The sequence below is a fragment of the Podarcis raffonei genome, chromosome 4, assembly GCF_027172205.1.
Source record: "Podarcis raffonei isolate rPodRaf1 chromosome 4, rPodRaf1.pri, whole genome shotgun sequence".
Taxonomy (NCBI): domain Eukaryota; kingdom Metazoa; phylum Chordata; class Lepidosauria; order Squamata; family Lacertidae; genus Podarcis; species Podarcis raffonei.
The window spans coordinates 80,814,363-80,958,541 of record NC_070605.1 but is presented as its reverse complement, the minus strand read 5'-3'; the positions used below and the strand labels follow the sequence as shown (position 1 = coordinate 80,958,541).

Here is a 144,179-nt window from a genome sequence, read left to right as displayed (position 1 = left end):
CAATAAACTGAAACTGAAATAGAAGAAGATGCCTTCACCCCAGTATGGCTCCCCTTTATCACATACACAGCCCAACAAGACAACGACAAGAATCCGCCAACAGCATATGACGCAATCTGGCTAACCTGATTCAAAAACACCCACCCCACTCACACATGAAAAGAAAGTTCACCACAGCCAAACACAAACAAACAACCACACCCTAGGCCAACCCCAACCTCTCTCACCACCAAAGGAATACCAGTGAATAGTAAAGAGAACCTGCACAAGCGAAGCAGACACAAAACCCCACACATACACTAAGTAGAATAGAAGCATTACCACCCGACCCCACCCTCACTCACCATGCCCCCCCTCCACCTCTTTCCTCCTTTTCTTCCTAATGTAACACTAATGTCTCAGCAAATGAAACTGATCTGTAGAAAATGAAACTTGAAAAAAGAGACATTGCACATACCAGTACTTTTGTAAACTAAGAAATTTTTAATAAAAATATGTTGTTGTTTTTCTAAAAAAAATCTTCAATCCCCATGATTCTTTGGGGAAAGTCAGGCACTTTAAATATATGATGTTTATGCAGCCTCAGCGCTGCTCTTCACCCTTTGATTCATCTATGTATCACTGATCTTTTGTTGGACCCTTGGTATATAAAGATCTTGTTGGATGTTCGGGTATATAAAGTGGAGAAAAGAGACCCATTAATTTTGATATTGCTGACACATAACTGGCCTACTTGGCCTTCCAGAAGATAAACGTGTCCACATGCTGATTCCCCCCCCCCCCATATAGTGTTTATACTGCCTTTCCACAGGTGAGTCCACTGGTTCTTGTCAGTGGGAGAACAAGCCATTAACTGCTTTGAAGACCATGGCTCTTGTTTCATTTAATCGCTAACTAAAATGGCCCCAGGGATCAATGCACTCAAAAACAAGGGAAGGAGGGGACGTATTCCTATTTTGCCCTTGTTACATGGGATCGCCCAGAAGAGACATTATGAAGCAGTCTGTGGCGCTCCAAGGTGGCAGGTTTCCAGTTCAGGTGCTGACAGTTTATCCTGAAAAAGTTGACCTTTCCCAACTACCGCTGAATCTTTTCTCTTTTCTGTATGACAGCATTTTGCGCTTATTTTTTGAGCGGAAACTGTTCTGTAATAGATTTTTCCCTTTCGCCATTTATTACACATTGAGTGCTAGGTTTGGTTTCTAATAGTTCCTTTTCATCGAGCTGCCTACTGCTGACTGTGGAAAGTGTAGGTTTGGGTACATTGATGGCTCTCCGTAATGGCTGTGATTACACCCTCCGCATCTTCTTCACAGTGCCAGCCTTTCAGTTGAACAGCACATTATGCCTGGATAAGACTCAAAGAGCAGTTTAATATCAGGGTTCTCCAGAGCTATAATAAATGGTTCAAGATCGAAGAGATAATGCCACAGCAATATGTCTGTGTGGCCCATGAGGCAAAACACATCAATACTGCATATGTGCACATTTGAGTGAAAGAGGGACTTCTGTTTTACCAAGTCGCAGGGAGACATGCAAGGAGCCCATGAAAAAAAATGAAGAGAAGAGCAAGCGTGAGAGCCAGGCTGTGAAGTACCAGGCAACTCACAGTCCACAACTGTCTCCTGCGATTAAATGGTCTTCTGTCTCAGCTGCAAGATACTTGCAATATCAATAAGAGAATGGTGACATTTGCCTCCTACCCATCAACCGATAAATTAAATGTGTTTCCAAATAGATATTTTGCAGTGCAAGTGTATCATTCAGTTTATCTGTGTAACATCTGGCAAACAAGCTTCCACACATTCCCATCCCACCCCCTTTTCTACCTGGTCATAATATTATTTTTTGCACTTCTGCTACTTGCCCTCCACCATCCATTGATGGAATGTATCTGGGCTGGCTTCTTCTGCTCTTCCTCTTAGTCACCCCTCCTCCACTATCATTTTCCATTCCAGGCATGTGTGCAGATGTTTCTACACCTTTGTGTGTGTACCATCTTTTCAAAAAGAAAAGTGCACAAGAAACAATCCCAACATATCTGGCCCGTTGCCATATTCCGCGATGGACAAAACGAAGTAGGCAATATTTCATCTCCATTTGATTTTTAAAAAATTATTTTCAGAACATAAGAAGAGCCTTCTGGATCTAGTCCAGCATTCTGTTCTCACCCTGGCCAACCAGATACCTATGGGAAGCCTATAAGCAGGACCTGAGTTCAACAGTATGTTGGGAAACTGAGTACGTGCAGCTACTCACACAGAGTCAATTAAGGTTTGGCAGACAGCCAGAAGGCAATCTGAAGAAGTAAGTCTGCCTGGTGATAACAGAGACATGGAGACAGCTCCCTGATTGGTCAAGCTCTCTCAAGGGAGTGATAATTAATGGCCTACTAACTGTAATGTGTTAGTTCAAGGTTCAGTGTTCTGTGTGTCAGTGTAGGAGTTGTGAGTCATGTCAGAGAGAGCTAGCAAAAGATCCGTGTTCTGTTCCTGTAAATAGTATATAATAAACACCTAACTACAAGTTACTGGTTCCTGCTTTGTCTATCCTGTCTGCAGCCAAGTCGCCAATTGCTTCCATGGATTCTGCGTTTACTCTGCTAGGTCTGGCTAAGGTCCTGCAACTAGTCAGAAAGTTGTGAAACACCAAATAGGTTTTACCAATACAGTACTGTCCCCTCTTGAGGTTCCCACAACTGTTCAGAAGCATACAACTCTCCAACAGCGGAGAGGTAGAACATAGCCACCAGGGTTAGCATTAAAATGCTGCTAAATTTCCACACACAAAAAATTGCAAACTGATTTGGAAAATGAGAAACAGAACTGACACATTTGCCCATCTCTGGCATTCTCTGTCAGCCCTGCGCTGCCCTATCCATCCACACATAAGTCAGGAAGCATCTAAAGCAGTAGCAGCCTGTGCAGCAGCCTGGTAAAACACCACTGCTCTCCAGGCTGGGCTGCCCAGCACAGTGCTCTGCTGGCACTTACCAAAGAGAGAGGTGGGAGGTGCAGGGAGCTCAGGCACCTAATGTAAGGAGCATCGGATTGGCTGTGCTATGCCATGCCACTCTGCGGAGTCCCACCTACGCCACTCTGCATGGCTTAGAACCCTATTGCAAGCAGGATTCCAAACCATTCTGGGTGTCTATGCATGCAGAGCTGGCTCTCTGCTTCAGACCATCTCCTCAATTTCATGGATGGCCATTGAGCAGGACAATAGGGGCGGGACAAAAAGGGCAGGGCCAGGGCCAGTGAGTACAACTGTGTTCTCCCTCTTGCAGGATGGTAATTGTGTAGGCTACTAATGCCCAAAAAGAGGCATTATAAGTTAACCAAGTGTTACACTGACTTGGTTCGTTTGTGCATGGTTGTTATTATACCAAAAGCTAACTGTGGCATTCATCACTCACTAGCTACAACCTTGCGGGAACAAGTGATAATTCATTAATTAAGGTAGAATTGGGAAGAATAAACCAAGGAAGCACACCTGTTAGGCGAAAGTTGAAACAACAACAACAACAAAAATGCAGCTACCTTAAGGTAGAACTCAGTGGTAATGGGAAATAGCAGCACTAAATGTCTGGCTAAGTGCCAACATTTTGCCTGGGTTATATCAGTGCAAACCCCTCTTTAAAAAAAAAAAATTAATCCATGCACATTTTATGTGAATAAAAGTGCTCCCATGAAAAAGGCCTCTGGTGTTGTGTGTCTATTTCCCAGAGCTCAGATGCCTCCTTTTGCATCCACCATCAGCAATGCAATCATTCAAATAAGGTGAAATCAATCATATAATGAGTCCCACCATATGATACTCATCTTTGAGGAGAATGAATAAATCATTGTGCTCCTGACAGGGTATTTATGCCACAAATTGACCTCGGAAGTGGCTTGGCAACACTTTGATAGTTATGGCTGTGATAGTGGCAATATGGGAATGAATACATCTTTGTACTTGGACCAGTTCGAATCTTGGAACCTGTTGAAACTAAGACTGTGCAGAGAGAGAAATAATGTTGCCGTTGCAAAGAAGCAGGAAACAAAACCTAGAGTTGTCAGAGGAGAATTCATTTGATGAACACTCTTCCCTCCCTCCCCCTTACAATTCCCATAGAGACATTTACTGGGGAGAAACCGGAAACTGATAAGCTCTTTTCTCTTTGGTGAGAGAGCAAAACTTCCAAGTTTCAACCAAGAGCAATCATTTTCATTCATCTGTCACCACTGGGGCCTTGGGTTTGTTGTGTGAGTAGTTCTCTCTCATGTACCAACATTATTATAATCATAACACCTAAAACATACTGGGCACTTTACAAATTGATAATATAAACCAATCTGTGCCCAAAGTGGCTTATACTCTAAGGCTGGGCCAGCTCAAGACATTTCGGCACCTGAGGCAGACCTCAAAATGGCGTTCCCTTGCCTGTCAGGGAAGAAGGAGTGAGGGAAGATCTACATCAGGAAAAAGGGAGAAGAAATATCAGACCTTGAATTTCATAGCAATATAACTACAATGTTCCGGAGTAACTTTTTAAACTTAAGAACTCGATTGAAATAAGGGGGAAAGGTATGGGACAGGAAAGCAGGCAATAAAAAGTACCGAGATGTCTCTTTCTTGGTAAGCCACGATAACTTTCGCAATAATACATCTGCCAGCCTTTAAAGTGCTGCTGGACTGTTGTTTTGCTTCTGTCATGGCAGGAGGGTGCCAGGGAGTTTAAATAAGGTTCCCTCACCGCACCCCACCTTCTCCCATTACACCGATTAGCATCACATCAAGGAGAGAGAGGTGACAGGTGGGGAGAACACCCTATTTGAATTTCCCATACACTCCATTTCTCTACTTGGAAGGTAAATGAAGGGAGGTGTTTGGGGTGGACTTTCAGGGGGCTGCTGAGATTGAGTGGAGCAGAACCAGGAAATTGAACTCTCCTCTGGCTGAAACTGTATACAACCTAGAGAGGAGAGTTTTTGGAAGCTTGTTAGGTTCTTGTCTCCTGGGAGGCAGACATGAGTGAGCCAACAAATTCCATTTCCAAGACTGGACTTGGGGAAGTCTGCCAGCACCTGTAGTTCCCACTCAGCACTCTGACATAACCATCAATTAATGTATCACAGAGAGAAGGAACTTAAAGCAAACTATGACTGATAGTCCTGATATGTGCTACTCTGCAGTGCTATCGTCACTAAATTGCAGCCACACTAGCCAAGCACTATCCATAGAACAACACAAGGTCCCTGCAGAAATCAGAAGACAGGAAATTGAGCCCCTGGATTTCTCTTTTTGAAGGTCTAGCTATCATGTTGGGGGGGAACTAGCATGGACATCTGTTCCCCTACCTTTAAGAGCTGTGTGACTAGGAAGCGTTTGGCAGGTGAATCTCCTGCCTGTTCAGGGCTGTCCATGAGATGGTGGAGCTGTTTCTCAGCCTCAAATGTGAACAGAACAAGGAAAATAAAAGGACCTGCTCAAAACTTTTGGTACTGTAATCCAAAATAGCATCATAATAACATCATTTCAAGTTGTAAATATGTCATTACCGATTTTAATTATCTGATTACATTCATTTACACCAACTTTGTAATTAGATGTAATTTCATACTTATCAAGGTTTTTTTAAATATATATATATAGATGTGTACACACACACACGGTAATTCTCTGATCTGTTCAGTGGAGAACTTTGGGCTATTAAAAGCCTGCAAGAGTCAAATTAATTGTTGACTGAACATTTGCAGTCTGATCCACTGTGAGAAATTGGCTTTTCCCTCCCTTTGTCTGCTTCTTTGAATGAATCTGATTTACTAGAGTTGAAAAAGTGTTTCTCTTATGATCTCACATTATAAGAATATCCCTTGAGGAATGAGAAGGTTGTAGAATATTAAGTGGCGTACTCCTGTCCTATTGATATAAATGAGATTCACACAACCAGATATTAACTTCACATCCATACCATACCGTTAAATCACATTTAAATCACCAGCCAGGATGGGCAGGGTCAAGAGCGCAAGAAGTTGGGTCCTCTCCATATCATCAGGCTGCATTAAATGAAATGGATCCCATAAAAGGTAGGAAGACACGGCATTGGACATGTTCTGAGATTGGGGGTGGGGCAGACCCGCCATAATTTCTACAGTCAATAAAAGAACTGAAATTTGAGCAAACTTATAAATTCATGAAGCAAGCAAAGTTAGTAATTAAAACTAAGCCAAGCACTGTTGAATTCAGTATCCAATTGCAAGCCCACACAGCTTCACGTAGCTAGCTGGGGGATAAGCTAACCGTTAGCATGACAAAAGGTACTGAAAGGCCATCTAAGAGAAATCCCTAGGCCTGGGCAGAAAGAGGTTGCCAAGGTGATGGGGTGTCCAGACAGGTGAGGTGACTGGAAAAGAATGTCTTTAGCAAGGTGTGCTGGGAAGTGGGAAGGGTGGACAAATTATTAAAGCTACGACAGTCTCCGCCTTGATTCTCAAAGGAACACAGACCCTGGGTGAGCACATGAAACCCCCTGGAATCTTGCTACCACTCAGTAGAAAGTGGGCGCTTGGTGCCCAACTTTTGTAACAGACATCTCAGCTTGGGCTGCAGCAGGTGTGACAACTCAAGCACTATGCATCTGCATGACTTTATTCTCAAAGTGCCATACAAATGGCTCATAACGTGCTCCTGAGTGCTCCAGAGAGAGACCCATTCACTAGTCAAGTTCCCTCCTAGTCTGATTCATTGAAGAATCAGATAGCTCAGTTAGTAGAGCATGAGACTCTTAATTTCAGGGTCATGGGTACATTGGGCAAAAGATTCCTGCAATGCAGGGGGCTGGATTTGATTATCCCCATGTCCCTTCCACCTCTTCAGTACTATGATTTTATTATTGCCCACAGCTTCTCAGTAAACCAAGGAGTAGCAAAGACTATGCAGCACTGGATAAGACCCTGAGGAGAAGCAATTGGGTTGATAGCTCTACTCATCTTGCCACCCAACAGCAAGCTTTGATTGGATCACCAGCTCTATCCACCAGAAAAACCCTCAATATATTCAGGAATCTGCTAGATTCCATTATTCTCCATTATTCCTTCCTTGAGGTAGAATCCCCTCCACCACATGCCTGAATTCTGCCTCTTGATCATGGCCTTTCCTAGGTCTTCACAGCCATTGTTTCCCCTCTCTACTGCTGTTTCACCATAACTTTCTCCCAATTTCTCCTCCCCCAAGTAATCCAAGCCAATTAGAGATTGCATTATGAACATGACAGTGTCATGAGACTAGGTAAAACATTTCAATCTCTACCCCGCATAGTCGAAGTAGCTTGTCACTTAAAAGAATGGAAGATAATAATAATTAAGGTAAAAGTAAAGGGACCCCTGACCATTAGGTCCAGTCACAGACGACTCGGGGGTTGCGGCACTCATCTTGCTTTATTGGCCGAGGGAGCCGGCGTACAGATTCCGGGTCATGTGGCCAGCATGACTAAGCCGCTTCTGGCGAACCAGAGCAGCGCACGGAAACGCCGTTTACCTTCCCACTGGAGCGGTACCGATGTATCTACTTGCACTTTATGCTTTCGAACTGCTAGGTTGGCAGGAGCAGGGACCAAGCAACGGGAGCTCACCCCGTCACAGGGATTTGAACCGCCGACCTTCTGATCGGCAAGTCCTAGGCTCTGTGGTTTAACCCACAGCACCATCCGCATCATGTGACTACAGATCCATAAATGATATCACCATGTGATGCAGCCACTTGGGGGGAAAGGAAGTCAATTAAGACTGAAAGCAATGCTGCCTGCAATGCAAAATTTTCACACTTTTGATTCCTTTTTGGCATGCCCCCCCTCACCAAAAGAAAGAACTGACTGTGTGGGAGCATGCTTTTTGCTACCACCTAAAAATGTTGCAAAACGTTGTGCTCACTCCTAATTATTTAAAGTAGTGGGGGGGGGGACTGCATTCATGTTTTCCTCTGATGTTAAAATATATATTTTAATGAGCTTTTGAATGCACCTTTTCTTTCTTTTGATGAAGCATTACACTTTGCTTTCTTTGCTCTTCTCAGCCAATGGCAGCATTAACATCAGAGTAGACAGAACAAGTCCAAGATTTACACTCAGTGATATTTCTGAAGCGGAGCAGGTGCAGCTGTTGGGAAAGGGGGGGGGACACCATATTTTTTTAAAGGAGTCAGATGGCATTGTGTAGCAAACAGAAGGCAAAGGACTGGATTCAAAGCACAAAATCAGGTTCTTTTATTGACGCAGAATACATTAATTTGTGATGCAAGGTTTGAAATGACTGGTTATAGAAATGTATCCATCTGATTGTGGTTTAATTTTCCGTGGGCTGCGGTATCTATAGCAGGCAAACCATAAGAGCATCATGTGCAGGTTTCGTCCTTTTGGAATCATCACCTGCACAGTTTCACACGTGCAAGAGACAGAGAAAGGACAGCCGTTGCACAGCCGTACAATGGCCTCTCTAGCGCAGTATCCTATTACCAACACAGACCAGATATGCAAGCTTCTGGGAGATTTTACAGCAGCCGTACTAATATACTTTGCCATTTCACCTAATCATTTGCTTCTGCGTAGCATTAAGAGCTCCTAGAAAACTGGGTAGAATGCCTTGCACCGAAAAGCATTTGACACCATTTAAATTATTGAAATGAGCTAAATAAACATTCTAAGCTACCTCAAATACCACAAAGGCCTCTTACCTTTCCACTGAGAGCAACCCCGTGAAAATGCCAGGGTTAAATTAGGCGGGTGAGTACAGTAAAGGTTCTGATAATTCATTTCTAAAAAATCAAAGTATTGCTAGAATGGTGGTATCACAAAAATGCTGAATGTTAGTTCATTTAAGTGCAGTTCTTTTGCATTTCATCAAAAGTGTAGCAGATTTTAGAACGGCTGCCAGAATTTTAGATTCAGAACCATTTGCTTCAGGTTCTGCTTTTTAACAAACTGCTGGTGGTATCTTGAGTACCTGCATCAACCTGCTTGAGTTCAGTTTCATGGGCCCTACTTGCTGATCATGAGCTCCATGAGATTGGTGAGCAGCAGGGACAGGGTCTTCTCTGTGGTGTCCCCAAATCTGTAGAACTCCCTTCCAAGGGATGTATGGTTGTCCTCATCAGTTTGGGTCTTCAAAAATGCTCTGAAGATATATCCGTTTCAAATGGCTTTTAACTGAGATTATCTTATTGATTATGCTGCTGTCTTACTGGCCTATAGATTCCCAATATGCTGGTTTGAAGTGTGTTTTTAAATGCTTTATGAACTGTGGCCATTGTTGGGTGTGGGGAGGAGGATATTTCTAATTTGTGGTTTTAAATTGTATTTTATTGTTGACATTACAATTTCTTTGGTTTGTATTTATTGCGGGCAAAACAAAAAAAGAGAGGAAAAAGACTTCCAGGTGCTAGAAATATACTTTTAAATAGTACATTTCTCGTACATATAGGTTCCTCTCAGTGGTGCTATCCCAGTTCGGTGGCTGTTGTTTTTCCTCATATTTGTGGTCGGCCAGCTTGGGAGGATTCTGTGTTGTATTCCACCAACTTTTACTGAGAGCAGAGCCATTGAAATTAATGATCATGACTAACTTAGGTCCCTCAATTTCAATGGAACTACTCTGAGTAAATGGTAGAGGCCTACAACCCAGAGTCCTGAAATGCAACTTTATTTAAAACAAATGGAGTCGAGCCTGAGATTTAAGCTCCGGGCGGAACTATGTAGTTCATTTCACCTAATCGCAGTTTTCATGTACTATGAAAGTTGAAGGTGGGGGGAACTGCAAATATTTCATGCTGTGAGAAGCTGAGAGAAGTTGCCAATTGTAGGAAATCTTCTTTGCATTGCTTTTAGCTTCCTGCTAGCTGCTAAACCCCATAAACCTTGGCAGGTGCAACCATTTTCCTGCCAGCTTTCCCTCTTCTGAATTAAGGAGAAGTACCTCATAGCAGTCAGTGTTCCAGCTTCGGAACAAATTGCTATAGGTTCGACAAGGTGGCATGTAGGTACAATTCTACCTGTCAATCCCATGAGCCAGTTGGCAGCCACTGTCTGTTGGGAAAAGAGATTATTGCCTCCATAGGGAAGGCCTCCAAGCCTAACATTCAACGAGAGGGTTCTCATTGCTAACTAAAATTGATAAACTGGCAGAGAGCCTTCTAATTCTATAAGTCATTCCAGAAATGTTCGAAGATTTAAATATTGGCAGGCTTGAAAAGATGAAAAATGGTGGGCTCATTCAGCATGCATTACTGTTGCACGGCACCTTTTTTAAAAAAAAAAACCTACTTTAAAAACATTTGCTCTACTTTTAGAAAGCTATGCAATGTTTTAATATACCTTCAAATATATTTCAGGAAAAGTTAAAATAGAAATATATGAGGTATATATAGGGCTTTTTCCAAGCAGGGTACATGAAGAACAGGGCACAACCGTAGGTCACATTTAATGGGTGACAGTGGAAATGAATGTCTGGAAATATCTCAAATACCTTCAGATTCCCAGCTACATCATTCATGGCTTGAATGAAAAACTTGAAATTAAAATTTGGAATGCGAACTTTTAAAATTAGCGTGCTTGAGTTTTATGGGCTTTTCTTCCTTGTGTTCTCTTTGGCTGGTATAAAAATGAAATCTCAAACGTTCAGCTGTAAAATACTACATACGATTGCATGTGAGCCATCAATCAGCACTAATTACTAATCCTCATAGCATGCCAATTATCATTCATTTCAGCACTAATGCCCCTTGTAGCCATTCTAGGCGTGTGCAGTTCCCTTGCCCTGTGTTTACTGGACATAGTATGCTGCTTTAGTTGTGCCACAGAAAGAAGTCATAGATAGCCCAGTTGGTACAACATGAGATGGTTAATCTCAGAATCGGGGGTTCAAGCCCATGCTGGACAAAAGATTCCTGAATTGAAGGGCTTGGACTAGTTGATCCTCATGGTCCCAACCAACTCTATGATTCTATTATTCTACATGTGTGCCTCCTAAAGAGATCATCATCAATGTTGGCTTTTAGCAGTGTTGATCGCCAGTTCAGAAGAGAGCCAGAAGGAAAGGAACTGATTGCCAGAAACTGCAAAGGCTAGAAATGGAAACCTTCAGATTTGGCCCAATACATTTTTTAAAAACAAATTTTATATGATGCTTGATCGTCAAAACAAAAAACATATCTAAGTAGAATTGCTGCCTGAGGCAAAGAACAAAATGGTGCCTGCTCCCATTCCAGGTACAAAACCCAACCAGGTGGGCAGCTGAATATTTGACACTGACAACAGGGCTGGGGACTCCACTCCAACTGGGGTCAGCAGTCTAGCTTAGAGGGGGCTTAAAAGAGGTCATATGACACACAAAGCTCCGTCCCCTCCCCAGCCCTCAGCGTCTGCCCTCCTGCCACACATCATGAGCTATGATTGTCAGAACTGCAACTAGGAACGTTATCTGCCAGTGATATGGTTCCTAGTTTTTTATTGTGACCTACACACACACACACAGAGAGAGAGAGAGAGAGAGAGAGAGATTGGGACCTCCTGGACAGGAAGTGCTATAAAAGGCATCCTTACTGGACTAGCACCTTCGTCAATGTCTTCTTGGCTCTGGCCTGTTCCTTGGCTCTCACCCCTGGCTTTGACTCCTGGGCTGAATTCCTAGTTTCCAGCTCCTGACTCAAATCTGACAGCAGCCTACATTTCAGCCTTGACAGAGGCTTTTGTTATGGGGAACATGCACAATCAAAACCATCATGGATTACTGCACACCCTGGGTGAAGGATGCAGAGGCTTTTGTAAGCCAGCACAGCAAGATGTTCTGTGGAAGAAAACCAGCTTCCATGAGTCAGTATTTATGGTAATGCTGGGCCAAAGTAAACAGCCCAGCTATTTTGGTGAGTTTGAGAGGGAGAAGGCTTTTCTTTTTTTTAAAGTGCTCCCTTCCCATCAAAGACTGACTTTAATCTTTTGGGGTGGGTGAATTCTAAGAATTTTTGTGGTGGGAACATGTTTGTCTCCAGCTCCACCCACCACCAGCATGCAGGCCCCAACTATTAGCCTCAAAGCAATGCAGAGGGACATGGGTAGCGCTGTGGTGTAAACCACTGAGCCTTGGGCTTACTGATCAAAAGGTCAGTGGTTCAAATCCCTGCGACAGGGTGAGCTCCCGTTGCTCGGTCCCAGCTCCTGCCAACCTAGCAATTTGAAAGCACGCCAAAAAGTGCAAGTAGATAAATAGGTATCGCTCCGGCGGGAAGGTAAATGGTGTTTCCATGCAGTGTTCTGGTTTCGCCAGAAGCGGCTTAGTCATGCTGGCCACATGACCCAGAAAAACTGTCTGCGGACAAACGTCGGCTCCCTTGGCCTGTAAAGCAGGATGAGCGCCGCAACCCCAGAGTCATTCGCGACTGGACTTAACTGTCGGGGGTCCTTTACCTTTACCTTTTTAATACAGTCCTTTGGCAGGTGGGAAGACCACCCCCGGTCTGTTAGCTTTGTTGTTTTTTCTGACTTGGCATTTTAGGGTGCAGTTGCACCTTGTAAGGTATTCATGGTTTGTTTTATACTGCCCACTGCTTTTATGAGGGGTTTGTGGTTTGTGCACTGCTGTGGGAAAAAACCATTTATGTGATTTTTATTTATTTATTTCTGTAAGGAATAAAGGCCCACATAAACAGGCTATCAAGATACCAGGGGTCTCCAATACTCTCTTCTCCAAAGGAAACTGACATTATGAGTACTGTGCTGAATGTCCCAGCACAGGGGAAAGGAAGACCATTAAAACAGTGATTGCAGTATGTCTAGTGATACGTTAGAGCAACACACACACACACCCAAAAAAACCAGTTTGCCCCCAGGGCGTAAGCTTGGGCAGTGTTTATGGAGGTCGTCGGCTGCCCAGATGATAGGATCACCCTCTCAGCCTCACTGAAGTAGTCCAAAGGAAAGCAGAGCAATACGTTTGGCACCCGCTTGGCTGCAGGAGTTGCCAGAAGGAGGCGTACAAGGCGCCATCCAACCATCTTAGGGACTTCACTCTGGATTTGTATAGGATTTACTCCTTAGCCTTTTCTTCCCCATAAGCTATCCCACAAGGAAAGTAGAGGTTAATGATTAGAGTTTTCCTCCCGCTAGATGGGCTACCTTCCAGTTTGACAAGCCCCATTTGACCCTCACTTCCCTCTACAACACATGCAGAAACCGACTTCTTACCTTAACTATTGGCCCTTGTCTGCTCAATCTGCCAGAGCCTGTCTTCACATGCAGAGGAAGTCCCTAATTCACCAAAGGTTTGAGAGCCATTGGCTACTCTTCACCTGGTTTAGGTGGCGAGCCATTCCTGGGGTGTGGCCACAGTCACATACTGACAGCTTCTAGGAGCCACAGGTGAGAGCTGAGTGCAGGGTGTGTGGACAAACAACCCCAGAAGCAGCACAATGTATCCACCACAGAGGTATTACCCCTCCCCTAACAACCCATACACAGGGACACAGGTGGTGCTGTGGGTTAAACCACAGAGCCTAGGGCTTGCCGATCAGAAGGTCGGCAGTTCAAATCCCCCGTGACAGGGTGAGCTCCTGTTGCTCGGTCCCTGCTCCTGCCAACCTAGCAGTTCAAAAGCACGTCAAGGTGCAAGTAGGTAAATAGGTACCACTCCAACGGGAAGGAAAACGGCATTTCTATGCACTACTCTGGTTCTCCAGAAGCGGCTTAGTCATGCTGGCCACATGACCCAGAAGCTCCCTTGGCCAGTAAAGTGAGATGAGCGCCGCAACCCCAGAGTCGGCCACGACTGGACTTAATGGTCAGGGGTCCCTTTACCTTTACCTTTACCTTAACACCCCATATACCTTATATCCTAAAGACACCACAGTCTCCACTGTCCCTCATTCCAAACGAAACACAAAGCCTGGGTAAGCACTTGGAACACCTGGAATGTTGCACCGCTCAGAGAGAGGGGTGGCATACAACACTACATTTCATAATGTCAGGGGCTTTTTTATTAAAAAGCAACCCTGTACCGAGACTTCATAATCAGAATTTCTCCTTCATGTGCTCTGATCAAGTGTGTGTGTGTGTGTGTGTGTGTGTGTGTGTGTGTGTGTGTTTATAATAAACCCAAACTCAGTGGTAATACTTTTGTCAACTGTTAATGTTTTGGAGCAATGCTGTTGAAATTCTGTTACTAAAGGAGGCATGGAATACCAACACTTAGATACCTGGGGCACTCTGCAAAAATTAAGACTTAAAAAAAATAATCCTGCTTTTCAAAATGAAAGAAAATTACAAGCCTTTTGTCCTAATGACAGGGGAAGGGTTTTGCAAGCTCCTCGGCGTTCCCACCCCCCCAGTCCCAAATTTTTGCATAGCTGTGTTCCTGAATGCAGCACCATTATTTTTAATGATATGTCAGGAATGGCTAAAAGAATTCTACGGAGCAGATCAAAAGACACAGTCTCTGAATTCCACTACATTTTCAGGTGGGGTTTAAGGGGTTAAACAACAACCAGTTTCGATAAAGCTCATTTGTACAGTCTGCTAATTTTGTTTTATTTTTATTTCGATGAAAGATAGAAATAGATTGCATCTTACAATAAAGGTTCAAACCACTCCCTTTTATTTGCCTTATAAATATATAGGGTGAAAACTCTAGTACAATATATTTTTTTTCAAATGCCACTAACTACAGATTCTTAATAGCTACATTCAGTATATTCAAAATACTTTACACTTTTTTCCTGTTTCCTCCCCCCCTCCTCTCTCTCTCACACACACATACACACACACAAATCTTGTCCAATTATTTCTATTTTCCTGAAGTACGTAAGGTCAAATTGTTCTTTTCCTCCTTCCTTTTAGCGGGCTTTTGTGTCTGCCTGTCTGATCTGTGGCCTTTTGTAGCACTCTCGGACCATGACCCTGACAGTCATTATTTCGTCTTTTATCTTCATCTTCTTCTTTTTTTATTAGACTAGTCAGGCTTGATATTAGGCTTCCCAAAGATACTATCCATTACACTGTCAGCAAAGCAGGCTGCCTTAGTGGAGGCCAAGTGTCAACAGAAGGTGAGACAGAAAATCAGCCACAATCTAAAAGCTAATTACCCTGCCTAGAAGTTAATTAAATACTTGTTAGGAGCAGCAGGGTAGATCCTAATTAAACTTGTCTAATAACAGTACGCTGACATACCCTGACACTGGTAATTCCTACAGGGTTTAAATAATTGTACAAAGGGCAATAATACCTGTCACATCATGGTGTGCAGGCAAACCCTGAAGATGCACATTTTTTGCAGTATTTTCTGTACTAATTTGCCACATATTGTGCACTTCACATGTGTTTAATTTACACACATTTCAATTTCGATACCCTGGATTCCTCCCCCCTCTCCCAAATTACTTTGGCTTCCCCCTTTTCCCCACTTTGCCTGAAGAGAACACAGAAAGGAACAAATTCAAACTGAACCCACTGGCAGTAATACCAGGTAAAATTTGCTGTAACAAGTCATTATTAAATTGAATCTGTGGTTCTAGTTTTATCTCATGTAGGTAAGAGTGCAGAGCTTTCCTTTCCAAAAACAGTAAGAAGCAAGAAATATGAGTACTGGTTAGCTTGCCTCCAACTGAAATGAACAGGGAAACTTTTCTGCACAGGGAGAGCTGCATTTGCCCATTGGTTCTCCCAGAATAAAAACAAGGAAGTGAATTGTGGCACCTTAAATACTACCAAATCTATTACAGAATAAGCTTTCACAGACAGTAATTTGGCAAAACAGTGTTTCACTGGACAACTTGCTAAGGGTAGATGGGCCCATTGCTGGTTAACATTGTCACAGTCTTACTCTGTGAATGCTCAGACTTCCCTACTTGATAAGGGAAGATTTTTCATCAGAAACAGGATTTTTGATGTAGATTCTCAGGAAAATGTACTTGCCAGCCAATTCTAAGCATTTTTTCCCTTGGTTTAAGTTCATTAAAGAGATACTGATATTTTCAACAAGAGATTCCAGAGCTTAACTTCTGTTGCCCTTAGAAAAGCTTTCTTTAATTTCCAAACAATGTTCAGTGGTACCTTGGGTTACATACGCTTTAGGTTACAGACTCCGCTAACCCAGAAATAGTGCTTCAGGTTAAGAACTTTGCTTCAGGATGAGAGCAGAAATCATGCTCCGGTGGCATGGCGGCAGTGGGAGGCCCCATTAGCTAAAGTGGTGCTTCAGGTTAAGAACAGTTTCAGGTTAAGAACGGACCTCCGGAACGAATTAAGTACTTAACCCGAGGTACCACTGTATTCAGCTTATTTGGAGGGAAAGCATAAAGGGATTCCCTGTGCACAGCAGACATGTGATTCTGTGTCCCTGTGGTACCCAGGAGGCTTTGTCCCTTGTATAGAGATCTCAGATCTCATTTTTGGGAGACCTCTTGAGAGCAAGTGCTGGTTGGACCAGATATTTTTTTGTGATCTGTTGGCAGACCACAATAAAACTGTTTCAGACATGGTTGCCAACTTTACGGTAGCAGCTAAAAAAAAACACCTAATCTCAATTTTCTAAAGATGTCTGCTGTGGACGGCAAGGAGGGCCATCGGCAGTAGTATTTTGATGCTATTGTTAATCTTGGTTTGTATTGATAATTATTAGTGTCATCTACTATTAGAGTTGTTTTCAGTGCTATGTTTTGTCCCTGTTACCTTTGTATTTGTCCTAGCATATGTCTAGGTTTGCTACTGTTTTGTGTTTGCAGGTACTATAAATTTGCATTTCAGCATTTTGCAATGGCCGTTGTGCCACAGACAAATAAAACTGTCAATTACATTCATGCTAAAACGTATGCAAAATAAGCACAATGATAATTCACAACAGCAGTAACTGAAAATGATACAATTTTTCCCTAGGATTGCTATGTTAATTAATACCTGTAGCAAGGGGGAAAGGCATTATCTCAATTTAATCCAGAGGTGATAGAACTGAACTTTGATTAGTCTGTCCCCCCTTGTTTCTTTGTTTAAAAATAGGCACATTCAGGTCAGCAAGGGAGGCTGAGCTGTTCTCCTGCTAGTTTTTGAATATTGTGTTTCCTAATGTTAGATTTGTGTCTAGATTTGTATTCTGGTATCATTATTATTTTGCATAGAGCCTGGCCTGTTTGTCTTATGGAGAATGCAAAAGGGCATTGTTGACTGAAGATGACATAGTGTTGAAAGATGCTTTGGCTGATGTTATTAGCTAATAATTATGTTCCCAGAGTACAGATGGTCATAGAATTGGTATCTGGGTTGTTGCAGGGACTGGTCACTACGTCCATGTCTCTGTTGTTGCTGCTGAGTATCAGTTTTAGATGCTCAGTTTTAGACACACAAGGACTAGCCTACCACATAGTTTAAATCACTAAATCAGGATACTAATCATACAGATAAATCACTCAGTGGAATGATGGCATATGTGGGGGGTTTTTAATATGATAATGAGAGCTAAAGCTATGTTTTAAATCAGGGATTAGGAACCTCAGGCCCAGAGGCTGAATGTGGCCCTCTAAATACCTATATCTGGCCATACCTTCTCATCTCCAGGCTAGCCTTCTCACCAGCCCTGCTCCACACCCTCCTTCAGTGATTTTGCCTGGCTGGAATGTGTCTTTCAATTGTGCCTCTTACTCCCCTGGATTAAAGACAGAGAGGAGAACATGTGTAGGAAACCGCAGACTTCTGCATGGCTGAAATACAGCCTACCAAGCAAAAGTTAGTCTCACATGTTACTCCAGCCATTTTTTCTCAGGCCACCTCCACCAATGTCACGTGGCCCCAAGACGTTTGCCCACAAAACAATATGTCCAAAATCTTAGACTAATTAGATAGAATATATACATTTTGTGCGAGCGGCGAAACCCAGAGGTAACCCTTTCCGGTACTTCCGGGTCACCATGGGACATAACCTGAAAGAACATAACATGAAGCAGACGTAACATGAGGTATGACTGTACATTTAAAGCAGTGCCATACCATTTTATGGGCTTCCTCCCTGCCCAACAAATTCTGGGAACTGTAGTTTGTTAAGGGGACCGAGAGCTATTAGGAGACACACACACACCACCTCCCAGCATTACCATTTGCAGACTTCCCTGGGAAGAGAGATTGATTGTTAACCCACTCTAGAAACTGTAGCTCTGTGAAGGAGGATTGGATCTCCTAACAATTCCCAGCATCCTTAACCAGCTACTGTTCCCAGGATTCTTGTGGGAAGCCACGACTATTTAAAGTGGTATTACGTTGCTTTAAATGTATACTGTAAGTGGGGTCTGAGGCAGTGCCAGTGCAGTTGCTAGCATGCTGGGTAAATGTGAGAAACATAGGTACAAATCTCCAGTAAGCTATGAAATGGCAGGTGGGAGATCATTCCACTGCGCATTTCTTCATTCCACACCATATGGGTGGAGAAACCCACAGCGTAATCATGTCAAGACATGGAGTAAATTGTACTAGACATTGAGGCAGGTCCTTGAGGAACCAGACCCAGTGCTGCCATATTCAGACCCAATTTCTTATAGCATGCAATTGCACTCACTAGGTAGTCTTGAGCAAGTCAGTATCTCACACAGCCTAATTTACCTCACGGCGCATTGGGGGGGGGGCAGGCGGCTGTCATGTGAAAGCACTGGTCCGAGTAGGCTATAAAAGCAACAAACTCGCTTGACCTTTTTTAAAATAATAAGAATAATAATGGAAACTTCCATCATAATAGGAAGACCAAATGCAAGGTAAAATAGAACTCCGTTATCTTTTTCTCATTTCCAGCTTTTCTGTATGAGGATTATTTGTTTGTTTGTTTGTTTCCAAACTGAAAAACGCCACTGGCAATCGTTTAAAATAAATGTAGGTTTCCAGCAAACACAGCAATGCTTAAAAAAAAAATAGAGAGTTTCTCTACAACAGCAGTTTTTTAGAACTGACATTTGACCAGGTTCTGTTTTTCAACTGAGTTGTCACACTGCCTTGCATGCGGGTTAATCCCCCATTGTGCCCATCTAGGCCACTGAAAAGAATGATGTCAATAACAAATATGCAATTGCTGATAAAGCTCATCTCTACTAGAACACCCCTGAGAGGCATTGTTGAATGCTGACGGGCTTTTACCAAGGCAAAAATGCTGAATGTCAGCTTTAAGAAAGAACTGGGATTCGAGCTTGTTATTGGACTCCCCTCCCCCATCCTTCCCAGATTTAGACAGTTTTAGTTTTTGCCTTTCCTCCTTAATAACCTTGGTGCACTGACCTTTGTTTGCTTTTTAGCCTTTTTACCGGAAACATGATACTGCTGTTGGTTTGTATGCATGACAAACTGTGTCACTGATGAGAAGATTCATCAGCTATAATAAATACAAGTCTAGAGTATGGGTGGTAGACTTGGAAACAGTAAAACCCAAAGCACTATAGGCTTCTTTTACATCCTCTCCCTGAATGGCAAAGGATTAATGAAAAGATGTAAGCACTCTGATCTTTTCTGGCAGTACTATGGTAATAATCAATTAACCTTGGGAGATCAAATTGACAGGGCTTAAGTGTGAAGTTATTCAAAATGCCAGATTATCTGTGCAGATGGATGCACTTGTTGTAACCCTGAAGAGGAAACAGATATTTTGTCCTAAACCTAAGTTCTTCAAACAGTTTTATGGAGTGATCCTAAGCACACTGATTTGGAACAAAGCTCTACTGAAATCCATGCAAATATTTTCAGGTAATGGATTTAAGGCTGGGAAATTCCAGAGAGGTTGCCTTGATGGTCTGTTTTAGCAAATATATATATATGTCTTGTGGCACCTTAAAGGTAAAGGTAAAGGGACCCCTGACCATTAGGTCCAGTCGTGGCCGACTCTGGGGTTGCAGCGCTCATCTCGCTTTATTGGCCAAGGGAGCCGGCATACAGCTTCCGGGTCATGTAGCCAGCATGACTAAGCCACTTCTGGCGAACCAGAGCAGCGCACGGAAACGCCGTTTACCTTCCTGCCGAAGCGGTACCTATTTATCTACTTGCACTTTGACGTGCTTTCAAACTGCTAGGTGGGCAGGAGCAGGGACCGAGCAACGGGAGCTCACCCCGTCACGGGGATCTGATCAGCAAGTCCTAGGCTCTGTGGTTTAACCCACAGCGCACCTTAAAGAATAACAAATATCCATTGTGGATCCCACTTTGCTAGATGTGTGAATTGATGTCTTATGCTTGTGGTTTATATAGGCACAAGGTTGTGATCCTATACACTATTACCTGGGAGTAGGTCAGTTGAGCTTACTTCTAAGTAGACATGCATAGAATTGCACTGCAAGTCTCTTAAATTAGGGAGCTATATGCATTTAGGTACTGAAACCCACCCACTTACAAGAGAGTGAGTTCCACAGCTGGAATTCTATCACAGAACAGGCCCTATTTTGGGTCACTGCTTTTCCTGCAGATCTGAATACACAGGCAGGGTGATCTTGCATGAGGCATTCCTTCAAGTATCCTGGATCCAAGTAATTTAGGGCTTAAACACTAAGGTCAACACCTTAAATTGGACTACTAAACATATACCGTAAGTAGCCAGTGCGACATCTTCAAAATCAGTATGGTATGACTCCTCCTCACTGCCTCTAGGGGTAGCATTTTGCATCTGCTGCAATTTCCAGACCAACTTAAAGTATCACAAACAGTAATCTTTTACAGAGATTACCAAAGCATGGATAACTATGGCTGGATTATCCTGACCCAGAAATGCCCAAAGTTGATGAACTACCTAGAGTTGTATCATTGAAGTCACCTGGGCCTTCAGTGATCATGTAGCATCCCCAAGCTACATTCCTGATCCTTCAAAGGAAGTGTAACCCCATCTAGAACAGGCTGCTTCTCAAAATCCCAGACATAAAAGCTCCCTGTGCCTCCTCCATCTTGTCAGGGTTCATCTTCAACCTATTGGCCCTCATCCAGCCCACCAGTGCCTCCAGCACCTGCACTGCTTTATCTGATCACAATCAATATAAGGAACAGAACTGAGTGTAAATGGCACATTACTCCAGATCCTTTAATGACCTCTCCCATCAGCTTCATATAGATGTAAAAGAGCACAGGAGATAAGGTGGAGATCCCACAGCACAACTGCCATGGGGCCGAGCATTAGTTCCCCAAACCTACTTTATGGAAATGGCCCTGAGAAGACATCCTACTCTGCAGCATTGCATATAGGTTGAAGAGCATCCAGCAGACTACCAGGAGCACAGGAATGAGTAGAGACCTCTGGAGACAAGTCTTGCAAGCCCTTTCTGATCATGGAACACAACTAATCATGGAACGCTTATGCCCCAAGAGAGCGTCTGTTCCATAGGCAATCCATTTTCCCCCATGTGCAGATTGTAGACTATACTGTTCTTTGCATACAAACATGGACTCTTTTTTAAAAGAATAAAAATCCTTTCCCAAATCCAGGTAGTTGGCCCTCCAGTCAGATGGTTTAACATCTCTACGTTTACTTGCAAGCTTCAGTAATTCCAATCACTGCCTTGAATCTCAATTAATTAAGGTAACATCTAGACTTGTTGTCGCTCTTCATTTAATTTGTTTTTTCCTTCAAAGTCCCATTACTAAGCCTCATGCACTTCTACACACACAAGTATGGAGGCACATTCCATCAGGAAGGTGTCTCGTGTAATCCCTATCGAAATCAATGGAAGCTGGGTGAAAATCCCATCCATTTCACTGGGTCTTGTGTGAAGAACCTCTCTTTGATTTGCGACCCAGTTCAGATTTTTCTCCTTCCCTTTATCGACCTCCCAAATCTGTCCGTCTGCTGACTGAAACAGCTGCCTAACATTGTTTCATGGTAGGCATGCCTTCGTGAAGCTGGCTTTCTATTGCAAGATTTTGGGGCAGAGTAGCTTGTATTTGTATTCTTGTGGTGAAAATTGTTCATCTACAAGGCAAACTAATCCACATGAATGGCTTGTCACATGATTAACATTACGCCATGTTAAGACATTACGCCATGTTAAGACATTTGTAGCACATTCGTGTCTACTCAGAACGAAGTGAGCCCTATTGAGTTCAATGGATCTTACTCCCATTGAAATGGGTATAGGATTGCAGGCTTTGTTGTTTTCTTCTAATACAGGGATGGGAAAAGTTTGGCTCTCCAGATGTTGACAGATTACATCTCCTACCACAACTCCCAACTGTTCCCTGTGCTACTGGGACTGATGGAGCTGAAGTCCAGCAACATATAAAAAGCCACAGGTTTCCCCACCTCCCCTGTACTTTAATTTCACAGTCAGGTAGACTGTTCTTAACAATTTTTCATAGCTGTTTCATTTTGAGGATCACCTGATTAATCCACAAACCTGCGTCTTAGTCCTGTAAAACAGGCACAGTGGTGGCAAGATTCTAAACCCTTGAATAAGGGATACGGTGAAGTAAATTGCCAGAGAATTATTAATGAAAGAAAAAGAATGCTTAAAACAATGGGCATATTAAGCAAGAAATATAGATATCACATTATTGTACCCAAAGAATAACCAAAAATCTGCATTTAGGGTGAATAATTATGCCCTTTATGCATTTGCTTGGGTTATATAATTTATTTTGCTTCCAATATGAAGGGTTAGAAATGATTTGCAACTTGGGACTGTTTTATTCCAAGGATTAAATGGGGGTAATTTTACCCCATCAGTGACATGAAAGAGTGTAAAAATATTTTCTCAGTCTGGCTATAATAAACAAAGATAGTGTTTGTTCCCAGTGCAGTCCACACTAGGAATTCCGATCAGTGCCTGTACTGCTGATGCAAGGATAGTTATCCTGTGTGTGTGTGTGAGATACCAATAGAATTGGCTGTTTCTTCCTTCGTTGTACAAGAGATGGAGACCGAGTGTAGAATAAAACAAGAGGCCTGCAACAGTCTGCCAGTTCCCACATCCTCATTACTGTGAGATCCAATCACTACATTATGATGGCAATCATTTCTCTCTCTCGAGACCCTACCCTGCTCAGACGTCAAACTTTTAGCAATGGAATTCTTTCCCCTCTTTCAACCACCTTCCCCAAAGATCTGCACATTGTTCCTTTGTACGTGCGTGGCTATGTTTTATGAAACACCTCAATGTACAAAATTTGGAGCCTTTGCAGAGAGAACATTTTTTGTTGTTGCTTTTTTTAAGAGGCCGATTTCCCCTTATTTTGAAGTTGAGGGGGGGAGAAGCATTATATTTTACCTTCACAATACTTTTGGAATGGCTGAATATAGTGCAGCCTCGTTGCCCATATGCCATTCAGCTTCTGTCTGTCTTTTTGTTTACACTGGGAACACAATGGAAACCATAGTCCTTCCAATGCATCATTTATAAGTGTATTCTACCTCTGAATGTACAGACAGAACCGGCTGTGTGAATGAGCTCTGTGAATATTGCCAAGACACTGTGCTTTGTTCAGCATTATTCTTCACAATAGATACCACACTTTGGAAGTAATTTTTAAAAGGGAATCAAAATAGTGGTACTTTTAGCCTTTGTTTCTTTTATACCACACTGCATTCTCTGTCTCTCATTCAGCTGCTTCTATTATACTGACAAATTAAATAAACCACTCCATAGCTAAAGAGGTTTGGGCAGGCTGGGCTTGATACACTAGGCACTGGGGAAGTTGCACTAAACATTTATGCCGGGTTTTTTAAGCTCAGGGGAAAAATTTTTTGATCAACTAACATTAAAGCTTCTTTCTCTTTTTTCCCCTTTTTTCTTTTTTTGGGGGGAGGGTGCAAAATTAAAAGGAGTACTTCAAAAATGTTGAGTTGATCTTCAGAACCAAGAGGTCTGGCATCTGGAGTCTTGAAAAGCTATGTGTGCAGGTAATGAGCTTGAGTTTTGCTTTTGATCTCTTTTCTTTCCCCCCACCGTCCCTACTTCCCCATCTCCCCTTCCCAAGTGTTCAGCCTGCTAGAAATTCTCGTGTGTGTATTGGGGGTGGGGTTCCTTCTTCTGGGAAGGAACATGGGATGCAAGACGCACCATCCTCCACTGCAAGCTGAAACGGATGAGCTGCTTCTTTAGGTACAGACAGGCTACTTTAAAAAAAAGTGCCGCAAAAGTTTCAGCCGGACCCAGAGCTTCTACCCCCACCCCGAAACAGCTCCTTCCATTTTTCCTCTGCTCCTCCATCCGCTGTGGGCACTTCTGTTTGCTGGGGTAACTTTTATTCGTTGACTGTAAGCAGAGGCAGGCGAGAGGATATTTCGGGGGCGCGCGAGGGGGGGCGGCCGCTCTTTTCCTCCCAATTTCTTTGCCTTTTCTCTTTCATTTTAAAGGGTTTGATTCTCGGAGCTGCTGAAGTCCGAGGTGGCAGAGCGTCGGAATTTCCCCTAGCATTTGGCCATTAGGCTGGGATTCAAACAGAACAGATTGTGGGGTTTGCGGGGGGGGGACGGTTGGCAAGGAAAACCCGATCGCCTTCTCTCTGGGAAATGGCGTGTGTGTGTGTTTGCCAATAAGTTTGCAAAGGAACTTATTGGCTGTGTGTGTGTGTGGCAGAATATATACAACCAGAGAAATGTACCAGATTAGTAATCAGCCATTGGTGCGCGGTCACGCCTGCAAGTTGAACACCCCCCCTTCCAAAGTCGTCGCGCCGGAAGAGAAGGGGAAGGAGAGGGGGGGTGTTGTTTATCACGGAATAACTGGGCACTGGGGGGGGGGACTCCCTCCAAACTCCTTTCCACCCGCTGCGTCACTGCCATTAAATTTCCAAGGGTGAGCCTCTCTATCCTCGGTGCCCTCGCCCCCCCCCCACTTTAAGCAAGCCGAAGAGGGTGAAGAGAAAAGGCTGGAGGAGGAAGAATTGTCGGGCTCACAGAAGCCTCCAGGTTTCTCCAGGCAACTGAACTCCGGGGGGGGGGGAGAGAGATGAAGATGGAGATATAGCTATATAAAATAAAATATAATGACTGTGTCCTAAGGAAGCTTTGAAGATGGCAGGCGACGAATGAGACGAGCTTCATTGGAAATGCAAGGAGGGGCAAGCGGAGTGGAGGGGACGGGGACGCGCTGGTCCAGCAGAGATGCCCCCTCTGGCTTCTGAGTCAAGAGAGCACGGCAGGCAAAGGGGAATATTGAGCCAAAGCAGTTTGAAGAAAGCCATCAGGGCTCATCTTTTATTACTAAAGGAAGGGAGACCTTTTTTTGAGGGGGGGGAAGCAGCTCAGGTGATTTCTCTCTCTTCCTCTCCTGTATTGTCTACAAACATCTGGAATCTGCCCCAAGGGAAATGCAACTGCTTTGTAGTTCTTGTTATTATTATTATTAGTGGGAAGTAATAATTAATAAAGTAAATAATGCTCTGCTTTTTTTAAAAAAAAAGCACTCTCCCTCTCCCTCTCCATAAAATGTCTCTTAGGTCCCCGGGGAGAAAAGAATGGGGCCGAGGGGCTCTGTGAGGGAAAAGCTGAAGGTCAGGGTTACCCACTGTGGCATGACTTTTAAGCTAAAGAGGGTTTTATGTCTCTTGTTGCCATGTCGAGTCTCATTTGGGCTGTATTATTCCAGAGGGGCTGGGCCTGCTCGTGACAGGAGAGGGGTTAAATGAGATTACAAGCTTTAGAGGTTGTCAGCAGCCACTGCTGCCTGGGGATGTTAAATCGTGATTTAATGGTCAGCTTTATCTCTATAGTATCAGAGGGAATCCGTTGTTTTCAGCAACTTAATTGGCACTGGGTTTTCAGGAGACTTCTGGTGGTGGCGGGTTGTTGTTGTCCCGTCCCCCCCCCCCCGACTAGGTGGTGGAGCTCTGTTGTTTTTCTACACTGAATTATTTAAAGTGGCACAGTGCACAAACTGGGAGGTTTCAGGGTTTGGGCAGTGAGGGGGTCTGGAGTTGATTGGGGAAATAGATAAAGGTGGTTTATGCTTCATCTTACTTCTGCGAAGGGAGACCTGTCTACAAATGTAATGGGGGAGGGGGGAGAAATGCTCTTTCGTATTGCAGGGGGGCAGCAGTTGTCCCTTTCCAAATAAGCTACCATCTAGTTGCCTGTCCCTTTCCCCAACCTTTATTCCTTAAAAAGAATTTCTAAAGCTCCAAGTTTGGACTGACTCAGTTTGGGGCTTAAAAATAGACTCATATTTGAAGACTAACTGAAGTGATTTTTAATGGGCTCTGGAGCAGACCAGATAGCCCTGGTTTGTTTTCTGAAATGGTGTCATGGATCAAACCTGCCTGGATACCATATCCTCTGGAAGATACGCTGCACATGTTCAGAGGCATTGTTTTCCTATATTTTATGACCCCGCATGCCCCGATGCTGTGCCTTTTGCACTGAGGTCAAGCCCCAAAGCTAAGCCTACTTTAAATTAAGCCATGGCAGACAGAGATTCCATTGCTGCGACCCCATGTGTTGTAATATATTGATCTTTGTTATGCTATATAATAAAATTGTTTAAAGTCTATCTTCATCAGGTCATGACGTAGAACATTTAGGGGAGAGTTCACATGGTATTCTAATTGACTGATTTGCAAGTTTAGAAGATAGGTATACTCTTAGTCTAGTATCTTTGGATGCTGTTCTCACAGTCACAGATCCTACAGATATTAAAGGCCCTAACTACTCACTACGTTCAAATGAGTATAAAGCAGGGGTAGGCAAACTAAGGCCCGGGGGCCAGATCCGGCCCAATCGCCTTCTCAAACCGTCTCAATGTGTTTTCACATGAGTAGAATGTGTCCTTTTATTTAAAATGCATCTCTGGGTTATTTGTGGGGCCTGCCTGGTGTTTTTACATGAGTAGAATGTGTGCTTTTATTTAAAATGCATCTCTGGGTTATTTGTGGGGCATAGGAATTCGTTCATTCCTCCCCGCCCAAAAAATATCTATATATAGTCCGGCCCACCACATGGTCTGAGGGACGGTGGACCAGACCCCCGCTGAAAAAGGTTGCTGACCCCTGGTATAAAGAAATGCCAATGTCTATGTTTAAAAAAAGGGGTAGGGAAGGAACAGCTGTCATAGGAGGGAGCAATTCTGAGTAAAGGAATAGCAGGGGGAAAGGGAAATGTAATGCTTTCCCACAAAAAACTTACGAACTTCAAATTACCGCCCGCCCCTCAATGCCTGTGCAAACACATGTCAGGATACCCCTGCAAAGAGGGCAATTTTTAGCATGTTAAAATGGCCAGTAGGCAAAGAGTGAAGACCCACCCTCATTCTCATCTCACAAGGCTGCTGTTCTTTGCTCCGTAGAATGTCACAAGCTCCACAGACTGTAACAAGGCTACTTCCCAGCATAGCTGAACGGGGAGAGAAGGGAAAGGGAGATTGAGGTGGGGGTCAGGAAAGTCCCAGGCCGCTGCAACCTTTATGAAAGATATATACATACATATTGAAAGGCACCCCCTCCCTCCCGCTCCCTCGCTGTATTTTATGAATGAAAGGATGAGATGTATGGGATTGGTCTAAAGGAGTAATCTGACTCCCTTAAAATACAACCAAGCAGCTATAAATTAAAGGGGGGGAGGTTAAACAAAACAAAAAATGCACTTCCTATCAAGATTCACATGCAGTGTGCAGTCTGTGTTATGAAGAAGCTCAGTTGCAGCATTCTTCCTATGCTGAGGCTCAGAGGGAGGAGCAGAATTAATGGTTGTGTGTGTTTAATAGAGGGGGTGGAAACATAGAAAACCTGCACAGAGGGGAAAGAGAAAGAGAAAGAGAACGTGCTTTGTATGAAGCCAGTCATCGTATGCATTGTCTGTGTGGGAGTTAAGGGTCAGTCTGGAAAGTTCAGGATTAGTAAATTTAATATCCTGTCAAAATTCTTATGATAATGAATCCTGGCTGGCCTTCCTGGCTCAGTTGGCACAGCCGCTTTGATGCTGCGGCTCACGAGATAGTACTGCTAATTTATGAACAAGAAATTGCGCTGCATTGGCATGAGCTGAGCTGGTCAGATGAGAGGCTTGTTGATGGCCCTTTAATTTTGGTTTGAAGTTTGAGTGTGAGGTTGCTCGCTGAGCAAGGAAACACACAGGAGATATGAAGCATTTAATGTGATCTCCCAGGCACTGGAAGAGGCTGGTGAAGATATTTCTAGCTTTCTTTAAAATACTATGACTAAAATAATATAGGAAAATGAGCTTACATACACACACACACACACACACTCCCCCTGCTAGTCTTCCCTTCATTACATAACGTAGGGACATTGAGCAGCAGAGTCAGTCATCTGGGGCTGCATTTAGCCACATGATTATTCTAAAAGTGCAAAACTGAGTTATAATTACATAATTATGGCTATTTATTTACTTACATGTCCTACCCCACTCTTGCAAAAGTAATAACAATAATTAATTCCAGGGCAGCTGACATCACATTATTAGAATACGCATAGGCTGATTGGTCACTTTTAATTTTTTCCAAAAAAATCCATAGCTAAAATTATGTATCTTTCATAATATACAAACTTTCCAAACTGAAGTGGTGTCCTGACTTCCTTTCCTCTTTTCTGCATTCTACATACAGACTGGATCTAAGCCTGGAAGTTCTGATATTTGATAAAGTGAAACTACATAAGAGTGTCATTCTGCAGTGACACTGAACCATCATAAGAAGGGTTAACGAGAGAACCCAGCCCTACCATCGGGAGCAGTAAGGTGGTTGCCTTAGGCAGCAGATTTTGGGTGTCCTTCCAATAATTTTGAAGGAAAATGTCGCCAATCTTCATCAGCCAGCCATCTTTTTTTTAGAAAACGCACTGAGTGTTTATTCCTTTATTGTAAATGGAGCCTTAAAGTGTCTGCTGAGAAGTAAGTCCCATTGTATTCAATGGCACTGACTCCCACGCAGGTAACTGGGTAAAGACTATGCAGTGTTACACTGCAATCCTAAGCATTTTTACTCAGAACTAAGTCCCACTGAGTTCAATAAGATCTACTCTCTGGTATGTTCCTGGTCATTCTCACAGTTTCCATGCTGCTGCTGCTGATGATGATATCCCGCCTTTTCCCCAGACAGTGACTCAAGACAACTTACAGCTAAAATTTCATTCCATTCCATTTATCTGTTGAATGTATACATGATCCCTTCCCTCACACATTTTGTTTCTTTACAACAATTCTTTGAGGTAGGTTAGACTGAGAGGTTGTAATTGGCTCAAGGTGGCCGGTGTATATGTGTATGTATCGTATATGTGTACGGCGAGACTGAACATGGGAGAAGCTTCATGATGTATATAATAGACTGTCCCTATTTTGGATAAACGTTGGAGAGTTGCTATAAAGAAGCAGGCAAGCAACACCATTGTAGTGGAGTCAAAGGGGATGGGTTCAGACTGCAGACTAACCTGGGAGTAAGTTCAATTTAATTTGGCGGGATTTACTTCTGGAAATAAAAACCTGCATTAAACTAAGCTGTTAGCACACTCACTTTGGGGTGTAAGTTCCACTGAATTTACTGCAGCACTGGATTAAGGGTGGTGTGGGTGATTTCCCCCACAGGGCACCTAGCCAAAAGAATTAAAATAAAAAACCCACCTATATGTATACAGGTACCAACAGAGAAGATCCATAAAATAGCAGCTGTACCAAAAGGAATTATTGCAAAGATAAGAAATAATTAGGGAGCGGGATGCCAAATTTCGTCCTTGTTCAGGAAGCCTTATTAACCGAAATCTGCCCCTGTTCACTGGGACCTGTTTCAAAATAAGCATGCATAGGATTAGGCTGTTGGGGTGTGGGGACAAATTCACCTGCCTTGCAGCTCTGCATGTTGGTTCAGAGGTAAGTCCCACTCTGTTTAATAGGCCTTACTTACAGGTAAGTGTGCATGACTGCAACCTTAAAGCGATGTGCCATGCCGCGTGCAGCTGGGGAAGGTAAAATCCGCATCATAATCCTAATAACCCATATTGGCAATAATAGTCGCCGTCATCATTAACAAAGAGAAAGAGAAACAGCAAGCGATAGTATTTCTCAACCTTTATATTTCCAACATGGCTCTTCCCACCCACCCACGCCCGCCGCCATCCCACCCAATAAGTTTAAAATGTAAGTCAAGGGTGGGGGAGAGCAATCCTTGCTAACAAATAAGGTTGCAACACATTACAAATTGCTGTGGCTCTTGCTGTCCTGATTTGGTAGTTTCCAAAGCCACTGGTATAATGTAAAAAAATACTGTTCCTAACTGAGAAATAAAGCGACAAAATAAAAAAGGAAAGTTCCTGTGCACTTTGTTCAAGGTTCTGCACCTCTCTAAGCAGCTGTCACATCCTTACATTATGGTACATTGAATCTGAATGAGGCTCTCCACATCAAAACCTTGCATCCATTATGATATCATCTCCTGCTCTAAGCTGTAATGCTTATTAATTCTGCACCCATACTCTCCAAGCTTCAGCAAATGTATTCCATCAGCCTAGCATTTAATTTAATTAGTACAGCTGGGCTCTCATTCTCCTTTCTGTGTCAGAGGTATTGTCAGCACGTTCTGCTATAACACAATTACTGATTGCTTTTAGATAGGCAGAAATATGATTAGGGTATTGGGTGACTGTATCATAAGCCTTATTAGATTCATTTGAAATCTGGAGATAAATAGGAAACTTTTATTTGCAGTGTAATGAGATTATGCTTATTAGGCCAAGGCCTCACAACCTTTTGCAAAGAACATAGTGTATTGCTAGGATTATACTCTGGAACCACACTTTTGCTCACAGCCTCTGAGCAATTTCTCTATGGCTTTGAGATTTAACTGTTGTGGCTCTGTGCACATTTGAAGATTGTTGTCTGTCTCTCTCTCTCTCAGCAGCTTTCCCCCTTCTGGCAGATAATCTGCAACTTTCATTATGTACATAGAAGCTCTTCTTTAAATAAATAAATCAATAAATAAAACACCAAGGAGTTCCAATAAGACATTTTGTTTGCTTGGAACTGACAAATAAAAGGTATTGGGGACACCCCTGAATTTATGCAACGTACAGAAACGTGGTATGTTGTTTTTAATTGTACGATCCAACGCGGCATAGGAGAAGTTGGGGAAATACATACCTTGATCATGTAGCCGTTCTTCAAGACTAGCCAAATAAATCCATGTTAAAATGTCCAAGCTTTTATAGTATCTGCACGAGAGCCTTTTTGTGCAATGCGTATTTAATTCAAAGTTTGCTGGGGTAAACAATTCACCATCCCTGTGCTGTTTTATATAGTCATTTAAAAAAAACACCACTCTCATTTGGTCCATTATAACGCCTCTTATTTTGCAAATTTTTGAAATTTCAAGCAGGGAATATATCACCGCAATCCGTTTTTGTAAGGATTCCGAATTCTAATCATCTTAGGTACCAGTGGCACCCATGCAAAGCTTGAGAAGTACACAAATTTTAACAGTAACTATAATACATTTTGTTCTTTGACTTCAGTGGGGCTCATGCATGAATACCCTAAGTGCAATACTGCTGCCTTCTGAGGTTATCATTTCAGTTTCATCACTAGTTTCACAGGGTGTGTAGAATGTCTCCAAGTACAGATATATACTTCTTTTGTTCTCAGGACTTTAAAAGCTCTCATCACAGCAATGGTCCAAATGTAGCTAAAGACGGTCTGACTAAACTGCATTGAAACCAATGGCACGTTGCTTTTAATAGAACTTAATCATGACTAATTTTAGCTGGACAAAAATCTCTGTTTACTGTGAGGCCCTGGACCAATGCCATTATGCTGTGGATAAAAAAATTCACTATTTATTTCCAGATTTCAGAAACTGTACAGGTGGTGTGGGTAGCGCTATAATTTTATGACCAAATGCAATAACGACTATTTCAGATAAAGGCTCACACTCGAGTACGATGTGTCCACTAGGAATGAAGGCATCTAAACAGTTCCAGTGATTTTTTTATATGTCCATTGATCATTGCATCAATAGGACTAAATTGGCTGAAATCCAGATTAGCAAATTAGTAGATCGTTTCTTCGCTCCCCAATTCCTTTGCAGCCTGAGTTTCCTGTAATCTAGCAAAATTACAGTAAACTCTGGCTGCAATCCTATACCAGTTTACCTAGAAGTAAGTCCCATCGAGCTCAATGGGTGATAGTCAACTAAGTTTTAATCAGAGTAGACATTAAAATAAATGAATATGCCTAAAGTAGGTCCATTCATTTTGCGTAAAACTTTGTTGAAAACCACCGAATGTTACTTATTTCTTAGTAGACATTCATAGAATTGCACTGTAAAAAAACAAAAAATGGATCAATTTGGTATGTTTTTAGATCTCTGGGAACATCAAAGCATAAACACTTTTAATGACCTATGTTCTGTTTTATCCTTTTGACATATTTTGTGCCATGAGTTTAATCATAACAGCAGCCTCACTGCTTCCTAGCTCTCTTAGTTGTTCATTTCCATTCTCTCTACGGCATGTTTAACCCTTAAAATGCATGCTTTCAAGATATTTTTTTCCTTAACAAAATTATAGGACATTATTTATTCTACAGCTTTTTATGCCTGGTAATCTTGCTACCAGGTTTTGACAATGGCCTGAGGTTTTCTAGGCTGTTAAGATAGGAGGTTTCCCAGCAGCAATACCTAGTGCCTGCCTGTAAAATTTTGCTGAGCTTCTGAAGGTTCAAATGTGAGTGCATCATTATTTAAAATAAGGTTGTCTTATAGTTAAACACACAACATGATATGCCAGAATGCCACAAGAATTATCACACCAAATCAGAAATATTCCTTTGCAGGCCCTTTAAGAAGCAACCTTCCTTATCCCCAGTCTTGTATTAAGAATTAATACATATATAACTTTGATCCCTTTAGTGAAAGCAAACATTCAGAGGAATATATACATAGAATACTGTATTTGTGAATATTGTATATAACTTGTCATACAAGTTTTTCCTTTTAAAAAGCAATCAAATGCTGCAAATTAAATACTGGTGTTATTAGATACAGGAACATTCATAGATGTGCATGTGTGAATGGCGCTATTAAAAAGAAATAGCATAGCAGGCAAGTAGTTTTCTAGTATTTTTGAACTATTGCTTGGGATGGGAATTTCTGTCAGGCCCAGCTGAACTGAAATCGTTGAATTTATACATACATGTTTGTGACAATGAGAACACCATGAATTCCAGGGATGTTGCTCACAAGTAACCATCTGCTCCTATGCAGAGTTAGGCATGCCTAAACCCATTAAAATCAACAAGATTAGCTGCATCTACTCAGCATAGGATTGGGCTGCATGTGTTTTTAGGATTAAAATGTGAACATAGCTTAATCCTATTAATGATAACACTGGGATTAATGGGGTTGTGTTTTTTTTAAATCCAGCTACTTTTACTACTCTGAGTTATGGGTTAGTTGTCCAACAGCCTTTTGAACCTTTTTTTATTCTCCAAAAAGATGGGGGGGAGGGAGGGAGTAGTTCTCTGCTATACTTTTCATGCAAATGGATTTATTGTTTTTCTGCTACACTGTTTTAACAAGTGTTACACCTGCACGAACTGTCAGTGGTACCACTTAAAAAGAGTAATGGAGCTATCGGCCCCACTCCATGTTTCAAACCACAAGCAAGTCTACCTCCACACCAAACATTTAAAAACACATTTTAAGCACATGGCTTACAACCCCCCCCCAAAAAAAAGAATTCTGGGAGCTGCAGTTTACCTCTCACAGATGTACAATTCCCAGCACATACATACATACATACATACATACATACATACATAAATAAATCCTCGTACCTACGGGACCACCTCTCCCGTTATGCCCCACGGAGAGCCTCAAGGTCCATAAATAGCAACACCCTAGTTGTCCCATGCCCTAAGGAAGTTAGATTGGCTTCAACCAGAGCCAGGGCCTTTTCAACTCTGGCTCCGGCCTGGTGGAACGCTCTGCCTCATGAGACCAGGGCCCTGCAGGATCTGATTTCTTTCTGCAGGGCCTGTAAGACAGAGTTGTTCCGCCTGGCCTTTGGCTTGGAGCCAATTTGATTCCCTTCCCTCCCCCTCTTTCTTTTTTCTTTTCCTTCTCCTGCTGCGATGAGGCATTTTAATGTTTCGATATTGTAATGTTGTATTTTAATTTTGTTTTAAGTTGTAATCATTCAACTTTTTTTATTATTGCTTGTTAGCCGCCCTGAGCCCGGCCTTGGCTGGGGAGGGCGGGGTATAAATAAAAAAAATATATTATTGTTATATTATTATAATACATAACGCTTCTCAGAATTCACACTCTGACCCCATCTATTGATCAGGGGAAATAGGACTTTGGGGTTGCATGAGTTTGGGGGGGGGTGTATGTTTCTTTTCTAGAGAGAACAGTGTAAACTGCCTTGAGAATAATTTGGGTCGAAAGGCAAGCTATAGATACATAAATAACATTGCTATACTTGCAAAGTATTTTTTTAAAAACAAAAACTAAGCACAGTGTATGCTTTTCGGCAGTTTAATCATGAATATAATTAAGAGTAGGCCTTCAAACCTTAAAGAGCTCTTTTCTCCTCACCCCTGAACCCAGACTTTTATAGTGGAAACGTTTCTAATTCCACATGAAGGCCTTCCACAGAAACACTTTCCTTTATCCTAATTTCCAAACTACCTGCTGGGGCACAGTTATGTGCCATGAGAGTTCAACTAATGTGGCCTGAGAAATACATTAATTAATGAAAGCCCCACACCCCATCCCTATGTGAGCCCAAAAGACAAAACAGTTTCAAAAGGCTGCCTGTTGTATCTCTACTCTGGTCTTGCCTTCCTCCAGTCAGAATCTGCTGGGCATATAATCATGGCATCCAGCACAATTATTCCACCTATTCTCAGAAAAGATGCACCCAGAAATGGTGTTTCATCTTCTTAAAAAAGTGTAGAATTCTGCAACAGCGGGTAGATAAACGTCTGGGGATAGTAGGAGAATACTAGAGTAAATTGTGAACGTCTAATTTTAAAAAGTCCGCCTCAGCAACCATGTATGGGAAACACTTCCCTGAGCATTAAAACCTTGCATCACCACCATCCCAGCAGTCAATAAAACAACAGTACTGTTTTCCATGCTGAAAGGGGAACAGCTGGAGTTTGGAGGTAGAACCCATACATTGGGTGCAAAAGGTTCCTGGCATCTCCAAGCAGGACTGAGAAAAGACTTCCGTCTGGAGCTTCTACTTCTTGTCAGTGTAAAGAATACACTGAGCTTAGATGAATCAATGGTGTGTCTCTGGAGATATACAAGCCCTGAAGTACTTGCCAAATTTTGGCACATTTGGCTCCAAACAGTATTAGTAAAGAAACCAAACACTGGACGTAGCTTGAGAGTTTTGAGGTCTAAGGTCATGCAAGAAAGGCAACATGAAAAGGCAAACACTGTCATTCATGCTGTATGTTGTGTTGTGGTTCTCTGAATAAAGGGAGAACTTAAGTCTCGGGTGGGTGGGGGAATAAATATGGTGTTGCGTGATGCCGGTGACACGTTTATAGTCAAATTAAAACAAACAATTTTATCTTTGGCCTATTGTAAAAGAATTAGAATGCAACCGAAATAATAGCTGGCTCTCCTAAAGCTCATTAATTAAATGAAAGTGTAACTAATTGTTATATGTTTGTTTCATGTAGACTGAAAGGTAGAATCACAACAGATGTAATTAGAGTAATTATTACAGTCTGCATTTAATTCCGAACCCCCAGGGAATATTGAATTTTCATTCATGGAAACAATATTCTTGATTTTATTTTTATTTTAAAGACAATTTCGCCCAGCTTTCAATTACAGGTATGTTTTTGATAGTGTCATCTCAGATGACATCATGCCTTTTTGTTCTCTGTCAGTTGGTGACAGTGTTGGTTATTCAGAATGATGGCAATCAAAAGATAAATGCTAACTGAGAAGTGCTTCTTTTGCATTTCTCAACCCTAAATATGTGTGGCAATTATGTGCCTAAGAATTCCTGGATCTTCTGAGGGAAAATTTATATGAATTCACTTTGCCCTTCTTAAATGTAGCACTGTATGATCTCATAGCAGAAAAAATGGATTCAAAGGTCATATACATAATCTAAAATACATTGTGAGAGGCAACGGCACAGATAAATTTCCAGATTAAGTTGGACATGTGTCTGTGAAATCTTCCAGTCAGATACACATGCTTTAATCTGCTTAATCACAATATTAATCAACTAAAATTTATTTCATGGACTAAATTTAGCAACTTGGTGGGAGGAAATTTTACTGAGGGTGATTATTTGTTTATCTTTTTGGAAGCTGTTTTGGTCTGGGTATACTAGTATAGCAGGGAAAGGAAATATTAAAAGTATGGTAATGCCATCAAATACAAAAATCAAAAATGACATTTGTTTAGCAAATTCTGCATTACCTTATTCTACCTTCAGAATCTCAAAAAACAACTATTTAGAAGTTTGGGTCACATGCAAATGTATGTAAATAATTGGGTGATGAGTGGATATCATTGATCAACATGATCATTTTGAAGCCGCACATGTAACACAATCTGCATAATCATTTCTGGATCTGCATAGTTCGATTTGGGCACAATTATGACTCATGGAGTTGAGGCAGCCAGTGCACTTTTATCTAGCCAAAGGTATTCTGGGGTAGACTTTAGTGAATAAAATATAATCCTAGAGGCAGAGATAAGCTAGAGGAGGCTCTTTCAGTGAGCTTTGACACCAGTTGCTTGCTTTTTTTGTTCACATAGGCTGAAGCAAAATATGTATCCAAGTGGGAAACAAGCTATAAAACACCGGTGGCGCATAATAGCTATGGGGATGAAAACTATTGGTTGCTTTGAATATTCATGTATAGAGCACAGTGTGCTTATCTTTTTGGTATTAAGCCTTGTTTTGCTTTGAAAATGATTTCAAAGTAAACATAGAATAACAAACTTAACGGGGATGTGGGGAGTTGGTGTGAAGCAGTGGCTTGGCCATCATTTCTGAAGTCCTGTTGTCTCCTGCTGGCCAGAACAGGTAGGAATATTTTTTCTTTTGCTGTGCTAGCTCCAGGCTGGCACAGCTGAGGGCGCCAAGGACCAGGCCCCTCAGGGATCCATGGGGGTTTGGATTCACCACCAAAATGACACATTTGGGGGCTTTCCACTGGTTACTGCCAAGGGGAGAACTACCAGCTGTAGATTCCTGCTGGCCAAGAATACTATGTGCCATCCTAGGTCCTCAAACCCCTGCAGGGCATCAACATTGAGGAGTTAAGATTGGAGCCTTATTTTTTTAAAAAATAGAATTATTACATTTTCTTATTTAATTGAAGTTGCAAATGGAACATAGATTAGCTGCTACACATATTAAATGTAATGTATGGAAATTTTGGAGTCTGCACTCGTACCCATACTCTTAAATAATTTTGGAAAGCCAATACACACGAGTACCTAACTTTTTACTTGGCCCTCCTGTTGCAGCCTAACTGCACTTGGAAGGTTTCACATTGGCTGTTGTTGACCTCAATGGCGGAACTGTGTCTTTGTCATTCTTGCAGTTTCTCCCCCTGATATTGATCCCTGTCCAATGTGGCTGGGCAAGAGGGTGTCCCGTGTGTTCTGCTTTGCACAGGACCATCCTCTATTTTGCCCTGTCCTGGTCAGAGATGGCCAGAGACCATCTTCACTGTGAGTCCTGGGATACCTGCTTCCTGCACCTTTTCCCACCTGGCCTGGGTGGGGCCTAGAATGATTTCAGCTACAAAAACTGAGGCTGTTGAACAGAATCTTGGGCTGGGATATAGTTTAGGTGGGGGCTGTTGCTGCTGCTGTTCATTTTTTTGTATCTTTATTTTGGATCTTATGATTTATGTGGGAAATGTTCGGTTTTGTTGTGTACTTCATGGTGTTTTGTTTATTGTTTATTACTACTTTTGTTATGTTTGTAGTTACGTAATTTTTCATATGTTGTAAGCTGTCTTTGGCATGGTTTTAAATTTGGAAAAGAGGCATACAACTAAAATGATTGATTGATTGATTGATTGATTGACTGACTGAAGTCTGGTTTAAAGATAAAGAAGCACATGAGGCACGAGTAGGGCCTTTGAAGATGTCCATGAAAAGTTAAGACCTAGACAGCAGACTGAGAAGGCAAAACTGTCACTGAACATGGTCTTACCTAGTACAGTAAAATATACTGTGTTTCTATTAAAAATGTTTTTTTCCAGATTTTTTAATCTGAAAGTATAGATTAGCATATGCAAATGCTATGCTAATCTGCATCCTCTTCTCTGTGTGAGATGCATTTCCTCTTTTTCAGCAACGCATAAGTGGCCACCCTACTGGGGAATTCATGGTGAATTGCCCCTTAATTAGTTAGCTTCTGTTTCCTGCTTGGGGTAAGACTTAAATTATTGGCTTCTTTACATTATTTGTCCTTTTTTTTTACAGCGAATTAACACTATTTCATTATAAAAGAAAGAAAAACAATGGAAGGGTTCAAATGATTAACCTCAACCACCATGGGGAGCAGAAAAGCTGTCTAATTAAGGGGCAATTCATCACTAATAGTCCCCCCACCACACTCAACCTTGGTTACACTGAACAGGAAGGGGGGGAATAGCCAGAAGCTTTAAGGAGGAAAGTACTACTTAACAGTGCAGGAGATCTTTGCTGAGCAAGACATAGGTAAAGGTAAAGGTAAAGGTAAAGGTAAAGGTAAAGGGACCCCTGACCATTAGGTCCAGTCGTGACTGACTCTGGGGTTGCGGCGCTCATCTCGCTTTATTGGCCGAGGGAGCCGGTGTACAGCTTCCGGGTCATGACTAAGCCGCTTCTGGCGAACCAGAGCAGCACACGGAAACACCGTTTACCTTCCTGCCAGAGCGGTACCTATTTATCTACTTGCACTTTGACGTGCTATTGAACTGCTAGGTGGGCAGGAGCAGGGACCAAGCAACGGGAGCTCACCCCGTCACGGGGATTTGAACCGCCAACCTTCTGATCGGCAAGTCCTAGGTTCTGTGGTTTAACCCACAGCGCCACCCGCATCCCTTTGAGCAAGACATGGGAAAGCACATTGCTGAGTAACAGTACATCTATGTTAAGGGGTTGCATATTTGAATGATCTCGACAGCCATAAACACAGAAAACACTTGCGCACCTTGGAGCGAGACAAATGCTTCCCAGGATGTTGGCTTTCCATGGGCAAGGCATTTGGAGGCAGTATAGTCAGCCTCTCACCTGCATCCTGAAATGCTGTGGTTCTGAGAGAATTGTACCTCATCTTCTCCCTGGATGTTTGAACTGGCTCTAAATAAGAATCTACAAGGGCATAAATGCGGGCTGCCTTTTTGCATAGAGCAGACAAACATGGCAGCTTTCCCAAGGGGAAAACTAATTAGCCATGGGGTAAAAATGCCATAACATCAAGGCTCTTCCGACTTTTAAAACCTTTAACTAGACATGTATTTCCCTGCCATGAGAAACTGTTTACCTAGAATCCATAGATGATTGAGAAATGCCAGGAGTTTTGTTCTACTGTGACCAAAAAGAAAAAGGTCGGGGGGAGGAGAGGGAAAAAACATAGCTTTGGAACCACGCACCGTGCCTTTTGAAGCCAGTCCATACCTCATTATCCCCCCTCCAGTTTCAAAACAATGGAACAAGTCTAGGGCAAAAATTTAATGCTAAATCTTAAAATTCCTCGCATTTTTATTAATACGTGTCAAGACGTAATGCTACATAAAAAGAGGATTTTGCCTATTGATTTCTTTCAATACCAGCCAGGTTTGACATCTTGGTTTACACTGTTATTTGCAGCCATTTAAGTTCAGCAAATTTCAGCCGTAAGGGGCCACATTTGCATTTCATGATTAGCGTTTGGTGAATGCATTTTATACAGTCACACTGCTCCATGAAAACAGCAGTGGTATTGGCAGTATTAAAGTGGTTGGTAAGGATGCCTCTTCCCAGGCCACCACATAGCAACCACTATGTTTCTAAGGACAAATAGCTCCTTTCTAGCCTAAGCAACTGGATGAGAACATCAAAACATGTCTTGTACAAGCCCTCTAACACCCATTAGTGTTAGAAACTGTTACCTCAATCATGAATGACACAGCCCTAATTATTAAGGTAATTAGAAGTTATAACACTGGCAATATTAAAGGGAGAACTCCTAAAGCCCATTAACAATGTTACTTTAAGTGATCTGGCTGTGAACCGTTCAAATCTCTAATTACATTATATGTCTATCTTAAAGGGTGATGCAATTAAGTGATGGGAGAGGGAATTAATGTATAGTGACTACTGTACAACACTTGTAAGTACTATTTTCACAGAAAATCAGCTACAGTAATGTCATTATGTCATTTAAAGCTTTCTCTTTTTTACCCTTAAACTGTATACAGTATGGTGTTGAAAAGAATCCAGTTCTTAATACGTTTATATGTGTTTATGCACTGGCATAAATATTTCACCTATATGTACGTAACACATTTATGCCCACTGAAGTCTTGTATTCCTGGACCCAACATTTGCCATAGCATCCAGTGGGTTTAACATTTGTGCACTCATTAAGTGAGGAAAGGCAGGTATTTAACATTAAAGTTTTCCTCACATTACCTACAATTTTTTGTACCCAGGTGTTTCCTCTAAGCATGCCGCTCAGCTTGATCAATCTGGCGAAAAGAATACCATGAACCATATCTTACAATTTTGTTGGCATTTCCTGAATGTTGGAGTTTTGAAAGTGGGAAGTGCAGAGTTCAAAGTTAAAGTGTCCCAAAATTCTGTAGTGCACAGAACTAAAAACCATTAAACCATATGGGAATATTTTGCATACATATTTTACCCCCACTGCAAAGCCCTACTTTTTCACATCATGAAAAACAAGTTCACCTATTTTTATCCATCAATCTCCAGTGCGCCTCTACCTATCAACACAAATGCTCTAATATATTCCAGCTTTCCATCTCATGCACTCTCCAGTCCTCTCATTCCCTCACCAGCCTTCTCAATGTATCGTGCATGACTGCATGTGTCCTAGCATGACCCATTTTTAGCTGAGGACACTACTGGCCACACATCCTCCATATCCTCTGTCTCCTCCTCCTCAGCTTGGATTGAGACACAACTGCCTCTGGCTACATGCCTCTACTTATTGGTTAAAAGGGAAGCTAAGAAGGTAAATGAGTCCATTTGAGCCCATGGGCCATGGCTCTGTGGTTTAAACCACTGAGCCTCTTGGGCTTGTTGATCAGAAGGTCGGCAGTTCGAATCCCCACGACAGGGTGAGCTCCCGTTGCTCTGTCCCAGCTCCTGCCAACCTAGCAGTTCGAAAGCATGCCAGTGCAAGTAGATAAATAGGTACCACTGTGGCAGGAAGGTAAACGGCATTTCCGTGCACTCTGGCACTCACCATGGTCCTCTGTGCACCAGTAGTGGTTTAGTCATGCTGGCCACATGACCCAGAAAACTGTCTGTGGACAAATGCCGGCTCCCTTGGGCTGAAAGCAAGATGAGTGCCACAACCCCATAGTCGCCTTTGACTGGACTTAACCGTCCAGGGGTCTTTTACCGTTAGCTACCAAATGAACCATACAATTCCCCCAAAATATCCAAATATTTTAAACACTAAACTATAAATGGAAGGACACATACAACACTCCTTGTACTATATTCTTCAGAGTACTTCCAAAACTTGGATGGAATACATCACATGATATATATTTTTGCTCTCAATTGATACTAGTATTCTGTCCTTTTGTAACCGTACAGACACTAGTTGTCAGGAAATAAGAATATTTGTGGAAATGATTAAGTGAACAAGCAGAACAACCCTAGAATAGTATTCATACTGTGTAGGATGAAACCCATACTCTTTCAAATATATTACATTCTTCGTTAACGGGAACAAAACCACCTCTCTAAAAAAAAATTAAAAAACCTTTTGAACACATTAAATAACCAGCTAAAATGGCAACGTAAGCATGATCTGAATACCGTTACTCATAGCAAAAAACAACCAACCAACCTTAGGGTCCCTTCTACATTTCTGTGATCAAAGCAAATCGAGCACAGCCCTTCCGTTCTCAAGATGCCCACACCTGCCTGTCGTCGTCTTCTCATTTATCAAAGTCAAAATAACTATTTAGAGACATCTTAAATTCTGTAATCAAATTCTTCAATGCCATAGAGTCAATGGCATTGATCAGGCATAGGCAAACTCCAGCCCTCCAGATGTTTGAGACTACAATTCCCATCATCCCTAGCTAACAAGACCAGTGGTCAGCGATGGTGGGAATTGTAGTCCCAAACATCTAGAGGGTCAGAGTTTGCCTATGCCTGGCATAGATCATCACCTCAGTCGAGAAACAGAACTGCACCTCCATGCAGAGTATTTACCGAATTGGTCATCGTGGGTGCTGCAGATGTGGAAACAGCTTTCATAATATTATTCTTTAGAAGCAGCTGTATTTCTGGGGAACTCACCCGTTCTCCACATTCAGTGACTATTCTTCGAATAAATAAAGCTTATTTACTAGGTATGTATATCAAAAGCACAAATCCCTTTGCTTTCTTAAGAAGAGGTGGTGATAACTTCTCCCCTCTTCTACTGAAATCTGAAGCAGTGCCCCCCAGATCATCTCTCTTTTTAAAAAACAAAAAACAAAAAAACCCAAAGCCTGGAAATTCCAAACAAAAACTTTGCCAGGATGATGTAAATGGGCCCTGAAGTGATTGTAATTATAATTTGTGTCCATTTTTCATGCCCCCTCTACATTACCAGAATAACATTGAGGGAAATCAGTATAAATGAAAATCAGGCCCTTTGAAATCAGAGCTTGGAAAACAGCCAAATCTATAAATATAAAAGAAAATGTGCTATCATCATTTCTCATATATCATCTAATTTTAGACTAGCAGTCCACTTCTCACTTTTTTCCCCTGGAATTTTTTTATGAATAGTTTTAGATGTTATGTGGTTTGTGTGTGTGTGTGTATGTATGTCTATACATACATATACATACATACATTATATATATATATATATATATATATATATATAAAAATGTTCAGGACAGTTAACTAATAGTTTCTAGACTGATGATACAAGTGCATACTTATGACTTAAGAAAGCAATAATTGAAATAATTTTATTCTGTAATAGCCTGTGCTAATGTATGCATCCTCTAAAATGTGTTTTGTTGGATTGATCAATGAATTTTGGCCTGGGTGCAGTATTAGTGTGAACCAATAACACTTTAACCAATACACACACACACACACACAGAGAGAGAGAGAGAGAGAGAGAGAGAGAGAGAGAAACAATTGGCAGGGAAAAAAATCTTCACGTAAACTATGATCCAAAGTAGGCCAATGCATAAAATGGGCATTTGAGAACTTCAGTTCAGTCATACTAGATTGTTACAAGAATTGTTGATGCTTAAATTAATTATTATTATTAATTGTGGTTGTTACAAATAGTCCATGCTTCTATCAATCATTCCCAAGGCAGTTAACAACAATAAGATACCCAAAAAAAATAAGGCAGGGAAACATTACGTTTAAAAAAACACAAGCAATGAATTGATAGCATTAAAACATGACAAATGAGGAGGAAAAATACAATAGACAGTAGTGGGGAGATGAAACAATCTTCCTTGCCAATGACCTATTTAATCCAAAAGGTTTTCACCCAGTGACAGACAGCCAACTAGGACGGGGCAAAGTGAGCCTTTCTCGTGAGAGAATTCCACCGTCCAGAGGAAGCCACTGAAAAAGCCCTCTTCTTACTGCCAAAACAGCTCTGAAAGTGGTAGAACACACACAACAGAACCTCTCCAGAAGCTTTAATGGTAGGCTCATATGGAAGCTAGCAGTTCTTCAGGCATTCCAGTCCTAAAATGTTTTTTATGATCCTAAAGGTCATAGCTACTACTTTGAACTGTACCAAACTGGAAGCCAATGTAGTTTCTCCTAACAACATTCCCCTACCCCCCACCCCCATGCCAGAGTCTGTATCTAAGCCTTAGTTCTTCATCTGTAAAATAGTTTTGATGAGTAGCCTTGGGCGTCTCAAAAATAGGGATAATTGTGAGCTTGCTCACCAGATTGTTGGGAGGACAAAAGAAGATAAGCACTTTGTACAATAAAGCATTCTGTGCCATTACTTATAAAAGATAGCTAACATTTTAGGCATTATCAAAGCAACACTGTTTGCCAACTGATTAGTCTGATGTGGGTTTGTGACCCGAGCAAATTGTGATGTCCTCTCTTTCCCTGTTCTTAGATTAATAGCCCAATCCTATGTGTGCTTAATCTGAAGTTCAATGGGACTGACTAGAAGTGAGTGCAAATAGGATGCAAGCCTTAAGTACATATTACTTGGCTGCACTGCAATATCTGGAGAAGTGTGAATTTTAAGGATGCCTGCATTTCCATTCATATGTTGTTTCAGAAAGTGTGGAATGAATTTGGTAGGTTTGCCTTTAAATGGGAACTGAATTCAATTTCTCCCTAGTGCAAAGCGACCAAATCCACACTTTTCGAAACAACATCTGAACTGAAACGTAGGCATCGTTGAAATTGACACTTCTCCAAATATTGCAACGCAGCCAAGTAAGGTGTGCAAACATACACATATTAGGGATAAAGTGTGCATTAAAACTGCATATGTACAAAATGTACAAAATTGAATTATATTAAACGGAAGAAAATGTACAAAATTGAATTATATTAAACGGAAGTGCTTTGCAAAAATAAATGTGTGTGTATTAGGAAGAAATTGCTCTAAAATGGTGATGAACTCTCATGAGGACTTTAAAAACAACTCAAGCTGATGTGTAAGTGTGGAGAAGTGAATTTAAGATGGAAAAACTGAAAGAAACTCATCCCTAACTTTTTGCCAGAATTGCATATGGAAATACAGTGGTACCTCGAGTTAAGTACTTAATTCGTTCCGGAGGTCTGTTCTTAACCTGAAACTGTTCTTAACCTGAAGTACCACTTTAGTTAATGGGGCCTCCTGCTGCTGCTGTGCCGCCGGAGCACAATTTCTGTGTTAGTGGAGTCTGTAACCTGAAGCATATGTAACCTGAAGCGTATGTAACCTGAAGCGTATGTAACCCGAGGTACCACTGTATATGTGGTGGCAGCAGTGGCTGCTGAAAATGACAAACATACATCTCTTCTCAAATCCACCATCCCTGCTGCCCTGAGAAATGTGCAGCATTTTCAAAGTACCACATGATGACAATATCATCCAGATCCCCCCCCCCCATGCTCCATTTCATTACCAATCAGTCTTGGAGATAGGGAATCTCCATGTGATGACATCATGATTTGTTTTCTTACATGGAATCAAGGAGAAGGGAAGAGGAGGTGGGACTGCTTTCTCCTGTAAGGACCCAGTTCCTGCCTAAGTCTTCTTCATATGTCACTGATGTGCATGTTGGGAGTTGGGGGAATCAAATGAAAGCTTTAGCTGTTGCCCAGTTATATCTGGCACTGTGAATTTTCAGTGCTGTGTAATACCCTGACCATTCATTGGTGTGCTGAGTTTCTGGAGGCTGAAGCAAAAGTACTGAACTCACCAACATTCATTTATTCATGTGTAAATGTTAGGATGCCTGGTTTATATTTTCCACATAAAAGCTCCGCAACTTTATTAGCTGCCAAAAGGTAGTTATTAAGGTCAAAGACTGGGATTCATCATAGTAAGTATAGTTATTTGCTTCAGACATTTATGCTGTACCTCAGCAGCAGCCCTGACAGTACCATGCAATTTATTTGTATTAAGACAAATCTAAGAACTGTATTCACACCTGCCCTGAATGCAGCTCTCTGGGACGCCTCTTGGCCAAAATCACCAATGACATAAATGGAGGCATGTTAAGATACTTATTGTTCAGGAAACATGCAGCATTGGGCATTCTAAGGGACTATAGGGAGGGGTGTAAAAAGTCCTTCAAAGTCAAGGTGGGGACTATGAGACTTCAAGTGTGTTTATGGCAAGAATAGCTGGCTCTATGGCAGAATTAGAAAATGTGGTGCCCCCTAAGTGACATTCGACTGCAACTCCCATTGTTGTTGTTGTTTAGTTGTTTAGTCGTGTCCGACTCTTCGTGACCCCATGGACCAGAGCACGCCAGGCACTCCTGTCTTCCACTGCCTCCCGCAGTTTGGTCAAACTCATGCTGGTAGCTTCGAGAACAGTATCCAACCATCTCGTCCTCTGTCGTCCCCTTCTCCTTGTGCCCTCCATCTTTCCCAGCATCAGGGTCTTTTCCAGGGAGTCTTCTCTTCTCATGAGGTGGCCAAAGTATTGGACCCTCAGCTTCACGATCTGTCCTTCCAGTGAGCACTCAGAGCTGATTTCCTTCAGAATGGATAGGTTTGATCTTCTTGCAGTCCATGGGACTCTCAAGAGTCTCCTCCAGCACCATAATTCAAAAGCATCAATTCTTCAGCGATCAGCCTTCTTGATGGTCCAGCTCTCACATCCATACATCACTACTCCCATTACCCCAGACCAATTGCCATGGGAATTGTAGTCCAACATCTGGAGAGCACTGTGTTGGCTACCCCTAATCTAGGGAATTATCTAGACAATGGATTCAATGCATTTGGGCAGCCTTTGCAGTCCAAATGCAAAAAGCAATACAGTGACACAAGGTCCACAGATAAAGAAGGAAATGTCCTTGCTGCAAAGGAGTAGTAGTACTCCTGCTATGTCCCCTCCCTTTTTAAAAGCTAAGCAGCATGCAGGTTTCATTAGCACACTAAAGAGGCATTTGGCTTGCCAAGAGGGGACTCCCAAAGCAGTTGAAGCTGAATAGTATTAAAGTGAAGTCTGGAGGGAAGGTTTTTACCAGTTTCAAAGGAGGAGGGAGAAAAGTCTCAAAAGCAAAGCTTAAAAACCATCTTGGTGGTTCCCAAACTCTTTCCCCTATGGACCACTTTTTGATAATATTGAACCAGTTAATATTTATTCTGCCTGTTTTGGCAATTGTAATGTGCTGTGCAGGATGCTGTATGGTTTTAACTGCATTTTGATTGCTTCTTTTATTTCTAACGTATTGCATTTTCTCGCATCACAATTTAAATTCCATGAATTCAAATGAAATACAACATAAAAAATGAAAGAAACAATAAAATGCCATCAAAGATCAATATGAATATTCAGTGCAAAGGATGTGCATCTTCAACCACAAATCCACAGACGTGTCATGGACCATCTCAGTGGAGCTTGAAAGTCCACAGACCACAGTTGTGGAACTCCTGAACTAGCTGCCAAAGATAAAAGTAACAAAAGGCTTCTCAGGATAAACCTTACAAGGATGTAGGGCGAGATAACCCACTTTTATGTCAATCAGTTCAAATGCATTGCTTAAAACCACCAGCCATCACAATATAGAAAAATAAAACAGAAGGGATAGACATAAAATAACAAGCACATATATTCCTGCTGTATATGGCAAGGAAAGTGATTTTTAATATATATTACTGATAATTGTTCAATATAATATTAAATAGTACATTAGTCAATACAGGTGGCATTTAACATTGTGCTAATATGATCATTCAGTCAGCACAAGCTGACTGCTTGCCAGACAAAACTATATCCCCTGCCTTCCCCTTGTGTGCTGTTCTGGGGGTTCTTCCACCTCTCCAGAGCAGATTTGGGGGTACACAGGGGGAGGAGAGAAGGGAAAGCTCCACTGTGTTAGTGGGAGTCCTTGTGCTGACTTCTGCTAGCTCACCGGGTTAGCTGAATGCAGCCTTATGTATCATGTATTTTCTACAGGCCTGGCCCACACAGAATTTGATTTGCTTGTAGATAAGCTTTTGCACAATTACATAATTCTACTTATGCATCTCTCTGTGAGAACTAAACACAATGTAATTTTCTTCCAGGTAAACTTGCATACGATTGATCTGTGAATTGGTTTAATCAGTCGATTAATCAACTAAAACCTTGACTTGATTAATTGTGATTTACGGGACCGTGAATTCAGTGTCTTTCACTTTTTTTCAGATTGTGTCTTATTGCAACAAGGAATGAAAAAGAAAACATTAAAGATGACTCAGATAAATCTAACAGTGCAATAAAAATATGCTATTTTGCATATCCTTCAACATCTCAGATACACCTAGAGTGAGATAATATTCAAATATATTTACATATACATTAATAGACAAAAATATTTATATATATTCAACAAGCCTAGAAATTATTTGTTCCAAGTTAGCGTTCTCAAGCCCTTAACAACTTTCTAGCACAGCAGCAATAAGAGACAATGTAACCATTTTCCAATACATTCAGTTTATTTTAATAGCATGTGCTCTCAATAAAACACTCACATGTTATATTGTTTTGTTTTTCTGGTGCAAACAGTGAAAATTAAGTGTGTGTGTGTGTGTGTGTGAGAGAGAGAGAGAGAGAGAGAGAGAGAGAGAGAGAGAGAGAGAGAAAACACATATCTGAGAAGTTTTGCCCCTGGAATAGCTTCCCAGTGTATTCATAAGGCTCACAATGAACCACAAGAAAATACCTATCAGTGTGAAATGCTTTGAATATTTGAAAGTGCTAAGTGTTCTTATCATCATACATCCACCAGAAAAAAAATCATTTTCTCCCTAATGAATAGATTTGGGGAATACACCTGGTAAGAGCTCCCTTACAATTAAAATGTTTGTATTATTTTCTTTCTTTCTGATAACACAATTTGGTAGAACACAGGTAATCTTCCTGCCGTTTTGAGTTTCAGTTTTCATTTGGCCATTGCTGTTTTGCCAGGGTTAGATGTAGTTTAAGTGATACCTATGAGCAGATCGTTGTATCTCAGCCGAAGAAAATGACATTTGGAATCTGACCACTTTACTAAACCACTCGTCACATCTAAGATTGAAATGATGAAAGACTCTTCCCTGGGTGCCTGCTCAAAGGTTGTCTCGGTAAGGCTGAAAGACACCCCACAGGAGCTTGAGGAATTCCCACTAATCGTATCCAAGTGGGAGTGAATGACCTGAGAGAAGGGTCAATAGAATCAAGATTGACTTCAGGGTCCCAAAAAGAAACATGAAACGGGAATTGACACAGATCATTCTCCTGGGGAATCTTCAAGTCCCAGTGTAAATGTCAAGTCAAAATCAAGTTTATTTGCTTAGGTTTAAACAACAGTTTGAAAGGCCTGTCTCAAAAGCCATTGGGGGTTTAACATTTAATTAAACCTCCAAAAGCCCAGTCGCAACCACCTCTTGCTACGTATCCAGCAAATTGTTTTCAGTATAAATGTGTGTATAACATGGTAACTTAAACGTATGATAAATTTAAAAAGAATCAGATCCCCTAATTATAAAAAAGTAAAAAATTCAGCTTTCTGAATAATCATTTTCAGGAGCTGCTGAAGAATCCATCGAGAATGTTTTCCTTTCTGCTTGTTTTGTCTATGATGCATTTATATATCGAAGAACAGAGCATTATCCAGATTTAAACAGCTGCAGCACCTGCACAGTTTGACCTGGACTTTCACGGATGCCATTGCTTAAATGGCACCTGAGAATTTGTATTAGTAGATGAACTTGATGCTCAAGCACTCTCAACCTACTACTGGACAATCTGTGGGGCAGGGTGTCCCAGGGTATCAGGTATTTTAATTGCCCTTCCTGTTCCCTTAAGGGACGCGGGTGGCGCTGTGGGTTAAACCACAGAGCCTATGGCTTGCCGATCAGAAGGTCGGCAGTTCGAATCCCGGCGACGGGGTGAGCTCCCGTTGCTCGGTCCCTGCTCCTGCCAACCTAGCAGTTCGAAAGCATGTCAAAGTGCAAGTAGATAAATAGGTACCACTCCAGCAGGAAGGTAGACGGTGTTTCTGTACGCTGCTCTGGTTCGCCAGAAGCGGCTTAGTCATGCTGGCCACTTGACCCGGAAGCTGTACGCCGGCTCCCTCGGCCAATAAAGCGAGATGAGCGCCACAACCCCAGAGTCGGCCACGACTGGACCTAATGGTCAGGGGTTCCCTTTGAACCTTTCCTCTAACTTGGACAGCACAGGGCATGGTGGGTGTGCGAAACCCATGACCTCAGAAAAGAGTTGTAGCGTTGGCACAAAGTGTCCAACCACAGCTAGTATTTTGATTCCGTAAGTCAACATGAGAGGCAATATATTTAAAAGGGGCGCTTGCTTAGACAAACAGCCTCACCCACAATGATTCCTGGTACAAGCTCATACAGGTCCAAATTGAGTTGCCAGGTTGCAACCCAAAGACAACCTCTTTACCTCTAGATCTGCTGCTGATCAGAAGATGAGGCAGGCAAAATTGTGCACTTTCATTTTCTCCTAATCAGCTAAAGACACAGACACAGCTGCTTCATCAAAGTCAAAGCTGCAGTTCAGCTGCAGATTTTATGTGCACACATACATACATACATACATACACACATGCATGCATGCATGCATAAATACATACATATGCACATACTTTGAAATTAACCAAATAATGCATGGGCCAAAGCAGACTCATTGTGCTACCACCACATATTTTTCCCGAAGGTATGCACTGTCGATCCTGGTGTCCCATCCAGGGGGAGTGAAAGCAGCAGCCATTGTCCCTTCCATTTAAGACCACATTGCTTCTGGCTCTAAAATATCCCCCATCACCAGCTATTATGTGGTACGAAAATCTTAAATCTCTCTCCCACATGCATTTCATGGTCACCAGCAACTCTCCATTTTTCTCCATATCGTATAAACTACTTGATCGCCACATTCCAACCTTTGTTCCTCTTTAATTTGCTTCATGTAATTATATATATTTTCCCTTGCTTTTAAACAATTTACTTTCAATTAATTTGTTACATTTATATCTCATGTTTCTTCTCAAAGCACACCAGGGCAGCAAACACATTTTCCCCATCCAGTTATATTTCAAGTAGATCCCAAACTCTCCTAAATTTCTTATCATAGTTAATTACTCCTGATTTGCAGCTTAATCTCGAATTTATCCAAGAGAGGGCCTTTGCAACTGGAAATATTCTGCCTCCCATCCTGATCCCTGAAATGGTCTCACTGGTCTCTTCTCCCAAGTTAATAAAGCAGTTACTCCCCCCCCCCCTTAGTTGGGGGTGAAAATAAATCTTTTTCCTCACAACAAGCTACACATACACAATTAACATGCGGCAGCTAGACTGGTGACTGGGAGTGGCCGCTGAGACCATATAACACCTGTCATGAAAGACCTACATTGGCTCCCAATATGTTTCCGAGCACAATTCAAAGTGTTGGTGCTGACTTCTAAAGCCCTAAACTGCCTCGGTCCAGTATACCTGAAGGAGCATCTCCACCCCCATCGTTCTGCCCAGACACTGAGGTCCAGTGCCGAGGGCCTTCTAGCGGTACCCTCACTGTGAGAAATGAGGTTACAGGGAACCAGGCAAAGGATCTTCTCAGTAGCCCACCCTGTGGAACTCCCTCCCATCACATGCCAAAGAAATAAAACAACTATCTGACTTTTAGAAGATATCTGAAGGCAGCCCTGTTTAAGGAAGTTTTTTTGTTTGATCTTTTATCGCTTTTATTATTAATAATAATATTCTGTTGGGAGCCACCCAGAGTGGCTGGGGAAACCCAGTCAGATGGGCGGGGTATAAAATAAAATAACAACAACAACATCATCATCTGATCTAACTCCATTTTCATCCCATCCAGGAAGACTTTGTTTTTTAGTGCTGCTTATATCCTTAACAGTCATCTGGAATGTCAGCTACAAGGGAGGACAGGCCAATACCTGCAACTTTAATTGTGGCGCAGACAAGCGAATGTTAGCAAGTACAGTTCCTGGAGGCCTCTGCTCTTGATCACTAAGGAATTTCATGAGGGAATTGCCTGGAAACCCCAGGTACCCAATACAGGTTGCACTATCTGGCCCATAGCATCATCCCCAGGCCACAACCCTCACTGGTTCTGCTCTGCACACTCCCCTCGTGGTTTTGCCCGGTTGGAATGTGCCCTTGAATTATGGTAACAGCTCTGGATAAAGAGAGGGAAAGAGGGAGAAGAAACTTCTGGCTTTTCTGGCTGAAATGTAGCTGGGGCCATGTTCATACCATACCTTTAAAGCACATTCTCTCAAAGAATTCTGGGCACTGCAGTTTCCTCCTCCGAGTTAGAATTCGCAGTAACCCCATACCAACTACAGTGCCCAGAATTCTTTGAGGGAGGAGGAAATGTGCTTCGAATTTGCTTTAAAGCAGTGTTTCCCAAAGTTGGCTCTCCAGCTGTTTTTGGACTACAACTCCCATCATCCCTAGCTAGTAGGACTAGTGGTCAGGGATGATGGGAATTGCAATCCAAAAACAGCTGGAGAGCCAAGTTTGGGAAACACTGCTTTAAAGGTAAAGTGCGTATGCAGCCCTACTGTACAGAGATAGGAGTCTCATTTGTTGCTCCAACCATTTTTGTCTCTTGCTATACCCATTGCTGGGGCATGGGTGGCACTGTGGGTTAAACCACAGAGCCTAGGACTTGCCAATCAGAAGGTCAGCGGTTCAAATCCCTGCGACGGGGTGAGCTCCCGTTGCTCGGTCCCTGCTTCTGCCAACCTAGCAGTTCGAAAGCACGTCAAAGTGCAAGTAGATAAATAGGTACCGCTCCGGCAGGAAGGTAAATGGCGTTTCCGTGCGCTGCTCTGGTTCGCCAGAAGCAGCTTAGTCATGCTGGCCACATGACCTGGAAGCTATATGCCGGCTCCCTCGGCCAATAAAGCGAGGTGAGCGCCGCAACCCCAGAGTTGGCCACGACTGGACCTAATGGTCAGGGGTCCCCTTTACCTTTACCTTTATACCCATTGCTAGCAAGCAGCTCCCAGAAGGTTGCCCAAGGGAATGAGGCCCACCCCAAAGACCCAGATAAAGATGGGGCTCTTGTGTTACAGGGCTGAGCAAGACTGAGCCTGCTGAAATCTTTCCTTCAGCACGACAACATGTGATACGAGGGCTCTGCTCTCCTCCACATCTGGTCATCTGAGCCAGGTCAGGTGCTCACTTTGAATTATTTTTTAAGCATAGAAACCCTTTGACTAATTTCTTCCCTGTAGAATTCATTTTTATTCCCGGCAAATCAGAGAGGCAGAAACAAAAATAAGAATAGCTACCTTGAGGTTACTGTGTGGGAGCAGAGGAGGTTTTGAGCAAGAGGGAAACTTGTGCCCTGCAGTGTTTTAAGCTTTGCCAGAGAAAACTACTGATGCTGATTACAGGAGAAAGGTGGGAGGGCAAAGGAGGCCTGGCTCATTAACTGTCCTCTGCAGTTTTGACTCTGCTTTGTTTTCAAGAATAAGTGTTGCACACTGCCCCTTACTGTGGACAAACTGCAAGGTGGCAATCTGGCCATTATTGTTAAGCAAGTGTAGCTAAACCCACACTATGCAGGGGGTTAAATAAAGTCAGCAGGGTTTAGGGGGGAAAGGACTTACATGGAAAGATGGAAATGGCTTACTTAAGCCACATATAGCTTGGCTTATCAGTAGCTCAAAGCAGAGGTCACCAAACTTTCAGGGCCCATGGACTATTTGCAAGCCACATGTACCCTGCAACTATGCACACATGCACCACAACTGTACACGCTTGACATTCCCTCACGTCCCCTACCCCACAATAAATTAGGCTTGGGAAGGAAAGTATGTTGCGAGGAATTCCTGGTAATGATTGAGAAGACGCTGAAGTGAGGAGGCTATTAAACTTCCTCATTGCCATGTGACATGATTTCCCCTCCCCTCCCAACCAAAAGGTAAATAATTGAATCACAAATTACAGCAACTTGATGTGCAGACATTAGCAGGTGGTGGCATTTGTCTCTAGGCAGTGAAAGCTTCACCTCCCCCTTGTGTCCTGAACCCCTGGCCTACCTGGCAGCAAGTCAAGCCCAAAGTCAATCCACGCAAGCAAAGTCCAAAGGTCAGGAAATGCAGTCCAGGGTCAATCCAAGCCTGAAGTCCAGCAGTCAGGATACAGTCCAGAGTCAAACTCAAAGCAGTCCCATAGAGGTTTTTTAGGAGCACCCAAGCCAAGGCCCATCAACATGGGCAGTTGAGCAGACACAGCACCTCAGCCCTGCTTCCTTTGTGTACTTTACATGCTGATTGCAGCATCTGGACTTGATGAGGCATGTGACCCCCACCTGTTCCAAGCCTACTCCAGCTGAGGAATCACATACCTTCTCCCAGAGAGCAAGCAAGCCCCACCTGGCCAGCTAAGGAGCTGAGCTGTGAGCCCTTGCCTGCCTCAGCCTCCTAGAATGCCCCTCCCACTGCTCCCTATGCCTTAGAGCTCATAGTGATCATAGAGACAGGGGCCCTTCTGTCTCTGGTTCCTGCTGCACTGGATTGCTTTGCATTGACACCCATCCCTTCGCCATTCTTCGTCACCCTGTGAATACTTCCTTCCTCATCCCATTTGCCCCAATGTGTCCCAGTTGATACGATACTATAATCTTTATTGTCATTGTCCCATACAGAACAACGAAATTGAAAAATCTACACCAGACATTAAAAAACCAACAAGCCTGCTATCCCAGCCTGGTTAGCCCATAAAAACTCTGATACCCCATAATTAAATACAATATACTCCCGTAGAGACTACCTTACACTGCATTTAAAACCAAAATCACATTTGAATAAAAACTGTTTCTAGTCTTTATAACCCTGGACCTTCTTCCAGAAGGCAGAATCTGAAAGAGATCATTTTCGGGGTACGCACTGTCTCTGCAGCTTTCTTATGGCACCTGGAATCATAGATTTGATCCAAGGTGGGAAGAGTGCACCCCATTATTCTCTCCGCAGTCTTTACAACCCTGGACAGCATTGTTTTTCCCCTGACCGTGCAGCTCCCAAACCGCACACACAGACCATAAGTTAATACACTCCCAACAGTACAATGGTAAAATGCCATCAACAGGTCCTTTGAGAGGTTATTTTTCTGGAGGATTCTCAGAAAATATAACCTCTGCTGTGCTCTCTTCATCAGGTCTTTGCTGTTTTCTCCCCAGTTTAGGTAATCTCTCAACTCCATTCCCAGAAATCAAAACACCAAGGCCTGTTCCACACACTTCCCCTCAATAATAAGTGGCTGAATATTCAATTTACATTTCCTAAAGTCCACAATAATCTAAAGTCCCAGCTACACCCCTCTCCAGCATCCTCTTCCTCCCCTTCTTCCTGCCCATTGTCCTGCCAGTCCATGACGCCATTAAAGGCACAAGAACAGGCCTGGTCTTTCTGTGGTTGGTTAGCATCCTTTGGAGGGAGTGTAACCCTCTCAAGAGCAGGCAATCTTCCACCTATCTAGTCTAGGGAACCAATCACTAATAGTGCCTCTGTCTTATCTGGATTGAGCTTCAGTTTATTGGCTCTCATCCACTCCATTACTAAGGCAAGACACCAGTCCAGCACATCCACTTTCATGCCTGTAAATGTAAAGGAGCGGCTTCATATAGATATTAAACCTTTGGGGCAGTCTAAAATGGCAAATGCCTAACAGTTATATTCCCTGCTTAACACTAAGCCAACCTATATGTGTGTTAGGCAGAGGATTTTATGGGAAATGCCGACTCTACACCTCTCATAAGCAATCATTGGCACCAGCAATGATTTATTTTCTTAACTAAGAAGTGATGGAGTATAAGGCTACCCTGAAAAATCAGCTCCTCACCCTAATAGTAGATAAGTAGGGATTAGTTACTCTCTCCTTGTGTTCAAAGCACTCTTAAGAGGCCTTTATTTTGACTTTGCTATCACATCCCAAAGCTGAAAACTGGCTTTGCAGAACCCTTGCTAAGGTGAAGTTCTGCATCTTCTATTGTCACATCTCAGGCTAAACATATTCATTTCCCTGAGATGCGTTCTGAAGGTAAGATGTGGAAAACTAAATTAAAATTGCCATTGGAATCACTATGGGTGATAGCCAACTAAGTCATACTCAAAGGAGACTCATCTAAATTAAAGGTTTTAGGTCAATTGATTTCAATGGGTCTACCCAGAGCATTACTAATGTTGGATATTTGAAGCAATAGATAGACTTTATATCTCGTTAAACTAGAGGGTCAAAGATACTTTTTAATGCCAAGCCCTCTGTTGATAGGCAGGATTTAAGGAGTTTGAATTTGAATTTACATTTAAATTGTCTCTTTGTTATGATGCTTGTCATAAGGCGAATGAGAAGGACACACATTTTACTTTGCTAAAATGCTACAACTTCTTTCAACCCAAATTCAGTTTGGAGAGTGAAGACTGCAATTAAACTTTTAGGTGGGTCTTTGGGTTATTCTAGCTCACGTTAGATCTTTGCAAATGCCTCCCTTTATATTTTCAATATAACAATTTTCAGTTTTGCTTTCATCCCTGCATACAGTTATGGCAACTTAAAGGATCTACCGGTTTGCTTACTGTGAATAAAAAGTAAACCAAAGCAACTGACCAATCTGGAAAATGCTAGTGTTAAACATGGATGTAGCCATGGGGGGGGCACAGCTGCCCTCCCCCAGATCCACAAATATTATTGAAAAGCATTGAAAGTACTCAATTACCTGAGTCCAAATCATCTGTCTGGCCAGCCTGGCCAGGACGCCTTTCCTTTTATATCTTTTGGGCTTGATGAGGCATGAAACTCTCACCCTCACCTGTCTTGAGCCTACTCCAGCTTAAGAATCACACATCTCCTCCCCGAGCTACCCAGCCCCACCTGGGCTGTGGGTCCTTGCCTGCCTTCCTTCAGAACTGACAGCTATAAGTTCTGGAATCCTGAGGTCAGGAGTGGTACGTCCCATTTTGCCACTTGATGCAAAACAGGAGGTGCCATTCTGCTCTGCCACACCACCACCACCCGTGGGACACCACCACTGTGCCACCTGCTGTTGGCACTGCAGCTGTACCGCCAGCTGTGTCACTGCCGCTGCTTGTGGAGAAGTAGTGCTGGCATTGGCGCCAGTTCCCTGAGAGGGTTTGCAAGAGCTCACCCAAATCTCATGAGATCTTTTGCTCTCCTTTGACATCTTGCAAGACTTTGATGAGATTGTGCAAGATCTTGCGGGAAATCAGCACCTATCCTGGCATCGCTTCTCTGGCAGAGGTGGGGGCATGGCAGGGGGTGCCCATGAGGGGGCTGCCTCGGGGGCTGCTGCTGCCTGAGACAGCTACTTCACACCCCTACATGGGTGGGCTGGCCTTGCCTGAGGTCATTATGGGCTTGCACCCTGGTATCTGTTTACCTGTATGCACACACATTCAATTCTTTTAGAAAAAAATACAAGTTTTTTGTGCAAATCTACCAGATTTGCACAAAACAGCAGCCGTGTGTGTGTGTGTGTGTGTGTGTGTGTGTGTATGTGTATGTGTGTGTTGCTCCAAGCCAGGAAACCTGAGGTCCATGGATATTTGTTCACATACACCTTCTGTGATCTACCATGCTTGCACAAAAGAGCAGTCCAAAAATAAAAATAATTGATGCCTCACTCCAGACTAGGTAAGGATTTGGAGTTGTGCACATGAAAGGCTGCCTGTCGCTTCATTTCCTGCCCCTTTCCTCCCCATGTCCTGTACCCATGGGTGTAGTAAAAGCATGTGAGAGAAGTGGCAGTTTAATACTAGGAAAATGTTTGTGGAGATTCCATCTTTTTCATATGTTCTTTCTCGGCCTAGGTTTCAGACTATACCCACAGAATATCTGTCTGGTAAATTCTAAGCAGACCTACAAATGGCCATCTCTGTAGGTGGAGAAGGGCAGATCAAAGACTTTGTGCACCATATCCTGAATTTCTCTTTAGACGATTCGCCTAGAGATAGATTTCTTTATTTGTTTCAGAATTTTTCCAAAAGGTCAGCCAGGTGACTTGAAAATTAGGTGGTTGTTGGCACGCAAACCTCTCTGCATCAGCGAACAACCATCTATTTTTCAAACCATCTGATTGGCAAACTTGTTTTTCTTAATAACTTTTTATTGGATTTTATATACAAGGATTATAGGGATAATAAATGAAACGAATAATTAGACCAAGTCTTCTCATATCATTTGTACATCACAAAAATAGCATGGTCAATTTGCAGTGATATCTACAACATATGGCTCATTATTAGTGGTCAGTGTGTGAGTTCTTGGTTCATGAATTGGTTTAAATGAAAACAAAAATAAAGGAGAAACAGGATAGAACAGAGTTAATAGATAACATTCAACATTGCATAGCTAAATGCCTAATCAGGAGCCCTTGTGGTTGTGCTTAGATTAAGTATGAGTAATAGTCATTTTACCTCTTATGTTACCAATGTAACAATATAAAGTGTTTGTATATTGATGAATGTGAGAGGAGGGTTCAAAGTCAAGATAATAATTTATGTTCAAATATAAATCGAATCATAATTGCCGTCTGAAACCTTGCCATTCAGAAGTCATGGCCTTTTACACACTAGCAGTTTTTATGCCATTGATGCAAAACACATTAATGTCCACAAATTCACCATACTCTCTGTAGGTCGAACTACATAAAGATATACAATGCATCTTCAGATTACCTATGTTCCTTCTCCCCAAATCATTGGCAATGTGGATGAGCGAGATGCAGAAATGACGGCCGACTCTGTGCATGTGTGTATTATATGGTAATGTGAAGAAGATTTAGTACTGAAGTTCAAGAAGATCACAGCAGATAAGGGCTTAGAGAAGTATTGTCCAAGCTTGGGTCTTCAGGTGGTGTTGAACTACAACTCCCATCCTTCCTGACCATTGGTCATGATTGCTGGGTGTGATTGGGGTTGTAGACCGATGACATTAGGAGGGTCCAAGTTGGGGAAGCCTGTCTCACCCTGGAGGCAAAGCTTGTTACATAAAGGATTTTTCCTGAAGTCAAATGTGCTTAACAGCTGTCCATGGGGGCGCAGGTCAATTCTGTGTCCCGGGCAGCTGTTTATCAGCTCCATCTGGTATGCAGGCTGAGACCCTACCTGCCCACAGACTGTCTCGCCAGAGTGGTGCATGCTCTAGTTATCTCTTGCTTGGACTACTGCAATGCGCTCTACGTGGGGCTACCTTTGAAGGTGACCCGGAAACTACAACTAATCTAGAATGCAGCAGCTAGACTGGTGACTGGGAGCGGCCGCCGAGACCACATAACACCAATCTTGAAAGACCTACACTGGCTCCCAGTACATTTCCAAGCACAATTCAAAGTGTTGGTGCTGACCTAAACGGCCTCAGTCCAGTATACCTGAAGGAGCATCTCCACCCCCATTGTTCTACCCGGACACTGAGGTCCAGCACTGAGGGCCTTCTGGCGGTTCCCTCACTGCGAGAAGTGAGGTTACAGGGAACCAGGCAGAGGTCCTTTTCGGTAGTGGCACCCATCCTGTGGAATGCCCTCCCAGCAGATGTCAAAGAGAACAACAACTACCAGACTTTTAGAAGACATCTGAAGGCAGCCCTGTTTAGGGAAGCTTTTAATGTTTAATAGACTACTGTATTTTAATATTCTGTTGGAAGCCACCCAGAGTGGCTGGGGAAACCCAGCCAGATGGGTAGGGTATAAATAAATAAATAAATAAATAAATTATTATTATTATTATTATTATTATTATCATCATCATCATCATCAAAGCTCCTTTACCAGAGGATTGTAACAGGGAAAAAATCTTCACCAAAGAACCTATGAGTTATATCATTCCCTTATTTCATGCCTTTTTTAGGACAGGGCACAAATTACTAAGATTGAGTGCAAGGCTGGAGATGCCTTTCCAAGTCAATAGTTGCTACTTATTTCCAAGGCATGCAAGGCTGTTCCTGGGAGACACAGTGTTGCCTCCATGTGCAGTGGGAGAAATGACTGAAAATGACCCCCCTTTGCATGTGCTTCTTTATATGATAACACGTCTAGGAAAATCCACTGACTTTGGCATCAAAAGTAAATGCTGCAACAGATATATTGTTATATGTTGTTCCATATACAGTTCGTATATAAAAACAGAAGTATGATTAAAAGTTGATGAGAGACTGTTTATAAATCTTGATTGCTTCATAATTTTAACTTTGAGCAACATTTTTATCATAATTATAGGCTTTCTTTAAGCATTTATGCAGATTGTTTTATTCAAAAGAGGTCTTATTTCATTTCTGTATAAACTATACTCTTAGTTCTTCATAAAATAAGAGCCTGTGTTCACATAGGGGCAGTTTCATCACGTTAAGTGCCTTACAGTGCTACAACACCAGTAAGCATTCACAATTACTGTTTCTTTAAAACACATTTTAAAACAATGCAAATGTTTTATTCTAAGCTCCACAGGGCATCCCAAGGGGTTAAGACAGACTGTAAAAAAATTGTCTGTTTAGAGCTTTTTTTTATCAGGTAATGTAGGCTTGTGCCAAGATAGTTCTCATATATCTATTTTCTCAGTTGCAGGGGGAATCAAATATTGAGGGGTATGAATTGAGAAATGAGGAATGTGTGGTTGCAAATGTTACCTTACTATCTGTTTAGAATGAATAAATGGGAAGTAGCATGTAAGGCAACTTGGTCCTCCTGTCTTGCCTCATACAGATAGCATCAGCAGAGACCACCCTTTGCAGGATTAAGGAAGGGAGAAGGAAGACAGAAAACAGAGAGATGTGCAAGGGTAGAACATGCACAGCCCTTCTGAAATGTGCCTAAATTCCCAAGGTCCTTGAAACTATTCATTCTAAGCTATTGTCGCCTCCTCATACTACTATAAATTTTTCAAAGCATTTGACTGGAACAAATCCAACAATTCCATTAATTGATTTGTAGACTTCATATAACATAAATAGGCTGTAATGTTGAGTTAATCAGTGGCAGAGCTGGGAGCAGAACACAGAAGCCCAGCAAAATGATTCATTCTGTTGGGAAGAAACGCATCATGAGTGCTTATTGTCTCCTGGGCCAACAGTGTCATTGCCCTGGGAAACACTGTAGATGTACCAATAAGGATCAGAAGAGGGTGCTTCCCTCTGACGTGGCAAGGACTCCCCACCTGATGTAACAGGGGAAATGCATGGAGTTCAAGGGTAGTCATTTGTACATAGTGGCTTGAGAAGACACAGAAAAGACCCGCAGGGTTTCATGGAGTGAAACACGTTGCTTTTAAAACAAACTGTTGTTCAAACAGTCATAATCAGTAAGCATAACTGGTAAGAGCTGAGACAGTGTTGTCGCTCACTGATACGTTTTTAAAGATTTGCAGGGTTGAAACCTTGACACCAGAATCAGAATAAACAGGTCAGGTCCTACATACATTGCCGTTGGGCTACAACTTCCACCATCCCTGACATTGGACATGCTAGACCTGAAGGAAAATGGAGCTCAACAACCAGTGCTGTAACTACAGGGAGCAAGCTGGGGTGGGGTTGGCTGCAGAGGGGCGCCATTGAGGCTCCCAGCCCACCCCCACCCCCTGTGTGTGTGCGTTTGTGTGTACACAAATGTGCATGGGTGTGTGTGCCAAGCTGGGTCTTTGACCCAGGTGAAATAAAGCCTGTCAGTATCTGGAAAGCTATAAGCTCCTCCAACCTTCCCTTCAGACAATGTGCTTTATCCTCATATCTGAAGCTAAGACTGAAAAGCAAGCCACTCAGTCTTAGAGGTTGTCCAGCTGCTATATTATCCCGTCCATAACGCTGTAAGGATGGAGATGAAGCAAATATCAACTGGCTCCTTCAGATGGAGGATGAATGACACCTTATTCAGAGATGAAGAAGTGTATAAAAAGGCCCAAAAAACTTTGAGAGATTATTTTGAAATAAATATGAATACCAATGTAGAAAAAAGAGTAATCTGGGACGCAAGCAAAGCTGTTATGAGAGGGTTTTTGATACAACAGAATGCAATAAAGAAGAGAAGTCAAAATGAGAAGAAAGATAAAATTTTGGAGAAAATAAAAGAAAGTGAGAAGAAATTGAGAGCAAAACCAAAGTCGCAGGAGATTTTGAGAGAAATAAAATTATATCAAGTACAATATATGGAAATGATGAATCAGGAAATAGAATGGAAAATTAAACAAATGAGACAAAAAACATTTGAATCAGCTAACAAATGTGGGAAATTGCTGGCTTGGCAAATGAAAAAAGACAAAAATTAAATACTATTACAAACTTAGAAGTGGAAGGAAAGAACATACATAACCCAACTGAGATTAGAAACTGTTTCCAGAGGTATTTTAAACAATTATACACACAAGGGCTACAGAAAGAAATGGACATAGACCGATTTTTGAAGACAAATGGATTACAAAAAATCTCCCAAGAAAGCAAATTAATGTTGAACTATAAAATAATTGAACAGGAAGTAGAAGGTGCCATTCAAAATATGCAATTGGGCAAATCTCCAGGACCGGATGGGCTGACTTCTAGATATTATAGATCTTTGAAAGAGTGGCTATTACAACCTTTGAAGGAAGTCTGCAATGAAATTCTGGAAGGGAAAAGGGCACCAGAGTCGTGGAAAGATGCGTATATTACACTTATACCGAAAACAGAGACTGAAAAGACTCAGCTTAAGAACTACCGCCCTATATCGTTACTTAATGTGGATTATAAAATTTTTGCTGACATTTTGGCCAAGAGATTGAAAAAAGTATTGATGGAAGAGATTCATAAAGACCAAGCGGGCTTTCTCCCGGGAAGACACTTGTCTGAAAATTTGAGGAACATAATTGATATCTTGGAAAAACTAGAAGTGAATATAAACACTAAAGCAGTTCTGATATTTGTGGACGCGGAGAAAGCTTTTGACAACATCTCTTGGAGTTTTATGAAGAAGAACCTACAGGGGATGGGGGTAGGCCAAGGTTTTGAAAATGGTATAGGTGCAATATACTCTGAACAAAAGGATAAATTAATTGTAAATAATGTGGTGACGGAAGAATTTAAGATAGAAAAAGGGACACGACAGGGGTGTCCAATTTCCCCATTGCTTTTTATATCGGTCCTGGAGGTTCTGCTGAATATGATTAGAAGGGACCGGTTGGTTAAAGGTATACAGGTCGGAGCCAAACAGTACAAACTGAGAGCATTTGCAGATGACTTAGTATTGACGTTACAGGAGCCAGAATCTAGTACTAAAAGGGTTTTAGAACTAATTCAAGAATTTGGTCAAGTGGCAGGATTTAAACTGAACAAGTTAAAAACTAAGGTTTTAGAGAAAAATTTAACACCGATTGAAAGAGAGAGGTTTCAGAATGAGACAGGCTTGACTGTGGTTAAGAAAGTGAAATACCTGGGGATTAATATGACAGCCAAAAATGGGAACTTATTTAAAGATAATTATGAAAAATGTTGGACGGAAGTGAAAAAAGACTTAGAAATTTGGTCGAACTTGAAGCTTTCACTGTTGGGTCGTATTGCTGTGATAAAAATGAATGTATTGCCTAGAATGCTGTTTTTGTTTCAAACATTGCAAATTGTGGACAAGATGGACTGTTTCAAGAAGTGGCAGAGAGATATTTCTAGATTTGTCTGGCAGGGCCAGAAGCCCAGAATAAAATTTAAGATATTAACTGATGCAAAGGAAAGGGGTGGCTTTGCCCTGCCAGACTTTAAACTTTACTATGAATCAGCAGCCTTTTGCTGGTTGAAAGAATGGCTGCTTCTGGAAAACACAGACATTTTGGACTTAGAAGGTTTTAACAATGTATTTGGATGGCATGCATATCTGTGGTATGACAAGGTCAAAGCGCATAAAGTATTTAAAAACCATATTGTCAGGAAAGCATTGTTTAACGTTTGGATAAGATATAAGGACTTATTGGAAAATAAAACCCCAAGGTGGCTGTCACCAATGGAAGCAAAAGCCCAGAAAAAGCTCAATATGGAGGCCAAATGGCCGAAATATTGGGAAATTTTGGGACAAGAGGGAGATAGACTGAAACTGCAGAGTTTTGAGAAACTAAAAAACAAAGTGCGAGATTGGCTTCATTATTATCAGATAATGGAGGAATATAATTTGGACAAGAAAATTGGCTTCCAGGTGGAAAAATCAAAATTAGAAACAGAACTGTTAGAACCCAAAACTAAGATTTTGTCAAAGATGTATAACTTGCTGTTGAAATGGAATACTCAGGATGAAACGGTGAAATCTGCTATGATTAAATAGGCACAAGATGTTGGACATAACATTATGTTTGCTGACTGGGAACAGTTATGGACCACAGGTATGAAGTTTACAGCATGCAATGCCTTAAGAGAGAATATTATGAAGATGATATACAGGTGGTACATGACCCCAGTCAAGCTTGCAAAAATCTATCATTTGCCCGATAATAAATGTTGGAAATGTAAAGAAACTGAAGGTACATTCTTTCACCTTTGGTGGACGTGCCCAATGATTAAGGCTTTCTGGGAAATGATCTATAATGAAATGAAAAAGGTATTTAAATATACCTTCCTGAAGAAACCAGAGGCCTTTCTTCTGGGCATTGTCGGCCAATTGGTGCCAAAGAAGGACAGAACTTTTTTTATGTACGCTACAACAGCAGCAAGAACACTCATTGCAAAGTATTGGAAGACACAAGATCTATCCACTTTGGAAGAATGGCAGACGAAGGTGCCAAGATATGGGATTGGCAGAAATGACTGGCAGAATCCGAGACCAGGGAGAAGAGTCGGTGGAAGAAGATTGGAAGAAATTCAAAGACTATCTACAGAAATATTGTAAAATTAATGAATGTTAGAACGATGTTGGATAGAAATTAAGTGGTTTCCAGCTGTAATGCTTTAAGAGAATATGAAAAAGGGGTTATAAACAGGTAAAAATCTAATGGTAAGGATTTGCTGAACCAACAATTTGAAGTGGAATACAAAAAAGGGAGGTATGAGGAGGTCCGGGAAACAAGCTAAAGGAAAATAAGCAATGGAAAATCTGTGTGTTTTTAACTATTTTTATTTTGTATTTTTGTTATTTTTTTCATTTTTATTGTAATACTTTAAAAAATCTTAATAAATATCTTATAATATATATATATAATCTCCCCCACACCCCCCAAAAAAGTATCACCTAAGCATAGGTAGACTGGATTTTTTTTGAAGCTTTACAAGATACTTTTATCTGGGCTGCTGAAAGAATTGCATGGGCTGCCAGTTTGTTACTAAGCCCATTTTAAGGGACTGCTGATGACTTAGGAGACTCAACTCAGCTTGGGAACGGGTTATGTAAAAGAATGACTCCTCCTGTACGGATCTATCCACTCACTACCAACAACCAATGTCACCTTGGACACACTGCATCTTGCAAATATTCATCTTTGAATATTTCAGTCGTACCAACAGGCTAAAAAACAGTTTCTATCCGTGGACTTGCCAATCAGAAGGTCAACGGTTCGAATCCCCACGATGGGGTGAGCTCTTGTTGCTCGATCCCTGCTCCTGCCAACCTAGCAGGTCGAAAGCACATCAAAGTGCAAGTAGATAAATAGTAGTAGTAGATCGCTCCAGCGGGAAGGTAGACGGCGTTTCCGTGCGCTGCTCTGGTTCTCCAGAAGTGGCTTAGTCATGCTGGCCACATGACCCGGAAGCTGTACGCCGGTTCCCTCGGCCAATAAAGCAAGATGAGCGCTGCAACCCCAGAGTCGGTCACTACTGGACCAAATGGTCAGGGGTCCCTTTACCTTTAGTAGTAGTAGTAGTAGTACTAGTAGTAGTATCTTACAACCACTTAGAAATGGACTTCCTCTGTAGTGACCCCCACTTTGTGCAACCGTCTCCCTCTTTATATCTAGCTGGCACCCACAGTGCTGATATTTTGCTGACTAGTTAAAACTTGTTCTGTTATCTCAGGCCTTCCAGGACATTTTATACATTATACCAGTTTTTATCACCCCTTCAATATGGCAGATATAGATGTATAGATATATAACCTAATGTTGTTTAACCCCTGAAGAACGAAGAGTGTATCAAAATCCATTAAAGTGTGACTAGGAAGGAGTGCTGGAGTTCAATAAAGAGGGGTTTATTTCTAAGGGAGAAGCATTCTAATGTTTTCTCCAATATGCCTGTTGGTCTTCTCTTCTCCTTTTTCTATCTTATCTTATCTTACCTTATCTTATCATCTTATCGCTTTGCAACTAAGTCCCACTCTGAGTAGACCCACTGAAATGAATGGACCTAAGTTAGTCATGCCCATTATTTTCAACAGGTTAACTACAATGGGTGATAGCCAACATTAGTCACACTCAAAGCAGACCTATTGAAACCCATCTGATTTCAGTGGGTCTGCTCTGAGTAGGATTAATGATGGTTATCACCCGTTGTAGGTGGATTTTCTGCTATGCAAGGAGAGAAGAAGGCCCCAAATCCAGCTAAAGTTCATGGTGACTAGCTTGTTTGCTTGCTTCAAGTGTGTCTTACAATGTAACAGGTAATACTTATTCAGAAGCAAGTCCTGCTGAGCTGAGTTGGACTTTGTCAAGGACCAGCAGGTGTTTTTAGCATTGCAACCTTTAGCTGGATTAGGCTATAAAGCTGATCTTGTTGGCTCTTCATCCTCCTTTTCCAATGCCGTTATCTGTGCTGTGTCCTTGGCTTTCTTCTTTGGTGTAAACCAGAGTAGTTCCACCAGAGGCAGGGGAGCAAATAGTATTTATTAAGGTCCAAATCGGGGTTTTGACATCTGCCATCTTTCTGCAGACAGAATTGTGAATCCTTCCCTTAAATCACAATGTCCCCCATGGCCTTCGTTGTAATTTTATTTTACAGCTTCCCTTTAGGTTCATTGTCTGCATTGCTTCCAATGGCACTGCTTCAAATGCAACAACCCCGGGGGACTTGAGTTGCCTTTTATTTATTTCTTTTCCTGATGACACTGCAGTTACAGAAGCCTCAGATCTATACTCTCAGGCAATTGTGAGGGAGTCAGGCTGTCAATGGACTTCATTGCCAGACTTCATAAAACTGCCAAGGTTGATCAAAATTGCATAGCTCAGGCCAAATCCATTTCAAATCTGACGATTAAAGCAGCTTAATTCAGGTGGAGGAGTTTTCAAGACCACTTTAATCACAGAATAACTTTAATCTATGCTTGGTTTTTTTTACAAAAAATGTTTGGTTTTTCTGGTTTGCTTTCATGTGTTTTGAACGAAATGTTGGAAATTTAGCTGGGTTGTTTGGTTGTTGTTGTTTACAGTTCATGCTCATTAAAGAACCTGGACTATTGCTGATTTCCTGGGCCAGAGAAGACCATCATACTTTCTCCCCAAAAACGGGGAGGGGTAAGGTTTTGTCCTCAATTCTAGAGGGTCAAAGATCCCGGTGTAAAGGGGGTTTTAAAACAGTACAGAAAAACTTCACACCAGCCCTGTTTTCAAAGAGACTGTGATCTCAGCCATTTATCCGGGGGAAAGCGGAAAGACGATTGGTTCAAAACGAAAGTGAGTCAGAATAATTTCAGTTGCATCATTTGGGTGCCTTTCCTTTACCGAGATTGAGTTCGTTTCTTTTTTAAAAGACAAAAACAACCTGTTCAGTTGTGATTGTGAAAACATATTCCGAACTAACCCGATTGTGGAATACATATTGGCGATATCTGACTTTTAAAATAAATACCGTTCAATATTATATTTCTGTTCTTCCTCCCGCCCAAAACATAAATAACGTTCCCTTTTTTAGGGCATCTTTTTTCAAGGCGCGCATGACTAGTTTAAAGGGTGAAGTTCAGCGTTCCGTGAAGAAGTTACCTTTCCTTTAAAAAAATATATTTTTACAAAGAATTGGAAGATAGGAGAAATGCTATAATAAACAAATCGCTTCCGAGCTAGAAAGCGTAACATTATTTTTTAAATGTATCCGTACAACCACACTGTTAACGTCACACTTGCCTTGAAGGAAAGTAACACACGATTATTTACATATTTCTATTAAGTGTACAGAGAGATATATGAGGGCATCTTACGGATCCCGAACGTAGAGATGCCAAGTAATTCAGGTAACACGTGCACGTACAATCGCGGCCTAGACTGAAATCTAAGTTGCAATTCATAGATAATTCAACCGATAAAATTGTTTTAAAGGCTTCTCTGGCCTCGCTGGTTCATTATTGTGCATTGGATCATAATAAAATGAGTGTAGAATTAATCCAGGCAAAACAGCATACAGAGATGGGAAGGGTGGCGAAGAACCCTTAATCCTAATTTTGGGACATTTATTTCTCTCCCTCCCCGCCCCCCACCCGGAAAAAAAGAATGTGAAAGAGCGCACTGATATCCTATGTTGAAAATTTTGTAGCGGGGTTGGGAAAACAACTCTCTGGATTTCTGTACGGCACCTATCCTTAAATTAAATTTAGTTGTGTGTGTCCCCCGCCCACCTCCTACTCTTGGTGGAGGTTGCTTTCATAACCTGGGGCAGATGAATTGCTACGGAGTGGACTTCGCTGCGCCACGTTTGCGCTCCGATCCTGAACGCTACCTAAGACTTCCAAACGGCTGAGGCCGACCGTCCACGCGGCGCCCCCCTCTTCCCTCGGTACTAGGGAATCCTAGAATAGGTCGCTGATCCTTCTACACGCTTGGTAATTGCGGTAGACCGAAGAATCTGCTGCCTCCGCCTGAGACGGGTCGCCTCTCACCCAACGCCCTAATGGTTGGGCCGGACGCGCTTCCGTGGAGTCCAGAATTTATAAGCGCCTTTTGGGGATAGGGGAGCAGCGGGTGTCCGAAAGGTCTGCGCCAGCTTTGAGGCTGCAACGAGCGCTCTCTCTCTCTCTCTCTCTCTCTCTCTCTCTCTCTCTCTCTGTGTGTGTGTGTGTGTGTGTGTGTGTTTCTTTCGCTTGGAGACACATCTTTTAATAGCTCCCCAAGCTCAGAGTTCATCCTCGCTTCTCTTCCTTTCCCCACTGTCCTTCCAGGGTCTTACAGTAAGAACAGCGAAGCCCTTTTGGAGAAGGAGGAGATAGAGAAGGAAATAACCCGGCGCGCGCGGTGGTTGGGATGTGTTTCTTTTTCTTTTCTTGTCTTTTTCCTCTCCCCCCCCCCCGCCCACATCTTTCCCTGGCACCGCTCCGCCCCCGGTATCTCTCCGGTCCCTTTCCGTCTTTGTCCTGGGCGCGCCCCCTCCCAAGTACAGTTCTTCTCATATTTCCCTGTTTGAAATGTAAGGAGGCATCGCTATAATTTGGAGGTCAGGTTTCTAAAGACGCCTCCTTTTAAATAACAAGCGCAGCCGGCGGAGACTGTCAGGGTGTCTCGGTTTTGTATACGGTTTACTCACTGGCACCTTTTTTATTATTATTTAAAAATAAAAAAGGAAGAAAAAAGAAAGAGAAAAGTGTGTGGGCTAAAACTCAATTTCACATCCCACGTTTTGTATGAGATGTAGGTTTGACATCTGTTTGCCAGAGTGTTTTGCACTTAGCCTAACACCCACTATTAAGTGACAAAAATTGTGGCAGGTTGTCAAAGCCAGCTGACTGACAGCTGCTCCGCTTTACAAAAAGAGAGGCAGCCGGGGAGGTGCGGGGAGAGAGACACCATTCAAATATTTGCAGGGCTGGGAAGCTCGCTGCAGTGCCATCCCCCATTCTTTTCCCTCCCCCCCCCGACTGAGCGTTGCAAAACAGAAGTCACAAGTTTTGAAACCGGCGATCCCGAATGATTCGGTTTGTTGCAGTATAAACAAGGCAGGAGCGAGTCCCAACCGTGAACGGCGCTCCCGCTCTCTGGATAAGCTGGAAAGTCACCCGGAAAGTAAACCCACTGACTTCAATGGGACTTGCTTTCCAGGTACAGCCACGAGCTGGGGCGTCGAAACGAGTCACTTGGTCACATGTGCCCAGGAGGGCGCGGAGATCCGGATCCGAGCCTTCCCCAAAGGATTCCGGATGATGCCAACTTGCGCGGGTTTACTTGGAAGTAAGTTCCAGGGAAATCGACAGGACTTACTGTCAAGTAAACCTAAAGTCAAGAATGACCCGTGTTCTTTCGCCACCCATTTCGAGGCGGAAAGAGAATCTTTTTGTCGGCTTTTAACGCGCGACAAACGCTGCTAACTCGCCCGGAAGGAGGCGATGGGGCGCAGCTGGATCCTGAGAGGTGCTGTGGGGCCCGCTTTGAACTAAACTGCCAATGGCTCCGCAGCGGATAATAAAAGCGACCCACTTCCGATCTGGGTGTTTTGACTGGATTTTATAGATAGAAATATTTCCCCAGCGAGGTTGTGCGCACGTGTGAATGCGAACGGTGCCCACTTTCATCGAAGGTCAGGTCAGGAGAACCGCCTGAGAGATGAAACCGCGCTAGGAGAGAAAGGAAGGAGGATGCCTGCTGGGGTCTCTTCACGAGCAAAGGCACAATTTTGCGGCGCGCAAAACAAGATGCCGCTTCCCGTTAGGATACTGTCCTTTGGGGGTTAAACTAGAGGGAAGGGAGAGGCAAGGAGGACGCCGCCCCTCCTCTCCAGCGACGCCGTGCATCCTTGGCCTGCCTGAAGTGGGGGAGTCTCCCCGCCCCCACCCGTGTCCCCATAGATCGCGCGCACGACTGATAGGAACAGCGGCATCCGGGACTGGGACTGGCGCAGAAGAGCGCTATCCTGGCATAGCCGGCGCAGCGGGTGTTTGGTGTCCATTGGACTAGCCAGTCTGGACGCAGCTCATCCCCTATTGCTAGGGAAAAGGACGGGGGGGGGCAGGGAGAATAAGCTCAGAAGGATGCCGCCGCCAACCCCAACCCCCCAAAAAAAAACTTGAGGGGAGGAAGTAAATACTATTATTATTATTATTATTATTATTATTATTATTATTATTATTCCGTCTCGAGACTGCACATTCGCTATTCTTAAAGAAAGGGGCGGCAGACAGTAACCTCAGAAGTACACACCCACTCCCCCAAATAAGAAAACTAGAAAAGTTTTAGAATTAGAATAATGTTAATAGTGCAAACGGTGGCGAAGCCTTTGGTGAGGCTTTCGGAAAAGAGGAATGAAAAGTTTAAGCGGATAGCCGGATGACACACACAGAGTAGCCCTAATGGACGAAAGAAAGGGGGAGAGAAACCCCCTGCCGAGCCAGCCCTCCGGGAGGCGGGAAAGGGGCACCGAATCACTTTCCCTTCCAGGCGGAAGGGCGCGCGAGGGAAAGTGGGATCCGCTCTCAGCGGGCGCAAAACGCTTGAGAATAGGGGAAAGAGGGGAGAAGAAGGGATCTTAAGCTCGGATCCTAAACGAAACGAGATAAGGATAGCCCTCGGAGCCCGGTCTCCAATAAGTCTGCCACGAGGTAAAAAGGCGCAAGACAGGTAGATGGAGCAACTCCGGCTCCCAAGCCGCGCGCTGGAAGGCGCCTCGGAGGAGAGGGGCGCAAGCAAAGAAAGTGGGCCAGGATCCGCCCGGGTGTGCGCAGAAGACGGAGCGGGGATTTGGGGGGGGGGAGCCGGGCAGGCGCGCAAGGGATGCCCGGGCTCCACCTCCCTTCTCGCCGCGTCCCAGCTGCTCTCCAAGCAACTGCTAGGTTCCATTCACCGTCGAGACGCGGAAAGGAGGGGGAAAGTGGCTATTTATTAGAATACTTGTTTGGTATTGTTCCGCGCCACACAAAAGCGCTTCATTATGTTCCAGGGTTGGGAGGGGGGGATGAGTGAGGAAGAGAAGGAAAAGCGGGGAGTGGGGGGAAGCCCTTCCCGCTCGCACGCTCGCTCTTGCTCGGGTTTGTTTGGTTTCTCCCCCCCCCTCCTCTCCAGACAGAAACAATAACTTGAAATTGTCTTGAAAGTCTTCCTCTTTTTGGTATCAGTAATAAATTTCATTTCCCAGCCTCTCTCCCCGTGTGTGTGTGTGTGTGTGCAGCGCGGTCTTCTATGTGTATGAGAGAGAGAGGGAGCGAGAAAGAGGAGAGAGAGAGAGAGGGAAAGAGAGAAGGGTGTGCGTGAATGAGTGTCTGCGCGTCCGCTGCTCGGCGCTCCGGGCGCAGCGGTTGCCGAACCTGCCATGGGCAGGGTGTGGGTCTGGGGAGAGAGAGAGAGAGAGAGAGAGAGAGAGAGAGAGAGAGTTAAAGCGAGGGAGGAAGAGGGTCGGTTACCCCGGGGCCAAAGCCAGAGCCGTTGCGCACCGCTTGCGCCCGCCTAGGGATCCAGCCAGCCAGCCGAGCGCTAAGGAAGGTGGCCAAGGCAACTCGCCCTGCGCTGCCCTGCGGGAGAGGCTGCGCCCCTGCCCTGCTGTCCTCTCCGCAGTGGGGGGAAGAGAAGAAAGCTGGAACTGTAAGTGTGCCTCTAACTTTGGAAGGGGGGAAGGTGGGTGGGTCGCCCTGCGGGGTGGGGTGGGGGGGTGGGAGAGGGAAAAGGGGGAGGGAGGGGGCTCCGCCAGGAGTTTCCTGAGGGGGAGGCGCGCTTGCAACTCTCGACGAGAGGCTCCAAAGAGCTTTCCGTTGCTGCTTGATCGATGGGGATCCATGTGGAGATGCGTGACGAGCGGGGGAGGGGAGGGGGACCTTCACTTTTATGATAAAAGATTTTAAAAAATAAATGACCCACCCCACACATACACAGAGAGAATCTCTCTCTCTCTCTCTCTCCAACAAACACACACACAGCCCACTCCCCAGCTCAGCGGGACAGTCGAAAGGGTGGGTGGAAGCTCAGCAAGCCGACTTAAATTTTGTTCGGTTTTTACGCATTTTCTCCCCGGGCAAGGGAACTGCGAGGGGGAGGGAGGGATACAGGCGGGCTACTTTTTGGTGTCAGGGGTTGGTTTCCATTTGGGCAGAGAGCGGCAATTGACATGTCCACGTGGGAAGTCGGGGTGTGATGGCGGGGGGAGGGGTAGGCTTGAAGAAAGCAGAAGCTGTTCGGCTTTGCGTGACCCCGCGGCCTTACCCAAGGCAGAAAGAAACTTTGCCTACTCTGGGATCGGCTCTCTCCCAGGAAACGCGGCTCTAAAGAACCTAGTTACAGTTCTTTGATGAAAACGCCGCAAACAGTCGCCAGCGAGTTTTAGCTGAGGTGATGGGAGAGGTTAAGGAACCCCCACACACACACTTTCATGTAACCTGAGGGTCGCCCAGAATGTGACACGACCTCTTGGCCGGTGGAAATCTATTTCCCTTCGTGCTGAATCCCAATCCCGTTAGGTTTTCTTGAGCAAAAGACGAGGAGACCCCTTCAATCGATAAACCCACCACGTTAAAGACGCTGTATGTTTCCAGCCGCAGAGTTTTCTCCCGCTTTCGCCGGAGGTAGCTGAACCGGGTTGGGGGGGGGGGAATCTGGACCAGGGAGGTGGTTCAGGAGGCACCGCCAGAAGCCGGAGATCTGAGCACCACTCAGTCTCGGGAGAAAACGGATCTGGCTCCTGGCAGAAACAGGTGTTTAAATGTGATAGCAGCTTCAGTCAATTAACCCATTATAAACCCGTTTGAGCGCATTGATCCCCGGGCAGCCTGGAGAAGGGGAGGGGGTCGCCTTGAAAGCCTCTTTGTTCAAAGGGCAAAGTGGTGTCCTGATAGCCTACCTAGAAGAGAGAGAAACGGAAGAGGGGCAGAGGAAAGGAGAAAGGAAGAGAGACAAAACGTCTGCGCCGGCTTTGAGAGCAAAGATCGCAGTGTCAAATGGGCCGAGCAGGGCGCAATCCTGTGCGCACTTACTTGAGCATCATAGGGTCACACACAGTCAGTGAGGATGCGGGAGGAAGAGGAAAAGGCCGCCCAGCTCGGTTCTAGATAATCGAACTGTCTTGAAACGCAGAGCAAGTGGAGCCCGGCGTTCTCCAGGCCCTCTGGGCGGAAGCGACCTTCCTAGCTACACAGAGCTCTTCATCAAGAAGATTGGAAAGCAGAGCTCTGCGTAACTCTAAAGCTGGCACGCAGCGTTTAGAAACCTATTTGTTTATACTTGCGTACTTCGCCTCATCCATTTTACTCCATGCGGGTTATAGTCCAAAAAAGGGGGGGAGGGAGCAATGGAACAACATAGACTTTCACTGTGCTGTATTTCTTGTGCTGCGACCCCATCGCAGCTGAGGCTGCATTTTTACGCGCCACTTCTTTGCGGGTAAGGAGGGCCGATGAACCCCGCGGGGTTTGGTTGCAGGTAAACATACCTGCGTTTAGGCTGTCACCCTCTGATCTAAAGGTGTTGGGTAAGCCATGCCCAGCTCCGCCTTAGTCCCGGATTCTCTGGACGTCCGAAGCGTGTCTTGCCAACGGTATGGCGGAAATCGGATAGCAAGGAGTTCGCATCACGTAGCCTCATAAGGGCTATTCCTCCAAAAGCTACTTTCACACGTGAATGGCTCCGCGGTGTCACTAGGTGAGGTGTCTTGGGGCCAAATCCCAGAACAAACTCAACATTAAATAATTCGAGGAGAGAGTCCTGAGAGGGAACAGAAGTGGAAGAGGGAAAGAGTTTGCTACCCCTCCCCTATCTCGCGTGGACACACGCACACCCCTCCCCTGTCTTGCTCTACCAGAAGCCTAAAAACCATTTAGGGCATCAGTGTGTACCAAATAACTTCTTTTTTTTTAAAAAAAGGGGAGTGTTTCCAAAGAATTGTTTAGATTGCGCATCCCGCAGATGCTGGTTGCGGGCTTAATTTTAAAACGAATAAAAACAACCCACCGACGCCCAAAGGAAGTTCGCTGAGTTGAAGTGCAGAAAAAGTAGCAACATTCCTTCATAAAAATTGATTTGGAAAAGGACTGGATCCCTGATGTGAATAATCTTGGGTGTGTGTGTGTAGCTGAATATATCCTAAGTGAGCAGCTTAAAGAGAGAGGTAGAAAACAGGAGGACGAGAGAGATTGTACTACAGTATATGGCTCTCCAGTAACCCTTCCTAGGCTCTGCCTTTCGATTTCACCGAGCTCAGAAGGACTCGGAAGGTCAAGTGTCATGGCCACGGTATGATGTCCCCCAAAACAACCGCCCTCCGAACCACCCACCCCCACTATAATTCGATACACACACACACACGCGGACCGAAAATGGAGAGAAGGGGGCATCGGGGTGAGCTGCAGAGCCCGGTGGCCCAGGCATCTATCCGGGCCACAGTCTCAGTGGAGTAGCACCCTCATTTTTTGCGCATAAAGCCTGTCTTCCCCGCCCGGCGGGGCTTGGAGGACCGAGGGATGAGTTGCAGGGAAGTTATAGGACGAGCAACTAACTCGAAGAGTAAGCTTCCAAAAACAGTCACATCAGAAAGTTTAAGCATGCCCAAAAAACATAGCCCAGAATATTATTATTATTATTATTATTATTATTATTATTATTATTATTATTATTATTAATTTCCTACTATGTCTGATCAACCTCCAGCTTATACCAAGACTAGGATAACAATCGCCTTCCACCCTGATCTTAAAGAAAACAAGATTCACTCCCCAGAACTCGACTCCTGCTCGTAAAAGGAGAGGTTAACGGCATTAAATGGCGCAGAGGTGGGGTGCATTCCCCTCTGCGCATAATGAAACGTCCAGAAACAGCATTTGGGAGATTATTTAGATGTCTCGCCTTGTTTGCTGTTTTTCGAAGTAATTTGGGGGATGCGGCTGCGTGACTGGAAACCGTGTCAGAGTGATGTTTTAATCTCATAGAAAAGTGTATTAAAGGACAAGATGTAATTTATGGGAGATGCTCCGATGGGGGGGGGAGAGAGAGATTGGAGTGGATGATCCTCCGCTCTCCGGTGAACCCCGTGTCAGATGTATATTGAAGCCTGGGTGGTTAATCTAATTTGCAATAACAGGGAATGGCTTGGAAGCGGGAAGGGGCGGTGGGACAGGGGGCAGCGGCGAGGAGTTAGCTCACTTCTCCTGCCTTCAGTCGGAGGTTTTTCCTTATCAGTTTGTCTTGACTGGACTTTGATGGAGGGGTGTCTTTTCTACTTTGAGGGGCCGGCCAGGCAGGCTACAGAAATGCGGTTCGATGGCACCTCGTGCGAGGCATCAGTGCTCGAAATTGCCCTGGCATTTCCTTCCAAAGCAGTGGTCGTGTCTCATCCTTGAGAACGGGACGCAATAACAGTCCTTTAAAAAGTACCCGGCTTTTTTTTGTTCTTTTTACAATATAGTTGTTGTTTTCTTAATTTTCCTACTCAAGGCGTGCCATCCTATGAGAGTCTGAAACATTTAATGTCACAACAATATCGTTGCAACAGGGTGGGGGTATTGAATCCTATAAATCACTATATATATATATTATTCTGCTCATGTTATTATTATTAGTCTTAAAGGTGGTGGTGTTTTTCTGATCAGTCAGAGCTTAGAAAGCATTACTGATTGGGCTGTCTAGAGGGTGTGTGTTTTTTTGTTTGGGGGGGAGGTGGAATCCGGAATTAGCCACGGCTCTTTCTAAGCAATTCTGGTCCTCTCCTATTATACGTGTATCCCTTTAACAACACAAAGACTCAAAAATTACAACTCTTGAGGAATGTTTTTTTTTTTTAAGGTGCATTCAGACTGTTAATTACAGGGGTTTGTGTCAATGGAACTTTATCAATGACCCGTTTAATTCTGCTGTAATTACTGACAAAATAAGACAAGGATGGATCACAATAGAGAATATTTCTCTTTCAAAACAATATTGTGCCGGGAGTCTAGTTAAGGCATAATATAAACAAACAGCTTATAAAAGACTCTCTCCCTGATAAAGCGTGACGAAAGGGTGTGCTCCAACCTTGCAGGGGGAACTTGCATTCCAGGATACCCATTGGAAGGTTCAGGCCTGGTTACACGTGCTGAGCACACCGCTCCCAGAACAGGGAAGAGCGTCTGCAAAAAGCGCCAGGCTTGTCCTCTTCCCAACTTCCCAGCAAACCCGCCTCTTCAAACGGCGCCGGGCGCCGGGCCCCCGAGAAGAAGGGGCCCTTTGTGCGCAGAGATCGCCAACTTCGTTCTCTGCCATAATTGCGGCTCAAAATACGGGTTGTAATGTAGCCATTTATATTCGTGCAACGAAAACCACCGTTGTAGCCTTGCTTGTCTTTTCTAATGTTAACGTGCCAAGCAGAATTGGAGGCGGTGGGAACAGCCGCTCCTTAGCCAGTCGCTCTCAAGCTGCCCCAGAATGTATGGAAAATAGATTTTTATCCGAATTGCGGGTGGTTGGGAGGGAAGTGTATTAGCTGGCTCGACAACATCTAAACATCGGCTGGTTGTTTTTATTACAGGGCAGAAAGCACAAATCCATGTGTGCTACTAGACAGCATTCCTCTGGATATTGTAATTAGATTCATAGCTTCATCTAAAACTGTTTTTGTCGTTGTTGTTAATTTCGCTTCAATGTAGCGGGCAGGTCTTTAATTATTTTCAGTCCCGAACGAGGGGATTAAGAAGGAAAGTCAGCGCCCCTTCGCCCTCTTTGGCGATTAATAATAATTTCTAAAATGCAAAAAGAATCCGCAGCTGAATTTTGTCTCTACGAAAAGGGAAACTGATCTTAAACCAATTCCAGTTTCCACAGGCGTGGGCACTTCCTTTCCGATGCGCCCAAGTCGCTCCTGTTCGTATTACCTCAAATGTGAGGTTATTTATATACACTCGCTTTTCCTTCCTTTTGAAGGAGGAGACCAAACGCGTCGCTCGAGGGAACGCTTTCCCCTAGATTTCGGGGAGCAGAGATGTCAACTTCTCTTCAGCTGCGAGACACAGCAAGTCAGTTTTGTCGAGGGATAATGACAAAATGTGGGCAGACGACGTGGAGAAGCTGCTCTTCACGTCTCGCTGATAGGCACGCGGGGTTGCATTTCAACCCCAGCGCGAAGAAAACAAACACCAATTGCAGGGACTTCGAGATCCGAGGAGAAAGATGTCCCGATATTGGGAGTGACCAGAATTTGGTCCTCCCGGTGACTCCATTTCGTCCTCGGGAACTTTCCAGGGGGCGGCACAGGGCAGGTTGGAGAGAAACATTTCCTGCGCGAAGTTTCAGCCCTTTCCTCTGCCTCCCCCCGCCCCGTTTCTATCCTTTCATTCATAAACCTGGTGGTAGCTATAGACGCGGCTTGAATATTATTGACGTCTCTTCCCTCAACTGCTCCCTCCGTTAACCCAATTACAGAATCCATCAAGAACTGTGTTGAATTATCTCTTTTCCATACAGTATCAGCATTAGCCTAATTAAAAGCTATAATGTCTGATATAATGATTAAATCGTTAGCTCTGCTGTAGGGAAGCAATATTTTGTTTTCCCTTCAATTAGAAGCTGATTGAGGTTTTTCAGAACAGGTCAGCTGTGAAATTTGAATTATATGTGTGAGCACTGTTCACAGGGGTGAGCCCCGACTCGAAAGCTCCAGAGATTCTCCAAACGCTTTCACCCAGTGAGCTGGGAAGCAACAACAACGACAACGACAACAACAACAACAACAACAACAACAACATTATAGCCGCTTTGCCTCGGGGGTGAGAGGGGGCTCAGGAATCTGCAGGAGAACCGTCAGAGTGGGAAGCCTTTGTGAAAGGTGAAAGGGAAAGAACAGGTTCACCTTCTGGAAAAGATTCCCAAATCACAAATAGCTTGTGAGTTTTGAAACTCTTCGCTGAGAATGAGGATCACGACTGGCCCTGCTTAGATAGCGTGTGTCAACCCCCTAGGTGTTTTGCTAAGTGGATTAGAACACGCTTCTCAAAATGAAATTGAGAATTTGAGAAGACTCGCTTTGGGTTGACTTGGGGGAATCTGCGCGAGAGAGCGGAGAAAGCGCTCGGTCGGCAGTTGCAGTAGAGTAGGGTGGGGGAATCGGGGCAGGAGCCAGCGGGGACCCAGTGGCGTGAAGCAGGGAGTCCTCAAACACCCTACCCCACCCCCTTTCCCCACTCCCCCGCTGCAGAATCCGGAGCCGAGGTGTAGCCAGCAGACGGCGATCGCAGCCTGCGCTGCCGAGCCCGGATCCCCCCGTCCCTCGGCTCACTCGCAGCAGCCTCGGGTCGGGCGCTCCTTCTCCAGAAGGGTCTCCTCCTCTCCCCCCGTTTCCTCCTAGGGGACTTGCCGGTGCCTTTCCAGCGTGCGCAGCGCCAGCTCCTGGCTAGCCAAGGAAGCGCAAACGGCATTCCCCAGCTGGACGCGCTTTGCGCCGCAGCCCCCAAAAAGCAGCAGGCAAAGTCGGCGAGGTGGGAGAGGGGCGGGTGTGGGGAGTTTCCTTTGCGAGTCGCCCTCCTGATCTCCCAGAAAACTTAAGAAATTAAGGTATCCTCAGACCAGCCTGGATCGCCCACCTTCGACGCCCCTTGCTGCAGAATTTAATCGCAGAATTAGTTGACTCGTTCAGCTGTCATGTTTAGGGGCCGTGCTGACCATACACGTGTGAAGCAGGCCTTGTATGATGTAGGCAATGTTCATTCGGAGAGCGAGCGAGCCTGTTTCTCAGAAGAAGAAAACAAACGGGGGGAGAGGGAATGAGGGGGGAATATTCCGTCTTTTTCAAGCTGTTTTCCAGAAATGATCTTGACCATGAGATCTTGCCGCCAAAGTGGCTCCAGGGGTTACTCAGTGGGCTGGTTCACCAAAGGTGCAACTCACAAACCAGCGGTATCGCTAAAAGTTCCAGGGAAACATAAGTAGAGCTACCCTGAGAACAATCCCGAATTTGATTGTTGGATTGGATTGATCTGGACCAAAAGGAGGCCTCCATTTCCGAGAGCAGTTTGCTCCCAATGGACCGGATTTGCTTCATGCCCAGGGTCCTTATACTTCCGACCTGACCAAACAAAATCACCGCCACCAAGCAACCCCCACAACGAGCTGGCTAGCCATTTCGGATGGAACTTTTTCTTGCAGTACCCACCAAATTCTGGTTTGAGCCACCAGAATTGTTCCGCCAGTGGCTATTTTGTCCTGTTTTAGGGTTGTTGTTTTTAATGTATTACTTTATTAAATGGTTGTGAGTTTTGCATCTTAATACTATAAATGGCTCCCAGGCGCCTCTGGCTGCGTGAAGCGATATGTAAACCTAATAAACTAACACTAAATTAAACCAAACGGTCGTTTTCATCAGATAGGCACATCTGGCATAACATCACCTTACTTGGTTTTTTAAAAAAAGAAAGAAAAGAAACACTTTTTAAAGCATTCCTTTTAAAAAGGGTATACTGCCTGGCTAGACACTGTAGGTTCCTAGAGGGATGGACATTCTCCTTCGAGGTGAGGGGGGGCTCACCTGGCTGTGCCCCCTAGTTGAAACTTTGTAGGCTCCAGCTCTTTCACTGTGAAGAGGCCACACATTGGAAACAGCCAGGCGACACCACCGGCAAATGAACACTTGCAGCTCAGTCTCGAACCTCTTTGCATGCATCTAAACAAAAATATCTTCCCCACCAGATCAGCTAGACTTGGGGGGGGGGTGTCACTGGGTTGAGCCGCCAGGATTGATGGATTAGTCATACAAGGTGGAAGGCACTTGCGCAACTCCGCCGGCCCTTCCCCTCCAGGATCGGACGGATCCTCACCGTGGTCAGTGGGGGATCACTCGGAGGAAGCTATGCACAGGATCGCAGCCTTGAAACTCAAGGTTGCACTCCTCCAGCTATAAACGGGTGGTCAGGCCCTTTCAGAGGTCTAGAGAGGTCCGAGTCACTTCCAGGTTTGAGTTGTAGTTTCAGATAGGTAGCCGTGTTGGTCTGCCATAGTCGAAACAAAATATAAAAATTCCTTCTAGTAGCACCATAGAGACCAGCTAAGTTTGTTATTGGTATGAGCTTTCCTGTATCTGAAGAAGTGTGCATGCACACGAAAGCTCATACCAATAACAAACTTAGTTGGTCTCCAAGGTGCTACTGGAAGGAATTGTTTTATTTTGTTTCGAGGTTTGAGTTGGTTAGAGAGCGCCGTGCTGATAATGAACAAGGCTGCAAGTTCGATCCCCGCATGGAACAGCTGCCTATCCCTGAATGGCAAGGAGTTTGGACTAGGATGATCCACAGAGTCCCTTCCATCTCTACAATTCCATGATTCTGTGATAATAAAAACAAAGATGGCAGCAGCGGGGAAAAGCACCCAAAACAGAGCGAAACCTCAGAGATAATCAGCACCTGCTTTTCAAGCTGAGAAAGTGTGTGTCGCATTTTGGTTCAATGTGCATAAACATAAGTTGTGAAACTTACCCAAAATTTAACGTGCCTAAATCTGAGGCCACCTTTGAGCTTAAGGTCCTGGGCCAAATGGCCCTACACGCACACACGCGCGCACACACACACACGGTCGTGCGGATGGTGTGGACCACTTTTCTACAGGAGCAAGTTACACTGCTTCCAAGGCAGGTCTAAAGACTGTCCATGCATTCGGATCTTGCCCGTGTAGGGATCTCGGCACCAGGTGCCAAACCACACCGGCTGCCTACTTGGCACGCGCAAGAGCTGTCAGTCCCCTGCCGCTTAGCAAAAAGACATGTGCAGCCATCCAAGGTGAGCGCTCCTAGCCTTGGCCCCGTGGTAGCCTCTACCACGCCAAAGATTTTGACTGCCAGCATTGGAAAGTTGGTTGATATGTTATTTAAGAGTTTAAACTGACTCAAAAGGCAACCTGGGGGTAATGCCAGGTATCCGTATTGATAAACGAATGGCCGAATTCTGCAGCCTGGTCGCATGCATGCATGCTTACTCAAGAGTATGTTCCGTGCTTTTTAATAATATTTTTCGAAGCATATGAGCCAACTCCTAGGGCCCCCAATAAAATATTTGAGGGGGCTAAGCACCCCAAAAGTTTATGGGCATTCAGGTGTGTGTGTGCCGCATCCTGTGACAGATTTTGCAAGGCGGTGCTTACGTGCCGCCGCCCCCCCCCATTTATTATTCTAGTTGGCACCCTTGTTTCGAAGTAAATGCTCAGGGAATGGCCATTTTACACGAAGCAGCCAGATAACAGGCAGTTTGGCTTCGCTCTGTGAGGAACTTTTCGGGTCTCAGTTTCTCGTCTGTAAAACGGGAAGGGCGGCTGTCTCACAACCTCATGAGCCTGTTGTGAGGATCAATGAGAGACGCACTTTGCTCAATAAACAGGTTGTGGGCATGTTTATTCGGAAGTTAAGCCCAGTTTATTGAGCGAGTTTACTTCCAAGACTGTGTGGGTTAGATTGGACTCCGTCCTGTATCGCTTTACATTGATGGAATGAGTGGGTGTTTACATCGACGACATTGGCTTCATTGCCCCATAAATGCACTCAATATTTTCTAAACAATTACTAACTATTATTATTTATTACACAACTTCTACACCAATTGCCCAAAGAGGACAAGCCTTTCAGTGAGTAACGACAGAGACAGGCGGCCATTTAGAAATCCTGTTCTATATTTATTGCTGCATTTCTCAAGTCAAATCTTAGGCAATCTGTCTGTAATTGGCTACCGAGGTCCAAAGGTAGGAAAAAATATTGTCCACTCCTTAGTTAGCTGTTCGTTTGATTCAAATCTCTTCCAGCGGACACGTACACACGCTACAAGAGGGCCAGTGGCATCTCTGCCCTGACCACACTGGTCTAATATGGTTCCCACCAGACTTGATCTCAGGTGGCTTCGAATCAACGTCCTGAGGACTTCTCCATGCCCCATTTTAGGCAGTGGCAGTAGCAAGTTCAATAGCGACATTTTAAAAACAACAGCCACACTTAGTGGCACCTTGTGTTAAATACTCCGCTACCCTGGAGTGCCCTCTGCACTAGAGTGGCATTTGGCTGCAGAGGATAAACTTCAGCGCCTCATCGATCTTCTGAGCCATCGCGTGTAAATCTAGATCTTGTTCTCTTTGAAGTGGTTTTGGCTTTGCAGGCTGGTCCACGGTCACCCAGTGAACCTCATGACTGAGTGGGGATTTGAACCCAGATTTCCAAGGTCCTAGTCTACTACACCACGCTATACCTAAGGGGGCCTGCCCCATACCTTTAGTGTGTAAGGGGGAAGACGTGTGCCAGGTCTTATTCCGAGAGTTGTTTTTTCTTTTCTTTAGCTTCAGATATTGATTTTGAAACGCCATAACCTGGTTAGCAGTTTCTGAGCCCACGGATGGCCTCGATTCTATTGTGAATGTAGACCGGTGTTAACAGCGTTAGGGAATGAGTTCGCAGTTATTTCATGTTTCTGTATATTCTGTATATTCTGTATTGTTTCATTTTCCTTCTACTATTTTTAATTGTTGCTTTTTACTGTGGACCTCCTCGGTGAGAGAGGAGAGAGAAAGCGCAGTCGCCTGCCAAACAGATGTTGCGCTACGTCCAAGGTCTGTACTCTTGCATCTGATGAAGTAGACTGTTGCCCAGGAAAGCTAATACCTCAAGAGAACCTGCCAGACTTTTACGATGCACTTTTGGCAATTTAGCGTCCAGTCGTGTGAAATGAAGATGACAGGCAGCATGAAAGGATGGCCGTAGGCATTATAAGAGAAGCCCTTTAAAGTTGAAACATTTTGCAGAAGAAATGGGCGGGGAAGAGAGATTGGACGGACGCAGCCCTGGGGATTAGTTAACGTGTCATTCTATGAAAAGGAGTCAAGAGGGTGTCTTGGTCTATTACCTTTTGCTGGTGATTTGGTTATTACGCGTTTGGAATATTTACTGGTATATAAAGTAACTGCGACTGATTTAATTGCAGTCTCTTACCACGCTTGGAAGCATAACATATCAATGCATTTCTGATAGCCCTGTTGCAGCAAAGACAACACAGTCGGGTTGTTGACTTCTTGAAATAAACACCCAACAAATCCTAACAAATGTATTGTGGCATGGATTAGAGTCCACTTCACAAGATGCATCTTAAAGTTGTTATCATCATACTTATATACATGATAGGGGAAAATAAAGAATAAAGAGGGTGCGGGGGAAACATTGAAAACCGTGGAGTCAAGGGAAAAGTGCAGTTTACCCTATTCAACGGAAGTATCTTCTTAATGTTTCATTTTCAATTCAAGCGTTGTTTGTTATACAATTCTGTTTTAGAGTGAGGGGGCCAGAAGTTCTCAAAAGTCAACAGAGGTGAAGAAACATATTCAAATGAGGGAGAATGATCTCCCTAGCTACATATATTTCAAGATCTTGCTATGGAATCCTAAAGCTTATCTGTTCTGGAACGATATATACATGAATCAGTTCCAAAAGCGGGGGAAATGTGTGGCAGAAACATAAACTGATCTCTTTAAGTCCTGCCCCCCCTCGCTATTTCTAGTGAGAAAGTAAGACCCACAGAGTTATCTCCACTGGGATTTCCTTCCAAAATCAGGACAGTCCCCTTTACATGGCATGTAAGCTGGAGGGGTTTGTTGATTGAGATTGGGCGCCTGGAAACCCATGAGTTTTTGTACAGATTTCTCATCAACTTCTGTAGGTACAATGCCTGTAATCTGAGCCACACTTTAAGGTAAAGGTAAAGGGACCCCTGACCATTAGGTCCCGTCGTGACCGACTCTGGGGTTGCGGCGCTCATCTCGCTTTATTGACCGAGGGAGCCGGTGTACAGCTTCCAGGTCATGTGGCCAGCATGACTAAGCCACTTCTGGCGAACCAGAGCAGCGCACGGAAACACCTTCCCGCAGGAGCGATACCTATTTATCTACTTGCACTGTGTGCTTTCGAACTGCTAGGTTGGCACACATTACAAGGAAGCACATTCCATTGGCATCTACAGGAAAGAACTTCTGTTCCAAGCATTGTGCTAGGATATGGGGCGTCAATTCTCCATTCTTAAAACAATCTTCACTATTTGGAGACCTGTCTCCTATTGGGAAGTTGAGAAATCTTGACGGAGGACCAAGAAGTACACGAACGAGCATTACGTTTCTTAAACACCCCCGTTCCATTAGTATCTTTCTTAAACATCCCGTTCCAAAATTGCCCAAAGGTAAACCACACTGATGTCCATGGGACATAAATGACAATAAATATTCTTAGTTAGGCTTCAACCTCTAGGCCCTTACTTGGGAATGGGGCTAGCTGAACTCACCTGAATAACCATGCTTAGCATCGACCTGAATGTTTTATAGTGTAGTTTCAAAGCAGCTTCTACTACAGCCTACTACATTTTATAAATAGTGATTTCAGATTTTAAACAGTTGACATACATCCCCATCCTAAACATATTAATTTGAAATAATTCCCAGAGAGGTAACCCTGTTATATATTGCAGAACACCAAGGACAAGTCTCGTGGCACCTTAAAAATTGCCCAACATTGTCTCATGACTCACGAAACTTTATGCCACGATAAATCTTTAAGATACCATAAGTCATTGTTGATACTACTTCAAAGTAGAGTTCCACTGATCTCAATAGAACTTTCTTCCAAGTGAGCTAAGATCGGAGAGTCTTTTTGGTGAGATTCTTACACACAACACCCGCCCAGAAAACACCTGCGCGTCAAGATACACTAGCAGAAAATTATATTCCTTCTCAGCAAGCACAAAAGGCATAGGAAACAAACAAAAAAAGTTCCGTACAGGAAAGGAAGAGAAGAAGCAGAAAGGAAATTTTACAAGGTTGAAAAAGTCCAGTAGCTTAAAAACTAAATAACTTCTGCCGGTCCCAAAAACGTCTGTCGCTGCTGCTATTCCCTCCCCCGAAATGAATTCTTTGCAGCTAAACACGCCACGGTTCCAGAAGATCAGGCGGACACCAGGGTGCGCGCGATTTAAATTCAAATAATCTTTTTGGGGTGAAGCGCATCTTGAACCGGTTCGAATTGGCATATATATACCCTCGGAACTTTATTTTATTTTTCTCCGTTACGGCCTTTGCTTCCTAGTAGACGCTTAGTTCGGTTCGGGTTATTTTATTATTTATCCGCGTTCCTGGTGGCTGTGTGTGACCCCTTTCGTGGCCCCTCCCCGAAGGCTCCCCATCCCCGCCCTGCTCCCCCCCCCTCGCCCTTCCCCGCCAGTTCCATAATAGTTTGTACTTCTCACCTCCGGACGTCACTCCTCAGTGCGCCATGCAAATAATCCCCCGCCGGCGCGCTCCGATTGGCCAAGGCAAACTAATTTAATCCCCGTTCGGTGCGCGGTGTATGGCTGCTGGGCTCTTCTCTCGTGGTATCTCTCGGCTGCTCCTCCTTTCCCGATTCCTCCCGGGCTAGAGGAGGGAAACCACAGAGAACAAATTACTGTGCAAGTTCTGCTGCCTGCCTGGGAGCTCTTGGCTTCCCCCTCCCCTCGCTCTCGCACCCCCTCCCGCGCGTCCTTACTATTTTCTTCCTTTTTCCCTCACTCCCCCTCCTCCTCCTCCCTCTTTTTCTTGTGATTTAATTACTCCTTTCTTTTATTTCCCCCCCTCCCGCTTTTTTTTTTTTACGCGTGGTGGAGGCGGCAGAGGGGGAGGGGGATTTCCTGTCTCTTCGCCTCTGTTCACTTGGGACCAGCGGATGCGAGTCACACACGCTCCCTCCCTCAACTCTCTCTCTCTCTCTCTCTCTTTCGCTGTGGAAGTTAGCGGAGAGAGGGGGGGGCGCGCGCATTAGATCACTTCAGCCGCCGCGAGAAGGAGGGGAGCGCGGCTGCCTGCGTGTGCGCGTGTGTGTGTGCGGGAGAGAGGCGCGCGTGTGCTGAGCCGAGGACGCAGGAGAGCGACGAGAGAGCCCGGGCGCGCACTTCCCCGCCACCGCCTCGCCAAAGTGGATCGGCCAGACTTTCTTCGCCGGCGCCGTCTTCCGCTTCTTCCCCCCAAGCCTCCGCCCGGCACCTGTTTGAGCCGCTTTTGAATCCAGCTGGACGAGAAACCGGAGCGCAACACTCTTGGAGAGGGAGAAAGTTTTGCCCGCCCGAGGAGATTCCCGCGCGCGCGCTTTCGCGCTTTCCTCTCTGAGCGCAAGAAGAAAACAACTTTCTCCCCTACCCAACCCCAACCCCAGCGCCACCACCACCCCTCCTCACTCTCGACCGTCGTGGTGAACTCTTATATAATTTACTTCTCCTCGGCACCTCCTCTTTCCCGCCCGGACTCGTCCTCCTGGTCGGTTCCCGCTCGTGCGCTCTCCTCGGCGCGCCGCTTCTTCGCCTTCCTGCGCTCTATGTTTTGACGCTGTGGAGCCTGGTGGCCCCCGAAAGCTGCGCGAATGTATAGCATGATGATGGAGACGGACATGCACTCCCCCGGCGGAGCCCAGGTCACCACCAACCTCTCGGGCCAAACCGGAGCCGGGGGAGGAGGTGGAGGAGGAGGCGGCGGCGGCGGGGGCCCCAAGGCTAACCAAGACCGGGTCAAGAGGCCCATGAACGCCTTCATGGTTTGGTCTCGGGGCCAGCGCCGGAAGATGGCCCAGGAAAACCCCAAGATGCACAACTCGGAGATCTCCAAGCGCCTGGGCGCCGAGTGGAAAGTCATGTCGGAGGCCGAGAAGAGACCCTTCATCGACGAGGCCAAGCGGCTGCGGGCGCTGCACATGAAGGAGCACCCGGATTATAAATACCGGCCCAGGAGGAAAACCAAGACTCTGCTCAAGAAGGACAAGTACTCGCTGGCCGGAGGGCTGCTGGGCGCGGGCGGCCCCGGCGGAGGCCCTCCGGTGGCCATGGGCGTCGGCGTGAGCCCGGCCGGCGTGGGCCAGCGCTTGGAGAGCCCCGGCGGAGGCGGCCCCGGCGGCGGGGGAGGCGGCGGCGGAGGAGGTGGCGGCGGGGGCTACCCGCACATGAACGGCTGGGCCAACGGCGCGTACCCGGGCTCGGTGGCTGCGGCGGCGGCTGCGGCGGCGATGATGCAGGAGGCGCAGCTCGCCTACAGCCAGCACCCGGGCGGCGGCGCCCACCCGCACGCCCACGCGCACCACCCGCACCCGCACAACCCGCAGCCCATGCACCGCTACGACATGGGCGCCCTCCAGTACAGCCCCATCTCCAACTCGCAGGGCTACATGAGCGCCTCGCCGTCGGCCTACGGGGGCATCTCCTACGGCGCGCAACCCCACCAGAACTCGGCGGCGGCGGCGGCGGCTGCAGCCGCGGCAGCGGCGGCCGCCTCGTCCGGGGCGCTGGGCGCGCTGGGCTCCCTGGTCAAGTCCGAGCCCAGCGTCAGCCCGCCCGTCACCTCGGCGCACTCGCGGGCCCCGTGCCCTGGGGACCTGCGAGAGATGATCAGTATGTACTTGCCCGGCGGAGAAGGAGGGGACCCGGCGGCGGCGGCGGCAGCCGCGGCGGCGGCCGCCGCTGCCCAGAGCCGCCTGCACTCCTTGCCACAGCACTATCAGAGCGCCAGCACGGGGGTCAACGGCACGGTGCCCTTGACGCACATCTGAGCCGAGGGGAGGAAGGGCGCACGGACGGACGGACGGACCAGCCAAGGGGCGCGGGGGCGCAGTGGAGGGTGTCGCGCTCTCTCCTGGGAGCCCCCTCGTCCCCCTCGCCACTGCTGCCCATCTTCCCAGACCCACCCCCCGCCGCCCCCTTCCTTTTGTACAGAACAACAAGAAAGAGAGAGGAAATGTTTTGATGACGTTGTAATAAGAATCATAATAATTATAATAACAAATATTCCTAATGGTGAGGATAATGAAGAGAGAAGGTAACAGATTGCTCTAATGCTGCCCCCCCAGTCCCTCCCTCTCTACCCTAAGGACTAGTTTCTGAAACTGGGGGTGGGGGGGAGTTGGGTTGTTATATTTTCCTTCTGTTGTTGTTGGGTTTTAGACAAACCGTCTGTGTTTTAACTGAGATTTTTTTTTGTACAGTATTTATCATTCACCCAGGAGCCACAATGCGTTTATATTTGCTAAAGCGGGGGGAGGGCAAAAAAGACAGACAGACATAACTATAATTGTTAATTATTCAAAGATCTAGGCGACGCCAACTTTTCTGCCACACAGAAGCACTAACTGGTCACTCTTTGAGCCGCTTCTTGTGAAGACTTTTTATTGCCTAAGGAAAGCAAAGATGTTGGGGAGAACTGTTCTCGTTTATAACACAGTACCAAGGGATGCAAATCCAAAACCACGCTTAAACTCTTCTTCTTTTTGTAGTTCTTACGAAGCGGGGTTCTTTATTTTTTCTTATTTTGTTTATTTATAAAAACATTTTTATTTTTTTGCAACCAGCAACAATATTCTGGATTTTGTAAATGTTTATTACGTCTGCATTTTTTTCTTTTGTTAACTATTTTTTGTATTTTTTCTTCTTCTTGTAAATGCATTGTGGAATAATTTTAATTAATTTTAGGCGTTACAAGGGAATTCATAAATGTGTATATAGTTTACTAAAAAGGCGTTTCCGCTAAAAAAGGAAAACAAATAAAACTCTAAAGATGCGTTCGATTCTGAGTTATATCAATTTCAAAGTGAAAGTGCAACCAGTAAATCCAAAATGTACTAATTCATGGCATGCCTTAAAAACTAGAGATTGGAAATTGACTATATGTATAAATATAACGTGAAATATAATAAGATCAGCAACCACACAAATCCCTATTTGGGTTTAGACTTTTCACAGTTTCTGTGATCGCGAACAACAACAAAAAGGGGGAGAAAGTTTTTTTTTTAATGGTGTAGTTTGGATATTATTTTAATATCTGTTGAGTATTGTTAAGGAAGGCGACCGATTAAAATACTTTCCATAGCATTCCTTGTTTATTTTGTTTATTTCTGGCACGGGCTTATTGAAACATCTAGCTTACAGTACTAAGTTTTCTGTCTTAAGTTAGTGAAGCGGTTTTAAATAGGTTTTGACGGTTCTCTCCCCCTTCTTGGCCCTAAGGCTAGATATAACTCCAACATTACTGGACTCACCATGTTTAGGCTAGATACAATTATGATGCTGAATACTGATTAGACATAAAAACTACCAAAAACTGTTTCTGAACAAAGCCACAATTTTGGGCGGGTGGAGTGGGGTGGGGAGTCTATCTCTTGTCCCAGCACTGTCTTCTCTTCTTCGGAATACCAAGGAACCTTGTTTGAACCGTGAATGCTGTTACACTAAAATGATGCATTTGTTTGTACGGATATCCTAATGTTGTTTAATTGCATAGAAATTTGATTTAAAGTGACTTTCTCCGTTGCCTGATTCTGAAGTGGGAAGTCGATATTAAACTTGATATAACAGTAAAGACACAGTTTAGGCTACATTTTACAATTATTGTTTCAGCTTTTTTATTTATGGCTATTGAACGAAGGCGGGGGGGGGGTTGGGGTGGGAAGAGGACTCTGTGAAGTCCAGAGCGGAAACAAAGCTTAGAGCAAAGCAAATGAGTAATTGGCTCCCTGTGTTCATTTATGTATATCAGTTGGCTGCAGCTCCCGAAAAAAAACTTGCCCCGGAGCAGCCACCGTTGGTTTTCTTTGAAGTCCTTGGGAGTGCTCCAGGTTACTCCAGAGTAAAACCACCCGCAGATGGCAGGCACTGCTCCTTACATGCTCCAAACACATTACCTGGAAGTAAGCTCCTTGGGTTTCAATGGATCTTTTATCGAAGTGATCTGTTAAGGCCTGTAGGCTGGGCTATTCGGTCTCTGCTAGAAATGGTTTATGGGGATTAACTTCCCCATTCTCAGCCTTCCATATTCGTTTGAATTACTCATCCTTGGAAGTGGTCGCCAACCTTCGTTCCCAAATAACCCTGTTGGTCTCTGCAATACAACTTATTCTTAGCCTTCCTTTCACCCCTTTTGATATTTTGCTAGGCCCTCTTTTCCTGACTCCCTAGCTCTGCAGACCGGCGTCTGAAAGCTGGGTGGGAACCCTTGCCATGCTCTTTGGGCGAGTGTGTGGTTTGCTTGTATCAGATCCTGCCCTTTTACAGCAATCCAATCGATGTTGGACTTGTGCATTTTTCTCCCTCTCCCGCTCAATCTTTAATAAGGGGTTTGCCACAAAGGAAAATACCAGCAACCGGGCATCGGTGAAAAACCATACCCGTTTCTTCAATGTACATGCGCCCACAGATGTTGGCGAAGTGTGTGTGCCAATCCAAATTTCTATACATATATATGAGATGTGAGCAATCCTTTAGGGTTTCCAGTTACCACTCATTTAACTGGCTGTTGTCACACACAGAGGTCTGATTTTTGGAAATGCAATAAACCACCAGGTATTTGTGAAAGCTATCTGCGCTTCTCTTTGCATGCAAATAGCGCCAACAACTTTTCTGGAAGGAAGGGGGCGGGAGAGAGAGAGAGAGAGAGAGGCAGAAGGAGTACCAAAAGGACTTCACATTCTCTGTTGTGTTTGGGGAGAGGAGTTCTTAAAGTCATTTTGCTTGCTCCTTAACCCTCGGTGTCCTATTGCCTACAGCGCTACTATTAACTCGTGCCAACTAACACCCACGTTCAAATGAACTGCAACAAAACTTTTCAAAATTTACTATTATTCTTGTTATTATTATAATAATTAGCAACACAGTCTAGGCGAAGTTAAAATGCGTTATATGTTCACTGGTTTAGATTTAAACGTGTGCTTAACTCTCTCAATCAAATCAATGTCTTTGGTTAGATTGCGCCTCACTCCATAACCCAGAATCAGAATGATTATTATCCTCATTTAGTTGACTTTGTTCGGTGCTTTTGTTATTCTTATGTGCATGTATTTGCTTTGTTGTTTTTTCTTTCCGCGGAGAAGCAGGTCAAATAATAACCTTCATAAAACCTTGTTCAAAAAACCACAACGCAACCAGTTAAATGTAAGGGTTTTAATTTTATTTTATTTTTAAGAAGAAATAATTAGAGCTCCTGGGAAGCCACATGCCTGAATAATTTAATATGCAAAACTACATAAAGTTTTAAACGATTTCCTGATTTAAATGCTTTATTTTTCATTTTGAGATAGAGAATTGTTCGCCCTCTGATTTGATCGTCGGATCTGCTTCTGGTGTATGGAAGATTTCATTTATACTGAACGCACCGTTTTCAATACTGCTTGGAGGTCATTCCAGATACACTTAGCAAAGTGTATACAGAGCGAAACACAGGATGGGGAATGGAGGGTTTGAGGGAGCTGCTGGCCGGCCGCTTAGTATCCCTGCATCTAGCCTTTCCACCCTCTCCCTCCAGGGTTTTGGGAAAAGCCAAAGCAACACCCAAACCCAGAACTTAAATCACAAAACGTTCGGCATTGACCTGCTGATTTGCGCTGGCTTGGAAGATTAGGGCTGCGGGTGGGCAACTCTGTTTCTGCCGAGTGCTTAGAACTGGCAACACCTCTCCCAAAAACAAGCATCAGGTCTACTTTCAAGCATCCCTTCCCCCCAGCAGAGGAGGAGGAGGAGGAGGTCCAGCAAGGCCATGGACCACTGCGCATCCTGGGCCCTCCCTGGCCCGTTCAGATCTTATCTTGGCCAAGTGGGAGGCGGGAACACTCCGAGATCTGCTCAGAGAAGCGTGAAGGGCCGGCCCCAAGGCCTCGCGGGCCGCCACGGTCGCACAATGGGCCCCCAGGGGACGCCGTTGCGGTTGGGGGAGCAGTTTGGGGAGATGGCGGGGGCTGGTGGCAACCGATCTGCCCTTTCCCAGCTCTCTCGCCAAGCCGCATCGGGCCCCTGAGAAGAAGAACAAGAGGAAGGAAAGGGGGGGCTGAATTCTGCGCGCAATGCTAGTTGTCTCTCGGTCCCCATTGCCATACCCTTCGCCAGGGGCAAGGCGGCCCACGGAGTTGCTCAGAGTCCAGATAAGTGGGAGCTCAAGAGTCCAGAAAAGGCGTCGGAAGGAAGCTGGCGTCGTGTGACACCAGGATTCCCCGGCGTGGCGTGATTTAGTGGGAGAAATCGGTTTACCTTATATAAGCGCTATTTTGTTTTATTACGCGCCAAGCCCCATTTCGCTTTAACTGAGGAGCCTAGGAGGCACTTCCTCCTATTTTACTCTTCCTCCCAGAGTCTCCCCCACTTCACCCTATGCCTAATTCTTGTTTCCATCGCCTCTTTCTTTCTTGCTCACCGCTTAGGCTCTGGGAGTTTGTTATGTTGCAGTCACTTCTGCCCCATCAGCACCTGCTCGGGGAAGCAGGCGCCTCTGGGGGGGAAAAACTCAGCTTATGGCGCAGTGAGATCTCCCTCCTCTTGTTTCTCTTTCTACCCCGGCGAGAGCCAGATAGGGACTGACTTGTAAGCCGTGCCAATAAGTTCGTTTTATGGATTTCGAGGTGGACTTCTCCCCTTTCCTGAAGACGCAGGCCTTTCCCTTCCCTCCAGAGAACCATCCCTGTTTATCTAGCCATCCTGGACTTCCTGGACTGGGATTTTCCTCCCCTTTAACGTAGTGCTTCCCCTTCCTCCATTCCCCGCCGTCGGCATTTTATCCTTCTCGGGATAATCGGTTTCGCGCGTCCCGGAGGTCTGGCCGGATGGACGCACGTGTGAGCACAGGCGCTGGGACTTGGGCACAAGGGGCGCAGGGGGAGGGGGAAGGACCCGATTGCTGATCATACAGCAACAGTTAGTTTCGAGTGAATCCCCCGGAAACTAAAGGACCTGAAGCTATGGCTTTCAATGGCACTGTAACAGCAATTAACTTTTGCTGGAAGCCGAGCATCTTTAACGCTGTGATCTAGGCAGCAGTTCACGTCGATTTAAGCGCTTCTCACTTGCATTCATTTTCTCCTCGGTTTCCAGAGGGTCCTTATGGCTTTTCCTCCTTTTCCTCATTTAGGTCTTATAGATCTTTCACACACACACACACACACACACACGGGCGCGTTGCTTCAGGAACCAGAACCACACACCAAGTATTCCATTTTCGCCCTATTCGCTTTTGTCCTGGACGGTTCTCCTCCGATCCTCTTTAGTTACTCCTTTTTGCCCTGCGCCTCCCCAGCCGGGGTCCATGCTTTAGTGTAGTTTAGTCACCCTGTAAAGATGAAGGTGGGTTTTTGTTTTGTTTCGGGACCCCTCGTCTTCTCCAGAGGACCTACAGAAACGAGGCCTTTCTTCTCGGGAGTGGTGAGGAGGAGCGCCTGCCAGGGCTCCCCGTGGCTGGACGGCGCCCCCGAAGCTGGTGGCGCGGAGCTCCTTCCCTTGGGTGTCACAGGAGCGGGTGGGGATGGAGGCCGTCCAAGTGGAGGGAAGCGGAGCGAATAGGAGAGGGGAGTCCTGCGCGGGGAGGGGAAGGGAGAGGCCAGAGTGTGTTTGGAGAGCGCGGGATTAAGCGAGGAAGAGAGCCCTGACCCCGGGATCAGCGGCTAGTCAAACCTATTTACAATCACCCGGCAGGAGAAGCGCTGATGGCTCCCGCTGCTGCCAGCGGCCTGCCCGGCAACAAGTGAAACCCGAGCGCCCTGCTGCGCTCGCCAGGGGACTGAGCCAGGAAGACCCAGGCCGGCTCTCTGGCGCGCTCGCTCCACCGGGAGGAGACGCCATGCCCTGGCGAGAAAGAGGCGCAGGCGTTTGGGCTGCTGCCCTGCCTGGATGTGGTACGGAGGTGACTGGTGCTTGGGAGCCCTGCACTTGGAGTGGCAGCACCAATCTTATTAATGCAGAGCTAATTTCTGTGGCCCTTTCCAAGCTTTCTCTTTCGCCTGACCCCGAGAGCCGAGGGAGGGAGAGACATGGCCGAGCAGGGAATTCAAGACACGTTTCCCTCTTCCAAGCACGACGAGGCTGAGCGCGAGTTCACACGTGCTATGCCTCAGGGGTAGCTTGCAAGTGAGAAACAGGCTTCTCCTCTCATCAGACCCCACAGACCAGGGTGGGAAACCTGTAGCCCTCCAGATTGTTGGACTACCCCCGCCCCCTCCCAAATTGGTCGTGGGACCAACGACACCTAGGGGGGCACTGTGTCCCCACCCCTGCCCCCGACACAGCCTGCCATCTCTGATTCAGCTGTGCTTGGGTCATTCTTCAGCAAGGAGGCTGCGCGTATGAATAGTTATCCCTCGAAGGCCACACGGCCGTCAAGATCTTGCACCTCTCGCCCTAGAATGTAAAACACATCGACACGAATGTATGTGCCGCATATAATGATATCACTCTCTAGAAAGAGACATCAGTAGAGATATAATAATAATAATAATAAAATAATAATAATAATAGGGCGAGGGCAGAAACATATCAGATACTTTGGGAAGTTTCTATAATTGAGGGGTGGTCTTTGGCAAGTAATAACCTTTCCCCCCCATATATAAATTTTATCTCTTTTATGTTCTGTTAGTCCTGGGTCCCCTATTTCAATAAGGCGGGAAATCTGGAGTGCGTGTGTCGGCGGGGGAGACATTTCCAGAGACAAAACAGTTCCCCTTAGGGGCTTAGCCAGGATTTTTTGGGGTGGGGGGAGGACTTTGTTGGAGTGGGGTTAGAACCGAGCTATCGGCCACGGGATTGGTTAGTTAGTTATTTTTATTTGTTTACTTGGCTTTGGGGGGTGTACCTTCCCCCTTGCACCCCCCTGGCTACGTCCCTGGTTCCCTTGCCATTTGCGTCGAATAACCAGTGTGGTTGTCTTGGGGGAGGCCAGCGGGGATCTCTTGTCTGGGCACATGAGAAGGCTCCAAAGAGAGTCCAAATCGCTGGATCAAAGAAGGCCAAAAAGTCTAACAGAGGCTGCTGAAGCCTGGGTGGAATCTTCTGACAAACTCGCCAGTCCTGACCTTTGTCTGCCTCGTGTCATTTGGGCAGGCATCCCCGGGGAAGGGACAGTGTTTGCGGAGACTTTTCTCGCGTCAAAAGGGTGCGCAAAGAAGACCTCTCGGGCCTTCCTGCGCTTTTCTAGCGGCAAAGCGCGCCTCCGCTGTTCTTGCCACCTTGCAGGACGCGCAGGGCCGGCAAGAAAGTGTAAGAAAGTGCCACTGCCGGCAGTTGTTTCTCTGACACTTTTCCCCCTTCAGGCTTATGCAACCCCGAGCGTAGTTAAATTAACCCTTTTTACGCTCTTGAGCCCACCATTTGCCTTCAGGCAGTCCGGGTGGGGGAAGTGTTGTAAAATGGTGGGTGTCCCCTCCCTTCACACGCGTTCCTAAAACCAGTGATTACGAAGCTAGAACTAAGATGTCATAAATAATTTTTTTTCCTGAGGAAGCTTAGATAAAAGTGTAAGTTGGGTGGGTTTTGTTTTTTAAAAAATGTATGTCCTCTAGCTTAGTAGTAAAGGGTCAGGTGGCTCCTTAAAAGCTACTTTTATTATTGCATAAGGTGAGCCAGAGACCATTTCAGATGGAATCCCTTCATAGTAATTCCACTTTTTGATGCCTCCAACTGGCATATTTTTCAATAATCTGTTGCTCTGGATGGCAGGCTAACTCTCTACACAAACCTTGTAGGTCTCTGCTTAAATGAACACCATCTGAGAGGGTAACGATGGTCCTGCAGGCAAAATTACATTCTCAAGTACCGTTTTTTTTTTTGGGGGGGGGGGGGAGAAACCAGGCTGAGGAAGTGAGGAAATTCCTTCTTCCTATTGCAGCCATAGTCTCTTCCAAGGATGGCAAATCACGATTTATGGTGGGCGCTACAATATTTATTTATTTATTTATTTATTTATTTATTTATTTATTTATTTATTTATTTATTTATTTATTTATTTCTATGAATAGGCTGCCAGTAACACACTTCTCTAGGTGGCTTACTGGAAATAAAAGAACACAAATACAATATTAAAACACAAGTACTGTACATAAAACAAAACAAAAAAATGCAGCATAAGAACAAACCAACCAAAACCTTTCCTTTCCAGCAGAGGATTAAAAATGAAATAAACAAGAAAGCACCAACCAAATACTGAGAACCCAGATGTTAATATCACAGGTTATTTAAAAGGCCTGGGTGGCTAAAAGGCTGCAAAAATACAATATGGAGGAGAGTAAATCTCTTTGGGGAGACTATTCCATGAGACGGGTGTCACCACTGAGAAGGCCCTCTCACCCTATCCTGTTATAGTACAGAGGTTTTAATATTCTATGCCACTTCCTGGACTTTAGAGTGAGAGTTAAGAGCCAGCATGATGAAGGAAAATGGGAACAAACAAACAGTGGTGTTGAATTGAAAAGAGTGCAATGGAACTGTAATCTGCAGAGGAAGCAGGATAAGATGCTATGCCAGAGTAGAATCTAGTACTTCAGACAATGAATGGGACTGGCTCTCTTTAAAGCTCCCCCCATGTAAAACAAGTTACTGAAACTAGCAGATTAGGGAGAAAGCCCAGTCTCTGCTGTGCTAGTTTTCAACGTACATGGGGTTGATTTTGCGTTTCACATAGCAGAATATTCAAATATGTGACACCCATGCCTAGCCTATAACAACAGAAGTGTAGAAGGGAAGAAATTCTATTCTGCCTTGGTCAGATCACACCTGGAGTATTGTGTCTAGTTCTGGGCGCCACAATTTCAGAAGGATATTGACAAGCTGGAACATGTGCCAAGGAGGACAACAAAGAGAATGAAAGGGTTTTTTTTGGGGGGGGAGCCTTATGAGGAATGGTTGAGGGAGATGGGCATGTTTAGCCTTGAAGATATGATAGCCATCTTCAAATATCTTAAGGGTGATCACATGGAAGATGGAGCAACTAAACATTAGGAAGAACATTCTGACGATAAGAGCTGTTCAACAGTGGAACAGACTCTCTCAGAAGGTGGTGGACTCTCCTTCTTTGGAGGTTTTTAAGCAGAGGTTGGCTGTCCATCTGTTATGGATGCTTTGATTGCGATTCCTGTGTGGCAGGGGGCTGTGTGGTAGCTGACCTTTGTGGGTCCTTCCAACAGCACAATTCTAAGATTCTATAGTTTAAAGTGGCACAATCTATTCTACCACTTCAGGATTTTGCCACCTCATTCCCACTTCATTCTAAAGCAGTTGTAGACCAGGCTTTGGTTCCAAGTACCTGCACTTGGTACACATTTAAAGGATTTCTGGGCACAGCTGGGTAGATAGGTTTTGGAGGTCAGTGGGAGAAAGAATGGCCTTCTAGGTGAAATGGGTTTACTTGTCCAAGTTGCTAGCATCAGTCACCATTGGTTAAGGGACATTTGCCTGAGGATACCGAAGACAAGGATGATTCATCAAAGGATGACGGATTTTTACAGTTGCCTCTTCGTCACCAGATGATTCCAACATGAAACGATCTTGCATGTGTGAATGAGCCACATGTGTGCCATCACAGTATTAACTCCCCTTCTCCCCTGCAGACAGAGCTTCTGTATAACTAAACATGATCTCCAGCCATGTTTCTTTTCAATGGAGGTGATTCACCCCTTTAGTTGAGAATCACTATCAATGAACATGCATGTGTGGGGAGTCACTCTGGTGTAAACAGTTTAATGAATTCAGGCTAGTATGTGATACTGCAGTCACCACAGCAGTAAAAGGAAGCAAACATGCAGCTCTGAGCAAATTTATTGGCTTCAACAACGCCACTAACATTGATATTCTGCACCTCCATTTCACTGCTGACCAATGCAGTCACGAAATTAAAATGCTATGGAAGGCAGCTGAATGGACAAAGTATGGGTGGGAGGGGGCATGTTGCCCAAATTGCAGGAAAACAGCTCCCAGAAAGCAGGGTAAAGCAGCCTGGAAGAGCTGTTAAGTCCCTCTCCTTTCCTTATCCAAATCCACACAGCCCCAGGATAAATCCCTTTCTGTGGGAAGGAGGGGGAAAGTGAGTCCAAGCAGGCCTTGAAACCATGGAGAGGGAGAGTCAGTTTTTCTATCCCCCCCAAAACACTGGGAAGGGGAGGAGGTTGTTTGGTGTCATGCCAAAGCCACAGGTGAGTAATTACTGTGCTGTACCAGGGATATCTCATTAGCTTAGGTAAATACAACTGGAATATAAGGGATTTGGAAAGAATGTCTGCCGTGAGAGATACCAAAGAGTAATTTGGAGACTGTTGCTTCGAAAAGCCAGTGCCAATTTTTTTTTAAATTCTTATTTTTTTGTGGTAAATAATATTTCAGTCTGGAAGTTGGATCAAGAAACCTCTGCTAAAGGAAGGCTGCACAAAGGTATGTCATGGGGATCATTCCCTGGGTAGATTACTGCTGTCAATAGTTAATAGGCAAAATAGTTCCTTGTTCTAATCCAGCTGCTCCTAGCCACAGCACGGCTGTAAGGCAAAATCCCTGTCACTTTCTGCAATTCCCAGCATTTCTGACAAAACATTTAAGCTTGATGCTTTGAGACCAAAAAAGACGGGCATATGATTCAAGCTAACAACAGTGCAGTTTAACACGGATGTTGTCAACAGAGCTTCGAATGTGTCCTCCTGCCCCAGATTGCACAGTACATGGCAGAACCTAAGTTGCAGCCTCCAATCAGAAGCGTCCAATGGGAAATGTTTTAATATATGCTGTCCTGGTGATTTTACCTAGCTCATAAACTGCTGGGAAGTCAGTCCTGCTAAATAATTTTGGGGTGCTAAAAGGGGAGGTTGGGGTTTGCCACATATACATGCAGGAAGGTAAAGGTAAAGGGACCCCTGACTGTTAGGTCCAGTCACGAACGACTCTGGGCTTGCGGCACTCATCTCGCTTTACTGGCTGAGGGAGGCAGCGTACAGCTTCCGGGTCATGTGGCCAGCATAACTAAGCCGCTTCTGGCAAACCAGAGCAGCGCACGGATCGCCGTTTACCTTCCCACCAGAGCGGTACCTATTTATCTACTTGCACTTTGATGTGCTTTCGAACTGCTAGGTTGGTAGGAGCTGGGACCGAACAACGGGAGCTCACCACGTTGTGGGGATTCGAACCGCTGACCTTCTGATCGGCAAGCCCTAGGCTCTGGAGTTTAGACCACAGCACCACCCGTGTCCCTTGCATACATGCAGTGCATATCCTTAATTCTATGGTAGCACCAAGTGATGATTTCCATGTGTGCATCAGCTAACCCAAATGGAACCACTTCTTACCTCACTACAGTCGTACCTTGGAAGTCCGTTCGACTTCCAAAACATTAGAAAACCAAAGTGCGGCTTCTGATTGGCTGCAGGAAACTCGGAAGCCGTGGAAGCTCCATCGGATGTTTGGCTTCCAAAAACAGTTCGCAAACTGGAACACTCACTTCTGGGTTTGCGATGTTTGAGAGCCAAAACGTTTGAGAACTAAGCTGTTCAAAAACCAAGGTACAACTTTATATCTTCTCGAACTTTATAATGTGTTTCAGTAGATTCAGTTTGTACATTCAGATGGGAGACATATTGCAAGGTGAACACGCACCAATGAAACAGCCCTTTGCGACTGGCTGCTGGGTGTGAGTTTGAGAAGCAAAGTATCTGAGGTGATCTGAAAGTTGTTTGAATGCTGCTTGACCCTTGTAAATAAGTAGTGTGGAGAGTTGGGAGACTCCTGGTAAGTAGGTTATACAAAGGGATGTATCTTTCGCTAGAGGCCCATACGCAATCACATACTTGGAAAGCATCATGCTCATATGCTGAGCGTGGTCCTCACAACTTTCCTCCCTCTTTAACCAAAGCTAATCCCTTTTGAATCCATTGACCAAACTGTTTGACTATGCCTAACAATCTATAAAATTAGGAGCTTCTGATAAATTATGAGAAAATAAAGTTAGTTATTCAGCACCTGTTCGACCAGTAGCCTAGATGACCCTCATGGTCCCTTAAAACTCTACAGTTCTGGTTGCAACAAATCCTATTCATTATGCAAAAGAAAGATGCACCACCCAATTCAAAATGTTGGTTTTGACCTATAAAGCCTTAAATGGCTCAGGACTGCAATACCTCAAGGACCGCCTCTCTCAATATGAATCTATCTGGATCTTCAGATCATCCTTTGAGGCCCTTCGTGTGCCTCCTCCATGAGAGGTCTGGAGGGCAGCAACACTAGAAGGAGCCTTTACTGTTGTGGCTCCCTGCTTGTGGAATGCTCTCCCAAGGGAGGTTAGTCTTGTGCCTTTATTATACACCTTTAGGCACCAAGCAAAAACGCTCCTCTTCAACCAGGGCTTGGCCTGATTGATATCCAATACCTATTAAAATGTCTTGTTAGGGGGAGTTATTAGTTTCATTTTGTTCTTATTTTTATTTTTAAATCTTGTATTTTTATGTTGTGAACTGCCCTGAGATCTACAGATGAAGGGCAGTGTATGAATTTAAATAAAAATAAATATATAAATATATAAATATCACAAGATCAAATATTTTTTGAAAATTAATGTATTATTTATGGCTCAATATAAATATGATATATACTTGTGGGATGTATTATTACTAGAGCAGTCAAGAACAACATTTTCCTGCTGCCTAGAATGGACACACAGGGGAATGTGGCTCCGGTCAGGGAGGACTTCCTGTTATACCTGCTCTGGAGCTTCCTCTTCCAGTGTGTGATCAGGTAGATGGGCATGACCCTAGCTGACCAGATAAAAGGACTGGCCATGCAACCATCTCTTCCTCTTGGACTCTCACTCTCCTGGCTCTTAGCAAGTGCATGGCTCAACCTTTGCATAGGATGGATCCCATAAGCAGAAAGCCTGAGATGTAGCTCAGACTTCTTTTCACTGTAACCACAACTAAAGCCCGCCTTCAGATTACTGCTGTGAACTGAATGTGAGCAAAACTTTATTATTACTTTTAAAGAAAACTGTGTTGTGTTATTATTATTTTAAGAGGGAAATAAAGGGGAAAGTTACAAGGGACAATCCAGACTGGATTGCTTAATTAAAGGATTCTAACAAATCATCAACTTGCTTCCAATAAGTTGCAAAGGGAATGTGCTCTGCTGTTTACTCATTGGTGCGAGTGAGGAGGGCTAATAACAAAACAATATATCCTCTCCTACCTTCCTTAACAATACTATGGTGCTAATTAGGCTTGGGTCATTGGGTGATAGCCCAAATAAGTTATACCCAGAATAGACCCACTGAAATCCATAGACTTAAGCAAGTCTGTTTATTTCAGACTTATATAACTAACAATGGATATTCTTCCTTGTATTAAGACATAACTAGATTGTTGATCTGGATGAAAATGTGTGTAGCCTCGTTATTTAGCAGGTCACCCTGCAATTATCAGGTGATGAATACCTTGGTTGTTCGGTGCCTTTGGCTTCTCTTTAAGTCTTTCACCCTCATGCAAGTCAAAAACGAGCACAATAGTTCTATCACATTATTCCAGAGCTCCAGGAGGAAAGGAGAGCAAACATAGGCAGAGGCAGAGCCAATGGCAGGTCTCTAGCCAGCTCATTCTAGTTTGGTCCCTATCTGCTCCCCTGATCAGCTGTGCAAGGAGCTGAGGTGAAGGGGGAGGAAGATGATTGGTGCTGCTACCTCCTGGGCTGCTTGTAAGTAAGAAGGCAGCAGGTAAGGCCGGGCTGAGGATGTTGCGGCCCCAACCACCCTAATGGAACAGCCTCTGCTGCCTGGATGCCTGAGGGCAGCAAAGCATTCTCATAGGCTTCAGAACCTCAGAGGTGGGAGCTTAACCCTTTGGGGTTTTTTAGGTCTGGCTTCAGGTTTCACGTTACATGGCATGATGAAAGGGAAGCTGATTACAATAAGGAGACATTGTAGGGATGTGTATAGAAATGAGGAGAGGATATATTAGCTAGATATCATCCTTCCTTACACACGTTTGTGAGTTTAGCAGAGTCCCCTCCCCCCTTTGCAACAAAATTAGGAAGTTGTTGATTCAGCTGGTTACAGCTTTTATTTTGATAAAGCAAACCAGGATGCCTTGGGGCAGACTGGATTTTCCTGGTATTTCTCCCTTTTATCCCCCTCAAAACAATAATAGCGTTCTTAGAATAAAACATAGTTCACATACAGTAGCAATCTGGAGGCAGGCTTACAGTGGTAGAAGATGCATGATGATGGCAAGCGAGCAAGATGAAAGTAAGAGAGAGAGAGATGGGGACGTGATCAGCCTTTCTTATGTAAGTTACAGCCATCTCTACCCAACTGCACCCAGGGGGAACTGGCTCCCACAGGGTTGACAGGAAGTCCTCCCTGATGGATTCACATTCCGCTGAGTGCCCGTTCTAAAGTTGGACTTGAGTGCTCTTTCTGGATACCCCACAGACATGACTCTCAAAGGTCGTGTATTACCAAAGATGTCCAAGTTGCAGTGGCAGAGGGTCACTTTGGGACTGGAGGGGCAGAAAGCCCCCCTTTAAGTGGTTGTAAGTAAAAAAGGCAGGCAGGGCTGTGTCATATTCACCCTAATAGACCACCCAACACTGCCCTGATGACCTGGAGATAATATTTCAGAGCGCAGGCCCTCATTACTGTTGGCCTTCACAGTTAATTTCTGGTCTTTGACTTTTGTGTGGAAAGAGACCATTGTGGTACTCAGCTAAGTAAACAACCAGTGGGTATTTATCTGCTCTGTTGTTTAGCCTAGCACATGGGTAGGCAAACTAAGGCCCAGGGCCCGGATCCAGCCCAATCACCTTCTCAATCCTGCAGGCGGACGGTCCGGGAATCAGCGTGTTTTTACATGAGTAGAATGTGTCCTTTTATTTAAAATGCATCTCTGGGTTATTTGTTGGGCATAGGAATTCGTTCATTTTTTTTTCTTCTTCAAAATATAGTCCAGCCCCCCATAAGATCTGAGGGACAGTGGACCAGCCCCCTGCTGAAAAAGTTTGCTGACCTCTGGCCTAGCATAAAGAGAGGCAAAAGTTGATGCTGCTACAAACATTATTTTGGATAGCAGGAGGTGTTCTATAATGGATTGGAGTTTTGGGGAGTGGGATATGCAACCAATAACCTCTTCTCCCCATTATTTTTATCCTCTTCCACTGCCAGAGGATACTTTAAAGGTAAAGGCACCCCTGACCATTAGGTCCAGTCGTGACGAACTCTGGGGTTGCGGCGCTCATCTCGCTTTACTGGCCGAGGGAGCCGGCTTACAGCTTCTGGGTCATGTGGCCAGCATGACTAAGCTTCTGGCAAACCAGAGCAGCGCACGGAAATGCCGTTTACCTTGCCGCCAGAGTGGTACCTATTTATCAACTTGCACTTTGACGTGCTTTCGAACTGCTAGGTGGGCAGGAGCAGGGGCCGAGCAACGGGAGCTCACCCCGTTGCAGGGATTCGAACCGCTGACCTTCTGATCTGCAAGTCCTAGGCTCTGTGGTTTAACCCACAGCACCACCCACATCCCTCAGAGGATACTTTATTTCACCTCAAATTACAGGAACCCAACTCTACCAAGAAATGTGTAGCCTCCTTGCCTGGAAACGGCACCATTGGAGAGACGACATGTAGATCATGACATTTGTGGCCCTCCAGAAGTCCTTAGACTACAGCTGCCATCAACACTGACTATTGACCATTTTGGCTGAGGCTGATGGGAGACAGTCCAGCAACATCCACAGGGCCATAAATTCTGCGTCCTTGCTCTAGAATAAACCATTCAAATATCTAGTTCTTCCAAGGGGTTCGTACTTGAAGTCTATGGCTTCATGCACACGGTACATTTAAACCACATGACTTTTCCCAAAGAATCCTGGGGAATGTAGTTTTGTTAAGGGCACACAGAACTGTAGCTCTGGAGATAAACTCTGGGGATTCTGTGGGGAAAGCTTAAAGTGTGCTTTAAATATGTGGTGGTATATGCAGCCTGAATCTACAAGCTCAGTCACATTTGTTTCATTGTTTGGGGTGCTATTATGGCTCATTTTAGAATCCAGAGCAGAAATAAGCTGAGGACAATGGTGTAGCCAGGAACTCCAAGGCCAGAGACAAGGATGAGTAGTGAGTGATTAGAAGGAGTCCCTTATGGGGTTTGCTTAGATATTCTTCCTCCCCTTCCCTCAAAACAATGGCAGCCCATTAAAATGTGTCATTTAAAAGAAAACTGAAGTGAACACATACTTTTTTAAAAGAAAAGAAGAATGAAAGAAATTAAGGCATGGGCCTGTGGTCTTAAAACTGCTGCGCACCATCATTGCCAAGAAAGGAAATGGTTTTAGCATTCTAGCTGTAGATATATGAGCCAAACCTTCCCAATAGTTGCGGAAGGAATATAATCATTCCGCACAGTGAGATTTACCCCAAAGGAGCCTTCCAAATCTCTTAAGTTTGGATACTCACAACTTTCCTTTTCTTTCTGACTTTTTTCTTTTTTTGTCCCAGCAGCACAAGTTACTTGCTTACTTTTCTCAGCAAAAATAGTAACTTAGTGAAGGCTTCAAGGATTATAACAGTCTAATTAGCCATAAAACTGTTTTAGTACTGCCACTGATATTAAAGAGAAACTGAGATCTATTACTGAAATAATTTTTCCCCACCCATAAAACAAAATAGCTGATGCAATCTAATAAAATAGAAACACACCTCGAAAATGTCCAACAAAATACAGATGACTTTCTTAAAACACCATTGAGAATTAAATCTAGAGTCAATATAATTGATGGGGGTTGTGCCATTGACTTCAGTGGGATGAAGGGTGCAGAACTCTCCTCCCCCTCCCAGTCAAGTCCTTTTAAATTACCCAAATGATACCAGATTAACCACTATAAATTCCCTATTGGATTTTGGAGTCGAGCTGGTGGCATATGATCTTAATAGAAATATAAAATACAAGTTGAAGCGTGAAAGGCTAGCTAAATTCTACAGAGATAAAGACTTTTTGCGGGGGTGGGGAGAAATAGATCAAGTGACATCACATAAGAATGTAATGAATTTTTTTATTTTGTGTGTGTGTGTGTGTGTGTGTGTGTGTGTGTGTGTCTAAACAAATAACTTCACACAAACCCATGAACCCGTTGCCAGCCAACACTATTCTCAAGTTGCTGAAGCGTTTTGGAAAATGTACAACACAATTATCGCAAAGTACTAAGATCACTACTGCTAACCTCTCAACCATACAGCACAAATATTGCCAAATTGAATCCCTGCATTATGTATTTCAGCCAGCTGACTTGCAGGGAGAGTTAGGGGAGGGGGAGAAAATTGGAGTGAACTTCCTAATTTAAATGTGGTGTGTGTGTTTGTGTGTCCCCCCTTTCTTTCCAGGAATTTGGGGGAAAATAGCTATTTTTATATAAAAAATGAAAAATGAAAAGACATACTTGGAAATAAGTCACAACATAAAATTGTTTTTACACACAGTCCAGATGCCCTTCCTCCTCCCCCGTGTTGCTGCTGCTGCTGCCACCAATGTCATCGAACAGCGGACATTTGGTGGTGTTTCACTCTCAGCTATCTGCTTTATCCTTCGGACTCAGCCCCCTTTCCCCCCTCCCTCCTTTCCCATTAGATGATGATTACCTCACTGTCCTATATGCACAATTTAAAGGGAATTACCTATTACTTCAATTATTTGTTTCTTATCAACTGATGTTACACTACAAGGATTTGCATTGAAAAGACACAAAGAAGGAGCAAGTCATGGCACATTGCCAAATAAAAGAGTAATGTTCTGGTGAATTTAGCCTAAATAATTTACTGCTATATAAAAGTGGAAAAGTGGAAGGTGAACCCTTTGACCAATAAATCTCTTCTGCATGTGAAGCCCTTATCTTGTCCCCTCCAATATATTCCACACTAGGAAGCCATCATCACTGGCTCTGGTTTGTTATTTGTAAACCTTGATCTTCTGCACTCGGTGTCCTAAATATGGATAATTAGCATCAGTTTATCACGCCTCTGCATATTTTCTCTTCTCTCCAAACATGCATGCTTCCATTGGCTGCCATTCTGTCACAGAAGATTATGGAGACAGATTGCAGAGAATGAATGTGCTAAACGAGATTAGGAAGGAATAGAAATAGCAACTTGGCCAATAAATTCCTCGTGAGAGCCTTATCATACAATTACACGTTGACTTGTTTCACACTCTCCCAGCCTCTTAATCCAACGCCCCCACCAAGAATAAAATTTCACTAATTTCTGAATTACTGCATATCCTCATGACTTGTCACTGAGAATGGTTGGAAGAAGCAACACGGTCGAAAATAGAACATCCAACTTCCAAAAAGAGGTGGGGGGAGGGGCGGGCGGGGCAGGATGGAAACTTTATTTGCCAGAAAGGCGCCGGGGATGGAACAGTTTCTGGGAACCATGTAGAGAACAGAAGGTTTTGTGCACCTATCGTTTCAAGTGGCAATAATTCGCAGTTTGGACTTGCTTGTTTATTTATGTCTTTAACATAAAAGCTCATCTTTTTATTTTATTTTTACTTCCGAACTTCAATACACTCTTTACATTCGCCGCCATTGGATTCCGATATTCAAGTCCTGAGCATGTCTGCTCAGAAGTAAACCCAAATGAGTTCAACGAGGCTTACTCCCAAGGAAGTGGGAATATCTTTTTTTTTCTTCCCCTGGGGATAAGGCACGTTGAACCTAGTGGTCCTCACTCCCAAGTAAACAGCATTGTTGTGTAAATGCGGGGGGGGGGAGAGAAAACTCATTAACATGTCATCAAAATTAAGCATTTCTAAGCCCCATTGATTTTAGTGGGAGCGATTTGAGCACGTGTTTAATTAACGCTTTCACTGAAATCATTAGGACTCGTGCAGTCTACTCAGGTTTACTCAGAAGCAAGTTCTATCTAGTTTTTGTTGTTTGTTTGTTTGTTTGTTTTATTAAATATTTTTCTTGTTTTACAGAAGTATGTGTAATGTCTCAGCAAGTTCTATCTAGTTCTCCGGGTCTTACTTCCGAGGAAGTGTGTGTAGGATTCCAGCCACAAGGGAGAACCATGGGAGGGGGCGGGGAGTCCCTAGATTCTTCCCTCTAGTAAGTCGATGGTCCTCAACGGCGTGGAAGGAGATCCAATCGCAGGGCTGTCTTCCAAGTAACTTTCCTGAAGTGCAGGGTGCAAATTTGGGGGCTGTGGATCGGGACGACCCGGGAACTTGGCCACCAGAGCAAATGCCGGCGTTCACCTTCTTGCATAACAAAGGAAGTTTTCGCAGGTCTTACCGCGGTTGCTGCTGCGTGGTTTTGACTGGGCTCGTTGAAATGAATGCAGTTTGAGAACAAATGCCCACCAAACAACTCAGCTAGTTAGCGTTTGATTTTAAATTGCTGGAGGTTTTTTTGTTTTTTGAAAAAAAGGGAGAGATAAATTCTGAAGGTCGTGTGTCAGAAAAGTTGATTTTCTATAGAATAATAGCAAATCAAGAAAGGTTTCGGAGAACGTGGTGGTTACAGGTTCAATTTCCGTAAGGACCATCTGCATATTCCTGCATTAGATGACCCTCGGAGTCCATCCCAACTTTATTATTCTATGATTCAAAGAGATAGGGAAAACGGGCTCTCAGCTGTAAGGCCAAGGCTGCTACCCCCAAGTGCCCTTAATTTAGGGAGCAACTCCATGGAAATCAGTGGAACTGAATTCCAATGAATTGTGTGTAGGCAAACTCCAAAGAGTTTAGCAACCGCCGAAACTCCTTGCATTGAGCTTTGAAACTCTTAGGCGCACTGCAGCTCCTGAACGAGAAAGTAGAAGCAATTCAAAGCAAGGTAAAAAAAAAAAGCAGGTGAGGAAGACCCAAGTAATCTCAGGCATTTGGTACTCAAAAAGGAAGAAGGAAAAATAAGATAAAAGCGTGCGGTTGAGGGAGCCCTGCACTTTTGCAACTTACAGCACTTGCAAAATCAAGCCAAAGCCCTTGAATTTCAGAATCCCAGACTTGCAGGGAACACAAATATATATGGAGCTGAAGCTCTGTGCAGGTGTTGTGTGGAAGAGGCATTGGGCGAGATCCAAAGAAACGCACTCCTCCTATGGAGCTGGCGCATGCCCTCCAGGCCACCAAATGGAAGAGTTTCCCAGAACTGTCTGCTAGGTGGCACCGAGAGCAGCTGTTCGAAGAAAATACCTTCCCCCAAGGCCCCAGACACGCCTAAAGCAGCTCTTTGGGATCCCGACCTTTGATACCCATGGCAGCCTGCTGCCAATAAAGTCTGTAGTCATGTGCACATTGACTTGGGAGTCGGTCCTATTGAACTAAGTGAGATTTACTAACTGTGCATATGCAGAAGTAATTCCTATTAAATTCAACGAGGCTTACTCCCAGGTAAGTGGGGGTTAAGACTGCAGCCATACTTCTAAGTGAGTGAGTGAATGCATGCATAGGATTGGTCTGCAAGCAGGTTTCACCTGCAGTACTGTCCTCACTTATCTGAGGGTAAGCCCCCTAAGTCTCACTTCTAAGTAGAATTGAATGCATCGGAGCCCACTGTTAGCTAAAGGCACGTTGTCTTACGTGGATTGTGAATCTAGCTCTCAAAAGATTTTGAATATCGGGCCCTCCCCGCCACCGCCTGAATCGCTTATAGTAAGCTGACTTTTCAAATGGTTTCCCTCGTTTACAGTGGATGGCTATCTGAGGACCTCATTGTGACTTAAAACGTAGAGGCAAATATTCTGGTAGTATCTGGAGGTTCATAGGAAAACATCCAGATATCGCTAGACAAATGTAGAATTAAATGGGTTAGGAAGCCAGGCGTCCATCCCTAGCAATCTGTGGAATGGGTTAGCAGCTGATTTGCGCCAGGAGTAAAAGAATTCTAAACAGGACCCCTTCACATTCCCCTTCCAAAAATGTTGACGTCCCAAAGGATGGATGCTTTCTGTGTGATCCTCTGCAGGAATTCCCAGGAGGTCCGACAACCCTTCACCAAGCAACTTAAAAACCTGTTCATTAAGGAAGGAACACCATTATGCAGAGTTCCAAAAACACCCCCCCCTAAAACCATCCTTAGCAAGAGCGTCTTGGACGATGGACACTTTTTCTCATTATATCCAAAAGCAACAGGGCTCTAAACAAAACAGTCCCTTGGACTGCCAGCCCCACTTCCCACTGAGTTTAATGGCGTGCGAATCGCCTTATCTTCGCACGAAATGCTGTCCTATCTAAAATACAATCTGCAATCCTTTTTGTCCAACTTTTGACTATATTGGGATGCCTCTTTATGGTTTTTTGTTGATATTTTTGAAACCCCTCCCCCTTTTATTTCCCCGAACAGCCGTTCCCAACTGCATTGCTCTTGGAGCAGCCCTATAGATTCTAATGGGACTCAAGTAAAGAGATAATGGAACAACTACAGAAGAGAGATATGGAAACCCTATATTTTTTCCAAGTTTCTTCATAACCCAGGGCCCTTCTTTCTGGCTACCTTCCCGCCTTGAAGGACAACAAAACCTGCCCCAGCTAAAAAACAACAACATCCAGCGTCTTTTAGAGGCGACCAAAAACGCAGAGCCTCGGCCGCTAGCTAGCTAATCTATCCATCCACCCACCCAGCCTCCAGAGTTTTGCCATTAATCTGGGAACAAACTGCTAACCTCGGTGGCTGGTATTTTTGCTTTTCTTTTCTCACTTTTCTTAGTGTGGGGAAAGCAGCAAAGCCTGTGTGGACTGATTGTGAGGGGCTCTGCTGGAATTTGGCAGCGCCAAGGCTTGGAGAGCAGCCCCATGCTGACTCCCATTCAGCGGGCCAGTTCTCCGCGAGCTTTGCAAGTTTCACTCAGCCGTGCACTCAATGGCTTCACAAAGCTGATTACAAGCTTCAGCGCATTCCTGAAGGAGCCAGAAGCGACGCAGGTGCAAACGAGCCGAGGGAGCCCCTGATCCCGGGCGCGGAATGGGGCAAGCTGGGAAAGGCTGGGACCACACAAATCCAAGGCTCACCAGGCAGCTTCCAGCCTGCCTTGGGAACTGGGGGGGTCGTCAGCCGCTCCTTTCAACCGGGACCCGGGAAGCGCAGGAGCCGCACGTAGCAGCACTGGGACAGCTCCCAGTCAGACAAGCCGGGGAGAGCCGGCGGGGCGCGCTGTGTATGTGTGCGTGCAGGCCAGGGGGCAGCCCTACGGCACCTGAGCACCCCCGCTATACACACACACACACACACACACACACAAAACCTTTACCCACCTCAGCCCAGCAGCATCGCTTGCTCTGAGGCTGTCTGGCAATCTGGCGTCCCGACCCTAACTAAACTCACAGAAAGACACGTTGCAGCCCTAATAGAGGCAGCCAACCTACAGAGAGCTTTTCATAGAAGTTGTCGAGTCGGAAGGGACCCCGGGGGTCATCTAGTCCAACCCCCTGCCACGCAGGAATATTTCGCCCAACGCGGGGCTCGAACCTACTACCCTGAGATTAAGAGACTGAGCTGAAAGTGGAAGGCAAGGCTGCAGCTCACGCAACGCGCCGCCGAGACACTTTTCTTCGACATATATACTGTATGTCAATATTATTATTTTTCTGGGAGTGCCTCTTGCTGGACCGTAATGACATCCTTTATTGTGCCTTGGCAGGCTTCTATTTTATTTTAGGAAGGGACGGAGGAGCGGGAGAGGCTCTGGGTGCGCCCTCGCGCGCCTAGCCTCTGTAGCCCCTGCCCGCCTCCCTCTCCCTCGAAGTCACACGAGCCGCTCCAGAATTCCTCACCTCCGGGGGGGGGGGAATAAAGGCCGGGGGATTGTTGGCTGCCACAATGAGATCCGCTCCCCCGCAGGGCTCGCCTCCCCTTTTCCGTGGGGGTGGACTGGACAGGAGCCCCGCAGTCCCGGGGTGGAGGTCGGGGTGGGGGTGTTCCTCCTAGTTCTGCTTGCTGAACAAAACGAGAAAGTCGGGAGGGGGAGGGAGTCCTTTCCTTCCCTTAACGCTCCCCTCCCCACCGCTCCCCCACTTTTCCTTCCTTCTCTCTCTCTCTCTCTCTCTCCCAGGAGCAGAGCTGGATAATTAATTACCGCCCCCCCTCCAGTGAATGGGAGGAGGGAAACGCTGTTTGTGTGTTGGGGGGCAGAGAGAGAGAACTAGACTTGGAATTGTACAAAAAGCTCTCCAGCGGGAACCACAGCAGCCTCTTTCATGCTCTCCAAATAGTTCCACGGCTGTGCAGGAAAAGACCCCCCTCTCTTTCTCCTATAACCCCCTCCCCACCTCCATTCAGGAGCCCTTTAAGTTCCCGGCTGCCCCACGATCAGCCTTCTCCTTCCTTTGGGTTCCCACTTGGCTGCCAAGGCGCGTTTCTCAGCTGCGCCTCTTTTCCGCGGCGGCGCATTTCGCCCGGGCAGGCAGCGCGTCTTCCCTCCCTCGCTTCCTCCCTTGAAACTCTCCAACTTCCCCCAGCTCAGTATCCCTGCCTCGTCTCTCTTTGGCCTGCCACCAACTTCCCCGTTTGGGGGATGTGTGTGTGTGTGTGTGTGTGTGTGTGTGTGTGAGAGAGAGAGAGAGAGAGAGAGAGAGAGAGAGAGAGAGAGAGAGAGACGAGTTCTCTCCCTCTCTCTCTCTCTCTTTCTCTCTCTCTCACACACACACGCACCCCGCGAGCGGTTGCCTTGGCAGAAAAGGTGCAGCTTTCTGATGTTCTTTTGTCTGATAACTAATTCAAGTTAATGCGATCTTTATGTAAAGCTAACAGCGGATAATTGTCTATTTTCTCGCCAACAATCTCCATCACAATCACTTATCTGGAAACCTGCGGTTTTATTAATCGCTCTATATTCCCCGAGATAAGCGCCTCTCGAAGGATCAGTAAACACGCGAGGGGGGGAATTAAACAAACTCCAGAGCCACTTCGGCTCCCGTCGCATCTTTCACCCCCGGCGGGCACCGGGAGGAGGGGAAACGGGGGCCAGGTCCCGGTGCCTCGCGACACACTTTCGCCGGGGGACCACGACGGGTCCTTCCTGGGAAGCCCCGGAGACCCGATCCTGTGCGGCTTCCTTCCGTGGAAACAGGGGAAGGATCTCCGCCTTAGGGCTGCGGGGTAAACCAGCTTGAAATCAGCTCCCCGCCGCCACCAACAGAAAAGCAGCAGTTTTTGGACCGAGGGAGCGCCTGTGATTCTTTCTGGGTGTGAGCTCGTCCCTCACCCTCGAATTTAAGAAGCTATTAAGTGCATTCCACCGTGTGTGTGTGTGTGTGTGTGTGTGTGAGAGAGAGAGAGAGAGAGAGAGAGAGAGAGAGAGAGAGAGAGGATCCAAGTTTCAGATAAGCAAAGAAAGTTATATGGATTTTAACTGCGGGCCCACAATGTGGTGCAATCGAAACACTGAGCTTTAAGCCGAATTAACACCTATTCGGAAGCAAGTGCTTCCTTCCGTATGAACGCGGGGCTCAGTCCTTTGGAAGTCACTGGGACGAAGGCAGCAGCAGATGCTGAAACTAACCGTGGATCCGGCTCTTCTTCCCCGGACAGACTTTTAAGTCTCAACGTGGCACCCCCAGTTCTCATCCACAAACCCATGAGACTCACCTAAACAGGTGCAGCCCCAGGGAGCGAACGTGCTCAACAATAGGACTCATTGCACGTCCACTCATTGAGTTAAATGGGACCTTTCCAGACAAGTGGGCACAGGATCATAAGCGAACAGCGAAACGTGTCTTACTCCGAAGTAAGTTTCACTAAGTTCAATGATTCCCAGGTAGTGCGCACAGGAGTACGATCCTGAGCACGCCTAACCTTGAAGGGAAACCTGCTAAAAGGAATGTGCATAGAACTGGGCTGCATCCAGCTACTTCCTTGGGCAAAAGGCCCACTGAAATAAGTCTCCCTGCTGAGTAAAAATAGATGTCCTGCTAAAGACAGAGGAAATCAATGGGATGGATGCGGTTTAAATGGCAGCTGTGGATCCGTGGCTGGTGCCCGGGCACAAGCGAGTCGCGCGCCTCTGTTGTCTTTCCCCATTATTAGCAGATGATGGGGAATATTTGCACTGAAACGAGACTGGAGTCCCAGAGGGCGGCGGGGGGGGGGTTGAGTCGAAGCGAGCGCTGCCATGGGAATCTCCTCCCTTGCTCAGCTCAGCTTCTTTTCGGTTTAAGGAAGAAATTATGGCAAATTGTGCTGCAGATCCCTCGAGGGAAAACATTCTGGTATTGGAAAGATCTTTTTTTCTTTTCTTTTTTAGGTCTTTCTACGAAGAAGTCAAAATAAGAGTGTCAAACGAAAACCCATTTCAGGGGGCCTGTGTCGGCTGGGCGGGTGCATGTTGTTTACGTGTGTGCGTGCGTGTGTGTGTGCCTGCAAGCTAGTTTGAGAGGGTAAAAAGTTTCCAGGGTTGTTGTTTTTGTGTGTGGGAGGGGTGGGAAAGAGGAGATAGAGCCCGACGCGATTTGCTCTCCTTCCTGCATTCCTCCTTCCGCAGCAGCTCAGAGCTTTCCATCTGCCTTGAAATGAATGGCGGGTAGGAACAGAGGAAGCTGCCATGCCCTGAGCCCGTCAATCTAGCCCAATATTGCTTGCACAGGCTGGTAGCGGTTCTGTAGGATTTTTCGACGGGGCACATTTCCCCTGCCCTACTTGGAGGTCGTGCTGGGTGGGGACTGAACTGGGACCTCCTTCTACACTCAAAGCAGACGCTCTTCCACTGAGCTATGGCCCTTCCCCAGTTGTGTTTTGTCTGAGATATCAGGAGTTGTGTTTTGTCTGAGATATCAGGAGTAGCTACCGGTATTTTCGATCTACAGAAGAGGGCACAGCTGCAAATAAGCAGACGATTGCGCGGAAGGAGGAAGATTATAAAACGCGTGTCTCTGCCCAGCTACCTTCCACGGGCTTGATTAGACTGTAATAAAGGAACTTAACGAGAGCCTCCTATGCAGGGCCAGTTGGGCATAGGATTTTAGCCTTAGGCTGCGATCCTAACACAAACCCGAAGCCCCGTTATACTTGGCCCCGAGTCCCGATTCCTCTCGATTTCGATGGAATTTCCCAGACAGTTTAGGATCGCAGCTGCTTCGGCTCTAGCCCTGCTGCACCCTTGGCCAGAAGTGAGCGCCACATTGAACTCGACGTGGCTTCCTTTCGAGTAAATATGAACCGGCTCGTGGGGCCTCAGCTCTTCAGCTCCCTCACAAAGTCCTCCTGCAAGTTCCCTGCAGGTAAAATGCCTTGCGGGGGGCTGCCATCTCCCCCTGCGACTCTAATCCATCTTTCACTTGTAAATAGGAAACCTTCCCATGCAATCTGCTTGCAAAACCGATCCTGGGGTGTTGCTTTCTGGCGGGCTGCAGTTCTGGAGGGCGCACCTTCCGTTTCCCTTTCGCCCTTCACTCAGCCCAGTTAGGGTTGACATTATGTCCTCTTTTTCCAAGACACATTCTCTTTTTCATGGGTATGTAAAATGAGAGTCTCCATAGTTAATAGTAGAAGTCGGGAAATATGTCCCTCTCTTTTTGCTCTTCAAAATAGGGCAACCCTACCAGAAAGCCGCTCCTTCCCGGAGGCAGCCTTTTTAGATGGTGCTCCTGTCCTGCCTTGCAGGCATGTTGTACATTTTGCCAAGAAGACCCTGTGTGTGAAGTGCTTTGAACATCACTGTGCTTTGAACGTCACTTTGAAGCGCTGCCCTGCTATGAACTACGGTGAGGGTTGAGGGGCGGCTCGATTTTTGGCCAGAGCAGCGGGAGTGGGGTGGGAAAATGTGGATTTGGGGTGAGTTCTCATTGTGGAAGACAGGAGAGGACCTCTCTCTCTCTCTCTTAAACCCCTCCATCTGATTCTCCACTCCTCCTCCTCCTTCTCCCCCCGCCTGGTGTTCCCAGGGGCTTCTGGCTTCGGCTTGCGGCCCGGGCGAGCCATCCCACTTCATCTCTCACCTGAATCTTGTCATCTCTGCCATGTCGCAGTGATCTGGGAACAATGCCGGGTCCCTTGGACAGCCCGAGCTGGTCAATCAGGCAGAACAGACTATGCAAATGGAATGGAAAGGCGAAGCGGGCGAGAACAGTGGAGCCCATTGTCTTGCGCATTTCAAAGCCAAGCCCAGCTGCAGCGCCGTTGCTGCCTCGGACCCGGCGGTTGCTACACGAATGTCAGCCCTGCGAAGCATCAGGTCGGGGGAGAAGCGGCTGCGCGCGCAGGCAGGCACCCCCCAGCCCGCCCGGAGGAGATGAAGCAGCAGCAGCAGCAGCCCCCTTGGCGATGAATCATTGAATCATAGAACTGTAGAGTTCGGCAGTCATCTGGTCCAACCCTTGCAATGCAAGACTCTGTTTGCCCAACGTGGGGTTCGAACCCACGACTCTGAGATTAAGAATTTCACGCTCTACCGACTGAGCTATCTTGTTGTTGTTGGAGGAGGAGGAGGAGAAGCAACAGCTTGCAACTTTCTACTCAGGGGGCCTCTTTCAATCCCAGAGATATTTTTGAGAGGGTGTGTGTGAAGAATATCCCCTAGATCTCTAGATCTGTTCCCCACCCCACCCCTCAGTGGCGTAGCGTGAGGGGTGCTGGGGGGGCCAGCCGCACCGGGCGCAACATCTGGGGGGGCGCTCGCACTCGCAGCTCTCTGCCCCTACCGGGTTAGGGGGCGCAAATTACTTGCCTTGCCCCGGGTGCTGACAACCCACGCTACGCCACTGCCACCCCTTCCTTACTAATAATATATCAACCTCAGGCCTTATGCAACATGGCAGGGCCATTGCACTCCTGTCCTCCTCTGCTGGGCTACTCTGAGAAACAGGATGCTAGCTAGACGTGAAGGGCCTTTGGCCGGTTTAGTCCTTACGAGCTCCCCATGCCTTCTTAGAAGTGGAAGTTAAACAGATTGGATCAAGTGGAAACATCTCAGTGGAAGTTAAACAGCTTAAGGCAGAAAGCATAGTTTGGAGCCCAAAGAACTTAGTAATAAAACCAGAGCAATGCGATTTACCTGACTGGTGAATGGAGCTGTAAGCCGAGAGCATAAAGGCCCTACTACTTGGCAGAATCAAACGAAAGTTGGTCTTGTTAAATATCAGCACCAGGGAAATGGGGAAAGCTTTGGTTTTGGGATTTTCCCCCTGTTCATTTGTTTTTAAAATAATTTTGATTAAAAAAATTCTTAGTTTACAAAAGTACATGCATTGTCTCTTTTTTCAGGTTGTGATTTCTGCAGATCAAGCACATCTGTTGTGAGACATTAGTGTTATTTGTAGTATAAGGTCGGGAAGAGAAATAGGGGGCAGAGGGAGTGGGGTTTAGCATCAGTGTCACTTGGGTAGGTTCTCTTTCTAGTCGCTTGTTATATTTCCTTGGTAGTTAGAGAGCTTGGGGTGGCTTAGGGTGCAGTTAGTTCTCTTTGGTTGGCTGCAGTAAGATTTGTTCATTAATGGGGGGGGACGGGTTGTTGGGTCAAGTTAGCCTAATTGATTTTTATGCTGTCGGTGGATTCTTGTAGTTGTCTTTTGGGGCTGTGTATGTGATAACCTCCTGCCAACCTAGCAGTTCGAAAGCATGACAAAGTGCAAGTAGATAAATAGGTACGACTCCAGTGGGAAGGTAAACAGCATTTCCGTGCGCTGCTCTGGTTCGCCAGAAGTGGCTTAGTCATGCTGGCCACATGACCCAGCAGCTGTACGCCGGCTCCCTCGGCCTATAGAGCGAGATGAGCACTGCAACCCCAGAGTCGGCCACGACTGGACCTAATGGTCAGGGGTCCCTTTACCTTTACCTATGTGATAAAGGGGAACCATACCAGGGTGAAGGCATCTTCTATTTGTCCCCGTGTCAGTTTCAGTTTATTGGTTAGTTTTTCTAATAAGGCTGTTTCCCATGCAATTTGATACCATTGGTCCATGTTCACTCCTGACAGGTCTCTCCAGTGTCTGGCTATGATGCTTCTGGCTGCTGAGAGTAGGTGGGTTATGAGTTCTTTATAATGTGAGTTGACATTATTTTCTTGGATTTAGTAGAGTAGGATTTTCTTGTTTAGTAGAGCCAGTTCTGGGGTGACTTCTAGTACCTGTTTAGTTATTTTGCACATTTCTTGCATGACTGCTCTCCAGAAGGATTGGATTTGGGGGCATTTAAGCCTCGAGGGTCATCCAGACTTGTGTTTACTTATCCTTTATTTTCTTCTTCTTTTAGGTGGCTCTGGTGATTCGCCTCCAAGTGGTGGCTAAGCTCTGTGGACAGAAGTGTTTCCTTTTTCCTAGCCCATCTCTTGTTATCAGATGGACATGCTGGTGGCCTGCAGATGTTTGAAGGCTGGAAACTCAGTTAGATGATGGGCTGATCCAAAAAGGCCAACCAGTTTGCTGGTCCCTGGACAGTTTGCTGCAAACTTCTTCTGGATTAGCCAATCCTCAACAAATATTTGGTCTTGCTTGTATCTCCTCTCCTCATTCTTTACTGGAGAGCCTTCTGGATAAAGTCCTTCCCCCCACCCCACCCAATAAGAAAGGAGATGCTCTCCTTAATATGCCACAAATTACAAGGTGAGGCTAATGCTAATCATGTTGGATTAAGGAAATCCTATTAAAATTAATTCATCTGGCAAAATTAAATTTCCTGATTTTCAATATGTGACCGATCTGTTCCTTAAAGAAAGAGAGAGATAAAATCAGCAAAGAAAACTAGCAGGCCCCATACAATGTAAATGAGCCTGCATTTGATATTCAGCTGGCCGGGAAGGGGGGGGGGCTTCTTTTCTAAAATCAGAGCAGCGTGAGCTCAAGCCTGCTGAGAAGTCATGTAGTGGGGCTTGGAAACTGCAGCCCCTAACCCCAGGTCCCTGTGCCATGGTAAAGGAAAATGCAAGCAACATGTCAGTAGGAGGAAAGTGTGGTGTGGTGGTTAGAGTGCTGGACTCAGGAAACCAAGACTCAAATCCCTTTTCAACCATAAAGCTCCATGGGTAGCCTTGGGCCAGTCATAGTCTCTTAGCCTAACTCGGCAGGGTGGTTGTGAAGATTAAAATGGCAGGGGAGGAGAATTGTGTGCGTCACTTTGAGTTACTTAGAAGAAAGGTGGGATACTAAAGTAATAAATAAACAAGACACACACCCAGAGACAATTTCTGTGCTCAGATACTTTCAAGGTGACATTGTGAAAAAGTGGTGCATCTTAAGAACAGTTGTGATTATCTTCTGTCTACAGTGCTACCCCTGGTTACATACCCTTCAGGTTACAGACGCTTCAGGTTACAGACTCCGCTAACCCAGAAATAGTACCTTGGGTTAAGAACTTTGCTTCAGGATGAGAACAGAAATCGCACGGTGGCAGCGTGGCAGCAGCGGGAGGCCCCATTAGCTAAAGTGGTGCTTCAGGTTAAGAACAGTTTCAGGTTAAGTACGGATCTCCGGAACGAATTAAATACGTAACCAGAGGTACCACTGCAATTTCTTAATAAAACCACGTTGGGTTGTATCCAGTGTTAGACTCGGAGGAGACCATTGAAACTGATGAACATGCTAAATTAGGTCCATTTATTTCAATGGGTCTACTCTGAGTAAAACTAAGTTGAACACAGTGCCATAGCGTTCAGCATAGGCAGGTGTAGGTAAAAGCTTAGTTTTGTATTGCTTGTCAGACCAAAGTCCCCACAAAGCAGCACACAAGCAATTAAACTACAGCATTAAACAAAACAACAGAACACCAAAACACAACAAATTATAGCAAAAACAATGATAAATAGCCACTGCACCTAAACACAGAAAATATGTGGCATGAGGGGGCTGGAATAACAAAACCAGTCATCATGGAAGTCCTGATTGAAATGGATGGTCTTCACCATTCATTCTAAGTACGAAAGCAACCAAACACATATGCACATTACAGAGAGATAGTTTCAGAGCTTGGACATCACTGTGGAAAAGGTTGTGTCCTATAAATAGCTTGAGTCATGCTTCAAGGAACACCTGAGTGAACGCAGAAATCTGTTGAGCAAGTCACTATAGATGTTTCCTGATATTAATCAGGAGGGAGCTCCACAAAGCCAGGGTTCCACCACTGAATGCCCTGCCCCTCACAATCATAGTCACTAGCCTGACTTCAGATAAAAGAGGGATGCAAACAAAGCTGCTGCCCGCAGCTCCAAGATCTTAGGCAGTCTCATATGAAAGCAAGCAGTGCTTCAGATATCACAGTCTCAAGTCATCTAGGGCTAAAAAGCCAAAAACTTGTAATTCGACATTCAGATGAGCTACCTCTTCTCTTTCTTTTGATAGCAACAGAAGAAGTGACACAGCTGAAATGTGAATTGCTCTCCTCTAAATTTTCCTGAAGAGGGACCAGCAGTGTCCAAAATGCATTCAATCAATAATTTTTTTTCTTGTCTACCTATTCCTTTTTAAAAACCTGTTTCCAGTTGCTTTTGCAGCAGGGTAGTGAAGCTGCTGGACTTTAAAGGGGAAAACCAGTACTTTGAATTGCACTTGGAAATGAACTGGGAGCCAATGCAGCTTAAAAAGTATGCATAACATTATCCAAAAAGCTGGGCCCCCAATACCACTCTAGCTGCAGTGTCTTGTACCAGCTGGAGTTTCTGAATACTCTTCAGAGGGAACCCCAAGTACAAAGCACTGCAGTAGTTTGGAATGGGCATTAAAGCAGGCATAAGAGTAGCCAGTTTTGTCTTCTCAAAGAGCCACAGCTGAAGCAGTGCAAATGCACTCCTGGTGGGTTATCACTGGAACATCCAGGAACAAAACTCCAGGAGAACACCTAAACTATACACATTATCCTCAACTACTACCTCAACTAGAATAGGGGAAGCACGCATCTCTAGGCAAGCTTTCCTATGACCAATAGGACAGGCAAGTAAGTACCCTTCCCCCCTTTAAAAGCAAAGCGATTTGCCTCCTTTGTCATGCAAGTCTAGTACATCAGCCCATTTAATTTATAGCAGCAGATACAATGGGTAGTGCAGAGATAGAGGTATTGGAAGATAATCACATGTGGGATTAAAACTGCAGGAGGGGGCCATGATGACCCTTCCTTTCCTTCCTAGAGTGCCTCCAATTCCATACATGCTTTTAAAATGTCATTAGCATCCACAGCTATGCCTAGATAACCAATTGATAAAGATAACCTAATGGTTATCCTCACTGGTAGAACAATGTACGCACAAGCTAAATCATCCCTGTTCAGCATTCTGCTTCCACAGACGGCTTCTTTTACAGTGAAGTTACATGAGTGTCCACACAGCTCAGCCTGTTGTTTTACTTTCCTGTTCCCTTCAGTTATGGACAGAGGTTGACCACTACACCACACCTTCTCTGGAGTTTTGACTGCCTCCCATTCTTGTCGACACACTAAGTTCTCTAAGTTTCCTTCCCTGAACACAGCTCTCACTTTCAATAAGTCGTAAATTAAGACTGAAAAGCAAACTCACAAAGTAGTTATGAGAGTCACGCCACATTAACTCCCTCAGATAATGTGGAAGCTTTTCAAACCAGGGTGTTAGAAAAGCACTTCCTAATTTTTATGACCGGGATGGTACACATATTGTTTTAAGCTTGGGAGGCCTTCTTCATGCACCCACCAATGTTATCTACAAAGGTCATTGTGTCCCCCCTGCTTGGATCCTCTTCTGCCCACCTCATACGTAACTTCTCCCACAACTTCTCATACAAATCTCCTTTTCCCATTTAATGTCTAACCAGAGTTAACTAGACACATGATGACCCCATCTCTCCCTGTCAGTGATTCCTGTGAATCTCTCTGTTTAGTTTTAAGATGTTAAATTACCTTCCTGGTATTGTTTCCTATAATGTCGTATGTAAAATGTTGATATTATGATAATTTTTAATTGTTCTTCATATTGTTTCTGAATTGTTATATTTATTCTTGCTCATTTGGCATGCTGTGAGATATGAGTCTGGGCACAGTTTTGTGGGAAAATAGCATGCAAATAAACTAATGATGAAATCCTGATCTCTCCTTTTGAACTCGTGCCTATAGGGCTCATACCAGCAAGAAATGCAAAACTATTTGACCATACACATGCCTTATTGGTGTCCCACTGTAACTTGCTGCCTGTCCCAGTAACATGTGCAATAAATGATCTTTCCTGCTGCATTTTCACCCCCAGACCATCTGGCAGTAGTGCAAGAACATAGCAAAAGGTTATGCTGAGAAAACTGCACTGATGCTTTTAAAGAACTAGTCCTACTTTTTCTTACCACTGCCTACTGGTTTTTGGTTTTTTTAAATGCTCCCCCCACCAACTACTTGAACAGAGAAATACATTATCTCTGCAGAGGTTCTTTGAACCTTTCAGATCACTCTAGCTGACTGTAAAAGTTAGGTTTGTGTTCTTCAGAAGCAGCTTGATAGAAAGGTGAACTATCAGTAGCTTTAAACGCCATGAAAGAGATTTGAATGGCTGCAATCCTATACCAAGTTAAGAGTTTTTGACCCATTCATTCCAATGAGTCATTCATTCCTGTGAGTGAACATAATTGGCCACAGATTGCAACTATAGCTTTTCCTTCCCTTTAGAGCTCATTTTAAACATTGGTTGAGTGGGTGGGTGGCATCTACCATACATTTCATTTTCAGGTTTGGCTGATTTGAACTGTAGGTATGCAAATACGAGCAGAAATCAGTTGTTTCAGTTGCCAAGAAATATATGGGGGAAATACTCAAACAATGGTGTCTATTTATTGCTTGTGGCCTGAGCTCCCTCACTGACACACACACACACTGAGCTCCCTCACTGACACACACACACACACACACACAGAGAGAGAGAGAGAGAGAGAGAGAGAGAATGTAAGAAATATTCAAGTATCGTTGTCTTTATGCTTCCACATAATTAAAAAGAAAACAAAACCAGAATTTGGAATAGGTGTACATATGAATTAAAAGAGGCCGAAAACAGGCAGATTTGCAAGGGATCAAGATTTATTTTCTATTAGACATTGTGAAAGTTCAAAATGTAGATGAAAGGCAATTCTGAACAGCATCAATTACTATAGACCACAACTGTCCATCCCTGTCTTTGCCAGTCATTTAAGAGTGTTCCATTATGCAATCTGCCTATGTGCCCACAGAAAATATCCACACAGTGCACTTCAATGCACTTTAGTGCTGGTTAGCTAGCTGCCATGCACTTTGAATGAAATCAAATAGATGGCTAGGTGACACTGACTGAGATATCAGCAGGTACAGTAAAATGGCCTTTGCCGTCCCCACCATTTTAACAACTATTTGATTGGGCTACTTGGATGTGAATGTTCTGTTCCATGTTTCTACGCTGCAGTGACAGTTGCCCTCACCATCCACTACCAAGCCTTGAACCGTTGTTAATAAAAGTGCAGTCTGCTAGTGATGGGATCATAAAGAATGAATCTCAAGGTGACGCTAACATGCATCTTTAGATGCCATCACTCAGGACCTTGAGTAGTCCTGCTGTAACTCAAATGGCACAAACTGAAAATTGCTGAAAATCACAACAATGGCCTCATTATGTGGGAGACTTTCAGAGCACCGTTTTATCCAGAAAGGAAACACGTGAGGGAGATGATTAAGCTCTATTTAAGGACCAGTTCACACATCACATTTCTGGGCTATGAGCTGCCCTATGTTGCCTAACTGTACACCTAAAGATGGAAAGAATGATTGCGACAACTTGTGTATTTGCACCAGTTTATTCAACAGGGAGCGTGATTCGGCTGCTGCTCCTTCTTGAGGACAAACTTAGGTATGCCTCTGTGTAAATGTGTAAAACAGCCTTGAAACATTTGGTGAGGGAGGAGGAATAAAAGGAAACTAAGCTGTACAGAATCAGCATCCCACAAGCGTGAACAGACCTCAGTGGGGTGACAAGGCTCATTATGCACCTTCGGAAACATGGGGTGTTCAATTGATCAAAAAAGTACTGTATAATTCGATCAAGCTGCTTCTACCTCATTAGGAAAATGAACTCCTCTGAACAAAATAACTTTCCTCAACCTAGAATTTCTTTCTAACATAAATGGCTACCTCCACTACATTTCTGGTCTCTAATTCCCTTCCTGCATCTTTTAAAATGTGGAGCCAAATATTTTCAGCTAGTTCTTAACATATGAACAAATAAATATAAAGCCAGAATGGGAGTGGTGAGGTTACCTCAGGGTTTGAGCCATTAAACAGATTGTCCAGTTCACACACACATATACACAGAGAGATTTAATTTCTGTGTAATTTATTTCTATCCCAGGGCAGCCTCCAAGCAATTGCATAAATAGTTCTTGGAAGTGGGAAGTCAACATGAGTCATGACTAATTTGTCTCGGGGTTTGTTCTCACAAAAGCTTGAAAGGAATTATGAAGTTCTTAGCATGTTTTACGTGCTTTCTCTTTTCCTGTGTAAACTCTTCCTATTGATCATGGAATTATTATTTTATTTATTATTTATTAAATTTGTATCCGTGGATCTCAGGGCAGTTCACAACATAAACATGCAAGATAAACAAATTAACCCTATATATTAATGTTCCAGAACTGAGCATGGTAGTCAGACAATCTATTCTTCTAAACTGCTTCATTCATGTAGGCAGGAAAGATATAATCACAAATTAAGACAGCTGAGAAGGCAGTAAATGGGATTAAAGGTCTCAAATGCAACATCGAGCTATTTTTATTTATTTTTAAAATGTTTATAGATAGCCCCCTCATATAAAATATAACGGCAGTGTCTAGCAAGATATAGGTAATGGTAAAGGGACCCCTGACCGTTAAGTCCAGTTGCGAATGACTCTGGGGTTGCGGTGCTCATCTTGCTTTATGGCTGAGGCAGCTGGCGTTTCTCCGCAGACAGCTTCCAGGTCATGTGGCCAGCATGACTAAGCCGCTTCTGGTGAACCAGAGCAGCGCACAGAAACGCCGTTTACCTTCCCCCTGGAGCGGTACCTATTTATGTACTTGCACTTTGACATGCTTTCGAACTGCTAGGTTGGCAGGAGCAGGGACCGAGCAACAGGAGCTCACCCCGTCGCGGGGATTCGAACCACCGACCTTCTGATCGGCAAGTCCTAGGCTCTGTAGTTTAGACCACAGTGCCACCCGCATCCCTAGCAAGATATACAAGTACACAAAAACATAAAATATCATTAAAATAATAAAGTAATAATAATAATAATAATAATAATAATAATAATAATAATAATAAAAAGACTCATCTTGAAATAGGCCTTTAAGAGATTTCTGAAAATTGGCAGGGGGGATCACTGCTGAATCTCTATTTTAGCAGTGAAAAAGTTAGAAGTGCCCAAACTTTTTTCAAAGAGGGCTGGATTTGATGAAGTGAACATGCACGAGGGCCAACCAAGGCTGTTAAGCTTTTTTTAGAATTGAAGTTGTTGAGCTTATTTTAGGATTTAACCCTGAAGCTGTTGAGGTTGAGCTTTTTTTTTTTTTAAGGATTTTACCCCAGGGCATATACTGCCCCGGGGGCCGGATTAAATTGGCTGGAAGTCCGGATTAGGCCCCCGAAATAGACTTTGGACATACCTGCTCTATTGGAAGAATATCCCACAGCATGGGACCAGTAACACTGAATTCCCAAATGCTATTTAAAGCCAGTCATGCTTCTGCAACACAGTATTCCTCAGGATGATCTCAGTGACTGAGCTGGGATATGAGGAATTCAGTGGTCCATGAGGTATCCTGAATCCAAATTGTTCAGGACTTTGTATATTAATAGGATACCTGCCCTGGTGATATATGGGCAGCCTGTGAAAATGTTTTAGCAGGGGGGGCACATATTGTTGGCTATCTTTCTCCAGCAGCATGTCTATCTACTGCATTCTGCACTAGCTAGAGGTTCCAGACTAGACCCATGGGCAGCCCAAAATGCAGAGCGCATTGCAGCAATCCAGTCTTGAGGTTACCAGTGCATGGACTACAGCAGCCAGGCTATGCCAACCACAGCTGGCATATTAAATATAGCTGATTAAAAATAATAATAATACATGCTTCTTCAGAGGGGACACAACCCCATCTGGAACAGGCAATTGACCTATCTTCTGAACACAGGAACCACCTGCCCACAAAGACTCCCATCTTCCCAGGATTTCACTAAGTTTATTGGTCCTCATCCAGTCTACTTCTGCATTCTGGTACAAGATTTGCACAGCCACTCCCAATTCAGATGTTAGGGAAAAACAGAGATGCATCTCATCAGTGAACTGATGACACAGTGCTCCAAAACGCCTAATGAAAGTTCTCAATAGCTTCATGATAGATGATAAATAGCTTTGGAGATAAAACAGTGTCCTGAACAGCCACATAGCACAGGTGCCAGGGAGGCCAAAGAGCACTTTTCTGGTGCTATTCTTTGGACTCGGTCTAAAAACAACTTTAAGAAAAAGCTCTTCAAAGCACAAGTAAGGGTCATTGTAGCATCAATGTTCAGTAAACCTATCCTCTTCTTCTGCCATCTTCTTTTTGCATATTTGAAAAGTCCAAGCTCACAGTGAACAAGCAAACCATGCGACAGATTTCAAAAATTCACATTGGGTGAGGGGCATCTCCCCAATAATTAAATAATGTTTCTGTTTACTCTCACCAGTAAGAATCACTGTGGATCATCCACTTAGCCAGTACAAGTGCTCTTTAGGCAGGGAGAAATAATAAAATCAATCATCCAGTTTGCATCTAAGAATGGACAAATAAGTCAATTTTGGTTTCTCTCAGTTCTCCACATTTTCACATCATGAAAATTCATCAGTATTCTAATACAAATTTATGCTAATATATACTTCTTTGTATGGAATTTTGCCTAATAAGCAAATTTTTGCAATTATATCCTAATACATCATATTTCGGGATGCGGGTGGTGCTGTGGGACACGGGTGGCACTGTGGGTTAAACCAGGACTTGCCGATCAGAAGGTCGGCGGTTCGAATCCCTGCGACGGGGTAAGCTCCCGTTGCTCGGTCCCTGCTCCTGCCAACCTAGCAGTTCAAAAGCATGTCAAAGTGCAAGTAGATAAATAGGTACCGCTCCAGCGAGAAGGCAAGCAGCGTTTCCATACGCTGCTCTGGTTCACCAGAAGCAACTTAGTCATGCTGGCCACATGACCCGGAAGCTGTACGCCGGCTCCCTCGGCCAATAAAGGGAGATGAGCACCGCAACCCCAGAGTCGGCCATGACTGGACCTAATGGTCAGGGGTCCCTTTACCTTTACATCATATTTCACACACACTTTATCTCAGTATGAACATTCTTGTACTGGAGCACTGCATTGCAAAAACCGAGAAATCTGAATTTCGAAGACTGGCTGTGTTCTACTTCTTGCATCATTTTTTGAAAGTGTGGATTAGGTAGTGTCAGGGAACTGCCATCGGAACTAGTGGAGGAGGCGAGGCTCCACAGCGATGCTGGAGTGGGGCCAAGCAGGGAGAGAGGCAGGTCTCCGGCTGGGGAAGAAAATCAGCGCAACACCAGGGATAGAGGGGGGCCGATGGGGGAAGCAGAGAGGAGGCTCCAGGACTCTTCGCAGGAGACCAGCGAGGAGAGCACAGGTCCTCCGCTGCCCACACCCACCCTGCGCAGAAGACTTCTGCGCAGGGAAAGTAGGCGGCGACTTGGCCTCAAAGAACTTCTTTGCTGGAAGAGGTTCAAGAAACGCCCACTGACGGATTCTGCCAGCGACTGAACAGCCACGGAGTGGATGGCTGTCCAGCGAGAAATGGTTTAACCAGGCAACTAGCCCAGAGCGGCGGTAACTTACGCACAAGCAACCCCTAAAGCCATTACAGGTAGGTTCACCTTTAAATGTGAATGGAATAGAATCCCCACCCCCCCACTCCATTTGAACCATGTTTCTTTTGAACAACATGCGGTCAAGCTTTAGGGATGCAGGACCGAACACAGAACTATCTCTCAGCCTCAGTGTTTCATTTGTGAAATGGAAATCTTAAAGGCTAACCTCCCGGGAGTGAGATAAAAATCATAATGCGCTGTGCACACTAGTAAAAAATCGTAAGGTTTAGCAAAGGCCACATAACTGCGGCTGCAATTGAATGCACACTTAACATGGGAGTAAGTATGGCTTGACAGCCATATGTCAGGAGTGCTCTGATGGTGTTTCCTGCTTGGCAGGGGGTTGGACTCGATGGCCCTTGTGGTCTCTTCCAACTCTATGATTCTATGATTCTAAGTTGCATTGAACTCAATGCATTTTGCTTCTGAGTAAGCCTGCACAAGACTGAACTGCACATATGGGAAAAGAGCCAGCATCACTTTAGAGCACTGAGATGAGCTCCTTGCCACAATAACTAAAATCAACTAACGTTGCTGACATCCAACCCCTGATTAGAATGCAGACTTTCACTCTGCATTAGTTCACACATTTTGGTGGAAACAACACAAACCTGATTCTTATACAATGGAACTTTGTGTTCGTTTTGCAGCAAACAATCTCCTCCATCCTCAACAACTGTGTACATTCGGCCACTGTTATCTCTCCTCATGCACTGTCTCTATTTGTTATGTTTATTATCATTTGACTGCCATCTGGCACACACACCAACACGGAGAAAAGAAATCACAGATTCAGTAAATGGAACAAGTAAGGTCACTATAGCTGGTGTGTGTTGGTAGGGGGTTCCTTCCAGCGGAACAGTCTGAGCTTTAAAATATACAAAGGAGATAAATGATCTCAGCTTGGCCCCATGAAAAACGATAATAATATTTGCCAGTTATTGAATTAAAACATACTGTGAAATTGAAATGTCAGAAACAGACTTGGAAATGAAAACAAGCCATGGTCCAGTCACTCTTCGTCCCCTTTCTTTAAGGTCCTTACTCTGCATACGCATAAGACGGAAGTGGTAGAATGTTGAGGTGGTAAACTGGAATGTACCACTTTCGACTATGTGGGGTATATCACTTTCAAATCCCCCCTCCACGTGATACCCTTCCCCCACCCCAAGTAGCACATAAGGCTGTGCTTTTTCTTTTCGTTTTCATATTCAGGGAGATACTTTTGTTTTTGTATTTTTTACTTAGGAAAGCATTCAAAAAATACTATCTACTACCACCATCAGCTTGAGACGGTACAGTCCACTTTCCCACCTCTGCATTGTACATCCCTTCTGCTGGAAGTGCAGATCAAAAATGGGGGAACTCTGGCCCTCCAAATATTGTTGGACTCCAACTTCCTTCAGTCAGTATGGCCCATGGTCAGGGACGATGGGAGTTGAAATTCAACAATATCTGGAGGGCCACAAGTTCTTCATCCCTGGTACAAATCCAACCACATTAAACTGTTCTTGCAAATCAGCTGTCTGATTCAGCCAAAGTCAACATTCCCACTGCCCCCCACCAATTTCAAGGGGATAGAAGTACACTGAACACCATAGAACTTGAATGTTCTTTGGCAGATGGTGTCTTTTGTCTATAATGTATGTGCTGCTTTTGAAATGTGCAGTGAACTGCCTTACGTTCTTGTAGCTGGTTCTTCCTTACTTTCCAAAACTCATCTCATAATGCCATTGACCAGACCAAAGACCACATCCTAGGCTAGGGGTTGGGAACCTGTGGTCCTCCTGATGTTCTTGGAGTCTAGTTTCATTCTGCCCCAGCCAATAAGGTCATGGACAATAGCAGTTAAGAGTCCAGGAACATTTACAGCAGCGTGTGTGAAGGCTTTCATTGACACCCTCAGATAGGTGCCCCAGATTCTGAGCTTTCATATTTTTTAAAGGTAAGTCTCTAGCCCCGCCCCCTAGAAATAAAGTTAGGGGGCAAAATGTGCAGGTTTCACATTTTCTTAGTGAGATGTGGGCACATTGTAGATTTCTCCTGTTACCGAGGAATGCTCCTTCTTGCTATTAGACAGCACCAATATTTTCGTGTATGTGTAAAATCAGTATTGTGCGATCTGCACAATCAGGACCAGCAGAACAGAGCTAACTTCCCATAGTAAATATAAAAACGTGAGGTGTGACTACCTCTCTCAGCTTTGTGGTATGCCATGTTCCCCATGGCATACATTTTGTGTTTCATCCCGCCCCCAATGTCAGCCATTTTGTGACTGGTGCCTCCAGTACTCTCTCAGAATCTCAAATGGTTCAAAAAGGTTGGCAACTCCTGATGTAGAGGGCCAGAGGTTCCCCATACTTGCAGCGAACTATGTTAGTTATGTAATTCATATAATAATCTGGACATGTCTATTTTGAAACAAGTCCCATTGTTTTCAGTGGACTTACTCCCAGTGAGTGGATATGGGACTGAAGTATCAATTGTCTTCAGGGCTTTTGAGGATGTGCTGCTCTATGTATATTGTACAGCAAGTACGCTATGGCTCACGACAATGGTAAAAGCTGGAAGCCAAAGCTAGCCAGCATATTTCAAAGATTGTTTTATAACAGAAATATATAATCAAAGTGTCTTTCTTTCATGAGAATGCAAACATTGTAATGTTACTAGAAATGTCTTGAGAAGTGGAAAAAATACTACTACACAATGTATTGTATTACTTGATTCATTTTCTTTCCATTTTTACCTTAATTCTGCCTAATTACTGTATTGTGATCTAAGTCAGCAATCTTAAATTAACTATCAACTAAACTTTTGAAGTACCCCTACAAATGCTAGATAATGATGAAATTTAAATTGCTACAAGTTATTGTGCAATGTCTACACACAGTGGAAAAGCAAACCTTCAGGTATTTTCGCTTCACATCTCATTAAGGCTTTCTTTCTCCACTTAGGAGCACCGCCACAGCATGTCATAATGACGCAGAAAAATATGGAACCACTGCATGTCTAGACCAGGGACGGGGAATTTGTAGCTGCCCAGGTGTTGCTGCACTCCAATGCCCATCAGCACTAGCTGGCATGGCCAATGGTCAGGGATGATGGGAGTTGTAGTCCAATAACATCTTGAGGCCCACAGACTCCTCATCCCTGATTAAGGTGGATGACCCAAACGATTCTAGATTCTCAAGTATAAATAACAGAACATCCAGTTTAAATAACTGGGAATTAAAATTCAATAGGTGCTTGTCAATACGGAGCCAAGGAAGGGAAAGTTATAAACTTTTATATCAGGTAGAGTAAAAACAATTCCAGGTTAATAAGATTTGTGTTCGCAAGAAGAGAAAACGACGAAGTTGTGAATAAAAGGCATGCAACCTAAGGTATGGTTTGATCACAAGGTTCCCACGGTCTAGTGAACAAATTAGGCAACCGAAGCTCATACACAACAGGTGGCAGTGGCAGACATATGTGTTTAAACTTGGACCTTCCCCATGCGGGCTGGCCGGCCCTGCCATTAGGCGGAGTGAAGCAACTGGCACAAGCAAGCAGCAGGTGCTGGGCAGGGGCAGGGGCAGCAGCACCCCAGCTGTTCTCCCTCAGCTTCCCAGCCATTCCCCTCTGTTTGAAAGCAGTGTCTTGTGGGCTACATGGCCTATCCTGCTGCCCTCAGGTGTGGTGGGAGGAAACTGTCCCATTGCCAGTACTGAAGTACGATTCTATGTCTAGTCCGACTGGCTTAGGCACACAGAGTGAAGGAGGTGCCCCAGACAGGAAAATGTCTTGGAAAGTCTTACATTGCTACTTATCGCATTGTAGCCACTCCACCAGGTCAGTTTCCTCCATTCACAGCAAAACTCAGTTCCATTACTAGAGCAAAACCAGAGAAGAAAATGATTTTGGGGGAGGGAGAGACTTTGAGGATAGGGGGAGGTACCCTCTGCTGAGTACCCACATTGCTTTTGAAATCAAGTCCCTGTGCTTTCTATGTGTTTAGGTTTAAACACACCAATCTGCCATGATGTATTTTTCAAGCTTTGGTCACAACCAGGGACAGACAAATGTGTCCAATTTGGTTCTCCCGGGTTCTCATTTTTCTAATCTTAAATTCAGTTCCACACATTTCTGCAATGATTTGTATTTTTAAAAAAGAAAAAAAAACCCTCACGGAAAATCAATCAGCATTTTAATGTGAATTTTCCCTAATAAAACATATTTTTCATGCATTTTAAAAAATATTATAATGCATTTTTGTATGTTATTTTCACTAATGTGTGAATTTTTCTAGACATAAGCTGGCTGAAGAACTGCACTGCACTTTTTTCACAATAAAACAACAACTACAGTAAATTCAGAGTATGGAGTCCTCTCCTAAAGGCAATTCTCAGCCCCCATCAGTCACAGAAGGTAGCAGCCCCTCCCAACTCTCACCTTCCTTTCTCCTGCCTGGGAGACTGACATTACCCTGCCTCCCACCCAGGGCACTCCATCAACTATCTACCACCCCATGAGTGCACAATCCTTTCACCTTGACAAAGACCCCAAACATATGCCTCCAAAGAAAAAAGACTAGCGGCAAAAAGGAAAGGAAAGGGAAAAAACAAGAAGAAGAGAGGGGAGAGAGAGAGAGAGAAAGAAGCAAAAGAAAAAGATACATTAGAGAAAGATAACAAGGGCTTCTAATTTTCCATCTTGCGGTTACATACAAAAGGGGGGGAGATTATTTAAGACATTCAGTCCATGATAGCATCCAGTTTCTCCACTTTCTGTTAAACAGTACAGTGGTACGTTGGGTTACATACGTTTCAGGTTACATATGCTTCAGGTTACAGACTCCGCTAACCCAGAAATAGTACCTCGGATTAAGAACTTTGCTTCAGAATGAGAACAGAAATCGTGCAGCAGCGGCACAGCGGCAGCAGGAGGCCCCATTAGCTAAAGTGGTGCTTCAGGTTAAGAACAGTTTCAGATTAAGAACAGACCTCCAGAACGAATTAAGTACTTAACCCGAGGTACAACTGTATTTCTTTTAAGACAAAGTGTCTCTGAAACATTCATTTCTTTTGGCCACGAAAAGTCCAAGAGCGGTTCCTGAACTATTATTATTATTGCTAAATGTTTACCATGTTTTTCCTTTAATATTAACTTTACCTCTATTAATTCCCATCACCATTCCTCCATATTGAAGAATAATAATAATATTCTTCCATCCATATCCCTGTTAAAATCTCTCCAATGTGATCACATATTGCAATAGTATTCCATATTTTTTCCTTGTTAATATATCCTTTAATTCATGTCCAGTTCCATATGTTCAAATTCCATTCCCTGTTGTATTTCCATTTCCTGTTGTGTTTATGATAGTATCCCATCTCCTCCTCTAGAACCCTCCATTTTAATTTTTCCCAGTCTTTTTCCAGAGAGAGTATCACAAATTCAGTAATGTCATCCTCTGAACTCTCTCAAAATTGTATGCAGAGTACTGTCTCTCTGCTAGAACTGAAGAAAGGCCAGGACTGAAGCTTTCCCAAAGCGGGGAAATCCAGATAATTCTCCATCTCTCCACTTATGATTACATCCTCCCCTTCTTCTCCAAACCCTTGTAAGCAAAGCATTTCCATTTTACCATCTGCTTTCATCAATTTAACGGTTACATCACCCAGTCCAACCAGAACTGCTTTGCAAAATTCAAAGAATTATACAGTATGTTTTGAAGGATGGCTGTGTTTTGAAGAAGAAGAGGAGTTGGGATTTGATATCCCGCTTTATCACTACCCGAAGGAGTCTCAAAGGGGCTAACATTCTTCTTTCCCTTCCTCCCCCACAACAAACACTCTGTGAGGTGAGTGGGGCTGAGAGACTTCAGAGAAGTGTGACTGGCGCAAGGTCACCCAGCAGCTGCATGTGGAGGAGCAGAGACGCGAACCCGGTTCCCCAGATTATGAGTCTATCGCTCTTAACCACTACACCACACTGGCTCTCATTTTGTTTCAAAATGTGCAAATTTGCTATGTGCCTTTAAATGCAAACTGAATCAAATGTCTAATGCCCTATTCCTAATCACAACACTAGAAGTACTTCATTGGCTGTAACATTTCACTCTCCCCTCATTGTATTGAGACTGTGAGTGTTTAAAGTTGAGCCCTAGGGTCATTAGCAGTGAGGTATATTTTTTGCATTTCATGTCCATTATGTTTACAGCTGCTTCTCTATATATACTCGCTTGGTGCTTCTCTCTCCCCTGCCCTGGAAGACTCACTTGGTCATCTTTCTCTATTACTTTCACCTTCAAAGTCCGGGCTGTTTAGCCATGCATTTACATCTGACGTGGTTGAGATAGAAGTTTCATGTATACTGGAACTGTGAATAGTCTGCTCTGTGAGGTTTACTACACTATGAGTGTAGATACCCACCCTTCAGGGTTGTTGCAACAAGGAGTTCAGGCCATTTTGTGTTCTGAAAGAACTGTTGTTGTGGTATCACGAAATAAATTGGTTACACAGAGTTGATCAGATGATCCGTGATCTCTAGCCTGATTGCACCATCTCCTTATTTTTTTCCTGATTACGTGTGCTGCTTTTGCAGTGTAAAGGAGTTTTATTTTGACTTGTACATGTAATTACCTATTTCTCCCTAAGAAGCACTGCAATTTTCATTAAAATAACAAGGAATAAAGAGATAACCTAATGCAAAATACAATACATGACACTACTCTCTGGAAGAGGTAAAACAATTTAAATAATGTGCCATTTAATAAATGGCAAAAAAAAGCAATCCCACACTTTCCTTGATCAAGACAACTGTGTAATGTCTAAGACAATGGTGAAAGGAGGCATTTTGATGTGGTAATACAAGATGCTTGCACTCCCTGTTAAGTACATCATTAGGAATTCAGCAAGAATTACCAAAGAGAGCCACAATTAAAACCTCAAGCCTCATTCATCTTTGTTTGATTATGTGTATGGAGAAGTGTTTATTTTTCATTATGACTCATATTGGCTGTAATTAAATTTAATTTTAACTGTAGAATGAAAAGGATATGCAAAAGGAACTTTGCTAATGACTGTCAGAAGAGAGGCATAACAAGGCTGCCTAATCAACTTGTGATATATGCCATGTTGTTGACCATGGGAGCAAGGACACCTTTGCTATCTTCCTCCTTCCATAACCATCCTCTTGACTCTAGTCTATATTTTTCTCCTGCTGGCGGCAGAATTGGGGGAGAGATAAAAGCAGATACACTACCCTACGGTCTTAAGTTGTGCATGCAATGGGTGTGGGTCCTGAGGGAGAGAGTATGTGCACCACTTAGTTCCCTGATACGTACGTCCAAGAAAATGCTATTAGGGTCATTGCCTGGGTCATAGTTTGGGATGCCACATGCCTACGCTGGAGCCATTGGGAATCTATGCAGAAGAACAAGCTAGGGGTACTGTGGCAATCACACAGGGTCCCCGGACGTTTGATGGTCTATTGATCCCTGTGCCACAACTGTGATTGCCTCCTCGCTGCCACCAACCCGTGTCTCTTGGGTACACACGGAGTCCAGACAGTTGTTAACATTAACAAATAATCAAGTTTGTTTTATAAGCATGAACAAGTTTATGGTTTCAGTTAATTTTTCTTGGCAGTTTCTTAATCTTAGTTTCTTTACTGACCTATACGTTCCTAACAACTTCAAACTGATTATCCCAACTATCTATCTGACTCCACCTAACAGTTCCTTTCACTCTCTCACATTAAAACTAGACCAACCCACAGACTTATCCTCCCTCTTCCTTCTCCAACTCCCAACTGACTCCTTAACAAACTAACTCTAACTCTAACTCCTCCCCTTGGGTTCCCACTGGCCAATCACTTCACACTCATTTAACCCTTTCCTTATGACCCACCTAGGAGGGCAAACGCCACAGGTACCATCTCAGATTTCAGTATACTAAAAGATTTCACAGCAGAGAAATGATTCTCAGTGTGGGTTCATCTTATGTCCTTAGGTCTGCAGTTTGGTAGGCATAATCCACTCTGGAGGGTTCATCTGCCTATAAATTCCATCCAGCTGGTGCAAAGTAAGGCAGTAGAGGCAGTTACAGTCATTTTTAGATACCCAGAATAGGAACTGAGGAACACAGAACGTTGTTTTTTGCAGAGTTGCTCAGGGACCAAATTACAGATCAAATCAGAGAATGCGCAGAGTGACTCAGAAGCAGATCAGTACTTTTGTGAATCTTGTGGCCCCTGCACATCACTAGAAAAGGCATTATATAAGGGCTGGCTAGCAGCAAAGGTTATTATTATTTCACACTCTGGTATTTCACTGTGAATGTTTTTCAGTTATGGACACATTTTTTTAAAAGATACAAGTCTTCTCCATTGTCAGATGTTTGGCCTTGAGATAATTCAAGTTGCATTGCATTTGACAAATGTTCCTAGGAGAGCTAGTATAATAGTTCTTTGTCATTTGAGTTGTGTTCATTCACTATAGAAATTTAGTCGACATGCCAAACTATTCTTACTACTTTCAACAATAAAAGGTGCTGGAGCTTAAGTCTGCAAGATGGGTAGGAGAGATGCTGGTTTTAGTTACTCACTTATGGGAAGAAGGCATTCTGTGCATATTCACAGTCTTTCTGCCTTGCACGTGCCTGCCCTGTTGAGACCTATGACAAAAATACAAATTATGGCGAAGGATCTGGTAAACTATGGCTCAAAGGGAAATGGCTTCCCCCCCCAACATTTTACAAAGTGGCAGCTTTTTAAAAGCAAGTGCTGGATGGCATCTGTCAGCGAAACTGAAGTTGTGGCTTTCTAGCATCAACAGGTGGCTGGACCAGGTGACCTTTGAGATTCCTAGTTCCAACCCTTTGATTCTATCTTTCTAATCTGGGGTTTTCTCATGCAGTATGCACTCAGCATTGAGCTAAAGCTACTTCTGACTTCCTAGTAGGTTTGTATGTCTGTATGTTATCCCATCTTAAGGAGAACTAAAAACACAAACAAACCCACCCACTGGCTACTCTGTTGCTTGGTGGTCATGTTGTTGTTTAGTCGTTTAGTCGTGTCCGACTCTTTGTGACCCCATGGACCAGAGCACGCCAGGCACTCCTGTCTTCCACCGCCTCCCGAAGTTTGGTCAGGCTCATGTTTGTAGCTTCGAGAACGCTGTCCAACCATCTCGTCCTCTGTCGTCCCCTTCTCCTTGTGCCCTCCATCTTTCCCAACATCAGGGTCTTTTCCAGGGAGTCTCCTCTTCTCATGAGGTGGCCAAAGTATTGGAGCCTCAGCTTCAGGATCTGTCCTTCCAGTGAGCACTCAGGGCTGATTTCCTTCAGAATGGATAGGTTTGATCTTCTTGCAGTCCATGGGACTCTCAAGAGTCTCCTCCAGCACCATAATTCAAAAGCATCAATTCTTTGGCGATCAGCCTTCTTGATGGTCCAGCTCTCACTTCCATACATCACTACTGGGAAAACCATGGCTTTAACTATACGGACCTTTGTTGGCAAGGTGATGTCTCTGCTTTTTAAGATGCTGTCTAGGTTTGCCATCGCCTTTCTCCCAAGGAGCAGGCGTCTTTTAATTTCGTGACTGCTGTCACCATCTGCAGTGATCATGGAGCCCACCAAATATCCAATGAAAAGAAAATGGAGAGCTCCAGAGTAGAACGCTGACAGTATTCTGAAAGTAGCCATAGCTGTGTGCTAGGAGGTTAGGATACGCTGCAACTTTTTGTAGCAGGTCACCCTTGTAGTTATTTATCCTAAAGCCTTGAACATTGTCAATGTTTCAAATGATGCCAGAAGTCATTTTGCAGCAATTTTTCCTGTTTAATTTCTTTTGGTCTCTTGCTCACAAAGTGGCTGTAAGAACACATGATCCTGGATTAATCACAAACTTTGTTGCTTTTCTTTCTTTTCTTTTTTTAAATGGTTGTTCAGACCATCCCAGGACAAAAGATGCTGTTGAAACTGATGAGTGAGCGTTCATTGTGCTAGTGCTGGCTTCTGGTTATCTATTTATTACTTATTTTCTGCTACTTCTATTGTTTCTTTCTTCGCAAAGGCTCCTGTGAGCTCTGATAAAATTCCCCATAACAATGTCAAAACACCTAGGGTTGGCTTCAAAAGGGTAAGCTGAATGGCAGCACAGAGAACATGGTTGGGTGGGGGAGAGAATCCATCATAGGAGCCACTAGTTCAGTAAGATTTATTTTCACAAGGTATTCTCCTCACGACTGGATTAGTCACTTCACTAATGGTCAAATGACCCATAACTCACATGTGTGGGAACTTAATTGCAGGGCACTCCCTTCACTGGTGAAAATGAACTTCCCTCACCATTATATTAATCTGATTGTGATCCTGGTTTAGTCCTGTACTTTAAACAGGAGCCTGAGATGAAAGGCACCTAATTAGAATCCAAATGAGGTGTTTGAGAATTGTCATTTAAAAACAATCCTTACGTTAATGTCTTGTTTGTTTATAAAGACAATGGTCTTTAACACATGTCAGGAGAACAATCTACTGTGGTGAGAATGAAATGTTTTAAAAATATAGACGACTATCTAAATATGCAAACTAAGCCATTTGAAACATGACTTAAATTGAGCAAAGGATCACACACACACCAAACTGTGATGTGAAGAGATGTCTGTAGAAGCGCAAGCTCCCAGCTGTTGATATCCTAATCTAAAAGAATAGGAAAGGCAGCTGTGCTGGCAGGAATTGATGGGAATTATAGTCCAAAGTATCTGTGGCCGCTGTTATTTGTACACACATAACCACTGTGCTCAGTGGGACGCGGGTGGCACTGTGGTCTAAACCACAGAGCCTAGGGCTTGCCGATCGGAAGGTCAGCGGTTTGAATCCCTGCGACGGGGTGAGCTCCCGTTGCTCGGTCCCTGCTCCTGCCAACCTAGCAGTAGATAAATAGGTACCACTCCGGCGGGAAGGTAAACGGCATTCATAGAATCCTAGAATCATAGAGTTGGAAGAGACCACAAGGGCCATCAAGTCCAACCCCCTGCCAAGCAGGAAACACCATCAGAGCACTCCTGACATTATGGTTGTCAAGCCTCTGCTTAAAGACCTCCAAAGAAGGAGACTCCACCACACTCCTTGGCAGCAAATTCCACTGTCGAACAGCTCTTACTGTCAGGAAGTTCTTCCTAATGTTTAGGTGGAATCTTCTTTCTTGTAGTTTGGAACCATTGCTCCGTGTCCTCTTCTCTGGAGCAGCAGAAAACAACCTTTCTCCCTCCTCTATGTGACATCCTTTTATATATTTGAACATGGCTATCATATCACCCTTTAACCTCCTCTTCTCCAGGCTAAACATGCCCAGCTCCCTTAGCCGTTCCTCATAAGGCATTGTTTCCAGGCCTTTGACCATTTTGGTTGCCCTCCTCTGGACACGTTCCAGTTTGTCAGTCTCCTTCTTGAACTGTGGTGCCCAGAACTGGACACAGTACTCCAGGTGAGGTCTGACCAGAGCAGAATACAGTGGCACTATTACTTCCCTTGATCTAGATGCTATACTCCTATTGATGCAGCCCAGAATTGCATTGGCTTTTTTAGCTGTGCGTCACACTGTTGGCTCATGTCAAGTTTGTGGTCAACCAAGACTCCTAGATCCTTTTCACATGTACTGCTCTCAAGCCAGGTGTCACCCATCTTGTATTTGTGCCTCTCATTTTTTTTGCCCAAGTGCAATACTTTACATTTCTCCCTGTTAAAATTCATCTTGTTTGTTTTGGCCCAGTTCTCTAATCTGTCAAGGTCGTTTTGAAGTGTGACCCTGTCCTCTGGTGTTAGCCACCCCTCCCAGTTTGGTGTCATCTGCAAATTTGAACAGGATGCCCTTGAGTCCATCATCCAAGTCGTTGATAAAGCCCATTTCCGTGCGCTGCTCTGGTTTCTCCAGAAGCGGCTTGGTCATGCTGGCCACATGACCCAGAAAAACTGTCTGTGGACAAACGTTGGCTCCCTCAGCCTATAGAGTGAGATGAGAGCCGTAACCCCAGAGTCGTTCCCGACTGGACTTAACTGTCAGGGATCCTTTACCTTTAACCACTGTGCTCACTATTCTTTACACACACACACACACACACACACACACACACACACACACAATTCTCCATATGCACATAGCTATACCAGTATGTAGAATCACAACCACGGACCACCTGAATAAAGCTCATGGACTACTGGTGGTCCATAGACCACACATTTTGGGAACCTATAACTTAGAATAATAAAAGAATTTGCTTCAGTGTTCCAGGACACTGCTGGCTCCAGAATGAGTCATACGATGAGGCAGTAATTGAATATTGAATGTGCATGAAATCAGCTAGTCAACTGTGAACTGGTTAGCACATGCATGTTCATCACTGGATGCCTGCAGTGCCGACTTGTACCTGTGAATGACCCACCAGAGTTCTAATGCCCAATTTAGTGCCTGCCTATCAGCTCACATCACCTGGAAAACAGTGGACTCGATTTGAAGTCTGCTGAGATAATCTAGTACTAAGTAACTAAGTGCTTTACATACATATGTGAACCAGTCCCATCTTTTAGAATCTGGCGTCAGGTCATGGACTCCATGTCTCTCTGACACACATTACTGAGAGTGATTTTTGGCTAAACCTCCAGAATGGCTAAAGAAGTCACAGTCTCAGAGTACATACAGAATCTCTTCTCTCCAGAAAGTAACCATAGGTACCTCACTCACAGCTGGAACTAGAAGGATTCATGAAGCACAGCACATAGTCTTTATTTTCCAGTGTGAAGGTTGCTGCTTTTATTTGTTAGGTAGCACTGCTGACAAGGGACGCGGGTGGCGCCTTGGGTTAAACCACAGAACCTAGGACTTGCTGATCAGAAGGTCGGTGGTTCGAATCCCCGTGACGGGGTGAGCTCCCGTTGCTCGGTCCCTGCTCCTGCCAACCTAGCAGTTCAAAAGCATGTCAAAGTGCAAGTAGATAAATAGGTACCGCTCCGGCGGGAAGGTAAACGCGTTTCCATGCACTGCTCTGGTTCGCCAGAAGCGGCTTAGTCATGCTGGCCACATGACCCGGAAGCTGTACGCCGGCTCCCTCAGCCAATAAAGCGAGATGAGCGCCGCAGCCCCAGAGTCAGTCACGACTGAACCTAATGGTCAGGGGTCCCTTTACCTTTACCTTACTGCTGACAAGCATGTAGGATAGAAGTTAATGACTCTGGGAATCAGAGATGGGGGAGTGCTGTGGCACTCAAGACCAGCTTGTGCGCTTCTCATAGGCATGTGGTTGGCCACTGTGAGAACAGGATGCTAGACTAGATGGGCCCTTACCCTTATGGGCTTCTCTTATGCTCTTAAGTCCTACAGGAAGAGGAAAGTGCTGGGAAAGCAGCATAAACGACTACCGCAAATTGTGATAGTAACAACTGAGCAAGTGAAACAGAACCCAGTTAGCTCATAGCTGTCAACGTTTCCCTTTTTTAAAGGAAAATTCCCTTATTCCAAATAGGATTCCTCGCAAGAAAAGGGAAAAGTTGACAGCTATGAGTTAGCTGCCAATGACAGTAACACAGGAGTAGAATGAGCTACAATCCCAAGTTAAATGAAGTGCAGAAACACCCTGCAGGGCTGCAACTCTAAGCACACGTACTAGGGAGTGAGCCCCATTGAAGAGTGTGTGACTTCTGAATAAATGTGCACAGGACTGCAGTGTGAACACAAACTCAGGAAGTAGCAGGACTTTGTAAGCAAAATCCATTCAGAAATTGCTGTTTGAATTCAATTCCCCCCGAAGCTGACTGAAAAAATATTTGAGTGACGCTCACCTTTTATCTGTTTTTTTTTTTAAACAAGTTCCCTGCACGGTTTAACAGTAGCAGTATCACATTCTGCAATAATCACTACCATTTCAGAGGCTCCTTCATTGTTTTTGCCTCGTTCTACGACGGTGTCACGTAAAATTTGCCTGGGCTCCCTCTGCAGTCAAGAGCATTGTGTTGAGCTTCTCTCCCACCGCCACCCCGCAAAAAAAAGATTCCAGGGTAATTGCAATTGCTGGGCGCGTGCATTGATAGAATTGAAGCCTGATGGGAGATTAGATTCAGTGCTGCATGCTCATTGCAGAAGTCCCACCTTCCCACATTACACTCAGGACGGTTTGGCTACCACCCAGATCTTTCAATCCCTTCCAATTAGCACAGCCAGGGCATTCTTTTCCCAGCCCTGCAAACACCAAGACATATTTTTAACCTGACACTTTCCCTCCACTGAGCTCTTGGAGCCCCTGCTGAGCCAATGGAGTCCCAATCAGTGGGCTGCTTCTGATGCTGCCCCTTCACAAGATTGCCGATGAAGTCAGAGCAGCTGAGGGATCTTTAATGAGCCCAGCAAACCTCGAGAGAAGCAAGTTCCTGTTTCGAAATGACATCTTTTGATTAATCAATGGCTTATTGACGACTGGTTTAACATGCCAAATGAAGGCATGTCAAACAGACTGTCCACTCAGAGCTGAATTGGTCATCAATGTATTTAGTGGTCTTGGTATCTATGTTGGCGCATTTTTAAAGCCATTATTTTCCTTTAAAGGCTTTTAAGGCTTGCAGTTGCTTTGTGAAGGCAAATATTGCCAAGGAGTTTGGGTGCCTCGCATAAGATTCTTTCCCTCTCTCTCTCTCCCAGCTGCAGCAGAACAGATTTTAAATGCTGATGCAGGTGGGAGCGAACAGTTCCTAAATCACTTTTAACCTTGGTTAGAGAAGCCGAATCCATATCAGTAAGTAAATGGGATCACAAACGTCTAAGCCTCTTTCTTTTTTTAACTGCAGTATTATGCACACTGCAAATTAGAGCTGAACTCACCCTTATTATGGAAGCCCAAAGTGGGAGAAATGGAATTATCTTTCTCTAGCTTCTTATGTGGTACTCATTCCAGTATCACCAAAGTATTTAATTGACTGACATCAGTAGGAAGAGTTCTTAAACCCATTGTAATAATTCTTTTGGAATTGTCAGCATGCGAGAAATCATCAAGTCAGTTATTTTTACTTTGATACAATTTTTTTAGTAGTATTTCCTGTGATATTTGCATAGATTTGTCAGTAGCCTATCCGGAACTGAGCAATTTGAAATAAGGATGAAAAGCATCTGTTCTGGCTTTCTTTTTCTTTTTTTTTAAGGGAGATTCTCTTTTACCCTATTGAAAATGGAATAGAACACAGTGTAAAACTGGAATTCTAGTCAGCTGATCTTAATAAAAATTCAGCACGTTCAATTGCATGCTGAATAAATGTGACACCAAATCATAATATATTATCACCTGATATCACTATAATATGTTATCACAGCCTTACCATTATGCTGTTGGTTTTTCAAATTGATATTCATATGCTTCCACGAATAACCAAATTTGCAGTTATGGCTCTAGAGAAGTTCAGTGAGATGTAATACTTTCCCACTTTGGCTACTTGTTCTTCACCATTTTGCCTCTTCACAGTTTTGGCATTTGAGTAACAACACCTGCCTAATGCCACATTGGTTAAAATAGCTTACCCAACCAATGACCTACAGTTTTTCAAAATCAAGTGCCTAAATACTAAGTAGGGTGGAAGTCCTATGCTCACTTAATATGTGAATAAGTCATGTTGAACTCAAGGGGATTTACTTCTTAGTAGTATAGGATTACACTGCAAATAACTTCACGTACAAAGAAAACATGCATAGCATACTGTTAAATCCTTAACGACAAATAGCCAGTCTGTAAAATGCTAAAACTGATTTTATATTTTAAAAAATCTGGACAAATTTACTGCAATTCATATTTTGAATGAAGTAGAGTGAATGTTTTAAAATGGAAGTCCAGCATTACTTTTGTTTTCAGATTTATCAAGAATGTCTTTTATATTAGAAATTATCCAACAGCTTTCAGGCATAGCTGTCAATGTTTCCCTTTTTTTAAGGGAAATCCCCTTATTCCGAATAGGATTCCTCACAAGAAAAGGGAAAAGTTGACAGCTATGCTTTCAGGTGACCTCATGACATTAAGCATTATCGAAAGAAAGCTTTTTAAAAACACCCCAGACCTAGATAAATGGGTATAATTACCAGTACTCAAATTACATGGGGTAAGCAGAGGGGGCATTTATCTTTATCTGTTTTGATATGGGATGGTGGGATTGATTAAAACTGGTTAAAGGCAGGTGTGGTGTTTGTGGACTTCAGTAAGAGCTCCCCTGCTTTCCTCTCATATTTGAGCACACTTGATTATCTTCAGTTCCCTTCCTGGTATCATAGGAGGATTCTCTCTATCTCCTCCGTCTCATCAGCAACTTGCCTCTAGGATTTATTGTGAGGATTAAGAAATAACATAAAGCACCTAAAAGAGAATTAGTTTCTATGAACTATGGCTATGCCACTGTCCTGACCCTCTAGTCTGGTTTGGTGTTGCACAGAGTACCCAGGTGGGCAGAACTATATCAGGTCAGTCCCGCCCAGCTCTCCTGCTCCAGGTCAGTCTGTTTGTTCATGATAAGATCGTGGATCAGCATGGCCTTCTTCTGAGTTGACCAGGCATTCAGACTGCTAAGTGCAGTGGATGAACCTCCAGCTGTCTTTTTTCCAGACAGTCGTACCATGGTTTTTGAACAGCTTAGTTCTCGAACGTTTTGGCTCCCAATTTGGTTCCGGTTTGCGAACTATTCTTGGAAGCCAAATGTCCGATGAGGCTTCTGTGGCTTCTGATTGGCTGCAGGGGCTTTCCGAATGTTTGGAAGTCGAACGGACTTCCGGAACGGATTCCGTTCAACTTCCAAGGTATGACTGACTTGCTGCAGCAGTCCAAAGTCTATATAATCCTACATTTTGTGGTTAGCCACGTAAAAATGTAGGAGGACTCTGCTCAGTCAGACTAAAGACCTTTATACTAGTCATGCATCCTGATTCATAAAGTGGCAAACTAGATGCCTCTGGGAAGATCACAAGCAGGATAAGAAGGCAGTAGTCCACCCCTAAAGTTGCTCCTCAGCAAATGATCCTGGATGTGACAAATACCATATACATCAGTGCTTTAAAAAAAGGTAAAAAAAATAGGTTCCAGTTCTCAC

The 144,179-nt window shown here is 44.4% G+C and overlaps 1 protein-coding gene and 1 long non-coding RNA gene across 2 annotated transcripts; both read left to right on the top strand.

Annotated features, from left to right (window-relative positions):
- Positions 1–71,738: 71,738 nt before the first annotated feature.
- Positions 71,739–118,444, top strand: LOC128411872 (uncharacterized). Its single transcript, XR_008329945.1, has 2 exons — positions 71,739–72,164; positions 117,482–118,444. It is a non-coding gene; the product is annotated as an uncharacterized LOC128411872 (long non-coding RNA).
- SOX1 (SRY-box transcription factor 1) lies at positions 85,803–89,906 on the top strand. The gene has a single exon (XM_053384407.1). The coding sequence runs from the start codon at positions 86,923–86,925 to the stop codon at positions 88,096–88,098; it is 1,176 nt and encodes a 391-aa protein (XP_053240382.1). The 5' UTR covers positions 85,803–86,922; the 3' UTR covers positions 88,099–89,906.
- Positions 118,445–144,179: the final 25,735 nt, after the last annotated feature.

Coding starts and splice junctions, on each gene's coding strand:
- SOX1 (XM_053384407.1), top strand. CDS start 86,923: ATGTATAGCATGATGATGGAGACGGACATGCACTCCCCCGGCGGAGCC.